The 144,179-nt window shown below is 34.8% G+C and overlaps 1 pseudogene; it reads left to right on the forward strand.

The window, feature by feature from the left end:
* Positions 1–35,913: 35,913 nt before the first annotated feature.
* On the forward strand, positions 35,914–93,996 carry LOC114890226 (annotated as a pseudogene).
* The last annotated feature ends 50,183 nt before the right edge of the window (positions 93,997–144,179 follow it).

Genomic DNA, 144,179 nt, shown 5'->3' on the forward strand with positions numbered 1-144,179 from the left:
TGCAAGGTTAGGTTGTTTATTCGAGATGTTTCCTGTTTCTTAAGGTAGGATTGTATTGCTATAAACTTCCCTCTTAGAACTGCTTTTGCTGCATCCCATAGGTTTTGGGTCATCATGTCTCCATTGTCATTTTTTTCTAGGTATTTTTTTTATTTCCTCTTTGATTTCTTCAGTGATCACTTCATTATTAAGTAGTGTATTGTTTAACCTCCATGTGTTTGTATTTTTTACAGATCTTTTCCTGTAATTGATATCTAGTCTCATAGTGTTGTGGTCAGAAAAGATACACTCTTGCACTGCTGGTGGGAATGTGAATTGGTACAGCCACTATGGAGAACAGTGTGGAGGTTCCTTAAAAAAAACTACAAATAGAACTACCATATGACCCAGCAATCCCACTACTGGGCATATACCCTGAGAAAACCAGAATTCAAAAAGAGTCATGTACCAAAATGTTCATTGCAGCTCTATTTACAATAGTCTGGAGATGGAAACAACTTAAGTGCCCATCATCAGATGAATGGACAAAGGTGTGGCACATATATACAATGGAATATTACTCTGCCATAAAAAGAAATGGAATTGAGCTATTTGTAATGAGGTGGATAGACCTAGCATCTGTCATACAGAGTGAAGTAAGTCAGAAAGAGAAAGACAAATACCATAGGCTAACACATATATATGGAATTTAAGAGAAAAAAAAAATGTCATGAAGAACTTAGGGGTAAGGCAGGAAAAAAGACACAGACCTACTAGAGAATGGACTTGAGGATATGGGGAGGGGGAAGGGTAAGCTGTGACAAAGCGAGAGAGTGGCATGGACATATATACACTACCAAACGTAAGGTAGATAGCTAGTGGGAAGCAGCCGCATAGCACAGGGAGATCAGCTCGGTGCTTTGTTACTGGCTGGAGGGGTGGGATAGGGAGGGTGGGAGGCAGGGAGATGCAAGAAGGAAGAGATATGGGAACATATGTATATGTATAACTGATTCACTTTGTTATAAAGCAAAAACTAACACACCATTTTAAAGCAATTATACTCTAATAAAGATGTAAAAAAAAAAAAGGGAATTTTATGATGATGATATACTAATTAAATAATGTGATATAAATTCTATTTTCTGCAATAGTTATAATCCCAAGTAGGTATTCTATGTATATTCCACTTTATATTCAGTATTAGAAAATAAATTCAGAAGAATTTTTTTTTGAAACATTCACCTCACCCTCATGTTGAAGATATCCCAAGATCTATAATACCACTAAAAATAGAAAAGTAAGAATAATGTCTGGGACACCGTCAGATTTTCTATAATCAAAAAGCTTTCAGTTCTCTATAGCTTCAAGATCTCTTTCTGCATTGCAATAAATTGTAAATATGGGGTATTTAAGACTGACATACTAGTTTTATCAGGATTCGTCACTCCATGTATATGTTCCCTACCATGTCAGCATCCACTACAAAGTAAGTGTTAATATCTATATCAAGATAATATATAACAAGACCTTCATCATAATCTTAATTAGAATTTAAGGCTAGTGTTTATATTGGCAATGTGGAAACTAAAATAATATAATTATTTTAAGTCTTTTGTTTGTAAAAGTAATTTTATAAACATAATAGGCCCTGGAAATATGATAGTAACACAATATATATTGCTACTTTTTATTTTTATAAATTAAAAATTTGTATTAAAAATACGAGTGTTATAAATTAAATATATAGTAATAATTTTATTTCCTATTTGCATAACATTTTACTACTACCATGAATCTTAACATCCAAATTACTAATTTTTTCTTCATTAACATAGTTAATGCAATTGCTCTTTAAGAAAGATTTTTCCGAGACATGCTTTTTTTCTTTATGTTTAAGAACAGATTTAATAAACTATCAATCACTTCCACAATCATGTAATGCATGCGATTTAAAATAATTTTTTTTAAATAATGGAATCATGGAAAAAGCACAGGGTTTTGAGAGATACATTATTTTCCTGTGTGTGTTCATCAGCAGACTTTATAACTTCTTTTAGTCTCAGTTTCATCATTTGTAAGATGAGAATTAAGACATACATAAAAATTTCAAATGGCTCTTTATCAAATAACTACTTGAGGTAAAGTACTTAGTATAGGTTTTAACCCTAGTTGGCATCCAATTTATAACTTAATGGATTTGTTTATTCATTCAAAATACATTTATTAAGCACTTACCATGTGCCAGGCACTTTTCTGGGTGGAAGTAACATGCAATAAGAACAAAACAGACAATGCCTGTATTTCACAGTTGTATTTCACACATTACATATAATTGTATTTCACACATATACATATATGCACTGTAGATAGGAATATCATAAAAATAGAATATCATCTTAGAGGTTTATTTGGAGTATATCTCAACTTCCATTAGAATTTTGTGATGCAATAAATTAAAGTCATCCAAAAATACATGTCATGATATCCATATATTTGTTTGAATTGAATGGAGATGGTTTATCCACAGCCATCACAAGAATGGAACATTCTTTGTTACTTAATTCACAGTATTTGTAAAATGAAAACACACCAATTCTGAGGAGGAAATGTGAAGGACTAAGTTAAATTTTCCAAGATATGCATATTAATTTTATAAGCAATGATTTTTAATTATTCCAGCAATAACCACAACAATGAATTTCACATGTGAATTCTTACGCTGTCCCTGAATATAAAGTGCATTTGAGTAAAAATGGTTCTATAACGATATTAGAATGATGAGTGCACAGTTCTCTGTGGCTAAAAATTGAGGACCTGTGGATCACAGTCCTCTTCAAACATGGTTTGACTTATTTAAAAAGTTTACAATTAACTTCCAAAACTTGAATCTCTAGAGACACTAACTCAATATCTAGATGTCAAACTTAAAAACAAACGACAGCAACAAAAAAAAACTGGAAGATATGATAGCACCTAACATTCATTTCTACCTAGCAACTAGATACTCCTTCCTGGAGTATCTGCTCTCTCTTTAAATGTCATAAATTCTCCAGTTTGCATTGCATACCATAGCCTTACATTCTGCCTGCTTTCCTGTTAGTATTTTGTAAAAACTGACAGTAAAGTTTCTTTACTTTATCTATGGCAAAACTTTAGAACTGTAAGAGATAAGTTTGGCTTTATGTTTTTCAAAATTGCTCTTGTAAAGTTTTTTTTTTTTAACTTTTCCGTAACATGAGGAAGCACAAATTTGGAGCTTATTCATTCAGTCAAAAAACTTATCCATATTATCAAATAATTCAGATGGATTAATAATCAGATGATCTCCATTTTGGGTTGTTATTCTTTGAAATTGGAAGACAGGTGGCTTAAGACAGACTGATTCATCTCATAAGGAAATATAATTGTGCTATGATCTGAATGTTTGTGTTACCCCAAAATTTATATATTAAAATAATAAAATCCAAAGATGATGGTAGTAGGAAGTGATGATTTTGGGAGGTGCTTAAGTCATGAGGGTGGAGCCCTCATAAATGGCATTAGTGCCTTATAGAAGAGGCTCCAGAGATGTTTCTAGCCACTTCCACCGTATGAGGACACAGAGAGAAAAGAAAAGGTGCCAGCTATGCACTAAGAAGAGTGCTCTCACCATAACATGACCTGTCTGGCATCTTGATCTTGGACTTCCCAGCCTCCAGACTGTGTGAAATTAATGTTTGTTGTTTATAAGCTACCTGGTCTTTGGTATTTTGTTGTAGTAGCCTGAACTGATAAAGAAACACCACATCAGGGCATTAGTGTAGATATAAAAGATCAAAGAGTTTATGTCTTCATGTAGTTTACGTTTTGGTGGTAAGACCAAAAATAAATCAGTAAAAAAGATTTACTTCTAATTTAAGATACCAAATATTATTTTAAAAATTAAAGGTAAGAACAGAAAATGATGGGACATGGGGGATATGTACTGTAAAAGGACAAATATAGAAAGTCTGCTCCGATGAATGGTGACATAGAGGAAGGCGAGGGATAAAGCTTGTTGCAGAAGGAAGGGTATCCCAGGCAGAGTTCTCAGGGCAACTTAAGACTATGCAGGTAAACTCCCAATCATGCTACAAAAAATGTGTTATTATCTTCAGAACCTTCTACACAATGTGACAGAGCATATAACAAAAATCAATGCTGGAAATAGCATGTCCAAATCCTGCCTACTTCTCATGCAGAATATGTAGAGTTATTGTAATTATTCAAGGAAAGAACTGGCATAATATTTTAGTTGGACTATTAGTACCTTAATACATAAGTTCACGATTTGGAAGATGTCACCCTTTAAAACTGGTTACATCACACTCTGGAATGGGCAATAATTGATATTAACCAAACAGGATGGTGGATGGAAAACAGTAAACACTAAAGAGGATAACCCCAAATTATTTCACAATGATCAGATGATCTCCATTTTGGGTTGTTATTCTTTGAAATGGGAAGACAAGTGGCTTAAGACAGACTGATTCATCTCATAAGGAAATATGATGGTGCTATGATCTGAATGTTTGTGTTACACCAAAATGTATACATTAAAATCCTAAAATCCAAAGTCATAAATGGAAAGTCTAGATAGCAGGATCATATAGTATGAAATCAAGTCTCTATGTATTCACTGTTTCAATGGATATTAACTGAGTGAATTTCATGTGTAATGGCCCCAAATCTTGGAGGGGATGGAGAAAGAAATGATAGGGATAATGTCCAAGTTTCTGTCTTTGGTAACTTGGAAGTTCCAGCCAGGAAATTCAGGAGAAGGAACAGCTTTGGCAAGGTGGGAGGAAACACGGGGAAGGATATGTAAACATTGCCAGGCTTTGCTGGATACACTTTTCTTGCTATTAACCTGGTGGAGGACAGAGACAGCATTCCAGTAAGAGTTTACATGGACTTGAAGATATTTCAATTGGTGTTTTCTTAATGGTGGATTAAGGGAAGAGTATGTGAACTTCCAAAATATTTTGGACAGCTATTTGATTTAATATATCAATCAGGCAAATAGGATTCATCCTAGGAGAGGTAGGCCATATGTGGAGGAGGCAACATAATGGCCAGATAACATCTACAGTCCCTGATGTTGAAGCCTTCAAGTATTTCTTTAATCACCTAAGAGATTATGAGAATTAAAAATTGTATACTTTTTTTTCACATTATTTCAAGTCCAATTCAAAGCTCAAAGAAAGTAACATTAAATTATAATAATTTCTTTGGTGTATTCAGGATTCATGGCCTGAAACACAAATGTGCTATTAATAAATTATTATTTGTTGTGTATTTGTTATGTGATAAGAAAATGGAATACAAAACTACAAAACATGTAGTTTGCCTCCTTATTTTAAAATCAACCCTCAGGAAATCTGTAGTCATTTATGGAGCATAATATTTCCATCTGCTTCAGCAAAGTAATATAGGATTAGCTGTAGAATCTTTGTGTAAAACTGCATAGTGGAGTGGCCAAATGAAAAATTTGTTAATGTGTTAAAATAAAATAGCAGCTGATCTAATTATTCATTTTTTTTTTTTCCAAACACAATGTTGAAACAGAGACAGAGAGAGAGAGAAAGAAAGAAACCAAAATATGATGTTTGGTCAACTGTAGTGTTATATACTTGTGGAAGATGTACACTTTTCTTCATAAAATTGTGCTGTACCTTTTATAAATAATGTGACATAGATGTAATCCTTGATTCAATACTAAGAGGAGAGACAAGAGTTAGCTGGGCATAACTTCTTAATATTTAATAACTCCACAATCATGAGTTTTCAGTCACTGTCAACTTCAGCAAACTAAAAAGTCAATTTTATAAAATTTTTATCATAGTTCTGTCATTTTTTAGATTTAAAAGAATTTGTAATTTTATTTTGTTTCTATGCTCCATTATAATCAAAGATGTTATTTGTTGAATTTTATTTCAATATTGTGACTTCAAATTAAGTCCACTATTTATCTGAGAAAATAATCTAGCATATAATTATATGTTTTTCATATATTTTCTGAGAGAACTATATGGCATAAAATTGAAAGCTGACTGTTTACATATATCAATCAATAACCTGTAAGTACCTGATTTACCAGCTTGTTTATTTCTTCCAATTACTTCTGTAGAAACTTAAAAATAATTGGTATTCTATAGTAATAAATAAAAAGCCCTATGTTAGTTCTCAATAGATTTAAATTATCCTGAATATTATAGCTTATTATATAACCGTTTTTTATGAGTGTTTTATAGGGCTTCAATATTTTCTATGTATAGTATAATAATTTTTTTCAAAATTGATTTTTCTCTCTGACACATTCTAAACAGGCTATTATTTTTGCAAAGACTGTTAAATTACAGTACTCTGCCTTATTCAGCTTTTCTGAATCTCCTATCTGGGATAAAACCTAAGATTAATGAATCTGTAACAACATAAAATAAACTAGAAAAAATTTACATCTACATGAGTCTCGATATAATATAGTTTCAAATAACACTTGATTGCTAATTGGCAACAGTTCTCAGAACTTCCCCTTTTGAATAATATCTATCCTCATCTTCTAAAAGTATGGTATACAAGTCTCGTAAATAAAGAAAGAAACGGATATAAATTTATCTGATTTCAAAATGATCTATCTAATCTTAGAAAGGTACCCAAGTTTAGAAGAATGTTATATTGCTATTGCAAATCTCTTTCCTAAGTTGTCTTCCTATTATTTTTCTTTTTTAAAACATTAACTGGTACCAAGTGAGATATGTCCTCCTTTATATAAATGAAAATATACTACATCTACATATTTTTTTAACTATGCATGAAATGTTTATGTATTTTTTAAGTTAATTTTTATTGGAGTATAGTTGATTTACAATGGTGTGTTAGTTTCTGTTAGTTAGTACAGCAAAGTGAATCAGTTATATGTATACATATATCCACTCTTTTTTAAATTGTTTACCCATACAGGCAATTACAGAGTACCGAGTAGAGTTCCCTGTGCTATACAGCCAGTGCTTATTACATATCTATTTTATATAAAGCAGTGTGTGTATGTCAGTCCCAATCTTCCAATTTATCCCTCCCACCTTACTCTCTGATAACTGTAAGTTTGTTTTCTACATCTGTAACTCTATTTCTGTTTTGTAGATAAGTTCATTTATACCCTTTTTCTCATCCTATACAAATAATACTTTTTCAATTCTTAGTAATGTTTCATTTTAGAATAGTATTATATTTACAGAAAAGTTTCAAAGAGAGTATAGAGTTCCCCTATATCCTGCACCCCATTTATCTCATTGTTGTTAACATCTAATAATGTACATTAGTCACAACTGATAAACCAATATGAATACATTTTATTAACTAATGTTTATACTTTATTCTATTCTCTTATTTTTTATCTCATGTCCTTTTTCTTATCCAGGATCCCATACAGGATACCATGTTATTTTTAGTTGTCATATGTCTTTAGAGTCCTCTTGACTATTTCTCTTCCTTGTTTTTGATGACCTTGGCAGTTTTGAGGTGTCCTATGTGGTATTTTGTGGACTGTCCATTGATTTTGTTTTGTCTGATATTTTTCTTACATTATACTCGAGTTACATATTTGGGGGAGGAAGACCATAAAGGTAAACTGCCATTTTCATCACATAATTTCAAGTATTTATGGTACTAACATGACTTACCACTGATAATGTTAACATAATTTATTTTCATAATAATTTATAGTTACACATTATAATAATTTGAAATGTATTTTTACCTGGTACATAGTGATTTAAAGGGTAATCTCAGCACACTAAGAAGAGATGCACATCTCAAGGAAAACTAATTTTTTCAAGTATGTAAGACTATAATAAAGCAACAGAGTCATTTTATTTACTTGAAGTGAAGAGGAAAAGATTTGTAAGTACAAGTATATATGTATATGTGTCATTAACTGGTTCATTCTCTTTATACAGACTATGTGGGTAATCAGATTGCATTCAGTAGGTTGTTGGTGACCATAAAAGGAAGAGTAAACAAATTAAATATTAAAGGGGAATGACACTGGAGAGTTGGAGGTACCCTTCTCTGCATTAAGCAGACCCTTTCTAATGAAGCTGGAATAACTGAAGTCTCTTATTTCAAGTCTTCTGGGCAATGTTTGGATAGTTTTAATCCAATTGTGCTGTATTAATGCAACATTACAATCCAAGTTTCAGTAGCTTACAATTGCCATCATTTATTTCTCAATCACATACCTGTAGGTTGGCTGTGGTGGTTCAGACGTGAGTTGAATTTGGCTCTGATCCTCTTGTTTATTCATTTCAAAACTCAGGATGTTGCAACAGTGACACTTGGACTATATTCTTCTTATGGTAGAGGGAAGAGGTTCAAGAGACCATGTCAAAGTATGCAAACGTTTTAAATAATTTACTTAGTTGGGGGTTGTGTTGTTCTCGTTTACATACCATTGGTCAAAGCAACTTACATTGCCAAGCTCAACATCTATGAGGTGAAAAGTACACTCTTTCCCCACAGGGCATGGGGGTAGTGAATATTTGGTGAAAAGTTATACAATCTACCAGAAATGAATATTCACATTCTTCTATGCTTCTTTTGTCTCTATCTTCAAAGGCTGCATAATCAAGCATATTATTAATTTAGTTTTACTTTCTTTTACTCCATGTTAGTGTATCCAACCAGGTCATATCTAATGTTATGCAGGTTTGGGAACCATTTTATTTCTTTAAAAGCATATTATATTCATTATGCATCATATAATTTTATTTTCCTCAATTCAGGTTTTGGGGTTGAATGCCTAATTTTATCTCCCAAGAAATAAAAACCTATGGTCGTGCCATTACACTTTTAAGATATATATTTACTTCCTTTGTCATATGAAAAGCAATTTCAAAGAGTCATATTCAAAAATTATAATGTGAATAAATAAAATATGAAATTTAAGGACCAAAATTCACATTGCATCACACATCTTAAATTATCTATAAGAAAAATAGCTGATCTCATTATCCAGCCTAACTTGTACAACAAAATATCCTAAATTTATTATTATTATAAAGTTGTGCCTATTTTATTGAAATAAGCAGAGAGAGCAATTTAAGAATAATATATAATTCATTGTGAAAAAATTAAGTCAGCTTAAAACTAGAATTTCTATGAAAATAGAAAATATATGTACATATATTTATGTATATACATATATTTATATATTCTATATTAAAATTTCAGTAGGTTGGTTAAAATGTTCATTAAATGAAGCTGAACTGAAAATTAATGACTTGGAAGAACGAGCTACAATTACACAAAATACTGCATAGATACCTAAAGACATGGGGAAAAAAATAAAAATTAAGAAATGTATAATATTAAATGGGAATGTCTAAGATACATAAAGTTGGAGTTCCAGACGTATAACAGATTCAACCTCGTTGGATATGTGGCTGTATCTCCTTCTTTCAACCTCATTAAATGTCAGTTATATCCAACTCATAACAGCAGCCAAAAAATCCGTTGCTACTTTTTTCCCAACCTCTGTTCAGAGTAAAGAACCCATCTCAGACCTTGAGTTCAAGGAGTCAGTAAGGTCTCACATCACAGGTTCCCCTTTTCATCCCTATTACCCTGAAAAGAGTCTTCATCTTCTCTTTTCTCTGCTTTTTCCCTGATTCTAAAGCTAGCAGTCCTGCACACTTAAACCCATAAGTCACTTTGTGTTTATAATCTGTTTGTTTTCAGAAAATATTTTAGAATAAATTGGGTGACAGATTTATTCCAAAATAAAATAATTTGTTTAAAAAATAAGAAAAATAAAGTATTTTTCTATTGCAGAAAAGCTGAAAAAAGTTATTATCAGTACATAGACTATAAGAAATGTTAAAGAAAATTTTTCAGGCAGAAGGAAGTTGATACCAGATGGAAATATGGATTTACATCCAAGGAATGTAGAACACTGATATGATAACTACAAGGATAAATATATGAGATTTATTTCTTTTTGTTTAAGTCTCTTTAAAAGATAATTGGCTGCTTAAAATAATAATGTATTGTGGGATATGTAACATTCACACATACATACACACATATAAATACATAAACATGTATAAAATAAAAATACACATCTAAAAATGAATGACAACATTTTTATAAAAACTAGGAAGGAAAATATATTCTATTATTTTGTGGTTCTTATATACTACGTCGAGTGGTATAATATCTCTTGAAACTAGACTGTGATAAATTAAAGCAATTGCTAAAATAACAGAAAAAAGAGAGATAAAACTAAATAAGCTATTGAGGGGATAAAATGCATATATAACAATACTCAATCAAGAAAAATGCAGAGAAAGAGGAAAAAAGTGAATAAAGAAGAAAACAGAACATAAATAGTGTGATATAAGATATAAATCTTAATGTTTCAATAGCATATTACATTTAATTGTCTAAATATTTCAATTAAAAGGCAGAGATTTTCAGATTGGTTTAAAAACAAACTCTAATATATGCTGCTACTGAGAAAAAATACAACTATAAAATTATATTACAAGCAATAGGATTGAAAATGATAAACCACACAAACACTACTCAAAAGGAAAGTGGAGTTACTATATTAATATCAAACAACATTGAATTCAGATCAAAGAATATTACTAGGTATGAGGAAGGCCATCTCAAAATAATAAAAGGGTCAATTCTTCAAAAAGAGATAATAATCCTAAATATATATACACCTAATAACAGACCTTTAAAGCACATGTAGGTAAGCCAATGTAGTTCAAGGAGAAATAGAAGAATCTACAAATATAGTTAGAAATTTTAAGTCCTCTCATCCAACAACTGAGAACAAATGAACAAAATCAATGAGGATATAAAAGACTTGAACAACATTACCAATGAACTTGACCTAACTGACAATTATAAAAGATTCCAACCAACAACAGGAACGCACACATTGTTTTTAAGTACGCATGAAACATTTATCAAGTTGCACCATAAATCATCTCAATAAATTGAACAGAATTGTAATCACATGATGTATTATTTCTGACCACAGTGGAATTAAGTTAAAAGCAAATAATATAAAGATTTATGGAAAATACCCAAAATATATGGGAGAAAAAGAACTCTAAATACCCCATGTGTCAAAGAAATCAAAAATGTTATTGAAAAGTACTTTTCACAGGATGAAATAAAAGCACGTGTATCTGAATTAGTAGGATGTGGTTAACGCAATTCTACACAGAAAATTCATGGCAATGAAGAAAAGTAATCTTTAATCAGCACTTTCAGCTTTTGACTTCAAGATACTACAATAAGAAGAATAAATGAAATCCCAAAAGAAAGCAATAAGAAGGAAATAATAACGATTATAAAATCAATCAATAAAATAGAAAACACAAACAATGAAGAAATATATATAAAACAAAACTGGTTCTATGAGAAAACAAATACAATCAATAAATCTCTAGTCAGACTGCTCAGGAAAAAAGAGAGAAGTCACAAATCATCATTATAAGGAATCAGAAAGGTAACAAAACTCTAGATACTAACAGATGATTAGGGAATATTATGAATAACTTTTCTAATACATTAAAATTCAGTTCAATATTTTAAATTCCTTGAATGACAAACAAAACCAAATTTCACTGAAGGAGAAATAGTTTTAAAAATAAAATAGACCTGAATAAAGTTGGTTTCGTATATCCTGAATATTCCATATCATTTTATTTCCCAGAATATTGCAAAAGCAATACTGATCTAAACTAATTTTGAGTAAGAAAGATGAATTGTCTGGCTAAATCAAATGAAAAGTTATTGCATTATAATCTGAAATTAGTGATATCTGAGGAACAACATTTTTGAATGATTTGGATGTGTATCCCAAACTTTAACCAGAGGAAATACAGATATTAAATCAATATCTGAATTTTTAAAAATCATAAATGTATTTTAAATACCTATGAAAATTATACTACAAAAACCATAATTTTGAATGGGCCAAATGAGAATGAAAATGGAAATGATTTCATGATATTAACATATTTAACACAAAATTTCAAGATTAACATATCTAAAGGGTGAGAAAAAAAGAAGGACAGTTCATAAACAAGAAAAAAATACAAATGTCAGGAGTCCATAAATATAGCTGTGGGGGACCTAAAGTTTAAAATATAACTACTACTTGCAAAAAAAGCAGAAGACAGGAACAGAATGTCTTGGCTATATTTGGAGGGAAAAAACAAGGAGAGAAGCCATAGGTCTGATGCTTAGAAAAAATGGTCCAGAAACAACTGAAACATAACAAGATAAAGTCCTTAAATGTTATTCTGAGTCCATTTTCTCTGTGATTTGGGTATGAAATTAAAACCAAATTGGTAAGAAAAACACTGATTAAGAAAATAAGTCAAAATATTGAGAAAAAATGTAATAGAGACCCTAGCTAACTAAATGAGTTTAAGATTCCTGGCTCAAATCACATCTCCATGCACTGAAGGAATGAGTTTAATGAGTTCATTAAATGAATGCCAAATACATGTGAGAATGATAGGATGACAAGGAGTTGGTGAAGACGTAAAAATGTAGACTGAATGTTTCAGAGAGGAAGCAGATTAAGTCTAGACTTCAGACAAGATAGCAGAACTCAGCATCAGCTGTTTAATTTAGGGGCACTTAGAAAAAGAAATGACAAAAATCTTGAACGCGATAAAATAAGAAATGTTTGGAAAGGTCATGGATTCAGTTTAATAAATTACAGTGTATAGAGCAAGGGAGATAATGCGTGTACTATTTTCAGTTTTGTTTATACTTCTTTGGAATATTGTGTTAAATTCTTCATGAAACACATTTAAGAAAAATGCTGACACATTAGAGCAGTTCATCTTGAGAAGTATAAGAATGATGTAGACTATTAAAACCATGAAATTTATGAAGTTGTGGGGTAATGAAAATGTTTCATAAGAAGAGACATTTAAGAGTGACAATTACAGGCACATATTTGAAGGGATGGCATTAGGTCAGGACTTGGAGGTGTTCTACATAGTTTCATGGAAAACAAAACAAAACTCAGAATCAGAGCAAGAAAACACTTTCTAATAATCATCCCACAGTTCCTGATCACTGTGGTATAATTTGATTAGAAAATGTGGGCACTGAAGTTGGATGACAATTTATTGGACACCTTTTATGAAGGATGCTAGAAATATGGAAGCAGTAGAACTGCCGACCTTAAGACTTTCTTCCAAATCTGAAGTTATAAGTGCTGGATTGTATGCTGATAGCCACAGCTATTGTGCTAATCTGTGCAACTTTAAGAGAAGAAAGTAAAATCTGCATATTTTTATGATTCCTTGACATACCATTATAAATATTTTTAATGTTTTATTCTAGCTATGGAGCCATTTATGAACAACTATAGATTATGTCATTTAAAACTGGAAAAAAATCCTTAAAAAATATATTGTAGAGAATACCCTGCATGTCAAGGTGTTGATCCATACGACCCAACAGGTTTTATCTACCTATGATTTCTTCAGCACTGTAGAAAAATACTTGGCACAAATAAAATATGTAGTGCATCACCCTTAATATCTATTATAGTCATTACATTGCCAAATGCAATACATTCTCTCCCATTTAATCTGTAAATCTCCATATTTAACATCTTATTCATTACAGAAACTATGTCTCACATATCAATCTTATCCACAGGATTAAGTAACAAAGTTCCCAAGGGCAATTGCTTCATCTACCTATAAAAGAAAACAGAGCATTGCACATTTTCACTTGTAAAGCATTTTCTCTTAATAAGTAGAAAAACATATTTAATTTCATTATACATATGTATACATGAAGATGTGTAAAGTAATATTTTCACTTAGAAAATATTAGCCAATAAATAATTAAATCAAGGATTACAGTTTGATTTCTACAGCCCTTCTGGCCTACTTTAAAGCACATAATGATATTAGAAAAACTATTAAGAAAAAGAGAATATTTAAAGGCACAATCTAAATTCAAAACAAATGTCTTTTAGAACCAAACAGAATGTAAACATAAAGCAATGAGCAGGTTTAAATATGCAGGCCTGCTAATTTCAGAGCCAGGAAACAGAGGAAGAAGGAAGCAAGGTCTCTTAGGGGGTAATAGGAATTAAAAGGGTTCCCTGCAATGCAAGACCTGGTAACACCTTGAAATAAAAATATTAGATTGGTTTCCTACTCTGAATGGAGATGGAAAAAAAGTTATGACAAATCTTCTGTCTGGGATTATGACAGATAAAGTCAGCACTTAAGGAGGTAGAATTAATGAAACAGGTACAGCCATGAAGTCAACCATATTTGATAACTTATGTATAGCTATCACCATGGGGCAGGAACTCTGGAGCAACTATATAAGACTGTTCTGGTTCTTATTGGGAGAAATATAATTATGATACACAAAATTACATTATAAGAAAGGGTGAGTACACACACAAAAAAAGAGAAAAACAAAACCAAAAATAAATGTAACCCCCACTCAATATGAACTTGCAAACAAAAATTTGGAAATTCAAATTAATATTAAGAAAGATAGTGAACTGAATCAATTGGAAGACGTTTACACTAGATAAAATGAATATAACAGAGGAAACTGAAAATGACTTTAACATACATATTTTAGATACCTTTAGGGATGAAAAATGGAAGAGCATCAATAAAAAGAGAAAATTATTAAAAAGGTAGAAACTAAATAAAAATATGTGTTTGACAAATTAAGTTATTAGATATCCTGAAAATGAGAAAATAGGGTATTTAAATTAAAAAATGAGTGAGTAGAATAAACTATTATCCACATATAATTAAAAATAATTAATGTATCAAAAAACAGTCTGAAACCAGCACAACACTGTAACTCACCCATAGTTCAATTAAAGAAAAAAAAAAAAAAAAAAGACAGTTCTGAAGAATCTGCCCAGAGAGCAAAACAATGAAAGAAACTGACTGAAAAACAAATAAATAAAAATAGGTAAGATGTAGAAACAACAACACATGTCGAATAGGCTTTCCAGATGGTAAAATTAGAAGAAATATCAAAGCAACAGTATGCAAAGACAAAAACAACCTAGAATTTCCTCTGATTTTAAATGTTGTGAAATCTCGGATTGAGAGTATATATTGAATACTGTGAATGACAAATGCAAATAAAAACATACCAAGATGCTTTGCAGTAAAATTGAAGACCATCAACAATAAAGAGAAAAGTCCTAAGAACTGACAGCAAAAAAAGAAAAAAAAAAAAATCTCATGAAAGAAGTGATAATTAGATTGACAATAAGCTTTTCAATATCAATATATGCCAGAAGACAGTGGAGAAAAATCTTTAAATTTATGACAAATAAATAACTGCCAACAAAACATTCTCCATCCAGAGGCACTATCATCCATAATTGAGGGCAAAATAAAGACATTTTTCAAATGTATAACTATGAAGAATGCTCACATACACATAATATCACCGTAAAGTATACTAAAGGATAGATTGTGTCAGATGTGAACCTATATGAAAGGAGTGAGATGCCAAAAGAGGTGAACACACACACAAAAGAAACCCAAAACATATTAATAATTTAACTATTATGTGCAAAAACAATAATCTTGAGGAATGTTCATCATTAAAATATTAGAAATTAATTTCTAGATAGAAAGAGTAAGGGCAGTGTGAAAAAAATGCATGTTTTTCTCTTTAAAATTTGCTAAGGTTTTCCCCTTTTATAGCCAAAGGCTAGAGGCACTGATGATAAAAATATTTACTTAAATATGTACGCTACAGGTAACCTCTAAGAGAGTGCAAATGCAACATTTAAATTCCAAACCAAAAGAGGAAAAAAATGTTCTGAGTTTGGCATAATATGGTATGGTGGTAGAGGAACATACAACAGAATAAGAAAATAATGAATAATTGAAAAATTTAATTAAAAATTTAAAAAATCAGCAAGATCGATCCCACCAAATCGGCACAATTAATGTGGGCCATAATCAAGCCTTGCTATGCAATTGGTTCATATTTATATTTATCATTTCAAATGCTTAGCAATCTTCTCAACTCAGCCAGTGCATATATGTATTTTTATAATATATGTGGAATTCTGTGCTCTTGATCTAGGCTCATTTTCATCTTGGAAAAGTCAACTTTTACCATTTTAAAACAAGATTCTGTATGTAGTTTATTGTCTTAGTATTTACATGTAAGAATACAAAACACTGCTGAGAGTGGCTACCTCTAGAGCAGTGAACTAGAACAGCAGGCATGGGGACAGAACATAGACATCTTCCATTTGAATTTCTTACCATGTGGATGTTTCACCTGCTATGCAGTGTATCTTACCTTTGTTACTTTCGATTCACAGGCGAGCCTTTTCTGCCTTGTCACCTGCTCCATATGGCTGACCTCGGTTATGGACATCAGTGGGCTCCCTTGTGCTCTGGGGTTCTAGTTGGTCTCAGTGAATGCAGTGCTCTGACAGGAAGTAGAGAGAGGTCAGGGTATTCATGCCCCTGCTTCCATCCTCTGAAGTTGCTTTGAACTGGCTATGTATCTTAATTGAATGTCACTGCTTTTCTCAAAGGAGCCTCTATTGTACAATTCTCTTCTATCCAGTTATTTTCAGGGCTTTTTCTCTTTCTCTGCTTTAGGTTGTGAGTTGGTGATTGTTCCATTGCTACCAAGCCCAGGTCACTGTACACTCACTTATGCTTCATCTATATCTGGGTAAATAAACACAACTCTCCTGATTTGACTGGTTCTTACAGAAACCCTGATAGGTACACTGTTCCATAAATGATCATAGTCTTCATATACTAAATGGAAATACTTTACCCTTTACTTTTAGGAAGATGGAAGCTTAAGGAAATTGTAGAAGTTAAGAAGTCGTTGTTGTCATTTAAAACCTCTCTCTCTGTAGCTCTTTCAACATCTTAACTATAAAGGACTACTTATAACATAGTATAGTAACATACAGTGGCAGATACCTGTCTTCCTAGCAACAATTTTTCTCCCCATTCTTTCCTCTTACCAAACAAAAACAAAAAAAAATCTTCCATGAGAGGCTGAAGGTTGTCAAACTTTGTCTTCCCAAACTTTCTGCAGATAGTAGTGTTCAAGCAGCCCACTTCTCACCAATGAGCTGTGAGAAATGACTATTTAGGGAGTGAAGGATTTGGAGAAAGATTTTCACTTCAATAAATGTGGGTGTTAAAAGAAGAAAAATTTGTCCTCCATTCCTCTCCTTCCTGCTTAGAATGCTGCCATGTTTTGATTTGATCCTTAGAGACACAACACTTGACTTTCAAGTATGAGGGAAGATACATGGGAGGCTGGAATACAAAAACTGAGTTCTAAATCAGGTGAAGAATAAGGTAAGAATGTTATAGTCAGTAAGCAAAGAACTTGAGGTAAGGGACACCTTGCGACTGCTTTGTAACACATAATAATCTTTAGAAAAGTGGGAGAAAATTAAAAAGAGCACCGACAACAAAAGCCCTCATAGATTTCTTAGGGAGCTGCTGTCAGTTATTTGCTTTAGGTTTCTCATTTGAAAAATGGAGATCATAACTGTATTGAATGTGTTAGTATGTGTAAAGCACTTTTGGCAATGCTTGCAAGTGAGCATTCTATAAATATTTATTAAATATATAAAAATGATAGATGGGAGGTAGAAGAAAGAAGAAGGAAAGAGAGGAAAAGGGGGACAAATGGAGGGAGGGAGGAAGGGGGAGGAAAGATAGAGAAAGATAACCTTCTTATGTATTTGTTCAAGAGTTTCCAGTCTATGATAAATATCTAGAAACAGAATTAATGGGTCCTAGAACATGCATGTTTAACTCTGCAGATTATTGCCAAACTACTTTCTAAAGGTTTTCTTTCATTATCTTCTTTATTTTTCTCAACTTATATTTAAATAAGTAGTTATGAGAGTTTTCATTGCACTATATTCTTGACAACATTTGTTATTATACTGCTTTTTATTTTGTTAGATATAAAATAATTTCTCATTGTGGTTTATACCTGCATTTTTCTGCTAAGTATATTTTCATTGTTTTTATTCTGTGAAAGGTCTTTTGATGTCTATCTGTTTGAGGGGGTTATCTGTGTGTGGGTCCCTCATATATTTTATATTCTAGGATTTTTTTCAATTTTTAATAAATTTATAACAGTTTGTGACCTTATTTTCAACCTTTTAATGTCATGTAATTAACAGACATTTTAATTTTATTATATATTCTAAATTATCAATTTTCTCAATTCTGTTTGTGATTTTTCTTGGCCTTCTTTTAAAGTTACTTTTCTACGGGGAGGTCATGTCATTAATCACCTGTATGTTACTTATAGGTTTTGAGATATTGTCTTTCATGTTTATGTTACTTTCATCTGGAATGGATGTACATGAGACCCAATAAATTCTTTTTCATATTTATAATCAGTTCCATTGTCATTGACAGAAGTGTTTATTCCTTTCCCACTGAAATGACTCTCTTGTGTATAGTTTCAAATATACATGGGTCAGTTTCTGAGCTCTTTACTAATTTATTTATATTTCTGAAAAAAACCTATTCCATTACTTTAATTACTTAGGTATTATTTATTAATATCTAAATAAATTTTAGGCTAAATAAATCCATCATGTACCCCTCAACCTCAAAAATAAAATAGCCATTTGTCCTATGAGTACACCTACCTGCTTGGGATTATAAGAAATGTCATCTTTTTTAAATGGATAATAATATACTCAAAATTAAAAAAATCAAGTTTTTCTTTTTCACTGTGAAAGAACAGAAAAGGGCAGTGGCTTTTTTTTTTTTTTGCTAATTTATTTCTGTGGTTATCCAAATAGCCATGCACTCACTTCTTATTCATAATTCAAACTCTTCCCCTCTTCATCAAGAAAATCCTAAATTAAAATATTAACTAAGTATACATGAAAAATTGATAATGTTCAGCAAGTTCCATTTATTAAATAGATAATTTATCCATATTTACATTCATTGTAACTTTTGATATATTAGAGTTTATATTCACCATCTTATTTGGGCCTTTTAATTTGCCCCGTATTTATAATTTTCTTTATCATTTGAGGTACACACAGAGACAAGATACTTTATTTTGGAACTTACTGTTGTCTTTATTTAATTTCACCTGAGGGAAAGGAAAATCCAGAAAAAGCTTGAAGTTAATTTCAGTAGAAAAATATACTTTTTAACACAAAGAGGAAAAAGAAATCTATATATGTGAAACTAGAGCAAGCATTTAAAAAAAAAAATCTAATTCTAGAGTATGATTTCAAATTACCTGACCGAAAGGCATGGAAGTAATTGTAAATTGCTGAGAAATAGTTTATGCTTGGGCATATGCCTTAATCATTTTTAAAAAGACAAACAGTTAATGTATCAAAATATTATTTACTTTTCTATTTGAAGGCAGGAATAAATTATAAAAATTGAATAAGTGGAACCTAGCAAAACCCTGCTGCCCACCCCCCCCCCCCCCCCCCCCCGCCAAGTATAAAACCAAGCAGTTAATGATTAGGACAATAGAGTCACAGACGCAATGTCTGATGCACATTCCTGAGTTGTTTTATGGATACTATAGCTGCCACCAGAAGGAAAAAGCAACTGCATGATGACCAGGCTGTAGCCGTGACATAAGCTACTCCAACTTGAGCAGTATTGAATCTATGTCTAGCACAATTCCAAGAACTGGCCTCAAGAGAATGGGATTAACATTATTGCTCATAATAATCCATATCTTTGTGAGCATCAAAATAATTGTATCTTGTTTCACCCATATATGTAAACAGGCAACAAAAATTGTCAGCAAAGAGATACTACAGATCCACGTTGACATCTTCCACTCAGAATACAGCACCTTATGTCAACATGAAGAAGTTATAGAAAATAGATCTTCACCCCTAATCCCATAGAAATAGAATGATGTTTTGACAAGTGGGGATTTGTAAACCGCTCCTTGCAGGAAACTGCCCTCAGCAGGAAGCCCCTTTCCTTGTCACTTTAGCAAAGTTGTATTGTAACTTTTAAACGAGGCACACCCCCCATGCTCTACTCATTTACCGCCCAAGCACACCTTTCAAATCTTTTAATCACACAATACCTTGCCTAACTTGTCAGTTCTTTCCTTAGATGGAAGAAGTAGAAATGAAGTTATTAACAGATGAACAGATCTCTTCCCTAGCTTCCCCTTCAGTAATCTCCCGAACAAACTGTGTGACCAAACTGTGTAAACAAGAAAACAACTAGAGGAAGATCATGAGGAATCAAAAAGCCTGCCGGGGTGGTGACGACTCTGACCCCCTATCTCAGTGATTAACTGACATTACTCCTCTATTTTCCTTTAAAACTTTCACGTCCAAGCAGTATCTTTGCAAGTGGTTTTTGGGCAACACTGAGTCCCCCATCTTCCCAGATTGTCACCATTCTAATGAAAGGCAACCTTTCTTTCTGTGGACATCTGTGAGTATTGACTGTGTAAACTGTGAGAAGCGAACCTGATTCATTTGGTGACATAAGTATTACTATAAGAGCAACTTCCATTTATGAAGTCCTTACTAGAGCAAAAACATATGTCAGAACGTTACGTCCATCCCCTTCTTTACTCTTCATCATGACCCTGGAGATATACACTGTTATCTCTATTTTATAGACAAGGACTCTGAAGTCTCCATACATTCAATAAGTTGACAGCATCACAGAATGTACCCAAGTTATTCTGAAGCATATGGTTTAAATAGCAGAAAAATTGAAGCATATTTGAAGAGGATGAAGCTGAAACTATGTTCCTGGGGCAAAAAGATAAAATGTTTTCAAGTATTTAATACTAATCTGCAGCATAATGCTCTATATCATATAGTACTGAAATAAAGATACTATAATTTTAAAAAGCATCGCAACTTTTAAAATTATCTGTAATAATTCAGAATATATTAGCTTTATTGACTCATAAATACCCCACTCAATCTAGATTCTAGTTGTATTTTTCATATCTATTTATCTACCTATTTGCCAAAATTTACTCTGCTTCATCATGGAAACTTCATGCGTTACAATACGATGAATTGTATAATTGCGTTGGAATGGGATACAAGTTTCTAACACCCTAGTATGGTTTATTTGAACACCACTGCCTCTACCTAACTTGAAGTCAAAGTGCTGTAATATAATATTTTATTTGTAAAATATAAACAAATACTGACAAAAAAATGAAATAGGCATAATGTTTCAGAGCAAAGAGCAATGTATTTACTCAGAAAACTTTTGAGTTTTCCATTTATTTAGGACCCCTAAGCTTTTGATCTAGACTTTTAACATCTCAAGGCCTCATTTTTTTTCCTACTATGAGCATGACACTGTCTCCACATTCTTCACAGAATTTTTGCAAAGGTCAAATGAAATCAGGGTAAAATGCTGTAGAAATTGTCAAGTGCTTTACAAAAAAAGAATTAAAGTATTATTGTTAATAAAGTTACCATTTACAGGAATTTCCCATTTATATTCCCCTCTAATGTCTCTCTGATGGAAAGTTTTGTCTTAGCCCTTAAATTATGTACACCATAGCCTCTATGATCTTGACATTTTCTGATGCTGAAATGATAAAACATCCCAGTTCACCTGTTAAAATGCGAGGAAAAATAACCCAATCCACTGATCCTGACTTTATTTCCCAGCTGGTTTCTGTATGAAGATATAGCACCTGCCACACTGTCTCCCCAGCAGAATTCTTGCTAAAAGTTTCGGGGATTTCAGCATTAATATTAAATATCCTTTCAGTTCCTTGAACCCCAGATGTTCTTTAATTGCTTCAACTCCAATGATTTCACCCTTCAGCCACTGTTCTGTGTTAATGTCCGTGTCTTATTATTTCCAGCAGCTACACCCCTTCCTTAATATCTACTTCAACCATTCCATTCTCCAATCACTACTTCTTACCTTTTCAATCCCACTCTTTATTACTACAGTTCCCACAATATCTTTTTTCCACCTGAACCTCCTTCACTCCACTGACCTACTACTGTTTTTCACCCTCATCTTTATTTCCCTCACTACCTGCATGGGTTGCTATGACCTATCATCACAGTCACTCCTTTGTATTAATTTACAATTCACTTCTCCCTCGCACTTTTCTTTCTACACTTTACTAATTTGGAAAATGTCCCAAACTTATTTAAGTCTAACTCTCTACCTGTTCTATGCCTGCATCTGAGCAACTCAAAGTGACTGGAGGAAAGCACACTCCTGTAATGACTGATGTTACTTTTTTTTTTAATACAGCAGGTTCTTATTAATCATCAGTTTTATATGCATCAGTGTATTCGTGTCAATCCCAATCTCTCAATTCATCACACCACCACCCCACCCCCTGCCGCTTCCCCCACTTGGTGTCCATACATTTGTTCTCTACATCTGCTGTGTCTCAATTTCTGCCCTGCAAACAGGTTCATCTGTACCATTTTTCTAGGTTCCACATATATGCATTAATATACGATATTTGTTTTTCTTTCTGACTTACTTCACTCTGTATAACAGTCTCTAGATCCATCCACGTCTCAACAAATGACCCAATTTCGTTCATTTTTATGGCTGAGTAATATTCCATTGTATATATGCACCATATCTTCTTTATCCATTCATCTGTTGATGGGCATTTAGGTTGTTTCCGTGATCTGGCTATTATAAATAGTGCTGCAATGAACATTGCGGTGCATGTGTCTTCTTGAATTATGGTTTTCTCTGGGTATATGCCCAGTAGTGGGATTGCTGGGTCATATGGTAATTCTAGTTTTAGTTTTTTAAGGAACCTCTATACTGTTCTCTATAGTGGCTGTATCAATTTACATTCCCACCAGCAGGACAAGAGGGTTCCCTTTTCTTCACACGCTCTCCAGCACTTTATTGTTTGTACATTTTCTGATGATGGCCATTCTGACTGATGTGAGGTGATACCTTATTGTAGTTTTGATTTGCATTTCTCTAATAATTAGTGATGTTGAGCAGCTTTTCATGTGCTTCTTGGCCATCTGTATGTCTTCTTTGGAGAAATGTCTATTTAGGTCTTCTGCCCATTTTTGTATTGGGTTGTTTGTTGTTTTAATATTGAGCTGCATGAGCTGTTTATATATTTTGGAGATTAATCCTTTGTCCGTTGATTTGTTTGCAAATATTTTCTCCCATTCTGAGGGTTGTCTTTTTGTTTTCTTTATGGTTACCTTTGCTGTGCAAAAGCTTTCAAGTTTCATTAGGTCTCATTTGTTTATTTTTGTTTTTATTTCCATTACTCTAGGAGATGTATCAAAAAAGATCTTGATGTGATTTATGTCAAAGAGTGTTCTTCCTATGTTTTCCTCTAAGAGTTTTATAGTGTCCAGTCTTACATTTAGGTCTCTAATCCATTTTGAATTTATTTTTGGGTATGGTGTGAGGAAATGTTCTAATTTCATTCTTTCACGTGTAGCTGTCCAGTTTTCCCAGCACGAGTTATTGAAGAGACAGTCTTTTCTCCATTGTATATCCTTGCCTCCTTTGTCATAGATTAGTTGACCATAGGTGTGTGGGTTTATCTCTGGGCTTTCTATCCTGTTCCATTGATCTATGTTTCTGTTTTTGTGCCACTACCATATTGTCTTGATTACTGTAGCTTTGTAGTATAGTCTGAAGTCATGGAGTCTGATTCCTCCAGCTCCGTTTTTTTCCCTCAAGACTGCTTTGGCTATTAGGGGTCTTTTGTGTCTCCATACAGATTTTAAAATGTTTTGTTCTGGTTCCGTAAAAAATGCCATTGGTAATTTGATAGAGATTGAATTGAATCTGTACATTGCTTTGGGTAGTATAGTCATTTTCACAATATTGATTCTTCCAGTCCTAGAACATGGTATATTTCTCCATCTGTTGGTATCATCTTTAATTTCTTTGATCAGTGTCTTACAGTTTTCTGCATTCAGGTCTTTTGTCTCCCTAAGTAGGTTTATTCCTAGGTATTTTATTCTTTTTGTTTTAATGGTAAATGGGAGTGTTTCCTTAATTTCTCTTTCAGATTTTTCATCATTACTGTATAGGAATGCAAGAGATTTCTGTGCATTAATTTTGTATCCTGAAACTTTACCAAATTCATTGATTAGCACTAGCAGTTTTCTGGTGGCAGCTTTAGGATTCTCTCTGTATAGTATCATGTCATCTGCAAACAGTGACAGTTTTACTTCTTTTCCAATTTGGATTCCTTTTATTTCTTTTCCTTCCCTGATTGCCATGGCTAAGACTTCCAATACTATGTTGAATAACAGTGGTGAGAGTGGGCATCCTTGTCTTATTCCTGATCTTAGAGGAAATGTTTTCAGTTTCTCACCATTGAGAATGATGTTTGCTGTGGGTTTGTCATATATGGCCTTTATTAGGTTGAGGTAGGTTCCCTCTATGCCCACTTTCTGGAGAGTTTTTATCATAAATGGGTGTTGAATTTTGTCAAAAGCTTTTTCTGCATGATGAACATATGGTTTTTATTCTTCAATTTCTTAATATGGTGTATCACATTGATTGATTTGTGTATATTGAAGAATCCTTGCATCCCTGGGATAAATCCCACTTGATCATGGTGTATGATCCTTTTAATGTGTTGTTGGATTCTGTTTGCTAGTATTATGTTGAAGATTTTTGCATCTATATTCATCAGTGATATTGGTCTGTAATTTTCTTTTTTATAGTATCTTTGTGTGGTTTTGGTATCAGGGTGATGGTGGCCTCATAGAATGAGTTTGGGGATGTTCCTTCCTCCACAATTTTTTGGAAGTGTTTGAGAAGGATGGGGTTAGCACTTCTCTAAAGGTTTGATAGAATTCACCTGTGAAGCCATCTGGTCCTGGACTTTTGTTTGTTGGAAGATTTTTAATCACAGTTTCAATTTCATTACTTGTGATTGGTCTGTTCATATTTTCTATTTCTTCCTGTTTCAGTCTTGGAAAGTTATACCTTTCCAAAAATTTGCATTTTTCTTCCAGATAGTCCATTTTATTGGCATAGAGTTGCTTGTAGTAGTCTCTTAGGATGCTTAGTTTTTCTGAGGTGTCTGTTGTAACTTCTCCTTTTTCATTTCTAATTTTACTGATTTGAGTCCTCTGCCTCTTTTTCTTGATGAGTCTGGCTAATGGTTTATCAATTTTGTTTATCTTCTCCAAGAATCAGCTTTTAGTTTTATTGATCTTTGCTATTGTTTTCTTTGTTTCTATTTCATTTATTTCTGCACTGATCTTTATGATTTCTTTCCTTCTGCTAACTGTGGGTTTTGTTTTTTCTTCTTTCTCTAGCTACTTTAGGTGTAAAGTTAGATTGCTTATTTGAGATTTTTCTTGTTTCTTGAGGGAGGCTTGTATAGCTATAAACTTCCCTCTTAGAACTGCTTTTTGCTGCATCCCATAGGTTTTGGATCATCGTGTTTTCATTGTCATTTGTCTCTAGGTATTTTTTGATTTCCTCTTTGATTTCTTCAGTGATTTCTTAATTAATTAGTAACATATTGTTTAGCCTCCATGTGTTTGTGTTTTTGCATTTTTTTCCCTGTAATTCATTTCTAATTTCATAATGTTGTGGTCAGAAAAGATGCTTGATATGATTTCAATTTTCTTAAATTTACTGAGGCTTGATTTGTGACCCAAGATGTGATCTATCCTGGAGAATTTTCCATGCACATTTGAGAAGAACGTGTAATCTGCTGGTTTTGGATGGTATGTCCTATAAATATCAGCTAAATCTATCTGGTCTCTTGTGTCATTTAAAGCTTCTGTTTCCTTCTTTATTTTCATTTTGGATGATCTGTCCGTTAGTGTAAGTGAGGTGTTAAAGTCCCCCACTATTTCTGTGTTACTGCTGATTTCCTCTTTTATAGCTGTTAGCAGTTGCCTCATGTATTGTGATGCTCCTATGTTGGGTGCATATATATTTACAATTTTTATATCTTCTTCTTGGGTTGATCCCTTGATCATTATGTAGTGTCCTTCCTTGTCTGTTATAGCATTCTCTATTTTAAAGTCTATTTTATCTGATATGAGTGTAGCTACTCCAGCTTTCTTTTGTTTTCCATTTGCATGGAATATTTTTTTCCATCCCCTCACTTTCAGTCTGTATGTGTCCCTAGGTCTGAAGTGGGTCTCTTGTAGATAGCATATATATGGGTCTTTTATTTTTTTGTATCCATTCAGCAAGCTTGTGTCTTTTGGTTGGAACATTTAATCCATTCATGTTTAAGGTAATTATCGATATGTATGTTCCTATGACCATTTTCTTAATTGTTTTAGGTTTGTTTTTGTAGGGCCTTTTCTCCTCTTGTGTTTCCCACTTCGAGAAGTTCCTTTAGCATTTTCTGTAGAGCTGGTTTGTTGGTGCTGAATTCTCTTAGCTTTTGCTTGTCTGTAAAGCTTTTGATTTCTCCATCGAATCTGAATGAGATCCTTTCCGGGTAGAGTAATCTTGGTTGTAGGTTCTTCCCTTTCATCACTTTAAATATATCATGCCACTCCCTTCTGGCTTGTAGAGTTTCTGCTGAGAAATCAGCTGTTAACCTTATGGGAGTTCCCTTGTATGTTATTTGTCATTTTTCCCTTGCTGCTTTCAATATTTTTTCTTTGTCTTTAATTTTTGCCAGTTTGATTACTATGTGTCTTGGAGTGTTTCTCCTTGGGTTTATCCTGTATGGGACTCTCTGCACTTCCTCAACTTGGGTGGCTATTTCCTTTCCCATGTTAGGGAAGTTTTCAACTATAATCTCTTCAAATATTTTCTCTGGTCCTTTCTCTCTCTCTTCTCCTTCTGTGACCCCTTTAGTGTGAATGTTGTAGCATTTAATGTTGTCCCAGAGGTCTCCTAGGCTGTCTTCACTTTTTTTCATTCTTTTATCTTTATTCTGTTCCACAGCAGTGAATTCCACCATTCTGTCTTCCAGGTCACTTATCCATTCTTTTGCCTCAGTTATTCTGATATTGATTCCTTCTAGTGTATTTTTCATTCAGTTATTTATTTATTTTTTTAATTAATTAATTAATTTTTGCTGTGTTGGGTCTTCGTTTCTGTGCGAGGGCTTTCTCTAGTTGTGGCCTGTGGGGTCCACTCTTCATCGCAGTGTGCGGGCCTCTCACTATTGCAGCCTCTCTTGTTGCAGAGCACAGGCTCCAGACACGCAGTCTCGGTAGTTGTGGCTCACAGGCCTAGTTGCTCCGCGGCATGTGGGATCCTCCCAGACCAGGTCTTGAACCTGTGTCCCCTGCATTAGCAGGCAGATTCTCAACCACTGCACCACCAGGAAAGCCCATTCAGTTATTTTATTGTTCATCTCTCTTTGTTTGTTCTTTAATTCTTTGTTAAACATTTGTTGCATCTTCTCGATCTTTACCTCCATTCTTTTTCTGAGGTCATGGATCATCTTCACTATCATTATTCTGAATTCTTTTTCTGGAAGATTGCCTATCTCCACTTCATTTAGTTGTTTTTCTGGGGTTTTATCTTGTTCCTTCATCTGGTACGTAGCCCTCTGCCTTTTCATCTTGTCTATCTTTCTTTGAATGTGGTTTTTGTTCCACAGGCTGCAGGATTGTAGCTCTTCTTGCTTCTGCTGTCTGCCCTCTGGTCAACACACTATACATCTTAAACACACGCAATGTTCATGTTGATTATATCTCAATAAACCTACTAGTGTTGGAGGGTCTCTGGCAGAGATGAGGGTGGCTGTGGCTCACTGTAAGGACAAGGACACTGACAGCAGAATTTCTGGCAAGTACTCCTTGGCTTGAGCCTGACATCACTTTTAACTCATGGCCAGTAGCCTCAACTTCCTTCTTGTTCAGCAGTCCTACTCAATGTTCCTTGTCTGTTTACTCTCCAGTTCTAATCTCAAGAATTATATCACACTTTCCTCTTTATTCTCAAACATCATTTATTTTTTTAAACTGGGAACGTATAATGTATCAAAGGTAAAATATAACACATTTTTATGATCTATCTACCCATACACCTGCACTCATATTTATATTCTGATTTTCCTCCTGGTTTAAAGTTCTTATCTAGTCAGTGCCAAAAGCCAAATTCTACATTTTTGCAGTGAAATTATTCCCTTTCAAACTATTTTGTTGCATACTTTCTTTGTAAATTTTGTATTGTGTAAATTTATTACTAGCTAAAAGAATTAAAGGCAGAATATATTTAGAAATGATTTGGCCACAACTTCCCTGTACTATCAACAACCATTTTGTTCTCCCCTCGTTACAGAACTCTTCCAGGACTTTTCTATAGGTTGTGTATCCAATTTATCTCCTCCTATTCTCTTTTAAACTCTGTCATGTCAGATAATTCAAGAATTACAGCTAAAGTCTCCAGTGAAATTTAGTTGTTAAAGTAACTGGACAATTATTTGCCTTCATCTTAATTATCAGAAGCAAATGGCACTGCTGATCATCCCTTTATAGATACAGATTCTTTACTTACTATCCAAGACCCAAGCCCTCCTAACTCTCCTCCCACCTCACCTTTCAGTCACTTTTGCTGATTCATTTTCTACATTTAGTAATGCACAGATCATTCTTCTTTTCCCCAATTATATCACTCTTTCGGTGATTGCATTCAGTTTCATAGCTTTAACACTCATATAAATGTTGACATTTTATTTTTTTTTCCTTTGCCTGGATCTCTCATCTCAAATATACCTACTTAAAACATTAACTTTTGTGCTTCCGAGTCATCACAACCATAGCATATCTAAATCTGAATTTTTATTTTCACTTTTCCCTGAACTTACTTCTCCTTTAGTCATTCCCATTTTAGTAAATCACAGTTCCATTTTTCCTGATGCTCATACCAAAACCTTGGACTCATCATGAACTTATTTTTTTCTCTTTTTAGTAATAAAAACTAATAATAATTACTATATGGTTATACTCTCCTATCTGGTAAACACATATACACACACATATTAATGATGAACATTTACAATAACTAAGGTAGGTAATACATTCATTTATTTTTGTACAGATAAGGTTTCACAGTAAGTTTAAGTAATACCTGGTTGTATAACATAAAACTAGCAGTTCTGATTTAAACCAAAGTAGTCTGACTCCAGTGTACATGCTCTTGTCTGATATGCTTTCAAAATATAGCTGACTCCAATTCAATCAGTTTTCAGGGCCTTCACAGTCACTGACTTGCTCTAAAACACTGCTGTCTCTTAACTCTAGTATTGCAGCCTCCTGCTAACTAATTTCCAGACTTTTACTCTTACCCTTTATAGTTCAAATTCAAAATGCTTTGTTTTCTTACATCCACGTACTGTCATATGTCTCTTCTTAAATCCTTTCATTTCTTTCTTACATTTCTCTCTTTCTCAAAACAAACAAACAAAAATCCACAATCCTTAACCTACAGGCATTGTTAAATTTGTCTGCCAGGACCCATTCTTTCCTGTGTGACTTCACACTCTCTCCAGCCTCCAGGCCTCCTTGCCAAGTTCACTCCTACCTTGGTGTATTTGCATTTGCTGTTCTTGCAGATTGGAATGCCCTTCCCCTAAATACCTGCTTGTCTTTCTCCCTCTCCTCTATCAGGTCTGTTCAGATGTCACCTTAATTGAGAAGCTGTCCCTGATCACCTTGTGGAAAATAACACCAATCTCTCTCCTCATTGTTTGACCTTGTTTTCTTCATAGCCAAGTTCTCCCTTATGCCAGGGTGGGTTTTAATCTGGGTTGTGTTTTCTCTTTTTCCATGAGGAAAAAAAAAATAATAATAATGTTTTATTCCTAGAAGAGTACCAGATATAAGTAGACACTCAACAAATATTTATTGAATAAATTAATAGTCCATGCATGTAGTGAAAAATTTCTAATTAGTCCAGATACCTTTGTAGTTAAGCTAAAGTTTAAGCAAAATTCATGTTGTCCATATTCTTCTTTTAAATGAAAATTGACAACATTAACTGCTTATCTGAGTGATAAAATATTGTCATTCTTTACTGCATACTTTGATATGAAGTCTTCCAAAACTTGTTTGCCGTATGCTATCCAAAGAGAAAGGCAGAACAGAATAACCAGTCCACATCCAAGTCTGGAATTAGACAATTTCCTAATTTTCAAAAGCTGATTTACTAGATTTACTGCTCAGACAGTTTGGAAGTCTCTGGACACCATTCCAAAAGCTTGAACTATACCCCTCCTTGGCTATGTTAAATTTGTTCTCTGCATTCCCCAAATTAGTTGTCTCCAAATCAAGGTATATGTATTACTACAGGAAGTGAGCCAGATAATCCTTTGGGATGCAAGACAAAAATATTATAATAAATAACATTTAAACATAAATAAATGAATTAATTCTACTAATATTTAAGATGTAGATGAATACTGATCTTCTCACTCTATCCCAACACCAGTTGGAGGATTGCCGCATGTCATCTAAGATGTTCCTTCAAGGAAGGGCGGAAGTTCAATTAGGAGAATGGATTTACAGTGACAAACTTTGTTTTCTCCCCTAACAGGATGTCATGGGTTGTGACATACCTCTTTCAGGGTCAGTAAATTTCTGGATAGCGTTATCTAGTTTTAACAAAATTAAGTCATAAAATGGACAAGCAGCTGAAAAATATCTCTGCAAGAAACTATGGATTGAAGATATTGATAGTAGTATAAGCACAAGCAAACTAAACATAGCAGAGTGTACATTTTCTTACTTAGCAAAATACTTACATAAGCTCTTCATCAACAACTGATAGAATAAAAACAATGCCAGTATAATAAAATTTAAAGGGAAGATGACAAAAATTAGAAGTTAGAAAACAATTGGAAAAGTGCATTTAATTCTCATCTAAGTATGTGTTACCCCTGGAGATTATGGTTGATGACAGTATTAAGCCATGATCATTAGATAAGCTGTTAAGAACTAAGTGCTGAGAAAAGTGTTGATTTTTACTGAGCCATAAATATCAATAATTATTTTGCTGAGAGTTTTCTGTGTCAATAATAAATGATATAAAATATCAAATCATGCAGAATTATTGCATATATATCATTATCACAGAGTTTTCTGTGTCAATAATAAATGATATAAAATATCAAATCATGCAGAATTATTGCAATATTTTGTCCTCTAAATATTTTTTCTACTTTTTATTTTATACTTTGTGGATATTTTATAACACACATATGAACATATCAGTATGGCAGTATAATTATATAAACTGTAAACAAATAATATTCATATATTGGGAGTAAATTCAAAAATTTTAATGAGAGGTGCATGATTAAAATGGTTTGGTAATAACTGTCTTAGGATATGAATGACCCATTGTCTACACATTGTATTCATACAAATCTAAAACCACTAATGGAATTTTTTTATTCAAGTAATTGGTTAATTTGATAAATATTTAAAATCCATTAAACAGACTAGTGCCATGCAGAAACAGAAAATGTTGCATTAATGCTAAAAGGCCTGTATTCAAAAATGAGAATTTTGATAAAATTTTAGCTAGTTTTTCTTACAACATATAGTTAAATTAGGCTAATTCATCACATTACATGGACATGAGCATAGGGTTCTAAATACAATGTGAAGAAGAGGTTTCCAAAAAATAAGAAAATAAAAACAAATAATAAGAATAAAAGAGTGTAGTAGCAGTTAAACAAATTTAAAAGAAAATAACAATTCTGCATGTATAAATGAACTTATACGGACTTGCAACTCAAAAAGCTTGTTTTCTGTGTAATAAATTGGTATATTTAACATAAACAGACTATATAGTTGATACTATAATTATTAAATATTTTAAATAAAACTGCTTACATCAATGTGACTTACAATTGTTCCTGATTAATACAAAATACAAACATTTTTTTGTATAGGAATGCAATTGTGTATCTAAATTATTAACAATATTGTTCTTTGAATGTACAATATATATTAAACTTGTAATAAAAAAATAGTGTATATTTTAAAATTTCTGCTCATGCTAATGATTCATATTTAAGGCTTTCAAATATAAAATTAGTTTATAAACTCAAGAAAATCAGCTCAGTTTTGCATTCTACTTGAAGTTAAATATTTAAAAGTAATTTAAAATGGGTTTTTGAGAAATAATTTATTCTTATATGTTTATTATTTAAAAATCAATGATGTGTTTTAAAGAACCAAAGAAATAGCCTCAAGGATTCTAAATCATACTGTCACACATTGTAAATTGTATTTACACAAAAGACTCTTTAAATTCTCAATTAGAATTAATGTACTTTTTGTTATTTTTGATATATTTTAAATAAAAAGAATAAAGTGGAGCTATTGTACTTTAGAAATATCAAACTTTTTAAAATGCCTTGGAAAAATTCTTATACCATGTTAAATATATAACATTTAAATTACTATTTTAATTCTTTATTTGGAAAACAGTGATTTATACTTTATTTGCAAACAGTGATTTTTATTTTGATGTTTGGGGAATGTTGGGAAACTTTAGGGGAAGAAGAATCTTCTGAGCACTTGTGAAATTTTATTAAATCCACTCTATTTTTCTCCTTTAATACAGAAACTAAAAGTAGACCAAAAAAAAGAAAAAAGAAGAAGGTAACTGCCAATCTCAAAGAAAAATGCTTCAAACAGAGAGACATACACAATAGTTCTATTTCCAACTTCCCAGCTCAATTGGGATTTCAATTAAATATGAGGCAGTCAAGTAGGGTAGTCAAATAAATGTAAGATAATGAAAAGATGAAGTGCTCTTAATATAATCATCTTCAATTTAGTGTGCAGATAATAAAGTGAGCTAACTGATGACAAACCCAAATGCAAAGCAGTCCAGGCATTAATATTTATCATGTTCAAGGGAAGTTCAACAATTGAAATAACATATATGTAGAGTGAATTTTTTTAATACCTTAGAGACACAACTTACATTTCTCTAAAAATGTTTTCAGTATCTAATAATCAGGAGCAACTATAATTCACATGGTTGTAAGCATTTGACTCTCAGAGGAAACTTGGCAATAAGGAGATGCTGTGCTTTGGGTATTAAGACATAATACTTCCCACATCCAATGTGCCATCTAAATGTGTCAATTTTACTTCCAAAGCATCTGTCTCCATATCCCACCTTTCTTTCCCATCTACAGTATACTGTAGTTCCATTTAGGTGAGATGATAATATATTTCAACTTCTCTATTAAAATATACCCCTTATGCTTAATCTTGGGTTCACACCAATCACCACTGACACAAACTAAATTTTATTCCTTAAAGACAAAGATGCTACTGACATTCTCTACTTAAAATAAGAAAAATCACCAAAAGCAAGCAAATCAGCATGCCCAAACAAACTTGTGGTTAGCTACCTGTTGCCTACTAGATAGACTTATGATTCTGGCTACTTAATGTCTTTCAAAATGTACTACCCAATTTCCCCTGAACTAGCTGTTTAAAATTCATGACACTCAAAGCTCAATCTCCTCCCAGAGCATCCTATGATCCTGCTACTCTAAACTCTTTAATTGTCACTCCTGGTCACGTTTGACTTGGTCAATGCACTGAACCTTTACAGATTTAAGGGCTAAAGAAGCCTCCAAGAAACGTGTTATATATATATATATATATATATATATATATATATATATATATACAATCTAAATGCATCTTCATCAAAATATATATTTCTCTTACTATGGTGGATTTAACTGTGTCCTCACATTTGTTGATACTCCTCCTTCTAGGAGGTGGAGCTTAATTCTCTTCCCAATGACCTCTGATTATGTCTCCAGTTCGTGCACAGACAACTTTAGAAGCTTATGGACATTTACAGGAAGTTTAGGTATATTTGTAAAAAGACAAATTTAATCAGGTCTTGAACTTCCTATAGTGTTCTAAAAATGTCTACCTTGATTTGAGTAAATTCAGCTTTTTCTATGTAATTTATAAAAGGCAAAATCATAAAGAGTTGTAAAATTACTAGAACATTTACTGAAAACTCTCTTAGTTAATAATATATTTTTAAGGACTGAATTTTGAATTTTTATTTGTAGCAAGATAAAAAAGTAAAGCAATTAACAATTTTTTTCTCCCAAATTTAATTCATACTTTGTAGAGAGGCTACTGACTTTAAAAAAGCATAGTGGAAGAAAGTTACATTATTTTACATTAATTTTCAGAACAAACCTATGAAATTAAGAAACTCTTGCAAATTTGTTTAAATCACAGACCCATGAGCACATCTAGTTTCCCTCCCTAACCTCATAAATAACCAGTCAGCAGAGACAGATGCTCATCAATTCAAAATACAGTCCCGTGGAAACTCTCGCAAACTAGTATGCAATATAGTAACCTATATAATAGCTTATTTGTAGTAGATTTTAGAGTGTTTTTTTCCCATTTATATATGAAAATAAAATTACAACTGTATTAAAGTCCATTTCCTATTGTTCAGTCATCTGGGGACATGGAAAACTGCATCTCCCTCCTAATTACTCTACATATGACTCATTTCTATAATCAGATCAACTTTGTCCTTTTCTCTAAGCTAAACAAATCTAATTAATTTAATGTCTGTTTGCCAAAGTTTAATTATCTTTGCTTCTCTTTTCTGACCATCTCCTGTTCTTCTACTCTTTTTTTTTTTACACTTTAAAGTTCAGTATCCAAAACTAGATACAATTATAGAAACCTGATTGATGTATAACAGTGAAAGATTACATCTACTTCTTCCATAATTATTTTATTTAATATTTGTTAGTATTTTATTTGATTATTTTTATCATGGTATTTCACTGTAGATTTCACCAATGCCATAGATGCCATCTTCAGTAACCCTTTTCTTCCCCTAAATCTTATAACATTTCCCCCAGAGGTTCTCTTCTTAATTCATTCATATATCAATAATTTTGAGGCTCTGACAGTGCCATCTACTTCTGTATCTATCCTTTCCAATCCATCTATCTTAAACCATTAGATTGGCCATCCTAAAGTAGTATTGCTTCACTACATCTTATGGGAACCCACTTCCTGTTAGCTGTCCCATTAACCCTTCTGTCTACTTTGAAGATGTTCCTTATTACATCCCTGGGCATGAAGTGAGCTGGATATTCCTGATAATTTCTCTTATAATACTCTCTTCCTCCTCTGTCATAGTATTTATAATACTCTTTTGTAATTTTCTATTTAAATCTTTGTCTTCCCTGTCTTAATCCAAATTCATTGAGAACATTGACTATGTGATGCACTATTTATCTTGACAGCATAGCACTAAGACTGTCCATACATACTTGTTATCAGAATATGTAAATGAATTTACATGCAAATAATGTAAAAATATGAAATCAATGAATTTAAATACTTTCATAAATAAAATTTCTCTGCAGCTCATTAGACATGTCTGAATCTAAACTTTTTGTCTATCCTAGAAAAAGGACAAGGGTGCATGTTATCTTGGAGGGAGGAGAATAAGACAAAACAGTAACTCCTGGATAAAGAAACTCTAGGTCTAAAAAGGGAGAAATAGGGAGATGAAATAAGTCAGACCTGAGGTTCCTGAATACTCATCTGGGTTATAACTTCATAGATAAGGGACCATGAAACTACAAAATGCCCCTGAATAAAGGAAACATTTGAGTCCAGTGGAGCTTTTGTTTATCTTCTCATAAGGGAATCTGGACCAGACCCCTATTATTTATACAATTTTAGGAGAAGAGAAATAGTGCTTGATTTATTTAGAGCCAGAGAGGTGTTTAAGAATATTCCTCCTACACCCAAGTCAATTCTTGGGCACTATGGAGGGATAGTCGAGAGCTAGTAGGTCAATAGCTAGTATTGAGAGAGGATGATGATCCCATGGCAAAGGCTACACTTAAAAAGCCTAGGACAAGTAGTCGAACATGTTGGAGGCCCCAGGGTTCAACAGTACCAGCAAAAGCAGTGGTGGGGATGGGTCCACAAGGAGGGTCCAGCAGGCTCTGACTGTGGCCAAGACACTGATGAGCTTTCGCAGCCATAGTTTGCACCATAAATGGCAGAAGGACACCCAATGCTAAAGAGTATCAATGTACAATCCAGTAAGGACCCAGAAGACAGGAGAAGGATCTCATACAAAGCTTAGGCTCAAGACCTTGTCATGATGTGGACACATAAGCAGTCTTCCACACATCAGGCATACTGAGGAGCAGAAGAATCCCTGGAAGACTGGGCATTTTCCTAAAGGAGACTGTTTCAAAAGTTTTTTTTTTTTTTTAAAAAAAGGCTTCTTTACTTTTAACTGTAATTTTCCAAAACTCCCTTGTCCTCAGCAGAAATGGAAACTTTGGAGCCTAATGAAAAGGCTCATAGGAAATAATCCTAATGTATTTTCTAGAATACCTAAGGGATGTTATGAAAAAATTCTACCCAGCAACAGATAAATTTCATTTTTATTTATAAACAGACCATTTACCCCATCGTCACTGGGTTGGATTCATGGGAATTTCTTGCTCCTTCACAAACTCTGAGTAAACATTCTAAAGCTGCATACAGGGTCAGAGTGCAAAACCTGCCCACAAATTTCAGCTCTAATATATTGGTACAAACCTATTATCCAGTTGGCCTTAATACTTATGCCTCCCATTATGGATTGAATTGTATCCTCCCAAAATGTATATATTGAGACCACACTCCCAATGTGACTGTATTTGGAGATTGGGCTTTTAAGGAGGTAATTAAGGTTAAATAAGATCATAAGGGTGAGTCCCTAATCTGATAGTACTGATGCCCTTATAAAAAGAGCAAGAGACACCAAAACTCTCTTTCCCCTTCTGTACAGAGAAAACATCATGTGAGGACACAGGGAGAAGGTGGTGATCTATAAATCAGGAAGAGAAGTCTCACCAGGAGCCAAATGTTCCAGCACCTTAATCTTGAACTTCTTGCCTCTAGAACTGTGAGAAAATTAGTTTCTGTTGTTTAAGCCACCCGGCCTGTGGTATTTTGTTACGGCAACCTGAACAGACTAATATACTACTCTAAATAAATTTTCTGTAGTCATATCTATTTCTTCACTGTGTTGCATAGTTTCCCATTTTTGTGTATTTATTCATGAATCACCTCACTTTTTATTTTTTTTCTTCTATTCCCGCTACTACTGATCTTTAATAACTAAGTCAGCTTCTACCTTCTAGGTCCTAGTACTCATTTTTCTCTCTCTATGCTAGGATCTCAGAGCTACACAAATTAGCTCTTAATTGAATCTATATTGCTCATGTTTATTTATTAGACTTTATTCAGCAATTTGACTTTGAATTTCTTGGGAAAGTTGGCAACATTTATACTTCTTGAATAAATCCTACTGGAGAACTTTATTCTAAATGAGAAAATTCCAGGAATAAAAGAAAAAAATCCCGTAACAAGAACATCTTATTTTCCCTCATTTCTAAATTATCTCTTTTACCCTTTTCTCTAGAAATTAAAGATGTTTAAAATTCAAAAAAATCCTACTACATCATACAGGATGTTTGACTATTGAGTACGTTCTTTCAAGCTTATGGTCAATGTGGACCTTCTGGGTCTATTTTATTTCATTTGTAGTTTCATGAGGTTATTTTATTACCATACATTTTAATCCCGTACTAATAATTAATTTCCTTTTAATGAATGTACTTTTCTTATTGATTTTGTACTACGTATAGTTGTTTAGACTAATCTATGTTTTGAGTTTAATTTTTTGCTTTTTCTTTTGTTTTTTGGCTTTAATTTTTATTCTGTGACCACTTATTCAAAAAAGCCATATCTCTTATATCTGAATATCATCATAACATGTCTAAAATATTGTAGAAAAATCGAAAGTCATGGAGTCAGAAGACCATTAAATAATGATCTCTTTTTTTCCTCTGAGCTTCTTAGCATTCTCTTAAAAATATGGAAAATCCAGTCTCTATTTAATTATAAAGAAGAACTAAAAAAAAAAAAAAAGCTACAATGTATAAAATAGATAACTAATGAGAACCTACTGTACAGCACAAGGAACTCTACTCAGTGCTCTGTGGTGACCTAAGCGGGAAGCAAATCCAAAATAGAGGGGATATATGTATACATATAGGAGATTCACTTTGCTGTACAGTAGAAACTAATACAACATTGGAATGCAACTATACTCCAGTTAAAAATTAATTTTAAAAATATGAAAGTGTTTTTAAACCATGAATAACAATAAAAATATGCTATTCTTTGGAAAGATCAGAAATTTTAAAATTATTTAAGTTCCAACTAATTGAGAATACTTTATAAATAATTTAAAACAAAATGCTACATCATATTTTGCATACTATTGCAAATGTCAAATGTCGTCAAATTCATTTATCATGTTATTATTTGATTAAAATATAATTAAACTTTTAAATGCCTAAATTAGCATGGCAATGATATTGATAGTTTTGATACAATTATTCTCAAGTAAATTTGCTATATGGGCCATAGCCAGCTTATGGTACTTACATAGGTCTAAATATCCATCATGGTCATCTCTTTACTGTCACTAAATCTGTGAATTTAATTTTGCTGCTTGTCTGTCTTCTTTTGAAATAAAAAGACTGCACTAGGTTTAAAAAAAAGTAAAAGATTTAGACGTTGGATAATGGCATTGAGAGCAAAATCAAGGGGAAAGGGTAAGCTGGGACGAAACGAGAGAGTAGCATTGACATATATACACTACCAAATGTAAAATAGATAGCTAGTGGGAAGCAGCTGCATCACACAGGGAGATCAGCTCGGTGCTTCGGGGTGGGATAGGGAGAGTGGGAGGGAGACACAAGAGGGAGGGGATATGGGGATATATGTATACATATAACTGATTCACTTTGTTATACAGCAGAAACTAACACATTGTAAAGCAAGTATACTTCAATAAAGATGTTTAAAAATAATTTACATAACAATGTTGCTGTGTTCCAAGGGAAATTACAGTGAATGGTACAAAAAGAAGCAGTGAGGATCCAAGAAAACTACCACTGACTCTGGTTGGGGCATGAAAGAATGTGTATACACAGATATACAAAAACATGCACAAGTACACACACATGTACATATTTAATAGTTTCTTTTTTTCCCTATGAATGATATGTATTCTACTGTCCTCAAAGTGAGGGCTCTGGGAGATCATTTATTCTGCCACCACCCTATCCCAGCTTATAATTGGTACCAAAAAAATTCTTACCCTAAAATATCTGGTATCTCAAGCTTGATTTACATATTTCCATTTCATAAGTATCCTCAGATAATCATATCTAAACAAGAGAAACTTTTATTATATAAGATTTATTATATTATGTTGCCTTTTCCTTTTTGTTTTTTATCATCTCTAGAAAGTCTACTTTTCATAACATATTTTTAATCAAAATAAGATATTGCTATGTTGTTCATAGAATACCCCCCAAAAAATCCCCTCATTATTAAAGGCAATTACAAAGTGTAAGTATCATTTCTATCTGGCTATTAAGTCTCTGATCAATATGAAAGTAGCCAGGAAGCATAGGAGGTAATCTGTTCACTAATAAACTGTACATGAAACTTTGTGATTTATTATATTTTTAGAATTTAATGTGCACATAAATATTTCAATTTGCTCATTTCAAATATATTCAGAAACATACTAATAGATATTTGGATAACACCAAAGTCATGAAGTCTGAGGTTTTAAAATTGAATTATTATATTAAATAGAAATAACCAGTGATGAAAGGCTATTTTTCTTATAAAGTATCATACTCTCTAGTTTTAATCATCTTTTACTCATATAGATTTTCCCAACACTTTCCACTGTCCCAAATCCTACAAACCAGAATAAAGCATTATTTTGTACCTTTAATTTCTCACTGTACATTTTAATCTCTTTTCTGGCACACCACTGTCTGTCTGAATTATACTCATGTGCCCGTATATCTATGTTCTGTATTAGATTCTATAAAAAAGGTATTTGAGGATATAATATGTTTATTACAATTTATTTTTTATAGAATATGGTACAGTTTCTTACACAAAAGACATATTCAATAATATCTCTTGACTCAGTAAATCTGTAACAGGTTGTTAAAGGAAAGTTTCCTAACTTATTTTTTTATTTTTATTTTTATTGGAATATAGTTGCTTTACAATGTGTTAGTTTCTACTGTACAGCAAAGTGAATCAGCTATACATATACATATATCCCCTCTTGATGTTACATTCCAAAGTAGCTTGTAAGATATAACTCTAAGCAGACATTTTATGGTAGATGATTGAGAACTAGTTAGAGGATTCACCCATATCTAATATATAAAAGGGTCAGATTTGTCTGTAGAATTTTGTGAAGAAAGTGTAATCGAAAATACCTGCACTAAAATTTCAATCTCCAGCAAGGAGTAGAATGCAGGCCACTATCCCAAGTCCTCAGGATGCAGTACCACTTGAAAGCTTACTATGTGTCTCCTGCCATTGGGATCGAGGGAGCTGATGTCTGACAAAGATGAGGGTGAGGACCTGGCTGGAGCAAGACTCTGTCTGGGAATGAACTGTACTTTTCTCTCAAGCCAGTCAAAGGGGTGTGAATTCCAGTGACCTCTTTAAAAGTTTTCCAGTTTCTGATGAATTCTGCCAGAGAGTGAGATGTCCTAGGAGTCTATCTTCAGATGCCAAAGTAGAAAGGGGTTCGGGAGCGTGCAGATGAAAGCTTGGCCTGGTCTACATTGAGAGACTTGAAGCTGAAGGGGCCCTATATGGGACATGTGATCACAGACCACAAAAGCCCCAAAACACTTTAAGATGATACCTATTTGGTAAAATCTTTTGAGTTTTCTTTCCCTTCCTCTCTTCTCTCAGACCAGCTCTGAGAAGGATGAAAATCTTTTATTGAAAGGAAAATATCAGATAGAAGAGAGCAGAAAGACCCCTAATCTACTTCTAAAACTGTAGGTTCTCACCTGCAACAAGCCTCAGCAGGAGGTGACGGAGACAATCTAATTGTCTTGTTTTTAAGAGCTTTCTTGAGATATAATTGACATAAAATAAACTGCACAAATTGAAAGTGTAAAATTTAATAAGCTTGACAGATGCATGCTTCTGTAAGACCATAGCATAATCAAGATAGTCAACATATCATCACCTCCCAAAATTTCCTCATGCTACTTTGTAATCCTTTCCTCCTTCTTATCTTCACCCCACCTTGCCATCCCTAAATAACCACTAACCTATTATACTAGAGATTAGTTTGCATTTTCTTGAATTTTATATGAATGAAATCATATAGCATCTATTCTTTTGTGGGGAGGAGAGGTCTGGTTTCTTTTATTCCACAGAATTACTTGGAGGTTCATCCATGGTATTCTTGTATCAATGGTTCGTATCAATGGTTCACTCATTTTTATTGCTAATGTTTCATTTTTTAGGTATACCACAATTTATTCACCTGGTAGTAGACATTTAGATTAATTTTGTCTAGTACAAATATTTCTGCTATGAATAAATGTACATTTTTTGGTAGGGATATATATTTCCTTTTTTTCTCTTGGGTAAATGCCTAGGAGCAGAATGGATGGGTCATATGGTTGGTATATGCTTGACTTTTAAAAAAGAACAACCCGGCAGACATTTCCCAAAGTGGTTGTATAATTTTCATTCACACCAGCAGTGATTGAAAGAGTTCAAATAGCTCTGCATCCTCTTCAGTGCTTGACACGAACAGCCTTTTTTAATATTAGCCATTTGAATGGGCATGTCATGGTGTCGCATTGTGATTTTAATTTTCCTTTCATTCAAAACTAATGATGTTGAGCATATTTTAATGTGTATATTTGCAATTTACCTAAAACTGAACATTTCAAATTATAGAAATTAAGCAGTTTTTATGACTTTAAGTGACTCCAGGTCTGTCTGTTCCTTGATTAAACAACATTCCAGTCATAATTAAATGAACTTTTGTTCAGCTTATTATTTCAATAAACACCTCCTGGTTTAGTAACTCAGCAAACCTATAATATCTTGTTTAATTAGTTCAAAGTTGTATAGGTGTTAATGTGGCAGACTGTTAATCAAAGAAAGCTGCTTTTAGGAAACAATAGGGTAATTTTTGATTGTTATAGTACTAAGCAAGGCATTTGTGAGAAATTAAGCATATTACCAAAAATAAATGGTGAAACTGCAGGATGATGTGAGGTTCACTGGATGTCTTTTAAGTGTCCCAAAACAGGTTTCAGACAACTGCTTCAGACTGGAGGCATCACACTGAACATCATCCAACTAAGAAATGAAAATTAAACATTAAATTCAATAAAATATGACTGCAAAGTTGATTTCAAATTCTGCAGTGTGTATTAAACACCAATGTTGTATCTAGTAAGCTATGATACAGTAGAGGCTTCAAATCCATCACATATGTGTTTTAAACAATCTTATATATTTTCGATTTTTAAATCCGGGACAAGAAGGAACTTGTGTTACATAATCTTATATTTATTATATTTCATTCTATTAACCAATTATCCATACATTTTTCCCAAACTACTTGCTAACTTGACTCATAAAATCTCCTGTAGTTACTCACTGATTCAATGCAAATTTTTTTCAGTAGTATTTTTAAAAAATGGGTTGGGGAGTCGACCCTGACAAGCAGCCACAGATATTTCCAGTTTTATAAATGCAATTCCTTTGACATTACATTAGACCTTTTGCATTATTGAACTAATGAGGAAGAGAAATATAAGAATGGTGATTTAATATTAACCCTCAAAAGTAAGGTTTCAGCAGCATCCTTGCTGTCAGTCTATAAGGATGGTTGTAATAAATTGGAAAGAAACATCACTCTAAGAGCTCTCTTCATAAAAAAAACAAAATAGTCACAAACTTGAAGTTTATTTTTCCAATGTCCACATACTCTGAGAAAGCTTAATTCATTTTTTATATAATTTTTAATCAATTTTTACTTTGAGAAATGGAAATGCTAGAAAAGAAAAATGAATCCCAGTAGTTAGAACATTCTCAGAATGTTTTTTTTTTCTGACCTAACATTGTTCCATAAATTTTATTAGCAAAATATTCAAAATTGAGTATGAGTTACTCTTTTCGTGTGGAAATCTGAGAATCATTGTCCTGTAATTAGCTATAACAAGCTGATACTTCCCCTTTCAATTCCACACTGGAAGATCTATTCTACTATCCCCCACCCCTTTCCATTACTGTTACTCCCTTTTTCAACAGTAAAATACCTTGCTGCAATTGTCCACAATGCATAATCTCATTTGTCAATCCCAGAATACGTAGAAAGCGGTTTCAAATTTACTAATCCATACCAATACAGAAATCTTGCTAACTAGATTTCAGAACCTTTTAAAAAATATTTTTGTCTTTATACTGAAGGCATTATAGGCAAAATACAATGGTAATATGTTTACAAGTTACTTGGGTTGTTTCTTTGTCCCACCCATCACTCTGGTTGTGCTATTCATTTGAAATACAGTTAGGTTAATTTGTTTTCCATTTTAACGTTTTTTTTCCAGCATCATTTATTTTATTTTATTGACTATATAAAACCTTAATTTGTATCCAGATGTCAGAACTATACCAAAAGAAGGGAGATCTGAGATGTTTTAGAACCATCATTCTTAGGTTTTGATTTTTAAAAGTAAAAACATATAAATTTCCTATTTCCCCTTCTTTCTTATGCAAATGGTAGCATACAATATACAATCTGTTGCTGTTTTTTTTTTTTCTGACCTAATGTTATTAAGTGAAATTATTTCACATTAGTTAATATAGAGCTTCTTCAGTTTTTCTAATAACTGTATAGACTCCAGTGTGCAATTATACCATAGTTTTTTCAGCCAATATCCTATGTTTGTGATTATATTTTCCTCCAGTATCTTGCACTTATAAATAATGCAGCAATAAATAATTTGGTGCATGTGTATTTTCATATAGTTTGAGATATTTTTTCATTCTAAAAATTGAAATTCCTAAATCCATATATTGTTTTAACATATATTAAAACATTATCTTTCTTAAGAGTTATAAAAGCTTATATTCCTAGCAGCAATGTTTGAATGCTTGTATTTCTGTGAGAGAAAGACAGAGACAGAGAGATTTGTTTCAGAGATTTGACCTTTGCAGTAATTTCAGTGGTTTGACCTTATCCAGAACTGGTTAAGCAGTGTTTATAAATCTGTTTTCTTGTATCTGATGCTGGATCTTGAGGTACACAGCGACAGGCAGCAAGGAGGGGAGGATAGATGTCATGTCAGGGTGAGAGCAAGAACCCAAAGCACAAGCTATATAGCCCATGAGGAGAAGCTGAAACCTATGTCACTTGTTGTTGTCTCTGTCCTCAGTGGCTTGGGTGTTCTACAAAAGCTGGGCTTTGTCACAGAGCTAACACAAACCCAACTTAGGAGTTAGTGAAGCCAGAAAAGGAACAAAGGAAAGGTGAAGCAACTGCAGGCCCAGCTGCAGCCTTATATAAAAAAGAGGAGTCAGGCCATCAGCAACAAGGTGTGAAGGCTACAAAATGGCTGCCGCTTCACAGGCATCCTCGAATCTCTCACAGAAGTCTCTCCTATAACCCACTCTAAACAGAAACATACAGGAAAGGAAATCATAGCGAATGTATTTCAGCATAGCCATGTTGACACGTCACAAGACAACATAAGGATTCTATACCAGCGTTTTCTATTTTCAAACTGAGTTCTCAAGTTCTGTGCTATGCAATTATGATCAGAAGATGATTAGAGACTTCTTTCCATGACTTTTGAGTGTAAGTATAGTAGAAGCTGCCATGTCCAGGCAATTGAGGAAAATGCATTTGCAAAGAAATGATGTCTAACCAGAATTAGTAATATCTAGCATGGTACTTAGCACAGTGGCAAAAAGTAAGCACTCAGTTAGTACAAATTCAATGAATGACTAGATTGGGGAAAGTGGAGAAAGGAGAAGAAACAGTCATAATGGATATGAAAGCAAGGCAAATGGTGCCAGAAACTTGATGGTCCTGGGGAACCAGAAGAATAGCTGAAAACCAAATATCCTGAAGTCATAGCTAAAAGCCTAGTGAATCAAACCCTGGATTTTCACATGGTACTTGTAATCTGATAAATAGATGGTCTTTTTGTTTGTTCATTTTAAACTTCCTTTTATATCTTTATGTTAACAGGAATGTTTACAAAATATTTTGTGGATTTAGTGTTTTCTGAAATATGCACTGAAAAATTCTTGTCTGTTTTCTACATCACTCATTTGCACAGATTTATAAAATACTTGCATTAGTCAAGAAATTAACTTTCTTCTATTCAGTAAACATTATGAAGCAAACAACTGTCCTTTAGATCTATTGCTTGAATAGAAAAGAACAAATATTTTCTGGAGAATTTTGAGTAAATTCTTAAATTTATAATTTTCTTAGATTATATTTTTTAGAAAGATTTTTTTAAAGAAATGACCCAAATACCATAGTTTGTCTAGGGAGACTTTCAGTACACATGAAAGCTGGTAATACTTAAAATTTTGTTGTTAATATTAGATTACCACAATAGGATAGGAGATATGATCAGAGACCATGAATTGCTCTAACAGAAAATACTATGAGATATCATTTTGACCCGGATTCCGATTTTGATGAAGTGTGCAAACACCCTGTGTCAGAGCAAATTTATTTTAAAAGTCAATAGTGATAAGTGATGGATGAAAAGTGCAAATCTATCTTTGTGAGCAATAGAGTTTTAATAGAACTAATCTATATGGTCAAGAGAATAGCACGTGTCCCAGTAATGGTTCATGCAAGGTGAAAGATGGGAATTAGTTTTTCAAAAAGCATAAAGAAAAAAATGAAAAGTTAGTCATATTTTATCTTAAATACCATAAAGTATTCTATGCATTAGCCTTTGAAGTTTCCTGTTTCTTCATTGATTATTCAGTGTAATTATAACCATGCATGAAATAAGGTCACTTAGGATATAACTGAATATAGTAAACTTGAATTTAGCTTTGGAGCTTCACTCCAAAATGGAAATGAGTGTGGTTACTTAGAGAAAAAATTTTCAAACCAATTAACATATTCCCATTGTTTCCTTTATGACATCAATTGCCATTAAAGCACTGTGCAAAATTTTACTGCACATCACATAATGGAATAGAAAAGTTCTTGCCATCTAACTTTAAGATGTAGAAGGATTATCATTATAAGTATTTCCAGCATTCTGAATTGTACCTTAAACATTTCTCACCAAATGAAACACATAAACCAGTTATAACTGCCAAGGCACCCTTTTATATCTTATGTGTTGATTCCATGAGGTGAAATAGTAGCATGATTACTCAAAAAACACCCAGAGAACAATTTTGATCAGCTTTTTGATCCTGTATCTTCATTTGGTGAGAACTAAGACACTTACTTACTTTCTCACTTCAATTGTCCTTATTCTGGAATACCAAACTCCATGTGGGCTGCCTGTCCAATATTGGCACTTTAATTGTATGTCAGTGATGAAAAGCCATTTCACTCCTTAACTCTTATTATCATGTGGAATGTTTCAGCCTTAAACATTTCAGTCCTGTGGGACTCATGGATGCGAAACTCATTGGCTTTCAGAGCTGGATGGTTTGGTCACCCATACCTCAGGTGAGAGCCTTAAAAGTTTGGGCTCTATGTGTGTTGCCCAAACTCTTTATTCTCCAGGGAGAAACTGGGAGTTTGGGGTTCTCTCCTACCTGTAAGACTCTGTGCCAGGAGTGGGATTTATGGCCAAACTGTATCTCAGCCTTTCCTACCTGCTTCCATGTGGGTGTTTTCTAGTCATCTGTCATGTACAAGTCTTTCAGTTAGTTTCTGGATTTCTCTCAGAGAAGATTGATCAATGTGTAGTTGTATATTCAGCAGGTCTGTAGGAAGAGGGAAAATTAAGAGCCTCCTATCCTGCTACCTTGATACATGCCCAAAACAAAACAAAATAGCACAAAGCTTCCCCTCTCTTTTTTACATTTTCTTTGGTAGTGCCTTCCCACTCTGATGCTAGATTTGGCTGTGGGACTTGCTAATGCGATAATAACAAATGTGATACAAGTAGAGCTTTCCAATTAATTGCACTTGGCAACTCTCTCTTGTGACAATTGAAATCATTTTGACTAATCTATCACATTCATGTAAACAAAATCAGACTAGCTTATTGGATGATGTGAAACATGTGACCAGTATCCCCTGTTACCTTGAGCAATAGCCCACAAATCTCCAAACATGTGAGAAAGACCATTCAAGATAAGCCATCCCCCAGCCAACTCTCCAGCTGACTGCAAACACATGGGAAAGTGCAGACAAAAAAAACAGCAGACAGACGTATCATAGATTTGAGGGAAAAAAAAATATGGTTGCGGTTTTAATCCACTAAATTTGGGGGTGGTTTATGAAGCAAAAGCTAACAGTTATAGCAGAGAGGCTTTCCCTTACCATCCTAGAATAGCATATCTGATACTCTCTAAAATGTCATCTTGTTTTAAATTATCTTCATAGCTTTTGTAACCATCTGATTTTTTGTTTGTTTCTTTTTTCTCTGCATTTTCTCCACTATATTGTAAGCTCTCAGAGAGCATGATTTGACCTGGCTTTTTCATTCATATCTCCCAGAACCTATAGCAGTTTTTGACAAATACTAAGAAGTCAATGAATATTTTTTGAAATAATGAAGAAATGAAAAGTGTATTTGTAATCATAACACACTGTCAATACCATTCTTTAATACATTTGCTCATTCTATATGAGTTTTCCCAGAAAAAATTTTGAATCTTTTCCAGATATAATTAAGGTGTTTGATAAGTATTATTACCTTATTCTTCTATAGATGAATTAATTTTTGTTTTGAAGCCCAACTTTACCAAGTAGTGAACACTACAAATCTTTTAATTTGTGGCTCTTGAGCCTCTGCATTTTGAATAAGACTAAAGAAGACTAAATGAATTTGGGCAGTACAAAGTATTAAAAAGATATATTTACTACCCCTCTTTATCTTTCATTGTCCAAGCATCATCTGAGAAGTTCCTTTTTATATCTGATCTTCAGATACAAATCAGTGTCAGTCTCAGAAGCACCCTCAACTTCTACCATTAAATTCCCTCTCTTTCTCTCTTTTTCTCCCTTTCTACTTTCTCTCCTAGTTGTGAGGCACTCCAGAACTGCAGAAAATTCGAAAATTCAGCAGGGTTGTGTTGGTCTTTTTACCCTCCTCAGTTTTTTGGGATTTTTAAAAATTTATTTATTTATTTATTTATTATTTATTTATTTTTGGCTGTGTTGGGTCTTCGTTGCTGCTCATGGGCTTTCTCTAGTTGTGGTGAGTGGGGGTTACTCTTCGTTGCAGTGTGTGGGCTTCTCATTGCAGTGACTTGTTGCGGGGCATGGGCTCCAGGTGCACGGGTTTCAGTAGTTGTGGCACACGGTCTCAGTAGTTGTGACTCAGGGGCTCTAGAGCACAAGCTCAGTAGTTGTGGCACACGGGCTTAGTTGCTCTGTGGCATGAGGGGTCTTCCCGGCCCAGTGCTCAAACCTGTGTCCCCTGCATTGGCAGGCAGACTCTCAACCACTACACCACAAGGGAAGCCCATACCCTCCCCAGTTTTACTTTGCTTTACATAGAAAATTATTTTATACACTATGTAGTCATGCTGCTAGGATGTGCAGAAAATCTGTGAAGTTATCTAAGAACCCACTTTATGGAAACCCAGTAACAATGTCTATCCTCTTCCCTTGAGCCATGTTTATGTAAGCAAAATCTCTAGGATCATGCCATTACTTTGGGCATAAGTCTGTCTTGAGATTGAGTTTCCTCTGAGTTTCCCAGTTTCAGTTATTCCCTTGCAGGCTTAGCCTAATGGATAAAGTTCTGCTTAAGGACAAGCTCCTTTGCCAACTCTTCCATTTTTCTTATAACTTTCCCCTTACTCACTTAGTCCAGGGGTAAGGCAGATTCTCTCCTTTTATCATTCCAATCTTTGTGAATGCACATTAATTAGACCCAAATCACCAAATATTCTTATTTTTAATATATATGTATGTATCACAGATAAAAATCAAGATCAAGCTAAATAACTTTCCTCAACAGACTACTAAGTCTTCAATCAATTCAGCCACTCCAAATATCATGATAGGCTTATCTTAACAAATTATCCAATCTAACTAAGTCATTCTCAATACCAATGCATCCCAGAAACTTATATTTACATTTTTGTGTGTTGGAAATCACAGATACTATCAATGTTTCTCAAAGTACAATACCTGATTCACCTGTAATCATCTGGATGCTATTTCAGAATGCAAACTCCTGATTCACACCCCAGAAATACTTACTAAGAATCACAAGGATGGAGGAAGAGGGATCTGATTCTTATACACTTTAAAAATGAATGCATTAAAAAATGTACAATGTACATAAGAGTAAGTCTTTTAAAAATGTTTAGATGATGCAATTAGCCCACTTACAATTACACATGTACTTGAAGTTCTTTACACGTGGTATAAAGAATTCAATTCTATTCTCTCCTTCAAGGTAGAGCAATGGCTTGCCCTAACAAAAATGTTATCCAAATATTAAGAATGCAATAACCACAGAGTGCAGAGATGCAGTGGAGCCTTCCAGACACTTGAACATAATATCATATTGCTACTGCTCTATAGAATTTGTAATTTCAGACACTACTAATTACATCTGAATAATTCAGTTTAGCTAATATGGGAGTTCTTATTATTAGCGTACTTGACTTGATTAGTTTCAAGATCCTGACCTTGGCTTACTTCCCTGGACTTCATATTTTAGAAACAGATTTAATTTATAAACTTGTTCTAAACAAATCTGTGTTTGAAGTAACTCCTAAAATAGCTAAACAACTAATTCTTAAGGTAATTTGGTTAATTGATCTGTTGAGATTACCAAATGTTCAATATTTTCCAATGGATTTTTACATAAATTTTGGACAAGAATGGACTTTTTAAAGCATATTACACACTAAAGATTTTTTTTTTCAATTTGGTTAATTCATCTGTAATATTTTATGCTTGACTAGTAAAAAAATGTGTTAGAGTACACTACTAATACAATTATTTATGCTTTTTGTAATACTTAAAAACAATTACGTGCATGCAATCATTCAACTCCCTGAATGACTGACATTAAGCATCATTTTATTTCTGGAATTGTCTTAAACACATGTGAAATTCAGACAAAAGTCTTTGAATAAAGTAGACAGAGTAATTATGGAAATACTTGTTGAGCTTGCAATATTATTTATTTAGCCTCTATTACAGTTTATAGTCTAAAGCCAGTCAACACAAGCCATTAGGAAATGGCTTTTGGATTCACACTTCCTTGTTGCAGATTTCAGCCATATCACAGTGTTAAACTTCTCTAATTGTCAATTCCTAATACAGATGGTTTGAGGACAGAGTGAGTTATTAGTGAAACGCATAGTTAATGCTCACTCAGTGATAGCTATTACTAGGCCCTGGAGGTGTTTTCCTATAGTTATATTCTTTATATATTCCAAAGTAGCTAATATAAATATATTTTTTTAATATGGACACTTCTAGCTCTCCCATTGTGTGTCACACACATATCTGAGCTTTCATTGACTATGTTCCCCTCATTTGATGTAATAAGAAACAAAAATGATGAAGCTATAAAGATTCTTCGAAGGACAGAAGAGAATCTTACATAAGCCTATGACATCGAGTTTTTTAAGGACACAATGACTATTATTGGAAGTATAAGTATCATTTATATTTATTCAGGTACTTTAAAAATCTCAAAAAAAAAAAACCACCTCTGTTTGCTTCAGTTTCCATTTTACAAATGAATGCCTTAACAAATGATCAGTATCTTTTATAAGCAGAGATTCTGATCATCACAGCTGTGGCCACAGAGCCAACAGACACAGTGGGCTACTCTATTACCATGTGATGTGCATATTCAGGTGTAAAAAATCCAAAAGGTGAAATTCATCTAGCTTCCACTCTGAAGTGATGGTGTGTTATAATAAAGAAGAACATGATAAAGAACTACAGAACCTCGACCATCTTATTAACTACATTAAAGGGAGAGAATTGTAATATCAGGCAACAAGAGGAAAAATATGACATTCGTCAGTGAATTTGTATAAAATGTAGTAGTATGTATTATCATGTGAATGAGATAGGATTTTTTTTTTTTTAAACAAAGAACAGGGCTTCCCTGGTGGTGCAGTGGTAAAAAATCCACCTGCCAATGCAGGGGACACGGGTTCGAACCCTGGTCCGGGAAGATCCCACATGCCAGAGCAACTAAGCCCGTGTGCCACAACTACTGAGCCTGTGTGCCACAACTACTGAAGACTGCATGCCTATAGCCCATGCTCCACAACAAGAGAAGCCAGCGCAGTGAAAAGCCTGTGCACCACAATAAAGAGCAGGCCCCACTCACCGCAACTAGAAGAAAGCCCGCGCAGCAGCAAAGACCCAACATAGCCAAAAATAAATAAATAAATAAATAAATTTCTAAAAAAAAAAAAACTAAACAAAATAAAACAAAGAGCAATGTAGACTTCTAATTTTGTAACCTGTGACTTAGAGTAAAAGAAATCACATTTTTCATTTTCTTCAGGCTATTCCAACTAACTTCTAATTTACCAGCCAAATTGGTTTCCCAAATTCGAATGTCTGCCTATGCTAACAGAATGTATAGAGTAATGTAATTACTTAATCCATTCATTATATGGGATAAAGATAGTACAGTTAAAATGTCAAATAGAATCAAGGCTATCTGAATGAGAAATACTTTCAATTGTAATTTTTCCTTTCCCAAAAGAGACATGAAGGTATAATTTCCTGCATGCATGAAATGTTTTATATTAGCTTCAGTCTCAGGAACCATTTCAAAGTACAAAGTACTTCATATTCGTGACTTTGGACAAGTTCTGTAATCTTTCAGGGCCTCAGTTTCCTCATCTCCAAAGTGAGAATTGTAATCCACTGTCCTCTCACCATATTATTAATCAAAAGTTTTATGAGTCCAGAAAACAATCAGTTTTTTAAGTAAGAAAAGATGCAGTGAGATTTTTCAATTTAATGAGATTGAAGCAATTACAATATTAAATTGACCTTAAAAGCTGAAATTTAATTAAGAAGTGTTTTATAGAAAAATGGTAAAAACCACAACTCAGTAAACATATTTTGCCCACATATGCTTGGAGCAACTCTGCTTTTGTCTCCTGCAGAAACCATGCATCTCTTGGAAAGCACGTGACCCAGCAGCAAGGAGGTGTCAAAAGGAAGACAACCTGTCCAGAGCCCATTATAATTATTCTGTGAAAGTTTTCAATAGCAATATATCCAGCCAGGATGGAGACTGGGAATGAGAAAGAAAAGTGAATCAACATTTTATCTGCAAAACACAAACAAATATACACATACACACACAGAGTAGTTGTGATTTTAGTAATCTCAGTAGGTCAAAAATAAAACAGTTTTCTGTAAAACCCATATAATACGGATAATTTGAAGACGAGAACCTAAATTTTAAGCGACACATAGTATTGATTCTTTCAACAGATATCTTTTAGTGTTTAATATATTAGACACTTGACATATATCTGTAAGCAAAACATCAAAGATCCCAGCTCTTGTAAGGATGTACATTCTAGGAAAGGAGGTAGCTAAGAAATAAATAGTAATCACAGTATACAAATTATATATAAGGTTGAAAGCAAATAAGTACTTGGAAAATGGAGAGAGGAGAGAGAGGAATGAGAGACAGGGAGAGAATGGGTAGATGAAGGGGATTGAAAATATACTTTCTGACCACAATCAGCTGCATGCAATATAGGCATGGAATAGTCAGGGAGGTAAATTTAATTAGGTTTTTCAAAATGTGTATGTGAAACCAGAAAGGGAAAGTGCTCTGGGGATGTAGGCAAAGGATGATTATCATGACTGACCATAGGATTAAACTTAGTTAGCAAGACAGAGAAATCATCAAAGAATAGTTGAAAAAAAGTGTTGTGTAGAATCCATGAAATATATGTTTTGTAGATCAAGGAATATCTTAAATGAGGGAATAATAGGGAATACACTGTTCTAAACCTGGATCCTTACATAAAATGAAGCTTGCATATATTGATAATGTATAACATAATAAAGATTCTTGTCTAAAAAGTAAAATTGTTTGTATTAATATAAAAATAATAAAACAATAATAAAATAAGATAGTACACTACTGAGTATTTTCATTAGGAAAAATAAAATTATTAAAATCATGCCAAATTGAACCCAACACATGAAATAAACATTTTAGTATTTTATTTGTAATTTGACATTGGTCACTGAGATAACATTGGAAGTTTGCATTTGTTTTTCTTACTTATATTGGCTGGCATTTTGCAGATATGGAAACAAAGACATGGATAAAGAAATGGCTTGCTGATAGAGGTTCCAGGACTTAGACTCAGAGATTGACCCTTGCTAGTGCTTTCGAGAAAAAACCACAAGTCCTCCCTGATAGATATGTTCAACCTCATCTCTTTGTATCACTGTGTGAGAAGAGCAACAGGCATAAGAAAACTTAATTGTAATGCCTAATGATAGGAGTTCTCCTATGCAGATTACTTAAACTATTATTCATGTTATTGTTTTATGTAACATTATAATTGTATGTAATATTTAAAGACATACCAAAAATAAATAATAGTTTAAAAAATTAACACCTTGAGGGAATAAAATTCTGAATATGCTATTGTTATTTTAGATGAGCAAAGAGGAACTCTCAAATACCTTGAAATTGACTTTTGATTAATTGCATTTTTGCCAATCTCCATAACAAAAAGTGCGATTTTTCTTATAGCAAAGATGTCAATGATTGTTTTCCTAACAGATGCAGTGGTGTCCAGCTTCATGCAATCCTGACACCCTCTCTGAATACAACACAATATATCATTTTTCAATTTTACTATAACAAGAATCCTTCAATGTAAGTTTTTCTTTTTGGAATGTGCTAAATAGAGGTGAAATTATTTTGTTTCCTAATCCACAGTGAGTTTGCATTTAAAAGAATAAAGATTAATATTAGACCTTCTGATTGAAATGCAGTTTAATCTTTGTGTCATATTTTGAAACATACTAAAATCTTCAGCTAAAATTGATATAACTACATATTTTTATTCAGCCAAATAATTTTAAAAAGAAAAAAGTAGTCTTTTTTAGTGCATTTCAAAAAAACTCTAAAATCATCAATGACAAGGTTAACATTTCAGGGCAGTCAATCTGTCTTCTGAATATGCATTGTCAGGCAAGCCCTAGATACCACCAAAATATGTTTCCCTAATAGTAAATCATCATCATGATTGCCATTATTGATCTGTAGAACCAGTAACTGAATCTATCCATGAGATTCAGCACCATCTATCTTGATATTATATGGTCCCATCCTCCTGCCTAAACCCATTAAACTGTCATCTGTGGGTTTACATCATTTTTATTTGAGGGGCTTAGTGAAACTTTGCACTTTTCTTGTTTTCTAAAACACTTCTAAGACCAAACTGTCTCATCAGGAAAATTTCATTGTTTCCTGTTATTATCTGTTACCAAGATTGGAGGTCATAATAACTTTTAATGTAAGTATAACCATTAACACAACATAGCATGGTATATATAGTGTGCATGTTTATTTTCATGTCTATACATATACATATATGAGTGTATAATGTGATGCCAATTTAAACCTATTGGAACATGGGAAATATTACGTATATATCGAATCAATTAAGAATTGGAGAATACTATTTAAACACTGTAACCTATCTCTCCAAAACCATTAAATAGTAATAAAGGAAAGATATTACATATAAATTATGTAGTTAATACATTTTTCTGGAGTTAAAATAAGATATCATGGAGTATGAAATCAGGATTTTTCCCTTCCTTCATTTCCAAAGACTTTCAGGGATTCATTAATGGATTTCAATGTGTGCATGGATATATTGACAACACATACAAAAGATGTTATCTATGTGCATCTCTGCTAATTGGTGAGGAAAAAGTCAATAGTTTTCAATATCTCAGGAGATATCATGATCTATAAATTATTAAGAGATACAGGATAACTAAAAACATTTTTAATTTAAAGGATAATTATAAAAAGCAATTTGCTGAAAATTAAAATGTAGCATATTTTACTTAGTTTACACTAAAAACATTGAAAGTAAGCAATGACAATTGGTTTAATATCAAAATGAAACATAAAACACTGCACAGCTGTAGCCTAAAGCTCACTGCGTGAAACGTGTTAGAAGTGTTCAGAGTAAAACAAATAGATATTGCAAGTAAAGAAAAAGAAATGTATCTATATCTCTATATCATCTATCTTTCCATCTATCTATCTACGCATCTACGTAAAAGTTAGTATAATATATAACCTTTGGCTTATGAGTAACTTTTTATGGTTTTGCCTATATTTTCTCCATTCCATGATTATAAATTACTTTTTATCCTTATAAAAGTATAAATATTGCCGCTACAATACAGTGCATTTGTCAATTATATTTCATAGGTGATGAAACTTTGAATTTTTATTTTATTTATTTATTATTTAATTCTTTAACATCTTTATTGGAGTATAATTGCTTTACAATGGTGTGTTAGTTTCTGCTTTATAGCAAAGTGAATCAGCTGTACATATACATATGTCCCCACATCTCTTCCCTCTTGTGCCTCCCTCCCACACTCTGTACCCGGCCACTTTACGTGGTAACAAAGCACCAAGCTGATCTCCCTGTGCTATGCAGCTGCTTCCCACTAGCTATCTATTTTACACTTGGTAGTATATATAAGTACATGCCACTCTCTCACATCATCCCATCTTACCCTTCCCCCTCCCTGTGTCCTCAAGTCCATTCTCTACATCTGCATCTTTATTCCTGTCCTGCCCCTAGGTTCTTCAGAATCATTTTTTTTTTTTTTTTAGATTCCAAATATATGTGTTAGCATATGGTATTTATTTTTCTCTTTCTGACTTACTTCACTCTGTATGACAGACTCTAGGTCCATCCACCTCCTTACAAATTACTCGATTTCGTTTCAATTTATGGTTGAATTAATATTCCATTGTATATATGTGCCACATCTTCTTTATCCATTAATCTGTCGATGGACATCAACATAATTTATGATTTATGTTTTATTTATTTATGATTTATGTCATATGTCAATTTATGATTTATTTATTTATGATTTATGTCATAGAGAGTTCTGCCTATGTTTTCCTCTAAGAGTTTTATAGTGTCTGGCCTTACATTTAGGTCTTTAATCCATTTTGAGTTTATTTTTGTGTATGGTGTTAGGGAGTGTTCTAATTTCATTCTTTTACATGTAGCTGTCCAGTTTTCCCAGGACAACTTATTGAAGAGGCTGTCTTTTCTCCACTGTATATTCTTGCCTCCTTTATCAAAAACAAGGTGACCATATGTGGGTGGGTTTATCTCTGGGCTTTCTATACTGTTCCATTGATCTATATTTCTGTTTTTGTGCCTGTACCATACTGTCTTGATTACTGTAGCTTTGTAGTATACTCTGAAGTCAGGGAGCCTGAACCCTCCAGCTCCATTTTTCTCAAGATTCCTTTGGTTATTGGAGGTCTTATGTGTTTCCATACAAATTGTGAAATTTTTTGTTCTAGTTCTGTGAAAAATGTCATTGGTACTTTGATAGAGATTGCATTGAATCTTTAGATTGCTTTGGGTAGTATAGTCATTTTCAAAATGTTGATTCTTCCAATCCAAGAACATGGCATATCTCTCCATTTGTTTGTATCACCTTTAATTTCTTTCATCAGTGTCTTATAGTTTTCTGCATACAAGTCTTTTGTCTCCTTAGATAGTTTTATTCCTAGGTTTTTTTATTCTTTTTGTTGCAGTGGTAAATGGGAATGTTTCCTTAATTTATCTTTCAGATTTTTCATCATCAGTGTAGAGGCATGCAAGAGATTTCTGTGCATTAATTTTGTATCTTGCTACTTTACCAAATTCACTGATTAGCTCTAGTAGTTTTCTGGTAGCACCTTTAGTATTCTCTATGTATAGTATCATGTCATTGGCAAACAGTGACAGCTTTACTTCTTCCTTTTCTATTTGGATTCCTTTTATTTATTTTTCTTGTCTGATTGCTGTGGCTAAAACTTCCAAAACTATGCTGAAAATACTGGTGAGAGTGGACAACCTTGTCTTGTTCCTGATCTTAGAGGAAATGTTTTAAATTTTTCACCATTGAGAATGATGTTGGCTGTGGGTTTGTCATATATGTTCTTTATTATGTTGAGGTATGTTCCCTCTATGCCTTCTTTCTGGAGCTTTTTATTGTAAATCGGTGTTGAATTTTGTCAAAAGCTTTTTCTGCATCAATTGAGATGATCATATGGTTTTTCAACTTCAATTTGTTAATATGATGTATTACATTGATTGATTTGCATATATTGAAGAATCCTTGTATTCCTGAGATAAACCCCATTTGATCATGGTGTATGATCCTTTTAATGTGTTGTTGGATTCTGTTTGCTAGTATTTTGTTGAGGATTTTTGTGTCAATGTTCATCAGTGATATTGGTCTATAGTTTTCTTTCTTTGTGACATCTTTGCCTGGATTAGGTATCACAGTGATGGTGGCTTTGTAGAATGAGTTTGGGAGTGTTCCACCCTCTGCTATATTTTGGAAAAGTTTGAGAAGGATAGGTGTTAGCTCTTCTCTAAATGTTTGATAGAATTTACCTGTGAAGCCATCTGGTCCTGGGCTTTTGTTTGCTGGAAGATTTTAATCACAGTTTCAATTTCAGTGCTTGTGATTGGTCAGTTTATATTTTCTATTTCTTCCTGGCTCAGTCTTGGAAGGTTGTGCATTTCTAAGAATTTGTCCATTTCTTCCAGGTTGTCCATGTTATTGTCATATAGTTGCTTGTAGTACTCTCTCATGATCCTTTGTATTTCTGCAGTGTCAGTTGTTATTTCTCCTTTTTTATTTCTAATTCTACTGATTTGAGTCTTCTCCCTTTTTTTCTTGATGAGTCTGGCTCATGGTTTATCAATTTTGTTTATCTTCTCAAAGAACCAGATTTTAGTTTTATTGATCTTTGTTATTGTTCCCTTCCTTTCTTCTTCATTTTTTTCTGATCTGATATTTATAATTTATTTCCTTCTGTTCACTTTGAGGTTTTTTTGTTCTTCTTTCTCTAATTGCTTTAGGTGTAAGGTTAGGTTGTTTATTTGAGATGTTTCTTGTTTCTTGAAGTAGGATTGTGTTGCTGTAAACTTCCCTCTTAGAAATGCTTTTGCTGCATCCCATAGGTTTTGGGTCGTTGTGTTTTCATTGTCATTTGTTTCTAGGTATTTTTTGATTTCCTCTTTCATTTCTTCAGTGATCTCTTGTTTTTCAAGTAGTGTATTGTTTAGCCTCCATGTGCTTTTATTTTTTACAGTTTTTTTTTCCTGTTATTGATATCTAGTCTCATAGTGTTGTGGTTGGAAAAGATACTTGATATGAGTTCGATTTTCTTAAATTTACCAAGGATGGATTTGTGACCCAAGATATGATCTATGCTGGAGAATGTTCCATGAGCACTTGAGAAGAAAGTGTATTCTGTTGTTTTGTGATGGAATGTCCTATAAATATCAATTAAGTCCATATTGTTTAATGTATCATTTAAAGCTTGTGTTTCCTTATTTATTTTCATTTTGGATGATCTGTCCATTGGTGAAAGTGGGGTGTTAAAGCCCCCTACCATGATTGTATCACTGTCGATAATCCCTTTTACGGCTGTTAGCATTTGCATTATGTATTGAGGTGCTCCTATGTTGGGTGCCTAAATATTTACAATTGTTATATCTTCTTAGTTTGATCCCTTGATCATTATGTAGTGTCCTTCTCTGTCTCTTCTAATAGTCTTTATATTAAAGTCTATTTTGTCTGATATGAGAATTGCTACTCCAGCTTTCTTTTCTTTTCCTTTTCCATCCCTCATTTTCAGTCTGCATGTGTTCCTAGGTCTGAAGTGGGTCTCTTGTAGACAACATATATATGGGTCTTGTGTCTGTATCCATTCAGCCAGTTTATGACTTTTGGTTGGAGCATTTAATACATTTTTATTTAAGGTAATTATCATTATGTATGTTTCTAATACCATTTTCTTAATTGTTTTGTGTTTGTTTTTGTACGTCGTTTCCTTCTCTTGTGTTTCCTGCCTAGAGAAATTCCTTCAGCATTTTTTGCAAAGTTGATTTGGTGGTGCTGAATTCTCTTAGCTTTTGCTTGTCTGTAAAGGTTTTAATTTCTCTTTCAAATCTGAATGAGATCCTTGCTGGGTAAAGTAATCTTGGTTGCAGATTTTTCTCCTCCATCACTTGAAATATGTCCTGCCACTCCCTTCTGGCTTGCAGAGTTTCTGCTGAAAGATCAGCTGTTAACCTTATGGGCATTCCCTTGTATGTTATTTGTTGTTTTTCCCTGTTCCATTTTTTTTTTTTTTTTTTTTGTGGTATGCGGGTCTCTCACTGTTGTGGCCTCTCCTGTTGCAGAGCACAGGCTTCGGATGCGCAGGCTCAGCGGCCATGGCTCATGGGCCCAGCTGCTCCACGGCATGTGGGATATTCCCAGACCGAGGCACGAACCCGTGTCTCCTGCATCAGCAGGCGGACTCTCAACCACTGCACCACCAGGGAAGCCCTCCCTTGTTGCTTTTAATATATTTTTTTTGTATTTAATTTTTGATAGTTTGATTAATATGTGTCTTGGTGTGTTTCTCCTTGGGTTTACCCTGTATGGGTCTCTCTGCACTTTCTAGAGTTGATTAAATATTTACTTTCCTGTATTATAGAAGTTTCCAACTATAATCTCTTCCAATATTTTATCAGTTCATTTTTTTATCTTCCTCTCCTGGGACCCCTATAATTTTAATGCTGGTGTGTTTAATATTGTCCCAGAAGTCTCTGAGACTGTCCTCAATTCTTTTCATTCTTTTTTCTTTATTCTTCTTTGTGGTAGTTATTTCCACTATTTTATCTTCCACGTCACTTATCCATTTTCTGCCTCAGTTATTCTGCTGTTGATTCCTTCTAGAGAATTTTTATTTTCATTTATTGTGTTGTTTATCATTGTTTGTTTGCTCTTTAGTTCTTCTAGGTCTTTGTTAAACATCTCTTGCATTTTCTCCATTCTATTTCCAAGATTTTAGATCATCTTTACTATCATTACTCTGAATTCTTTTTCAGGTAGACTGCCTATTTCTGGTTCATTTGTTTGTTCTGGTGGGTTTTTACCTTGCTCCTTCATCTACTGTGTAGTTTTCCTTTTGCTTAACTTTCTGTGTTTGGGGTTTCCTTTTTGCAGGCTACAGGTTTGTAGTTCCCGTTGTTTTTGGTGTCTACCCCCAGTGGCTATAGTCGGTTCAGTGGGTCATGTAGGCTTCCTGCTGGAGAGGACTACTGCCTGTGCTCTGGTGGATGAGGCTGGACCTTGTCTTTGTGGTGGGCAGGACCACATCTGGTGGTGTGTTTTGGGGTGTCTGTGACCTTATTATGATTTTAGGCAGCCTCTCTGCTGATGGGTAGAGTTGTGTTTCTGTCTTTCTAGTTGCTTGGCACAGGATGTCCAGGCTTCCTGGTCATTGAGTGGAGCTGGGTGTTTGTGTTGAGATGGAGATCTCTGGGAGAGCTTTCTCCATTTGATATTATGTGGAGCTGGGAGGTCTCAGGTGAACAAATGTCCTGAACTCAGCTCTCCCACCTCAGAGGCACAGGCCTGACATGCAGCCAGAGCACCAAGAACCTGTCAGCCACACGGCTCAGAAGAAAAGGGAGAAAAAAAGTAGGAAAGAAAGAAAAAATTAAATTAAATAGTTATTAAAATAAAAAATAATTATTAAAAATAAAAAAGTTAAAGTAATTTAAAAAAAAGAAAGAAGAAAACAACCAATCCAAAATACAAATCCACCAATGAAAACAAGCACTAAAAGCTATACTAAAATAAATAAATAAATAAAAATAACAAAAAAAAAAAATGGACAGACAGAACCCTAGGACAAATGGTAAAAGCAAAGCTATGCATACAATATCACATGAAGAAGCTCACAAAAAGAGAAAAAGGAAATATATATATATATATATATCTTTGTATATAAAAAAAGGAGGAAGAGAACAACCAAATCAATAAACAAATCTACCAATCATAATAAACTCTAAATACTAAACTAAGATAAACATAAAACCAGAAACAAATTAGATGCAGAAAGCAAACCCCAAAGTTTACAGTTGCTCTTAATGTCCACTGCCTCAATTTTTGGATGATTTGTTGTCTATTCAGGTATTCCACAGATGCAGGGTACATCAAATTGATTGTGGAGATTTAATCCACTGCTCCTGAAGCTGTTGGGAGAAATGTCCCTTTCTCTTCTTTGTTTGCACAGCTCCTGGGGTTCAGCTTTGGATTTGGCCCCGCCTCTGTGTGTAGGTTGCCTGAGAATGGGGTTAATGTAGCTGCTGATTAGGGGGCTCTGGTTCACTCAGGCCAGGGGGAAGGAGGCGTACAGAATGCAGGGCTACCTGGTGGTGACAGAGGTCAGCTTGACATTGCAACAGCCTGAGGCATGCTGTGTCTTCTCCAGGGAAATTGTCTCTGGATCATGGGACGCTGGCAGTGATGGGCTGCACAGCCTCCCAGGAGGGAAGGTGTGGATAGTGACCTGTGCTTGCGCCCAGGCTTCTTAGTGTCAACAGCAGCAGTCTTAATGTTTCATGCCCATCTCTGGTGTCCATGCTGATAGCCATGGCTCACGCCCATCTCTAGAGCTCGTTTAGGTGGTGCTCTGAATCCCCTCTCCTTGCGCACCCTGATACAATGGTCTCTTGCCTCTTAGGCAGTTCCAGACTTTTTCCCGGAGTCCCTCCAGCTAGCTGTGGTACACTAGCTCCCTTCAGGCTGTGTTCACACAGCCAACCCCAGTGCTCTCCCTGGGATCTGACCTCTGAAGCCCGATCCTCAGCTCCCAGCCCTCACCCACCCCGGCGGGTGAGCAGACAAGCCTCTCAGTCTGGTGAGTGCTGGTTGGAACCGACCCTCTGTATGGGAATCTATCTGCTTTGCCCTCTGCACCCCTGTTGCTGTGCTTTCCTCTGTGGCTCCAAAGCTTCCCGACCCCCGCCACCCCCCACCCCCATCTCTGACAGTGAAGGGGCTTCCTAGTGTGTGGAAACTCTTCCTCCTTCACAGCTCCCTCCCAGAGATGCAGGTCCCATCCCTATTATTTTGTCTCTGTTTTCTCTTTTATCTTTTGCCCTACCCAGGTATGTGGGGAGTTTCTTGCCTTTTGGGAGTCTGAGGTCTTCTGCCAGCATTCAGTAGGTGTTCTGTAGGAGTTGCTCCACATATATATAGATGTATTTCTGACGTATTTGTGGGGAGGAAGTTGATCTCCATGTCTTACTCCTCCACCATCTTGAAGGTCTCTCCAAAACTTTGAATTTTTAAATTATAGAAGCTGTGTGCAATTGAACATACTCTTTATAACAACTATTCTAATTGTAAGGTAAGAAAATAAACTACAGCTAACTGAAAATAAGTATTCCCATTTTTGTTCCATGTTTTTTTCCCACATCAATGCCTCTGGAGAGACAGATAAACAATTTATTTTAACTTAATAGAAATGGCAATATTTGGTCAGAAGGAAAACAAAACGTTTTCTGCTCATGGTCATCTTCATCGCTGTTTCTCAAATCCCTGAGAACCAAAGAGTAAAGTTTTAACTAATCTTCTTTTTTTTTTCAGTTTCTTTTGGCAAACACAATCCTTTACACTATGGTAAATTTTCCAGAATTTGTGAAAGCACTAAAAAAAACAGTGATTAAAGAAATTTAAATATACACACACTGCACCTTCTCGAAGAAAATGCATGTGAAATAGTATATATATATATATATATATATATATTTATATAAATATAGTTATAAATGCATTCAACAATCATATAAGGAATATACAATGCACTGGATTCTAGGCATCAGAGAGGGAAAATGATAAGGCTATCTTTTATGTCTGTCTTCAAGGAACTCACACTCTGGTGAGTTATATAATGATGCTATAACACAATGAGTTCACTGCAGTGATGGAGAGGTTCCCTAGGCAGTATGAGAGCACATCAAGTGATACTTTTCCATACAAGACTAGCAGGATACTACAAAAATTTTCCAGGAAAACTGATAGCAACACTACAATGTCAACAGTTGCATACTGACCTTCAGCACCACCGTCCTGTGAGCTCCTTGGTCACAGTTACATTGTCTTCCATAACTGAATTTAACATGTGATAAATATATAACATGGTGTATATCATATGGCATATAGTACTTGGCAATGTACATTGTACGCACTGAGTTCTTTATGAATACTTGACAGTGAATGTAGCTAAGGAATATACTAACCCACATTTTATCATTTTTCACTGTAATTAGGCCTAATTTGTTTTTTTAAAAACTGGGTTACACATAAGCATGTTTTGAAGACAGAAACATAACATTAATGAAAACGTATACATCTCAATATTTTCAAGATTTCTAAGATATTGGTCATTGAATCAGTTCCAGACATGATGAATTCTGCAGTCATAGGCACAATTTTATGCACAATAGACACTTGCTCTCTTTCTCCCTCCCTCTCTCTCCCCACCCCAATCTCTCTCATTATTCATTTATATAACTATAAATATAGACATATAGAAAGTGATGAGGAAACCAGTAAAAAATATGTATAAATAATACAGTAAGATATAGAAAGTTGAAAGAGATCTCAAGTTAGTTTCTATAATCAGAATATAGCAAATAAACTTTTCACAATAGGTGAGTTTTATAGATTTAAAACATCTCTGAAGATGTAATTAAACATAGTTACTTGTTTTCATGTTTAAACTATCTATTTGAAACTTTTTGTAACAAACATAAAAGTGTTTTGCTCCAACAGAATCCCAGTTCATACTTTTTTTTTAACCAAAAGCATTTACTGAACATATGGTGCTCATATTTTTCACACCAGAGATTTGAAGAGGAATAAGACTGGCCGTAAAGCTGTAGACCCAGAAAAGTGCATTCTGTGTGATGGATGTCAGGAATATTCTCAGATGAACGGGTATTTTTTTCTGGGCCTTAAATTTTAAATATTTTATCCTAACTTCCCCACACAAAATTCGTTTTCTAATTAAAAAAAAAAAAAAGAGCAACGTGTGCAAGGGCTCGTAGGTGTAACAGAACCTAGGACACACGGCTGACAGAGGGAGAGATTGTGAGGGTGGGGGAATGGGGATTTGGGTGGGGGGGAGGGAACAGACAGGAAAGATTTTGCACCAGGAATTTAAGGCATTATTCTACAGGCAGGAGGAAACAATTGGGGGGTTTTTGCACAGATTTGTTTACAAATCTGGGTTCAGTGTCAGTGGTTGACTCAGCACACAAGAGACTGGAAACAACAGGAAATTTTGCAAGGGCTAATGAGAGAGATGCTGGCTGCCCTGATTCAACCTTTCAATTTCCCACAGTAAAAATGAGAGAAGGCTTGTGTGTCCCCATTCAGTTGTATGCCAAGAGTGGGGTAATGAGAACAGACTACTTTGGGTAAAGGCAATGTGGGTGTGTGTACATTGTAGAGAAAATGAAAACATAAAAACACCAACTGAAAGTCTGTCAGCTTTGTTTTCTCACCGTGATTTAACAATGCTAGACAATATCAGAAACTATCTTTTGTGGCTAAGTTCTAAACAATTACTGAGGTTAACATTTAGTTTCAGTAATATATCTGTAAGCTTCATCTTATTACATTTTTATTATTTGTCCTTTAATAAACATTAATACAAAGAATTTCTATGTGGAAGTTAATATGGAGAATTTCTAGTTACGCAGACATCCCCCAATGTTCTGAGACTTCGCTACACAAGCTCATCTTGAGAGTAAGTTTGTAAGAATTCACAATTATTTTACCTTCTTTCAGTGCATTTTGTCTCCAACCTCAAAAGTGTTATGCAATTATTTTTGCAAGAACTGTATGCAATTTTTCTTTTATCAGTTACCTTTCCCCCCTAAGTGAAGCTTTAAATGAGGTTAATCAGAAGCAAAATATATTCACAAACAGCCAGAATCAGCCTTGAAAAATGTACAGTGAAACACTAAGCTTTGAAATCATTCTTTGAAAATCTGGGCATGGAAATGGCAGAGTTGGCCATTAATTATGTAACCACAAAAGTAAGGAAATGGAACCTTCCAAACAAAAGTAGATTCAAATTTCAAAGAAGAATGCTTGGAGAACTGACAAAAGATGCTTGTCTTATACTGCCAAAGACTTCAAAAGAGAAATATTTTATTTCCTTGATTACTTTCATCAAACACTGGATGCTCATTATGAATTAATGAATCAACAATGTCAACGTTTAGCCACTTTTATTAATTTTTGTAGAGAAAAATAACTTTAGAATTTTTTAATAAATATAATTGAAATTTATGATGTATTTTTGTATTTTAAGATATTTTAATGGAAAATTTGTTACAGCAGGAAAAGAAAGCACTATAATAGATTCCCAAGTAGGGGTTTTATGAATCTTTACACAACTTATATTTAAGACTTTTCTTAACGATTTTTGTATGTTACTTCATGTGAAAGAATAATTTGAAAATTAAAATGTTTTTTCAAAATTAAAATTAATAAGAAACACACTGGCCAATAAAGAGATAAAATAGATAGGGAAATCTGCCTATAATAGCTATTGGACATGAAGAAGATTAATTTTAAAGAAGTCACTGACAAATTTGTATAAGTTAAATGTCAAAAACAAAAAAAAAATTGTAATGTTATTTATTAATGCAACAGAGAAATAGAAAGACATGTTTTTCCTTCTTTACAAAAATTATACATAATGCAATTAAAAGGTAAAAATCCATTATTTTTCTCTTTATTTTATATATGTTTTTATTTTTCTGCAATAATTTCATACATATGAAGTTTGATAAAATAAAACTATCCTTTTTCTGGCCATTATTGACACTTGTTTCATCTTATTATTATTCCTAAAAATAATTGTGTCATATAGATAAGGTGGACGTTAAAAAATGATTCACTCTGGCTGTCAAATAAGTCAGGCATGCCAATGCCTTCATTAGACCTCCAAAAATCTCATTTTAAGTCTAACCTTGTGCCAACCTCTGGGAAAATTTAAATAAAATCTATGAAGAATTCATTGTATAAATCAGATACTAATGATACTTAGGAATTTTGTTAGATATGATAATGGCATTGAGATTATTTAAGAAAATGGTCTTCTTTTTATAGTCACATGATGAGTGAAAACTATGAAGGACTGAGATTTGCTTAGAAATACTTCATCATAGAAAAAGAGAAAAAAAAGGAGGGAAGAAGGGAGAAATTGAAAAGAGATGAAACAAGTTTAGAAAAATGTTAATCATTTTTAACCTGAATGATATATATTTAGAGGTTTATTATTCTAGTCTCTCTACCTGTCAAATTAACAGAATTCTTCATAATAAGAGAAAGTCAAAGAAAGAGTTCATCTTGATATATGGACTTGGATTGACACATTGTGTCACTATATTTTCTAAGAAAAGCTGACCTCCAGTATGACTGAGTAAAAATAAAAATGTTTTACCTTCTTGTATTTGCTTCAAAGACCCGAGGTCTACACCAAAACTGTGTAGCTATCCTTCCAGAAAAGAGATACAGAAATATTTATTTTGTCAGGAGATACAATATTTTGCTCAGTCTCTCTCTCTCTCTTTCTCTCTCATCAGTGTACCTTATTCTCCCTCCATTCAGAAATTTCACCTTGAATAATAAGCAGATCTGAAAGTGGAAACAGTACTGTAAGGGTGGTCACAAAAAGTAAAAGATGGAGAGAGCTCTTGTTGTAATGCATAAAGAAAATTATGAATTAGTTTATTCACCAGGTCAGAGATTCAGTGAAATATTCAATGGAAGTAAGCACAGAATCCAACTCAAAGTAGTAATATCCCACCAATGATATAACTAGCCTCAACTGATTACTTTTTATAGATCAAGATCACTTCCAGCTAATTTGTGCCTTCCATTTCTATTTCTAGTTCATTTAGAAAATCCTCATTAATGTAAAGAGGGTAGACCAAAAAGAAAAAAAGTTAGGAAAATGTTTGCAACAAATAGGAAAACATTTGCAAAAATGAGGCTATGGATTTGGGAAAAGAAAGTGAAGCACTTCATCCATTACCATGGAAGCATCGGTCACCACAACAAACCCAAAATAGATAATATGTGGAATTAAGGTTGATGAAGTAACTAGTTGTGTCATAAGGACATGGGCCATATAAAAGCATGAAAACAAGGTGGTGATACCGAGCAGGGCCCTGTGGGGCTTCTGGGCATGGAGGTTTTTTTGTTCCCCATTTCTTGTAGGCAAGACTCCAACCTCCATGAAATTCTCTGAGTTCCAAAAGGCAGGTTTGAACTGTTCCTAATCAAGGGAGGAGCAGCCACAAAACCACCTGAGGCAAAATTAAAGGGACCAGAAAAGCTCATCAAGATTAGGAGACCACCAGAGACCCTTCACACACCCTAATCTTGTCAGCAACCCCACCCTTTTGAAACTTTGCAGAAGAAAGAAGAATGCAAGACAGTTACTGCCTTGATCTTTATCACATACCTCTAACCACTACCCGACTATATAACCTCTCCCTATTCCTCAGTGAGAGGGGCACAGTTCTTGAGGCACTAGCTTACTGTGTTCCCACTTTGCCTGGCCAAGAAATAAAGCCACTCTTTCTTTCTCCTCCATAACTCTGTATCCATATTTCTGTTCGGCATCAGTGCACACAGAGCCAAGATTTTGGCAACAGTGGGAAAATTTATGTATATATGGTAATTCAGGAACTGATCTGTGACTGGAAATGTAGAAGGAATAAGAATAGACTAGTTCAGCAGAGGAGCAGGAAGTCTGGATTCATGAAGAGGCAGATTTCATGGCTGGCTCAGTTATGATCTGGCATGAGATAGATAGGAATTTAGACAATACAAGACTGTTTGCAACAATGCCAGCTTGGTCATACAAGATAGCCTTGTTGCACCATGAAGGTAGATTCAGCAAAGTTAGTGGATATAATCAGCTTTATTAGAATTGATCAAAAATAAAGAATAAGATTATATGAATAATTAAAACTAGCAAAAGCCTGAGAGCAAATAACTAAGGGTAGAACCAAAATTTGAGGCAGAAACTAGGTAAGTTCCCAGGCAGTGTCAAGCAAAAATTGAAACTATAAAAGTTAAACAGGTAATGAAGACTATTAAATACTATTGCAATAGGGAAGAGAAAACAAAGCAGTCTGAACTTACCTCCGTTCGAAAAAACTAAAAAAAGATTGGCGAGTTTTTAAGATGTGGGCTGAAGGATAGTAGACTGTTCTGTTTTTTAATTGATGCTACCTATGGAAAAGTCAACTTTCTCCTATCTTCAAGGCAGGAAGGAATTTTACAACTTGGAATTAGACTGGAAGGCAGTAGCTCTTTCTTCCTTGATGATTACATTTCAAAAAGATGCCTCCCAGGTCCTTAAGAAAGGCAGTCCTTGGTTGCAAAACTGGAAAGATGATTTTTAAAAGATTTACATTTCAAAAGGACAGAGAAAGAATTTTCAATTACAGGTTTTCTAAAGTAAATGTTCTAAGCAAAAGGAGGTCAAGGGCCTAAAGTCAGGAAGAAGCCTTCTAAGGTTTAGTCAAGCTAAGGGAAATGGGAAGGGTATTTTGGTCTGGAGGCTGTTGTTACAATGGGGAACTGAGGAATGAAATTATCTCAAGTTATTTCTAGATACTTTGGAATATTTTGGAAGTAGACCCTTCTGTACTTTAAAAGAGTCTCAGCTGTTGAGCTCTAATTACCAGAAAAGTAAGGCTTTCTTCATTTGATACGTTGTTTTTTTTTTAATCAAGGCACATTTCTCTTTTAAGATTTTGGCAGAGGTATCAAATGATCCTTTACCAAGGCCTTCAATAAATCTAGAAACCCAAGCATAACTGAAAAGCATTAGAGTCCAGCTGTATCTTTTTTCAAACAAGGCATATGAAATTCAGACCAATGAAATGTCTTAAACAAAGTCACAGAGGTAATTAGTTATAAAATTAAAACCAGAACAATGTTTCCTCATCTATAGCCCTTTATTCTTTCCCATATATTACTTTTAGTATTTTTACTATTCTCTGAAGATTTCTAGAAACTGTAAAAAATTTCAACTCTAATGATTGAGTTATAGTTATAGGGAGAGGCAGGGGATGCTGCATCCTGTTCTGTAAGTTCTTTAGGCTGTTATTTTCTGTTGCTTCCACTGTAAAGATGCTTGGAAACCATGCTAATAAGCATAACCTTTTATATGTTTGAGTATAGTTATTAAATCTGTCTAGGCCTTTCAGGCAAGATATTCCCAATTCTTCTACTCTTTCTTTACATATCATATTTTCCATCATTCTTGTATTTGTTCTCTTATGAAAACTCTCCAAGTCTTTTCCATACATTTTTATGTTGGATAATCACAAATAGAAGGTATGGTAAAAACTCTAGTAAAATATTCAATTCATGGAGCATTTTCTATTATTTATTCTCTACCTCTGTAGATATTTCACTTATGCAATTTCTTCGATCTCTCTAAGTTTGAAAAATCATACAAGTATTCATATAACTGAATGCAATATTCCAAAATGTTTTAACACAAGTTTTTGAGACTTTTATGAAATTTCATAGCAGTGCAATGTAGTTTAAGAGAATAGGCTATGTAGTGTTTTTTAAACTGCTTTGAAAGCCTCTTTCCGACAATTAATTAAATGTGTAACATCGAGTATGTTTTTTTTAGTTTTATGAGTCAACAAATTATTCTTAAAATTATTCTTACTCTTAAAATGAAGGTATTAATACAGAGATTGAAGATTTTTAAAAAACAAAATGTATTAATGAATTAGATATACTGGATTTAAATTTCCTGGAACTCTCTTGAAAACTGTACTTCCTCATTAAAACTTAGTGTATCATTTGAAATATATATTAGCATCTTTACTCAAGGTTATTCATTTATACTAAATGAAGGCAAAGCACTGGTGTTTCGATTCATTTTATCATTTGTATATATCCTACATTTTCTTTTCCCCTGAGTTTTTACAATGTTACTGCTGAATTGCACAAATAACCTACTTCAGTGTTTATCAGTCTTATTTAGCTGTGAAACTCCTGGTTCACAGGGAATCCTTGATGACCAAAAGGTAAAATAAATAAAGTCAAACCTGCTATCATTTAATCATAGGTTGATAGTTCAGTGTTTCATCCTCTCATTTTACCTTCTCACCCCACTTCTATAACCTTCTAGAGAATTTATTTTAAAAAAGAGTTGTTGAGGATATACCTATTTATAGGAGGACTATATTTGAACTCTCTATATTTTCCTAAGTATAGATTTTATTTTCTACAATATTGTAATATTTTAAAGATATAAAGTGTGTTTGTTCTTGTGTGTTTGTGTGTGTGTGTGTGTGGTCAGAGGTGGTGGTGCTGTGTGTCCATCTTCAGCCCTAGCATACAGGAATGATAATATAGTTTCCTTCTAAAAAATTATTTTTAGTTCCCACAACTCCTTATTATCCCATTTACTTTGCCTAATAATTTACCTCTAAGGGATACGTTTTTTAAAAGTTTGGAAAAGAGAAAGCAAAATGGTTTTCCACACCTGTACTATTGTAAATCCCTTCCCCCACTAGCCTGAGGAACACAGATGAAAGAGAACTAGGACATTACTGTACAGTCAGTGCTTTATTAAAATAATATATTCACATGTTCCAGGATCATATTAGCTTGAAGCTCTTTGCTTATTTTATTTATGTATTTGCTTATTTTCACAAGTTAATTTAAAATATGTTTACTAGTATATTATGAAGAATCCCAATAAATAATTGAAACTACTACTATGGAAATAGATATATTTTGTAGTCTGAAATATGCATATTACATCTTTTGGCAGGAAATGAGAATACTATCTTTTTCTGGATAAAGAATAGTAGTCACATAAGTTGGTGTCTGAATTACAGTATAATATAGCACAAGGTATCATAATATGTCACAATAACAACACTGGGTACAATGTACCACTGTGCTATAAACTTTGAGTTGTTTTATTGATAGCCTGGCACTGTAAGCATGAGTATCTTGTTATAATTTAACATGAACAATATTTCTGCAGGCATTTTAACAGTGGACAATTTTATTGTTAGTCAAATCTGGGCTTATCCAAGGCAGGTAAATATAAAAAACAAAGACATGTTGCTTCACAGTTTAGTGACCAATATATAAAAAAACATTTTTTTTCCCAAATACAAATAGCTTCTGTATTTGTTATGCCCAAAGAGATATAAATATTTGTCAATATTGAATTTAATGAATGCTATGTGCTTTACATGTAGTTTTTTCACTATTCTGTAAGTACATTGATTTTAATAGATTTAACTCTTCATGCTTATATATATATATATATATATATATATATATATATGCTATATATGTAGAGAGAGACAGGAAAAAATATATATGTATTTTATTGAAATAATTCTGAATTAATAAAGAAAACATATCATGGCTCTTGGAGGCATATATGAGTTTAAGCATATTAGTACCTAGCAAATGCCTGGTACTCAATAGAAACTTATTTAAAGAAGAAAAAACTTTCCTTTTTTATTAATTTTAAATTTATAATTTACTTTCTACAATCTTCAAAAATAATACTTTTATTTACTGTCAACCCACAAATTACCAGTGCAGGTCAAAATTCTCCCCCTTATCTTCAAAGTTAAAGCAATCCCTTATTCTTGGACAGTCTCTTTCACTTGTCATCTCTAAGCAAATATCTCACAAATTTTAAAGTATATCTTATTTTTCTTTCATTTCCCAATCTAGTCACAAACATATATTGTATACACATATCACTCTAAGTACTATGATGGATATGGAAAACACAGTGTCAACAAGAGAAATACATTTCCTGTCTTCATGGGCCTGATACTCTAATGGCAGAATACAGAATATAAGCAAGTATATAAATAATATAATTTCAGAGATTACTATGTGTTTTGAAAAACCACAGCAGAATTATTAGTCAGTGAACAACAAGAGGAAAAGCTACTTGGGTAGGATGTTGAAGCAAGGACTCAGAGGGGTGGCAGTCCCGAAATCTTATCGATAAGCCACATGAAAATCTGGGGCTAAGACCATCCAGGCAAAGAAACAGCAAGCATAATGCCTTGAGACTAGAAACAAGTTTGATTCAGTAAAGGAAAAGAAATTCAGCCATCTTTGTTTACATTAGAGGAATAATTTCCTATTTCTATCCTTGCCATCCTATATTCAATTCTCCAAACATCAGTGTTTGTTTAAAAATTTCATCACATACTCCACTTGTCTAGTTAAAGAACTCCAGTAACTTCTTTTCAAATGAAAAATAAATTCCATTCCAAATGACTTACCTAGCCTACATAGCCATGTCAGTCTGAATTCTGATTGTCTGCCTGACATCTTCCATCAGTCTTCTCACTCAGCAATAAGCTCCAACAATATTGACTTGATGGCAAAGGGTAGAACATTAACACATGCATCATGGTACTGATTTGCAAGGAGATATTTTTAATCACTAAGATGTATCGATAAAGGTGACAAGAAATGTTTAGATTTGGGATCATTTTATCTGCTACTCTGTAGAGTTGTTGTAATAGAGAAAGAAAAATCAAGGATGTGCCCAAGATAAGAAACTAGATAAGAGGCTGAATGTAACAAAATGTAATCTGGCAAAACTTAATCTATTATTGGCTCCCAATCTGAAACTTTTTGTCCATTACCAGGAAAGTAATTCATTTGGAGTCTTTGTAGACTCTATTACCTACATACTTCATATTGGATCAATAATTATATTCAGTTGATTATAAGGTCTTAATATTTTTTGTGTATGTTTTCCCTACCAGAGTCAGGCATTATCCAAGTTAATATTGCTAGCTATATATACATTGAACTTCCAGCGTTTAGTCTTCCTCTCCTTGAAATTATATTTCTAAAACATTCTAAAATGCAAGTGCAGGCATGCCATGTCCTGCATTAAGTCTTTCATAACTTTTTTATCACCTTCAATATCAAATCTAAACTTCATAGTGGGATATATATGTACCTCCATCTTAAGATTTCCGATTTTACCTCTGACCTATCTTTTACTATGTCCTTTCTAGGACTCCTGCTTCAGCTATTCTAAACTAGTTGTAGACCTTTAAATCTGAATGTTTCATATTCTTTTCTATACTATTTTTTTTCCTTTAATATCCTCATCCATCATTGGACACTTATTCACCTTTGAAGATTCATTTTGAGAGCATTATCATAATGAGATTCACCCACCCCTCATTTATAGATCACAGCCTCCTTTGTGAACCGATTCGCCATAGGATACTCTTGTTTCTCTTTAGCTTTTTTGATTGCAAGAAATTGTGGTTAATGGTGACAGAAATGAGTATTACAAGAATACAGATGGTGCAGTAAGGAAGAGGTAGTTTTCATGGGGATTTAAATACATGATTCACAGAGAGCCAGCCTTCATGGAGGTTAGCTCTATAGCGAGTTCTGGCTTCAAGGTACTGTGGTAAACTTAAGAATATGAATTGTTTCGGGGCTTCCCTGGTGGTGCAGTGGTTGAGAATCCGCCTGCCGATGCAGGGCACACGGGTTCGTGCCCCGGTACAGGAAGATCCCACATGCCGTGGAGCGGCTAGGCCTGTGAGCCATGGCCGCTGAGCCTGTGCGTCCGGAGCCTGTGCTCCGCAATGGGAGAGGCCACAACAGTGAGAGGCCCGCGTACTGCAAAAAAAAAAAAAAGAATATGAATTGTTTCTATTTATTCTCCCTGCTCTGTATGATGCATTCACATTCTAAAACTCTCTTACTGTCTTTCAATTTGCTCAAAATTTCTCTTTCTCTTCTTGGTAAAGCCCCCATAAATTTAATATGCATAAAACTCAATATGTCTTGCTCCAGTTCCAATTGCTTTTTTGTGCAACCAGAAAATCATATTTTTAGTTCAAATCTGGAAAGCTAATCTGAATAATCCAGCTAATTTTGGTATGAACCATGTCACAAAATCTATATTATGGGTCCCAAAGAAGCTTCTGGATTTCTTTCTCTTCATTATTTCTTCTGGGTCTATAAGTACATGGAATAAACCAAGCCTGCCTAGATAAAATGGGCTATGAATCAAAAAATTTCCATGATAAGGAAGTATGGATGAAATGAGCTCCAATCCAAAATGTGTCATTCTCTAATTATTATTCATGTTTCTATTTACTTGACACTCATCAGTTATAAAGATGTTTGCTAAATGTGATCTAACCATCTTACATAACCACCGTAATCATCCTTATAACCACCTCACAAAAAGTCTGATCAGACTTGATCTGATCAGACTATTATCAGAAACATAACCTGTTACTAAATCGAGAGGTGAGGAAAAATAAAAACTTATTTAAAGGCACTTTCCAGTTTTAGAATCCAGGATTTCCAAGCTGTGTTCATTAATTTCCTAGTTCAGTCATAACCCCATCCTAATGTTATTTCCTGTGAATCAAATGGAATAAATAGTAAATACAACCACAACTGACAAAACTTAAGTACAGTAATGGGATAATGGCAGAAAAACTGCAATAGCAATTCACATTTATAACAGGAATAAAAAAAGATCAAGGAAAACACAATGTATTAGTTGCTAGTTATATCCATTGCTGCATAAAAACATCACAAAACTTTGTGGACTAAGAGAACAAAAATCATTTATTTTGTACATGTATCTGTAGTTTGGGCAGGGTTTGGGAAAGATTCAGAGGGAAGCTTGTCTTTATTTTAAGAGGTTCAGCTGAAGCAATTCACTAGAGCTGGAGGATCTACTTTCAAAAGGTAAATTCACATAGGTGTCGATTTAGCACTAGCTACCAGCTGGGACCTCATCTATACTGTCAGCAAATACCCATACACAGACCCTTTCCGTGGAGTCTCTGCTTTTTCAAGAGTGAGCATTGCAAATGACTATGGTAGATGGGCATGGCATGATTATGCAATATACTGAGACAGTCATAAAGAGCCATTCAGTTTCAAGGGGAGAAAATAAACTCTAAGTCACTATAGAAAGAACCTATGGAATGGAGATATTGTTGTGTTCATCATTAGAAAACTCAATCCCCAGCAATGGTTTTGACTACATACCTCACACACCAAAATACATCACTGAAATTTCTGGCTCCCATTCTAAAGCAACCAACAATTTGTTAGTGATAGTGGATTTATAAACTACTTAATCACATGGTAAATAATATTTTCCTTCATTTGGTTCCCCATTTATAGATGGTGTGTTTTATACTCATGCCTAGAAATGGCATGGTGGGAAGATTCTCAGTTTACTCCTCGTATGAACCACACACAGAATAATGATCACCAAGCTTGGATTATTTTGGTATTCAACTTCTTCCCAAAGTAAGTCACCAAGATTATAGGGTATTCCCCAGTGGTCCTGTGGTTAGGACTCAGCACTGTCACTGCCAGGGCCTGGGTTCAATCCCTGGTCGTGGAACTAAGATCCTGCAAGTGGTGTGGCACGGTCAAAAAAAAAAATTAAATTAAATTAACAAATTAAAAAAAAAAAGATGATAAAGTCTTCCCAGCCTTGTTTACTTGAATAATGGCACCACTGAGGATCCTCTTCCTTAACAGATTCCCAGGGCAACTAACCCCACATCACCTGTCACAGTCCTCAAAATATCCAACATACCTCAGGTACTAATAGGAAGTATTGTTCTCTTCCAATGCAGGGAAACATGGCCCATAATACCTTGTCTAGCCTAATTCAATCTTACTACCTTTCAGAAACTTCACCACTCAAAGTCTTTACATGGTCTTAGTTCAAATTTCTTTGCAAGAAATTGTCCTAAGGTAGTATCATCTTTATAAGTCAATTTTGCATAGACTGTAGGTGATGTAAATTGAATGCTTTAGTGATGCATCAACATCCTGATGGAATCACTATGACCCTAAAGTGGAAGGTCTGGGTCATTCAGCATGAAGCTTGACCAACGAGGCATATGTAACTGAAAGGATGCAAGGTGGAGATGAGGCAGGAGTAGGCAGCTTCCATTGCAAAAGCATATAGAGAGCAGGCATAAAGATTAACATATCCAAAATGACATAATGGAACTTGCAATTGCAATATCAAGTTTCTTATTATATTGCATCTTTTTTGCATTCAGGGTACATGTCTGATTCATACTCTGTGCACTATGGCTGACACACAGTAATAATCTACTAATGTTATATACATTAATAAATGACAGAATGAAGGAACCAAGGGGTTATATTCTTTATTATGGCCACTATGACACTGGGATATTGTAAATAGAGTTTATGCCAACTTTTATTGAAAATAATATGAAACCATACTGTATATGGTGAAAAGTCAGACAATTTTCAAGCACTGAGTCAGGCACTTTTCTATACAGTGGAAAAGAAATGATCTATGAAGCAATTTGCTCATTTGTTTAGTTAATCAGTTATTTAAATCTATCCTATTATATATGTTATCAGGAGATATGTGTCCTCTAACCTGTCTACTAAAGAAAATATTTCAAGCTTAATACCTAATTATGAGCCAGACACAATACTTTTAAGTGCTTGCTTATGAATGGATAACATGAATTCTCCTGTGTAAAACACTGAAAGACTAAGGTAGGAGCTCAAAAAACTGGTGACAAATTTTAGAAATATTCTGTTCAACTCAGATACTCTAAACATTTTAATGCGTATTACCTGGCTATCTTAGTTATATATGAAGATGGGGGCACAGAAGAGTGAGAAAGCCATGGTGGGAAAAGCTGATGGAGATAAAATGATATGGATGAGTTGGGAGCATTTGTTTTGTGTTGTTAGGACCTGAAAGAGGAAATAAAGAAGATCAGAATACAAAGAAAGAGGAAATAAAGAAGATCAGAATACAAAGAAACAATTTTTTTTTTCTGACAACATGATGCACAAAATAGCACTGCTATTTTTCATTAAATAGGGTTCTCTTAGTGGAACAAAAAAAGGACCACTAAATACAAATTATAACAGAGAAATAATTTGCATCAATGTTTCATATAAAGATTGGAATTCTGTCCCAAATTAGGATTTACAGAACTGGATAGTGGACATGAGATGGAAATCCTGACCCACAGAATTATAACTGTAGAAACAACATAGAAGCTGTGCCTCTAGGAGAAGGTATGAACGGTTTCAGATTTTCAGTTATAGTTTTGCAGATATTGACCGTCCAATGAAAGTTCACTTTAGCAACACAATGTTTCCTCTGATGCAAAACGCTCATAAGTCTCAGAATCATCTAATTCTGGTCTTAACTACTCTCCATCCCGAAGTCTTGAAAGGGTGTTTATCATCTTCTGCAGTGCTTTTCTCGTTGTGCAGTGATACATTGTGTTGTAGGGACCACAGCACATGAACTGTTTGCTGCCAGGTGTGCCTGTGAATGTGAACATTCTACCGAATTTAAGTCATCCCTGGAAAGACTTGGAGAGATGGAAACACCCTCCCACAGAGAATTTGAGAATGATCAAATTTACTGTAGCAAAAATGCAATGTGTGGGATCATTATATACCTTGCTTTGAATTTTCACATGTTTAATGCAAATCTGTGATAGTCAACAATTCAACATAGAAATACCTATTTACATACAAATAAGGTTTCCATCTCAGTGCTTTCAAGCATTGAAAATATATATATAAATATGCACACACATATATATGTGTGTGTATATATTTTTGATACAGAAAATCCAGTTTCTCTGTAGCAGGATTTCTGATTTACAGAAACTGTGAGATACTAAATGTTGTTTTAAGACACTAAATTTGTGGTAATTTCTTACGCAGTGTAGAGATGAATACACTCATGCATTCATGTGCCTGCAGCTTCAGTAGAATGCAGTAGTCTGCATCATATGAAACCAGCCATGATTTATTTTTTAAGACTTCCATATTTAGTAATTATTTAACATTTTAAGGAGAAATATTTAACAAGGAAATGATTTCATTTCTATTTTGTGCCCTGTATCCATTAAAATGAGCATAAAAGTAGACAGGAGAAAAAAAGCAATTCTCCCCCGACTTACAGTCCTTAAATGCTTTGGTTCTAAAGCAGTGTTGTAACTCAGAATCATCTGTGAAAGTTATTAAAAGGCTACAAGAATAATTAAAACCAATTCTCAGCTCCTTAATATTTGGGCCGACTGAATAAGTATCTTCATGTTTTCTATCTTTAGACACACTGGCGAGGGATCAAGTAAGAGTTGGTATCTTTCTTCAAAGGGAAGTGGCCTTTTTTAAGGACTGTGAAGTTAAACCTGTTGTACACCCTTAAACAACAGTCACTACTTTAATGGGCTTTTGGTTCCTCCAAGACAGATATGGTCTGACAATCAAGGCTGTTCACAGTAGGAATCCAATTACCTTCCTAACAACATCCTGCCCTGAATTCCAGATACACTAAAATGTTCAGTTCTCCAAACAGGTGGTGAAATCTAATGTTATTTGGTCTATGATCTACCTGCAATGCCCTTTCTACTTTGTCCCTTAGCCAGTTTTTTCCACTCCTTCAAGCATGGCTACCTGGGCCTATGTCAGTGGACACTCCTTTCATGCTGCAAGCATGCTGCAGAATTCATACTTCTTTTAGCACCAAGAATGTTACACTGTGATGCTTTGCACATACATTTACCTTTTTCATTAGACAACAACTTTTTGAGCTCAGGGTCAGTGTCTCATTCATGTTTATATGGCCAATGCTATAAATATATATGCATAAGCACATATATGTGCATATATGTGTATATATATTTATATATATATAATGTTACATAGTAAATATCTATGTGGTAAGCACTCTATAATTATTGAATCAACAGATTTAATTTTAAAATGTCCTTAAAAAAATAATGAGTCCTTCAGGTGAAGCTTTTATTCCATAATAATTTCCATAAATGGGATGATTATCTTTATCTGTCAATTTGGGTAAGCCATAGTAACCAGTTTTTTAATCATACTCTAGTCTAGATTTTCTTTTCTTATAAAAGTAGTTGCAGATGCTATTAACATTTACACTCAGCTGACTTAAAGTAAAGCAGATTACCCTCCATAATAGAGGAAGCAATTCTTCCTCAGTACTGCAACATACAAACCTTGTCTGAGTTTACAGACGACTGGTGTACCCACAAATTTTGTATTTAAGACTGAAACATCAACTGTTACCTGAATTTCTAAGCTGCTAGCTAATACTGCAAATTTCAGATATACCAGCCGCCACAATTGCTTGAGCCAATTGCTTAAAATGAATCTTTCTTTAGATAGGTATATAGACGAGAGGTAAATAGATAGATAGATAGATAGATATAGAGATAGAGATATATCTCTTAATGGTTCTGTTTCTCTGGAGAACTCTAACAGTAAATAAATTTTTATTGATGATGGCTTAATATTTACCCTGTCTTAAAAATGGTAAACTCAGCAGGAAGTGTAAAGGAGTCTTCCTAATCACTTTATTTTGAATCTTAAATAAGATTTTGAATCATAAATAGGATTTGTCTTTTGAAATATTTTTTAAAAATTTCTCTTGTCGGTGAAAGTAAAGTAAAAATGTCAGATCTATAAAATTTGCCATGGTTAAAAGAGGAAAAGTATAAAGCCCAAGGTAAATCTTACTTCTTAACTTTCCTTATGTGTCCATGTTAATGTGTAAATCTAAGCTTTGATTTAGATAGAGGGTTAAATTACTTAAAGATGTCATAATGAAATAAACTGCTTTTAAAAAGGTTTTTGATTGATAGATGAGCAGGAATTTTTTTAATGACTTTACAATGTGTTCTTCGGCAGAATATCTTTATGAAATGAAAAGACGAGAATTATTCCCTTTAGTAGACATATGTCCTGTGGAAATGCTCAGAGCGATAGAGGTTGTGACATGCAGAGCACTGCACCGCTACCCCCACCTCTCCAAAAAAGATTGTTTACATTCTAATCACAAGAATTTGTTTGTTACTCTCTATGGGAAAACAGATGTTACAAATGTGATTAAGGTCCTCAAGATGCTTACATCAGCCTGGACCCAATTTAGTCACATGAATCCTTAAAAATGCAGAACTTTTCCCATCTGTGATCAAAGGGAGACATGACTAGGGGAGAAATGGTCAGAAAAATAAAAGGCACTGGCTTTGAGGGTGAAGGAAGTTGGCTAGGAGCCAGGGAATGTAGGTGGCCTCTAGAAGCTGGAAAAGATGCAGAAACAGATTCTGTCCAGAGCCTCCAGAACAAAATGAAGTAGGCACTGACACCTTAATTTTAGGACAATGAGGCCCAATGTCAGACTTCTACAGAAATGCAGGATAATAAATATGTGTTGTTTTAAGCCACCAAGTTTGTGGTAATTTATCACAGCACCATTAGAAAACTGTACAGAGGCTTTCAAAATAATTATGATATCGAGACATATCCATAAAGTTTAAACACGAAAGAAAGAAACACAAGGTTATTTTTAAAAGTATTTTTTTCCATATTCTGCAACACTGATAGCCCAAAGTGGGCAACTATTTGTTACACTGATAGTCTGTCTAGAACTTCCCTTTCTCTCCACAGTTCAAATAAGGCCATCTAGCACTTAAGAAAGTGTTTGGTCACACAACTGATGGTTTACCACCAGCAGGCCATTGTGAGCGCACCTCAGATGGTTTAGTTGGTGACTGTGCACAGCTGCAACTTCCATATTATTTCCATGAAATAGACCTCAGTTCAGCTGTAGCCAATTTATTTGCGCTATGGGGCATTATTTGAGGAAAGATAGAAATTTTGGACTTCATAATACTGCCTTCCTTCCTAGCCTACCACGGGCTGAAATTCTTGTCTTTCATGTTTCTAAGAAGTAGCTTTGCAATGGCATTGTCTCCAAAGGGCCACAGATGTAATATCCAAGGTGAAATGTTAGCTTAAGGAGGCACAGTGAGTTCATCTAGATGGATAAGTAGCCTGTGGAACTCCAAGAATGACACTGGAGACAGCCAATTTTTCAAGTGTATTGGTTTTGTGAAAATAAGATAAAAAATATTTCTTGACTGTAAGTGTTGAATTAATAAACTATGAGTTATTCACTGATGAACCGTTGTTCTAAGCTGCCCTGTTCCCTAAATAGAGGCAAATGAGTCAAGGAAAGGTAAAGATAAAATGGAGATAATGTCTGTTATCTCACAGGGTTATAACAAGGATAAAATTAGATAAAGGTAAAATTTTTAAAATATATATATGGAAAAATATGACTTTATTAAAAACAGCAAAGCTACTGAAGAGAAGCAGAGATGAAAGAAAAATCTTATGTTTTTCGTAATGCTAATTTATACAAATTTTAAAAGGATTCAATAATAAAAATAGCTTTAATGCATTTTCTTCTTTAAAAAACTTCTGGGGCTTCCCTGGTGGCGCAGTGGTTGAGAGTCCGCCTGCCGATGCAGGGGACACGGGTTCGTGCCCTGGTACAGGAAGATCCCACATGCCGCAGAGCAGCTGGGCCCTTGAGCCATGGCCGCTGAGCCTATGCTTCGCAACGGGAGAGGCCACAACAGTGAGAGGCCCGCGTACTGCAAAAAAACAAAACAACAACAACAACAAAAAAAAACAAAGAAAAAAAACTTCTGGTTCAACCTCAAAAAATTGAGAGTTCAAAAACAATTCATTGCCACCATGCTCTATGCATTGTTATTCTCTGATGTTCTCTAATGCCCAAGTGTTTTGAACCTAGTACTGTCCATTAAAACAAAATGGAGACACATATTCAATTTTTAATTTCTAGTCTCTGCATTAGAAATATTACAAAAGGCAAAATTAATATAAATAATATATATCAGTTAATCCAATATATCCAAAATATCATTTCAACATGGAACCAATACTAAAATTACTATTAATGTATTTTACCTTTTCTTTTTACTATGTCTATAAAATATGGTGTGCAGATCGTATTTTGAACGAGCCACATTTCAAGTACCTAATAACCACATGTGGTTAGTGGTTACTATATTAGAAAGAATAGTTCTAAATACAATGCTTTAACCATCCTCGGATTAAAAAAAAAAAAAAAAAAAAAGCTGGCCGTCCAGTGCAAAGGTTTATCCATTTGATTTCTAAGAAAACAACTTGATATATTCTCATCTAGGGACCATCAATATGTGATGGAGGTATGGGCAGTTGTGGGCACTGACCTTCCTTCACAGCTGCACAGCTTCAACTAGAGTCATTCCAGTTTATTATAATTTGTTATTTTATGTTTCTATATCATTCTTTTTGAACAAACTTTCCTTGATTAAAAGAGAAAAAAAAAAACTCAAATAACAATGCTTTTAGGCAGTGATCATAAAACAGAACCCATGCTCAGAAAGAAACACATGGATATCATATACTTTGGGCCTGTACAATATTTTTATGATTATTTTTCACATCAACAGCTACATTTGTAGCCTTTTTTAAAAAAAATGACACATTCTTTGCATGCCCGCTCCTCAGTCATCCATACACTCCTCTGCATTAATACCTTATAGTAGCCCTCAATACTTATTTGTGTCACCTATCAAGTTCCTGCAGAAAATGAAATTTTTAATTTGTGCTCTAATTAATTTAATTAGAGGTAGCTTCCAAGACCAGACAACCAGAATATCTGTTCATCTAAAGAGAAAGTCTGCAATTAGTTTTTATCCAGGTACTTGAGCAACAGTAAACAGTACATCTGGTCAGGAAATCTCAAATTTTATCACAACCAAATGCAAATCCCCTTCTTAAATAATTCTGATAGCTGTACCAAAGACAGTAATCCAGCTATATGTATCAGATTTTAAATGAACACTAAATAAAACAATGTTATTTACTATCTAGTATTACTTGATAAACTGAATTGCTAAGATCCAAGAAAAATAATTGTTATACCAACGTCATTTCAAGGTAAAAAGGCCGCTGTGTAATTGAAACATTGATTAGTAAGGGGATCTTTCACTTTTGACCAAGGGACAGTAACAAAGAAAGGATTTCCTTTCATCTGAAAAAACTAAAAATCAGAATAAAATAAAAGAAAATGTGTTTTTAAAACCACTGGCCAGGGCTTCCCTGGTGGTGCAGTGGTTGAGAGTCTGCCTGCCGATGCAGGGAACACGGGTTCGTGCCCCGGTCCGGGAAAATCCCACATGCCGCGGAGCGGCTGGACCTGTGAGCCATGGCCGCTGAGCCTGTGCGTCCGGAGCCTGTGCTCCGCAACGGGAGAGGCCACAACAGTGAGAGGCCCGCGTACCGCAAAAAAAAAAAAAAAAAAATCACTGGTCATTGGACAATGAAGGATAACAAACCATGACATATGGAAACAACTAGAAGAGCACTGCTGTCGTCCTAAATCACTTCCTTGAGCAGGGCTGGCTTCACAGCCATGAAACGCGTGCTGCTGCACAGTCTGATACTTGGTGTAGTGCCTGCTGTCACTGTCTTGAAATTCTTCATAATATTTGAACAAGGGTTCTTGCACCTTCCTTTTGCAATGGACCTGCAAATTATGTAACGGGTTCAAGACTTAAGACTTTCTGTATCACAGCACAGAATGGGGGATCCCAGGTGGGAGTTTAATGGATTTCCCATTTTGAGAAGATGGAGCTGAGAGTGCAGGGAAGCAGGGGCACTAGAAGTGACAAAGCAGGACACCAGAGAGGAGAGGTACGCACAGATAGAGAACTCCAGAAAATTGCAGATCACCTCATTTGACTATTCAGCAGACATATGAAAAAACTGCAGGAGGCTCAGGAAGAAAAACCTGAAAGAATCAGAGGAAATAGTGATTTGATCTCACACCTGTCTGAGAATAGTGACAATTCCCACCCCTCGGAGTTGAAACCAACATAATTCATGGGCATTGAGTAGAAACCTCAGATAAATTCTGCTCTGGTCCAAGCTAACAATGTTGAAAAGCAAACCCAAAAACATCAGACTGTTTTCAAGTAACTTCAATGCATCTTAGAACAAAGCACAATATTATTTAAAGGAGTATGAAATAAAAATTCAGCTTCCAGGAAAGTAAACTTCACAGTGTCTGGTATTCAATTAAAAATGACCAGGCATACAAAGAGGTAGGAAAATTCTCTCCACAATGAAAAGAATGCTCTATCAATCAAAACCTACACAGAATTGACACATATGCTATATTAGTAGACAAGGACATTAACAACAGTTATTATAACTTTATTTCAGATATTCAAGAAACTAGAGGAAAGAATGAAAATTTTTAGAGAGACATGGAAGGTATTAGAAAAGGTGCCAATAAAACTTTAAGCATGGAAAACCACAATGTTCAAGATGAAAAATATAGTGGATGGGGTTATCATCAGGTTAGACACTGCAAAAGAAAATATTAATGAATTTAAAGACATAGCAAAAGAAACATTCTAAAATAAAGCTCTGAGACACAATATAAATAGTAGTATATGAAAAAGTGATGTTTTACAACTGCAAAGAATCAGATATGTATGTAGGTAGAGTTACCAACGGAAAGGAGAAATAGGAAAAAAAAAAGTTCAATTGTGTTTCACAATGCAAATTAAAGTTCTTACAGGGAAGTGATATAAGTCAATTCTGCTGATAACTGTTGGCCAGAACTGATCACTTAGTCCTACAAGGGGATAATTTAGAGTGTTATGTTTCCTAAAGACTGTTAATATTTAGCAAACAAAACAATGACTACCATGCTGGAAATTCTTTGTTATGATGTAGTTAAGTCCAAATTGTCTTAGTGCATCATTTAGGCAGATAGAGAAACACTAGTCACTATAATAAATAAATTCTACAATTTCAGTAACTTAACACGATCAGGGCTATTTTTCTATCCTGTAAATATCTGTAGCAGCTGTAGCTTTCACTTAACTGTTTTCTTCCACTTGAAAGTTCAGGGATTTAGGCTATTTTCTTTTTGTATTTCTGCATTTTCAAAGGGCTTCAGAGTATTCTTCATCCAAGTTTAAAGAAAAAGAGAGGGTAGAAAAGGCATCCATGCTTCCTGGTTCATTTGGCCTGGAAAAAACCCACATCATTTCCAGTTATATTCTAGTGGACGTGACCTCAACTTACTGCAGGGGATTGGGAAGTGTAGTTTCCACATTACAGTTTTATAAGGTTTACACATTTTTGATAGCTATCTTTTTGAAAATCCAAAATGAAAGGAATTATTTCTTGACATACACCAGGATACAACAGTATACTTCCAATTTACGATAAGATAACCACAAAACAGGAAGTTCAGGAATGGAGCTGGAACATCTTAATAACTTTCCTCCCGATCTTGTCTTGTTTTTAGTGCTTTTCTTTTTTCGGCATTTCTTCAGCTTTGACTTCAGACCATCCATCCCACACGGTGAAGAAAGCAGTCTCACAGAATCCAAGTCTCACATTTGCTAGAACCTCACACCAGAGAAAAAAATGATTCCTGGTTATTCTTATTTCAAATTACAAAAGCCTTGAGGAAGTGCTGTAACTAGTTTCAGTGGGGTCAGGTACTTAATTCTGGACATACAACTTGACCAAAAGAACAAGGCATATGAGAACATAAGCGCACTATATTTTTTAATGTAATGCTTAAAAAAACAGGGGGGTTTCCAGAAGTAAGAAAAGAATTCATGATTAGAGCAAATAACAGCAAACAGGCACTTTCCATTGGTGATCTTCTCTCCTTTTTAAATGATTTCTCTCACTTAGAAATTCCTAATTTCTACCAGCACCCCACTACCAATTATGCCCAGTTATGCAGTTCAACAGCTGAGAATGTTTTCCTCAAGTTCTCTACTCCAATTTTCTCTTTCTCCTCTGTCATTGCAGGCAGCACAGCCACTCCTTAGCAGAGTGAATTGAGGCTATTGTGCATGAACACTCCAGCTCCCTGCTATTTCAGTGAGATTGTATTTATATCTAAATTGTTCATTACCTCCTTTCCTTTAGTTTCAAGAATTATATCTTTTTTAAATTTGAACTTTAGTGTCTCCACCTGCATTCTTCATCCTAAAATCTCCAGGTCATTCATTCCACTGTTATTTATTTTCTTATATTTTCAATTTATTTTTCTCTCTACATTCTTTTTTGGCACAGTCTTATCCACATTACATATCTGTTTCCTACCTAGGAAATGGCACAATTATCTATAATAATGGTGAATACCTAACTGGGCTGGACCTTGGGCTCATGTGGGGATTACAGCTGCTACCAAAGATTCTGGATTAATTGTAAGGGGTGTGAACTGTGTACCGAAAGTCTTAATAGTTGTTCCCAGAAGATTCTAGTAAACAAAAGTTTGAGAACCACTGATTTGTATAATTTCTTAGCCAAAATCTGATTCATCCTTTATTTAGTCTCTAGCTACACTAGTCACATAGAATTAAAAAAAATAAAAACAAAAATGTCCTGTTACTCTCACTTGTTGACTACCTGTCAAATTTAGTCCCTCTATATATGCATATTGCCACCTCTTTATTTGAGGAACTCCTCATTTCTCAGGATTAGTTTATTAATAAAATTAATATTACTAATCTTGATCTGCTTCCTGGTCAGTAAACCCTGCAAACTATCAGACTATTCCTTGTAAATCACAAAGCAGATATTTCATACCTGATCAAAAAACATTTGGAAATTCACTACTGTGATCAGCATGAAGTCCAAATGTTTTAGTTGGATACATAAAACTATACTTAATCTTAGGCTTCCCTGGTGGCGCAGTGGTTGAGAGTCCGCCTGCCGATGCAGGGGACACGGGTTTGTGCCCCGGTCCAGGAGGATCCCACATGCCGCGGAGCGGCTGGGCCCGTGAGCCATGGCCACTGAGCCTGCGCGTCCGGAGCCTGTGCTCCGCAACGGGAGAGGCCACAGAAGTGAGAGGCCCGCGTGCAAAAAAAAAAAAAAAAAAAAAAAAAAAAAAACAGCTATACTTAATCTGGTACCTGCCTAGCTATTCAGTCATCTACTATAACATCCTCCCTCCATCCCATGCTTTACCAACCTGATTCCTATGCTCTATCTGATTAGTATAAATTCTTGGATTTCAACATTTAGCTGAAACATCAGCTCCTCTATCCAATTATTCTACTTTTCAATGTTTAAACTTTCCACTGCATACTCAAACTCAGGTAGAATTATTATCCTCTGCTTTGATGCCATATATACTTGTTGTCTTTTTGCATAAGGTCTATAAGCTTTGTTGCATTATTTGCTTATAGATTTAGTTTCATTCTCTAGATTTTAAGACTCTTAAAGCCAAGGGTCATATATTATTCATCTTTGTATTACACTTTTGTACACTGAAGTGATCATAACTGGATGAATAGATACTATATATCTTCCAAAATATTAATTCTACTTGAGAAAATATAATAGTGGAAAGTAATGATTTCCTAATGATGAAATTTCAGACAACAGAAAATATTTTGTCAATGATATCCTCAAATTAGGTGACAGTCTGTACTTATCTATGTATAAGTAGCACCTACATTTCATTCAGCAAGGCCACATTATAACTTCATGGGTTCCTTCACATATCTGATCTAGAACAGCTATTCTCAAAAGTGTGATCGCGGCACCAGCAGCATCATTGGCATCATATAGTCCTTCAGATATTTCTGATGTCCCAAAGTTTGAGAACTACTGTAGAGGTCAGGGAAAGAGCTCATGTTTGTTGCCTGACTTACTTTTTTCCCTTTATATCATGTATGGTGATTGGGAAAGCAAGCTCTAAATGTGAATTATAGCCAACATGCATCATCTGGGTAGTATAAGGAAGTGGCTTAATCTTTTGAACCTAAATTCTCTAATTTATATGATGGGGTAAAACACTGCCTACCTCTAGAGTTGCTGTGAATATTAAATGAGTTAAACCCTAGAAAATGTCTACCGTGGTTCATGGAGAAAATGCTTAGCACAATGCTTGCTCAGAAATTTTAACTGTTTTTTTTTTTCCCCTTTTGATACTATTGCTACTATTTCCACTATTACTATTATTTCTACAGTACTATTTTTAATACCATTACTACTATTATGATTAGTTTTACAGTTCTTAAAAAACAGTTGTGGGGAGGGAAGCGTGGGGGCTGGTGGTGTGATGAATTGGGAGATTGGGATTGACATATATACACTGATGTGTATAAAATAGATAACTAATAAGAACCTGCTGTATAAAAAAATAAATTAAATTCAATTAAAAAAATAGCTGTGAAGTGTTATATTTAGTCTCATATCATAGAGGTGGAAACAGACTAGAAGAGATAGATTAATAAAATCACACAGCAATTACGAAGTGAAACCAGGATTAAACAATGAGTCAGTATGATGAAACCAGAGAACATAATTTTCATAGTAAATGTTACTACTTAAATAATTTGCATTTCAAGTGACAATGAAATACTTTAAGAAATGTTTAGTACATAAGTGAGAAGAAAGTTTGGTCATTTGATAAAAACTATAGATACTGTTAAGTAATGCCAGGTTAGTGTCTTTTCAAAGAATAGTAACTCAGCATGTCAAAGTGGAAGCACAGTTAAAATATGGCAAGAAATATACAAGCCTTAAAGGCCTATTGCTTGTTTTCTCTTTTGACATTTGTAGTTATGAATGTCAACACAAATTCAACTGTATAAAAGAAATAACATATTTTTCCCGATGATTCAACTTGATTTCTATTTTGAATGCCCATAGCACTGAGGTTGAAAATTTTAACTCATTCAATCTAGGGTTTTTACCCAGTGCTGAGATTTTGTTGGGTTCACTTAATCCTTGATGTAATATCTCAATAGGGGAATTTTGAGATTTTCTTCATCCCATCTAGTCTTCAGTCATTCATTCATTAGGTTATCATTGAAATATTCCTCTTTCTTATCTGCTGACTTTATTGAGATTCTATTGTTCTTGCTGCTATTTTCATACCAATCCTAAAGCCACAGGTACATTCTGTGGCTTCTTTGCCACCCTGGGGATGGAAATCCTGGGAAAGTTATTTGTGGCCCTTACATGCTTAATGCTGAAAACTTCCATTCCCAGTTATGGTGGACACAGAAGAGCCTAAATGCTTTGGAATGACAGTGAGTGAACTACAGAGAGAACAAGGACAACAACAAAATCAACATTTATCACATGCAAAAAAATTCAGCCACATTTTTACACACTGCATATTTTCTGTACTATTGCAAGGCTTAAATCATGTCCTTAAATTCACCTTCAGTCTGCGAGCACCTAAGCCTTTTAGCTCTCCTTCACAAAACAAATGAATAGGTAACCATTCAGCTGATAAGCTAATTCAATTCACTGGAACATGAACTACACACAATTTTAATACCTGTAATGCGTTTGGCAACAATGGGAAAAATCTGTATGCCCTAGAACAGACGTTAAAATTTTACCCCAGAGAAAGATGAGGAGAAACATATGGTATTCACAAGGTTAGTGATTAAATTTCAAGAAGCAAAGAAACATTAAACATTCCTGCAAAATGGAAATAAATAATATCAATAATGGTTCATACAGTCATGAAGAATTACATGGAAGAAACAGGTTTAAAAAGAAAATGTGAGTTAACATTGGCAAACATATCCCAAATGGCAGAAATAAGTTCAAAATGCCATTAAGTCCAAGTCTCAGCTGTTAGTTCTGAAGAATTGGCTGATAATACAATAATTGGCTTTGGGACACTACACAGACACCAAACATATTCACACATACACACAACCAGGCACACATGCTTTATTTTTTGATAGATGATTGTAATAAACTTTAGGTCATAGTTTTAATTATGTAGGCTTATTTATTGCACCAAATAATTCATTAATTCATTTCAAATTTGTCTTAATAATAAAGTTGATATTTTCATCATCTATGTAAATGAAGTGGTAGTTTATCAGATTGAACAAGCTGACTTCATGATCTGAAACTCAAATATCTAATTCCAGTGTTAAGCTAACTCATAAGACTGCTACTGACCCAGAAAGAAAACAGAAACTTTCACAGTCTAGATGCTTAATGAATATTTATTTTTTAATGAATAAATTTTAGAATAATGAGGAAAGGATAAAGGGAGAAAAGGAACAACAAAAATGAAGGTAGGGAGAGGAGGGAGGGGAAGGCAGGAAGGAAAGCTGGAAAGGAGGGAGAAAAGGAAATAGAGAAAGAAGCAATGAAAAAGAAGAATTTTTAGAAACTTCAGTGGTAAATACATAAAACTACTCCTTGATACTGTTCTTACTATTAACATTAGTAAATTCTTCCTTCAACATAAACATAACTCTGTACTGTGGTATCAGTCAATTTTTCACAGTAAAAATGGAGAATACTGTTTCTTTCCATATTACCATATTCTTCCACATAGTTTAATCCCAGAAGCTATTTTTAGAAATTCACTTTCCTTTGACACAAATATCAATAGCTCCATATGAACTATTAATATATTTTTCTAAAGCATCCATGATTCTTTTAAATTTCTGCTTCTACCACTCTATTTAGATTTTTATCTCACCACTTTAATAATTTCCAGGCATTAGACTCTCTCTGTAGACCAACCAAAAAGGCATTTAAAAGCTATCCTAGGGCTTCCCTGGTGGCGCAGTGGTTGAGAGTCCACCTGCCGATGCAGGGGACACGGGTTCGTGCCCCGGTCCGGGAAGATCCCACATGCCGCGGAGCGGCTGGACCCGTGAGCCTTGGCCTCTGAGCCTGCGCGTCTGGAGAAAAAAAGCTATCCTAGACTGGTTGCTAGAGAAACATTCTGATATGCTACAAGTCTTGTGGAAAGATAGTAGGTTGACTTTCTGGACTGGAAGTCATACTGTTGTTAATGATTTGACTTCCTGGGCTCATTGCTGCAGATTGTGGGTGAAAGTTCTACTTTTATAGATGGTCTGTGAACTGAAAAAAAAAAAAAAAAAAGCACAATGTGAGAGCTGTGAATTCAGTTTTCTTTATAGCTTACTGAGGACTGTAGCCCGGGAGCCTCTCAGATAGCTCTGAGGGACTGTTCTGAAGAGGTGGTGGGGAAGGAGGTCAGTATATACATGATTTTGGTGATGGGGGTACTTGCAATCAATTATACATCTCAGTAGAAGGTTGATGCTAGTCATGAAGAGTAAATGTCTCCATTAGTGATTTTACCGCTTTCCTAGGTATAAGAAGATGCAAGAAATTGTGCTCCTTAAATTTTCTTCTGAAAATATCTATCTGAAGCCTGTTCAGCCAGATTTTCCCAGAGCATCGAGTGCCTCATTCCCGATCTTTGCCCTGAACTCCTTTCAGGGTGTGTTAAAGGTCAGCGACTCTATTGGCTAGTGACTTCATCCTTGTAGAAACAGACGGCAAGTGGCATTCTTTAGTTTGCAGGTCAACCATTGTCCACTTGTATAATCAATCTCTAATATGGAATATCACACAATCTGGATAAGTGAGATTTTGCCTCATAATTATAACTAGATGAAGCTTCATTGCAAAAAGCATTACAGAGGTGACATGTATTTTCATTGCTTCACATACGTAGGTATCAATACATAAAGTCATTGTGTCTCGTTATTTTTGTGCTAAGTTGAATCACTTGGATATGGTATTGTCCACCAGATTTCTTCATTGTAGAAAATCTTTCATTTTTTGCCATCAATAATTTGTAAGATGATACTTTAAGGTACGGTAAATATCTTATAAATATCCTGTTCTCCAACAACATTTTACCTAGTCATTTAGCTTCATTGATGATTATGGCACAAAGGGTGGCAAGATAGTGATCCTTTCCAATTATCTCATTCTTTCACTGCATATTAGCTTTCATTGTCAAGTAAAGAAGAGCCTTTTCTTTACCCTCCTTCCTTCTTTGTTAAAACATCATTATGGGGCTTCCTGCTGGTGCAGTGGTTGAGAGTCCGCCTGCCGATGCAGGGGACATGGGTTCGTGCCCCAGTCCAGGAAGATCCCACATGCCGTGGAGCGGCTAGGCCCGTGAGCCATGGCCTTGGAGCCTGTGCTCCACAATGGGAGAGGCCACAACAGTGAGAGGCCCACGTACCGCAAAAAAAAAAAAGAAAAATCATTATGGATCCATGGAAACTTTTGTTATTTGAATTTTTATAATGTATTACCTTTAACCCTTTTCTTTCTTTCTTTCTGTGTTTTTCTTTTTTTTTAATACACAATCTGTATTAAGTTTGGCCCATGGGAACACCTTTTCACTAGTTTCTTGTCCTTTTCACACTTTCACATCAGAATTTGAACACATACTTGCTTCCTAGAACAACATATTACATGCTTATCTTGTACTTTGTCCCAAATATAGAATCAGCCATTTCTCCAAAGAACATTGGTGCCTTTTATTGGGAACACATTATGACTTTACTTTTAATGCAGAAAAACTGGAATAATATTTTCTACCTTGCTGAAGATATTTGTTAAGAAGAAGTTATATTTAAAATATTAATAACCTTAACATTAAAATTCTGTAATAACTAAATAATCATTAGCAAGATAACATATGCCTCCAAATTACTTAATAATTTTCTAAGCAGTCACGGGTTTATTGAACCACCTTGATCTTTGTACTTACCTTTGCATCCGTAAACACATATGAGTATTATTGGACTGCATTGGTAAAATAAAACAGGTAAGAATTACAAGGGAAAAAGTTTGTTCAGTCACATGTTTCCTTACAGGGACTTTCCTTTTGCAATATAGTAGTAAATAAAAATAGAAATATCAAATTTTCTTTCTTCTTTTGTCCCTCGCGGGCTCCTTCCCACGCTGGTCCGCGCCCCGCCTGCCACCGCCCGGCCTGCGGGCGCCGCTCTCCGCCGCAGCTTTGGCACCTCGGCCCGGAACAGTGCTAAAGCAACCGTGCTGGGGGCTTGGAGGAGTCCGGCAGCCGCTTTCGCTTCTCCTGAAGAGCGGCCCCTTGGTGAGCCGCCCGACCCTCCACGGTATTGCTCATACACCTGGAGTGGCTGCCGATGGGAGCCACATCGAGACCAGAGCGATGGTGAAAGGGCACCTCGGAGCCGGGCAGCTGCCAGACTGCCCGGAGGGCTGCGACAAGGTGGCTATTACCGCGGGAGTCCCAAGAAAAGCAGGCATGACACGGGACGACCTGCTCAACACCCACGCCACAATCCTGGCCACCCTGACTGCTGCCTGTGCCCGCACAGCCCTGAGACCATGATCTGCATCATTTCAAATCCAGTTAACTACCCCATCCCAATCACAGCGGAAGTTTTCAAGAAACATGGAGTTTACAACCCCAGTAAAATCTTTGGGGTGACAACCCTGGACATTGTCCAAGCCAACACTTTTGTTGCCAAACTGAAGGGTGTGGACCAGCTCGAGTCAACGTTCTTGTCATTGGTGGCCATGCTGGGAGGATCATCCCCCTGATCTCAGTGCACCCCCAAAGTGGACTTTCCCCAGGACCTGCTGACTACCCTCACCGGGTGGATCCAGGAGGCTGGCACGGAGGTGGGCAAGGCTAAGGCCACAACAAACCCTGCCGCCCTGTCCACGGCGTACGCCAGAGCCCACCGATTTGTCTCCTCCCTTGTGGATGCGATGAACTGAAAGGAAGTCGAATGTTCCTTCGTCAAGGCCCAAGAAACAGACCGTCCGTATTTCTCCACACCGTCGATGCTGGGGGGAAAGGGCATCGAGAAGAATCTAGGCATCGGCAAAATCTCCCCCGTTTGAAGAGAAGGTGATTGCCAAGGCCATTTCTGAGCTGAAAGCCTCCATCAAGAAACGAGAGGAGTTTGTAAAAAACATGAAATGAGAAGGCGGTTAGCGAGCAGTCCGTTTCCTTAACAGATTAAGGCGTCATGTCAGTGTAAAGCCATTTCAGACACCTTTGTCTTTTCAGTTTGCTTTGATGATGAGTATTGTATGAACAAAACACCCCTTCCAAATCTCGGGTCAGTCTATCAGTGCATCAATAAAAGCTTTTCTTTTTCAAGTTCTCCTCCAAATTAAAAAAAATATTTTTTCTTTCAAATTTTTGAGTGTGGGAGAAAACAAATTCAAGGGAAGAGGAAAAAGTAAAAGTATATGTAAAAGTTTTGAACTACTCCAGGCAGAGAAAATAATTGTTAGTAGTCATACTGGGAAGACTTTTGAATTTAATAAGATAAAAATTAGAAGTTTTATATGAAACAAAGATTAGAAAATAATTAGATTAATTTAATTATCTCAATACTCTGTGTGAGAATGATGCAGGATGACCTAAACAATAGACTTTTTTGTGTTCTGATACATAATGAATGAGATAAAATTTAAATAACACACAACATGTAACAGGCTTGTAAAATAGGAAAACAACAGCATGACTTAGAGGGAACTTTAGAAATCAATTAAAAGTTGAAAGATTTATTAAAATAATTTTGCAATTTAAATGTGACCTTTTTTATCTTTTAGGTCAAACCGATAATATATTTCTAACGTACTGAACTATCAATAACTCATGTAATATTCCTTTTAAACAGATAAAAAATGCTGCTACAGCAGTAAATGACTGGGTTGCTGTGAAATGATGTTATAATAGTTTCAGTTGGCTTGAAGGAATTGATGTTATATTTATATTAAAAATAATTATTTATTATGAGAGTTTTCTACATTATTTTGAAGCTTCACGTTCCCTTTTAAAAGAAGGACTTTAAAAACATTGAAAATGTTGAGGGCAGTCATCAAAATGGAATTGCCTTTAAACATTAAATGCATGCAGTTGCTTTATTTTTTATGTCAACCCTGATTTCACTGGAAAAGTCACTGAAAGTGTTGTATGTATTAAAATATAAAATCAAATGATATAGGTGATCTTCAATTGATGAATAAAGAAAAAAATTAAAGTAGAAATTTCATCTTGACCTGTTTTCATTTCTGTCAGGCACATTTATGGATTTAAGGAACCTCTATTTCTAGCATATACTGAAAATGGATTAGAAGAAGGAACATGGAAGTGTGTTAATAATAAGAATTGCATTGCACATTTACTATGTGTCTGACACTGTTGTGTTTAACTAACTCATCAATCTTTCTGACAACCCTACAAGAGAGATACCACTACTGGCACCATTTTGTAGAAGGGAGAACTGAAGCACAGGTTAATAAAATAATTCACCTGCAGTCACTTAATCTTGAGTGATGGGGTTAAGGCCCCAAACTAGGCAGTATTACTACACAGTTTCTTGTTCTAAGTAATGAGGTAATAAGCCTTAAAAAACAGATTCAGAACAATTTATTTTAAAAAGAGATAAATGCAAGTTATAATGTTGAAATGCCTACGCATTATAACATAAAACATTTTGTTTGAAACATACAGAATAAAACTTTCTTTAAATTTAAATGATTCGCCAAAAAATTGAGAAAGAGTTGGAATTGGGAATAGATTCAAATTTTCTGAATTTAAATTCAGTTTTATTTTTGTAAGAACATAAATCCTACTAATAAAATTATAAGAATTATGACTGATGAAATTAAGGGAGAAAAGGTATTATAATAACAATAAACTCATATATAATGCTTATTGTGTGCTATCCACTTTCCTAAGTATTATGTATTTTAATACATTTAATCTACAGAACGGATACATGAGATGTTACTATTCACACTTTTGAGATGAAGAAACTAAGGTACAAAAAGAATAAATACACTTCTCAAGGTCGCAAAACTGATAACTAGCAAAGCCAGGATTCAAACTCATGAAGTTTGGATCCAGAGTTCTTGCTTTTAAGTCCAAAAAAATGTCCACATTTCAATTTTGTGTCTGGAAAGATTTCTATTAGTAGAAATGAGGAAGGCAGAAAAAGCAAATGCTGTTTCATATTTTTCCCCCAAGAAATGGGGAAGATGAGTAAAAGTTTTACATATGCTATGTTTGAGTTGTTGAAAGGTGTGCTATACAAATGGAAATACATCTGAAATAAAAAGTAATATGCGGGACTAAATCCTAGCCCAGAAATCAGAATAGAAATTTGTAATTCAGCTACTGTAGGGTTATTTAAACCAAGAAAGTAGAAATAATAACATTATTAATAATAATAATTGTTATTACAATTATAATATGTGCTATAATAATTCATTCTTATATTTAGGTTGTAGCTGGAGTTCTTGTCACATATATTATCTTATTTTTTTTTAACATCTTTATTCGAGTATAATTGCTTTACATTGTTGTGTTAGTTTCTGCTGTATAATAAAGTGAATCAGCTAATACATATACATATATCCCCATACCCCCTCCCTCTTGTGTCTACCTCCCACCCTCCCTATCCCACCCCATATTATCTTATTTAAACTCATATATTATTTAATTTAATGTCAGAGATTAAGCTCTATATAGAACAGAGAAGAATATCAAGACAGCTTAGGAAGAAGAGTCAGTCAAGGAATAAGAAGCATCTGTAGAGATGAGAACTGATCCAAATATAAACCAAATTTCAAGAGTTTCAGTAGTGAGTGAATGATGAGCTAGCAAAAGCAACAAGATATTCTGTACTTTCAAGAGGTTTTCAGAGAAAGAAAAGAAAGAGAGTTTAAAGAGTTGGTCAGGATTAAATGAAAAAATAACTTTTAGCATAGGACAAGCTAGAACATATTTAGAGATGGGGGAAGAGAACAGATGGAGAAAAAGAATTAAAGCACAGAATTGGGGAAGGGATGGTGAATGGATTGTGCTCTCTGTGACATGAGCAAATGAGATCAGAATCCCCATCTTTTCATTAGAGATCACGGACAATCTAGTAGATGAGGAAGTTTCAGTAGGAATTATGGGATAAGGAGCTAAAACATTTTGAGCTGGATGGCTGCAGAAAGATAGTCAATAAATTAATATGCTGAGAGTAAGGACTGGAAGCAGAGTATTGAGAAGAAAAAAATGGCATAGACATGTAAGGAAGTATATTAAGGGGTCAGGAAGAGAAACATTTTCAATGAAGTCTATGGCATCTACTGGTCAGCTTTATGTCTCAAGCACTTTTAGGAAGAATATAGTTCTTAACCACTTCAATCTTTTAAAGTTAAAATATAAGGCTCATATTTCACTATCATAATACAATTATTTGACATTCCTTTCATTGTGCTAAGTAGGCAGACAATGGTAAAATCTAAGACTGAATGAATTCTCAGATGGTCCAATAAAGGATTTTTGTCATCATAAAATGTTAAATGGAAAAGGATTTTTAATCATAATTACCATAATCTACATTGGAGCTCAGAGAAGGCAGTAAAGTCTATCATTAAATGATTTATCAGCAATGAATGTTTTAGTGTCCATAGGATTCTTATGATTTTTAAAAGTTAACTTTTAAAAATCTCATTTAATTTCTCTATTTAAGTTCTATTTATTTTAATCTTTAATTTGTGAAGCTATTTTTTACCTGCTTGAGTGTCCAAAATATGCTACACGGCTCTTGAGGGAAAACAAAATAAGAAAATCATGAAAAAATGAATAAACAACAACTCTACTCCTTGTAACATATAATTTCTTTATGAATTATGGATTCCATGAAAAGTACTAGAAAAATGTAAGCTTGTGATTTTTAAAAATTCTATGGAATGTAGACTTATTGTGGTGCTTTAGAAAAAACACATGTTTCTGGAATCCCCCATGGAGTTCTAGAAACATCTAGACACAAATCTTGCACAAGAATCAAAGAGATGAGATGAAGAGGAATATCACCTAAATTCTTTGCGTCAGAGTCACAGATGCATTTTCTGTGTGCAATAGCATTTATTTTGGTTATTTCTTCAATGTAGGATTATTCTATATACAGGATAGTTATCTTGAGTATTTATGAGAATTCTTTATCAAAATTCTACCTGAGTATTGTCTGAAAAATTATGGTAACATACAAGAAAAACCCTTTAAAACCAAAATAAAAATTAATTCTCTAAATATAATATGGCCCTCAAGGACAAAGTTCACTGTGGTCAACTATTATACAGCATGCAGTTGTTATACAATTACTTATGTCATGGTATAACAAATTACCACGAACTTCATGGCTTAATGCAATACAAATTTATTATCTTACAGTTCTGGAGGCCAGAAGTTTAAAGTCAGTTTCACTGGACTGAAACCAAGATGTCCACCTGGCCAAGCTCCCTTTGGAGGAACTAAGGGAGAATTTGTTTCCTCTCCTTTTCCAGCTTCTAGAGTTATATTTCTTGACTCATGCACTCTTCCTCCATCATCAAAGTCAGTGGCATAGCTCCTTTTCTCTCTGACTTTGCTTCCCTCTACTTCCTTCACATGGCTTTCTTCTTCTGTAGTCTGTGTCAAACATCTCTTATATAAGGGTACATGTCATAGCATTTAGATCTTGACTTTATAATACCTGCAAAGTTTTTTTGCCATATGGTAACATTCACAGGTTCCATGGATTAGGGTATGGATATCTTCTGAGGATCCATTATTCAGCCTACCACAGCATATAAGGCATAAAATAATCTGTATCACAGTATCTAATGTGTTTTCCCTTTAATGTATGAAAAGGAAACTGTCAGGAAAACCATTAATTATTAAGAACTTACATACTTAAAGGAGCATATGGTGTCAAAAAATCATGCTTCTACAAATCCTTGGTAAACAAGGCTGAACTCAAACTCTAAAAGTAGTCATTTTCTTCACCCACAAATCTCCAAGAATGGATAACTGTGAGGACATATCCCGGCCACAGCACTTTTCTGTCAAAAACGCTACCTAGCAAGCGTTTGCCCATGGATGAAAGAGTAGGAATATAAGCAGAATATCATGAGATCAAATGAAAATCAAGAACCAGGTACATCCAAAATGAAGTGAGAATAATGTATATTTCTCTCTACCAATTGTCTAGGATTCTTTATATTTTTTATATATGTATATGTATATATACATAAATATATATGTATATGTATGTGTATATATATACAATTATATATATAAACTATAGATAGACATAAATAATTGATCATTTTATAAATATGTGTGACATGACTGACTGGATCCACTCTACAATTGGTAGAGACAACAATGGCAGAAAACATAAATACTGTTTAAAATATTTTGTTAAAATCACAGATTAGTAAGAGCAGGTGGCATATACTTAGCTTTAATTTCAAATGAGAAAGGAAAATTGTGCCTTAGCAAACAGAGACCTAGACATATTCTGACATGGCTTATTGTGGCAAGACAAGTGTGCCAATTCAGATCTTCACAAGTTCTTAATCAAGACATGAGGCTCAGTGTCTATGTGCCACTAATTGGGCTATTATGTGCTGTCATCTTTGTTAGTTAACTCTTCGTATGTTTATATAATATCTCTTCAACTAGAATTTTCACCCTTGATGGGATATAGCATAGTTAGACGTTAGACACAATCATGCGTAGCAATACATATTCTAAGAAAAATGTTGTCTCCTTTTTGACAATGGGAAACCCAGGAGTTCAAAATTCATTGTCATCTAAAGTCACTCAAGCAAAACATTTTCATCTATTCTGATGCTTAGTATAGCACCTCAGACATAGCATGTAATCAGTAAAATTATATAGAATAGAACTCATTAATGTAATTTGTAAAAAAAAAAAATCTGTACCCAGATAAATAATTTATTTTCAAGATGAGTACACACACACACAAAAATAGTGCTTCAACATCAGGAAATGCTTAGTCAAATAAGGTGTTGTCACCTTTTTCTGTGGAAAAATAATAAGACTCAGCTGTGATTTGAAGAATGTACCCTCCTTATTTTTCATCTATCTTTTATACTCAAGACTTGAATTCACAGACATTGCTGAGATGATTTGCCAAGGCTTAAGACAGCTTCTTATAATGAAGGAGGTAAGGTGGATGTTATAGAGACTGTTCTACCTGGGGACTGTTCTTCCTGGGGACTGTTCTATCTGGGCACATGGCCAACCAAAATAAAAGTTACATTTGTAAGTCTAGTTTTCAGAGAGGTATAGTTTTGAAACTAAGTTCAGGACACTAAGATATAAGCATGCATAACCTTGGCGACTACTGAAATGAATAAGGAATGAGTCTAACCCATATCCTTTTTTTCCCTTCCTTTTTGCTGGCTGGAATGAGTACATAATGGTTATAGCTGGAGATGCTGTGCTGGACCATGAGAAATCCTTGTGAATAGAGACTCTCACAGGTTGAGTCCCTAAAGCAGAGACTGAAATGAAGTGTAACATGCAATATATTTATTAATAGTGACACTTGGGTCATCCACAGTAGAAGTTAGGAGAAGGAAACAGGATTAGACAGAGGGAAAAGTTGAACTGAGATGGAGATCCCACAATAGCCTCCAGAAATCTTATGAGATCTTTGGAGCTAGACTTGCCCTTCAAAATAGTCCTATGGTGGGATCAAGTGGCCAGAGCTTTACATTCATGTATTGATCAATCACTAGCTGTGGGTAACGCTGGGAAGGCATAAGACCTTGAGTGAGGAACTTCTTTGCAGCTGAAGTAACCCCTCAGAGGTTGACAACTGTGTGTTCACAGCTCACCAACAACTGGGAAAACAGATCCTTCAGTGGTGGGCATCTGAAAGTACATTGTGTTGTTCAACACAGTGGCCAAGTCCAGTGAGTAATAAGTAGGGAAGTATTGTGAGTTCTGGAACCCTGAGAGAACTTTCCAGACTTGTACTGCCAACCTCTGGACTTTGACATGAGAGAAAACATTCAAACACTCTCACTGAACCATCTCCACTAGCATGGCTTTTATTACCATCTTTATGATCTTGTGTCCCAAAATTTACCTCTAATCTAGATCAAGTGCCAGTATTATACAGTATATGAACTACTTGGCATTTCCATTTGAAACAATGACTGCATCTTTATTTCAACTTGAGCAAACTAAAATAAATCATCTCTCCACCAGACAAATTTTCTTTTTGTACTACCAATCTCAGTATATGACACAAAAATCCATGTAGATATTTTTATTTCAAGTCCAAATTTTTAGCTCAGGAAGCATTTTATAAGCTGAGCTTTTTTATAGCATCTCATGATACCTCCGTCATTCATTCAAAAGTCCCTTTACAAAAAAATAATCTTCTACAAAGGGGCTATTTTCTCTTAATTCTCTAATCCTTTGTCCACACCATTTTCTCTTTCTATACTTTTATACTCATCTCCCCTCCAATTAACTTTTGGTAATTCAATTGCATTTGTAATTATTTATCTCCAAACAAAGCATCATAATCTCTTTATATTATTGTGTCTCCAGCACCTACAAAATGCCTGGCTCACAGTAGGTCTGTCTTCATACTGAGCAGATGAATGAATGCAAGCATGAATGAAAGATACCCCTTGGTTCCATCTATCCCAGTTTTCTCCCCTTTCCATAGAAGCATGCCACAGTCCAGTCTTCGCAAGTTATAACTGTAGTGAAATATAAACCTGAAAAATATATTAGAATCAAATAACAAACAATGACAAATATTAGAAAAAGTAAATTGGACTTAATTTGTTAAACAATGTGGAGTCACAGAAAATTTTTAAGAAGCATTCAGGCAAGAACATGAGTGTTTAAATTCCAGGCTCTAGTTAATTAAAGATAACCAGAATGATCATTTCATCAACTGAATTCTTACTAGAAGTGTATGATCACTGTTAAACTGTGAATCACTTAATAGAAGGAACACTGAAATCAAGATGATAGAATATGGACTGTGCTCATTAACTCTTCAGATAACATTAAAGCGCAAGAGGGGGAAAGGAAGTGGCTTAAAACTAAAAGGCTATGATAACGATTTAACGTGACCTCCAAGAGTGTAAAGACACAGAACAAAATGCATTAAAGATGAGATGAGGGAAATAAAACTGGAGAGGAAAATAATTTTTAAAATGCAAAAATATAAGATGTGCAAGTGTGGCAGATACATAGCTAAGTGTCATAGTAGATAACAAACTAGCCATGATCATCTCCAGGGAAAGCAAATGTAGTGTTAAATTCTAAGTAGCAACAGAATACCCGGAGATAATGCAGATTCTCAAATTATATTCTCAGTGTTTTGTCTGTTTTCTTTCTTTTTTTTACACTTCAATCAAGGAGCTTTGTGGAAAATGTGGGGCAGATACGCAGAAAGGAAATATAAATTGTTAAATTGTTAATTAATAACTTCAATAAAGGAAGAGTAAATAAGAAGCGACCATACTGAAAGGTGACTAAGAGTTATGTTCTGCAAAGGGTAGTGTCCAGGCCACTTCCACCAAGCTTTATAGTTTGGAAGGGATTAAGAGCTAAGAGTAACATGACAGACTACATATGAGGGATGATTTCCAAATACTTGAAAAAATACCAACATAAGTTGCTATAAAGACAAAAATAAAAAATGATTACAACTTTCTTTGAATGATTTAAGTAAAATTCTACTGAACAGGAAATGATGCATTAAATCTTTTTGAGTTACCCTTATCCATTATAAGCATTTTGATATTATCATTCTTAATATTGGTCAGACAAACTGATTAAAAAATATATTGCTCAGTGTATACATTTATAAATAGAGAAAATGACAGTGCTGTGGAGAAAGAGAGGAGCTAACACTGAGGCAAACATGACACAGTGGAATGAATGCCAGCCTCACAAGTGATCTTGCAAGTGGTGATGATGGGTATTACCAGTGATTCACGGGTTCTCTGCTGGGAGCCATGCTGATCACATTCTGTGCTTAGTCACACTGAATTCTCTTAATGATTCTATGGATAGACACAATCATCAATCTCAGTTTTAAAAGGATGAACAGGCTTAACAAAATTAAGCACACTCATGCGCTGGAATATGCACTCTATCTCGTGTTTGCTGGACACTAAAATACATGTTCCTAACCATAAATAATACTGGAGTATCAGTCTCAAGTAAACAGGAGAGTCAGGCTGTTTTTGTTTTTTGTTTTTCTGTTTTCCCCAATCACATGGTATTTACTTAAATATTTGTTGAACTAATGTTAAAAATGGAAAATTTTGGAAAATAAATTGAGATAAAATGAAGATACTAAAGTATCTACTGAGTATAGCACACTCCTTCATTGTAAATGGATGGTATATGGACTGAATTGTGCTTCCCTAAAATCCATATGTTGAATCCCTAACCCTCAATGTGATTGTATTCGGTGACAGGCCCTTTAAGAGATAGCTAAGTTTAAATGAGGTCATAATGTTGAGGCCTGAATCCAATAGAACTAGTGTCCTTTAAAAGAGGCAGAGAGATCAGAGATCTTTCTCCACAAGCACACAGGAAGACTCAGCAGAGTCCTTTGTCACCTTTATGAGCCAAGAAGAGAGTTTTCTGCAGAACCTGAACCTTGCCAGAACAACGATCTTGGACTTCCCAGCATCTACAACTGTGAGAAAATTAATTTCTATTAGTTAAATCACACGGTGGTATTTTGTTATGGCAATATGAACAGACTAAGACAATAGCTTTACTTTAAAAGGACTGCACTAAGGGTTTCCCTGGTGGCACAGTGGTTGAGAGTCCGCCTGCCGATGCAGGGGACACGGGTTCATGCCCCGATCCGGGAAGATCCCACATGCCGCGGAGCGGCTAGGCCCGTGAGCCATGGCCGCTGAGCCTGAGCGTCCGGAGCCTGTGCTCCACAATGGGACAGGCCACAACAGTGAGAGACCCGCATACCACACAAAAAAAAAAAAAAAAAAAAAAAAAAAGACTGCACTAAAAATCATATAGTTTATAATGTCAGGTTAATAGGCTAAGAGCTGAAGTACAGACCTTAACACCATAAAGGATAAAGTCAGAGAACAAAGTGATGAGGATGCCGGCTGTTCCTAAGAAAGTATGACTTTAAAGACATTCATCACTTTGTTATGCACTAGTTAAGAGCCAGACAGGGAGAGTTGTTGTTGTTTCCACTATTTTTGAAGATGTTTGCTTGCTTAAATCTGGGATAGGCACACTTCTGAATTATCTCTTTGTGTTTTTATTTTTGATACATTGGCTTCTGCTGATATTAAACAGATCAGATTTTTCAATATTCATGTAATATTTACAATAATTACACATTGGCAGGGAAAAAAGTAGCATAGAATTAGGACCATGGAATACCTGTTGGGGTGGAAACACTAAGAAAATCTCCTTATAAAAGTGTTTTCAGTGTCATACTTTTAATATTCTCTTTCTTTTTTCATTTCTAATATCACTCGGTCAATGGCCTTAGTTGAGAGCTAAGCTCATAGTTTTAAGAGACTAACATGACATATTATTTCTTTTTAATTCAATGCTCAGAAAAGAAGTTGATTAATACAGAAATTTTTAAAAAGATGAATTGGTTTGTGTTTACTTAAAATTATACAATGACCTAAAAATGGGTAAATATAAATGCACCATAATGTCACTTCCTTGATTAGCCTTTTGAGTTACTCACTTTCAGTTGCAAAAGGTTTAAATAAGAAAACTAAATAAACAAATTGCATTGAATTTCTTTTTAAAAAAGGCACTGAAAGTTTAGGAGTAATTACAGATTAAAAAAATGTGGTAGAGGGTTACATAGAGAAAGATTTCTCCAAAATATAAATTTGTTGATACTTAGTTTTCTATTCTAAACTATGATTTGATCTTCTATGTCCCTCATGTATGATTTATTTTCTGAGGAGAAAGATTTTTTATTAGGATGTGATATCTGATCCAATATTTTTTTTAAATGTTCTTCACCATTTCCTGTAAAAGTAAGGTGAGAAAAGGCTGTTAAATCATCAAATTATCATTGGGAATATAGGCCTTAGAATTATATCTACAGCAAAAAGTATCTGATTGACTTTTAAAAATATAACTCTAACTCCTCACAATATATCATTCTAGTTTAATTCTTAATTATTTAGCCATATTGGGAAATTTCACAGTTTTCTGCCTTTAAGTTTTAAGCTTCCCTGAACCTAATTTCCTTATCTATACTTTGAAAAGAAAATTTACAGTAATATGGCTGACAGAACTGACATGTGAAGTTCCCCTTCTGTTCAAACACATAAAAATCTTCATAACAAGAACATTTTAATTCATAACAAAGTTTTCAACACAAAGCAACACTCTATTTATAATTTTACTCCAGAGTAATAAAACATGTGCTGTTTAGTCTTCTATATAACATTAATTATTGTTTCAACTTATTTGGCTTAAAATATTTGTGTGTATTCAAAAAGTGAGTACTGGACATGTAAAGACTGAAACATAAATAAAAGTATATTCATTGAAAAACAAAATGCATATTATATTTTCAAAAATGGAGATAAAATTTAACAATTTCATTTTAGCAGGTATTATACAGAGATTCCATAGCTCATCACAAACATGTTAGGCACGTATAAAACCTGAAATATCATTTTTATAGCCCAAGTAAAGTATCTTAGTGTAAATAATTGTAAATAGCATGCTATGCTACACTCATAGGCTAAGCAAGACCATCTTAATTTTTATTAGCTATGTAGCCTATGCATATTAAGGGCTATTTTGAAAATGTCATTTTCAAAGTGAAAATCTTTTTCACTTGTTTAAAACCACAACAGCTAAATTGTTACTTAGAAACATATTTGTAGCAAATTCCATTTTTGAAATGTGCATCTGCTAGAACCCCTGCAGTTGAGTTTCACTGAAGTTTTTAAACTCTTATGTTGCATTATTCGGGTCTCTGAATCTCAATAAGCTTTTACAGACACATTTGTTCTGTTTGAGTAGCACTCTCCATCAATCTTAATGAATATTTTTACAATGACAACTTGTAAAGAACCATTCTGTCCATTAAATTACATGGGACTTTTAGCATCATCTTGAAAAATAGATGCATCAGCTGTTTCCAACCACTTTAAAATACTAGATATATAATTTCTAGACTACAAAATGAAGTTGGCAGAACTTATATAAAAATACTTTTGATATTCTCATGCAGGCTTTTCTAAGACCGGTATCAATGGAGAGGGCCCAGGTTAAATAAAAAAGGAAATGTTTAAATATTTGAGGAAAAATAAGAAGTAACACTTAGTAAATATGTTTACAGCCAGAATGTGTGGAAAGCACTATTGAGTACATCTGTTTAAAGGCTAAAGAAAGTTTCAGCATAAAAACAATGACCTTGAACAAATACAGGCAAAAATAGATTTAAAATATGTGCTAATACATAGCTTTGGTAAAGTTTTGTACTGCCTTTTCTTTCCAGGAACTTGAGGAATATGAAGAAGAGTTTTAAACATCACTAAATTTGAGAATTTTTCTTGCTGAATTGAGAGGGCTCTGGGAAATAAGTTTATGTACTGGAAGAAAAAAAATCTGTTAATAGTTTCTGTTGTGTAAGAAAATGCCACTTCTATGTATTTTTTATAAAAAAGAGAAAATTTTATTGGATGTTTTCACTGCTATAATATTAATAAAAATACTGTATTTGAAAAATAAAAATAATTGAAATGATTCAACATTTACCAAATTAAACTGATGGAAAAAATTAATAGAATAAATATTTTATCACGCTATGTTTTACAAGTCTACCTTCCACATATTTAAATGTAATAGCAATATAGCTCAGAAAATAAAAAATTGAACACATGTAATAGTCAGCTTCTTTCCCTCGATAAATCTAATGGCAAGTGAATTATGTTTTTGTGAAAGCAACTGAAGTTTCTCTGTTTTAGAAGCTTTCCATCAGAAGAGCAATGGCAAACAAGTGTCTCCCATACCATAAAATTATGGCAACATAAAATACATTGTGAATTCATCCTCTGGACATCAATAAAAAATATATCAAAATGTCTGTGTGTGTTTTATGTTCCTAATTCTGCCAGAAACACATTCTACTATAAACCACCAAAATGTGAACAAGTTTCAATTAAGCATGTCTTATATTTTATGTACATTTCATTATTCAACTGGTGCTCAGATGCAAACTAGACATAGTCAATATATACTTCCCAACTCTGTCAATATTAAAAGTTAGATCAGACAAAAAGCTGAGAACTTAAGCTTTTGTATATGGTTAGTCCATTTTAGACTTGACAATTAAATCTCCAGTATTCTCAAAGTATTTTTATTCTAAAAATTAAATTGCTTTCTAATTCATCATAGCAGCCTGGTTTCACCAGATATCAAGACAGCACATAATACTGGCCATTAATTTAAGGGCTTACTCCACAAAGCACATTCTAATTATTTTATTAAGCTATTTTTAGATTAAGTGACTATGTATTTGCAGTAACTGAAATAAATAGATGATAAAATATTCATAATCTTTTATCTGTGATTATAAAATCCAAAAACCTCTGAAAGCTGAAAATATTTCCATAACTCAATGGGCAATAATATTTGACCTTCTTTGTATTCACTTAGTAAATTAATAGATTTGAGATTATTAATAGTTATTCCACTGAGCAGAGTATTGATATGTTTCTGTGAACATAACATTATGCTTGATTACAGACCCTGCCAGGAGTATTATATACACAGTATATGTGCATAATAGCTCTCCAAAATATCTCCAAAATTTAAATTCTAAACATATCTGGTTTCATGATTTTCAGAAAGGAGGTTATAGACATGTATAAATATTTAAGGACACTGATTGATTTCCATATGTTGAAATAGCCTTGCATCCCAGGGATAAATCTCACTTAGTCATGGTGTATGATCCTTTTAATGTGCTGTTGAATTCAGTGTGCAAGTATCTTATTGAGGATTTTTACACCTGCGTTCATCAAGGATATTGGTAGTCTTATTTAAATGTAGTGTCTTCAACTGATGTTGGTATCAGGGTGATTCCAACCTCATAAAATGAGTTTGAAGGTTTCCCACTTCTATTTTTGGAATAGTTTAAGAAAAATTGGTATTAATTCTTCCTTGAATGTTATGTAGAATTCACCAATGAAGCCATAAGCTCATGGACTTTTCTTTGTTGTGGCGCTTCTAATTACTGAATTAACCTCTTTATTTGTTATTGGTGTCTTCAAGTTTTCCATTTCTTCTTGATTCAGAAAAATAATACACACACACACACACCTCACCACCACCACGTTGGAATATTATTAGCCTTACAAAAGAAGGAAATCCTACCTTTTGTAACAACATAAATCAACCTGGAATACTTTATGCTAACTGAAATAAACCAGAGGCAGAAGGACAAATACTGCATGTCCTCACTTATATGTGGAATCTAAAATAGTCAAAGGTATAGAAGCAAAGAGTAGAACGGTAGTTTCTAGGAAACGGGGAGGGGAAAATTGGGAAATATTGGTCAAGGGGTACAAAATTTCAGTTATGCAAATGAATAAGTTCTAGAGATCAACATTGTGAGTATAGCTAACAATACTGTGTTGCATACTTGAAATTTGTTAAGAGAGTAGATCCTAAGTTTTATTTCTACAAAAAAAAAGAATAAATATAATATAATATGTGATGTGATATTATATTAATTAGCTTGATTGTGATGATTATTTCACAATGTGTATGCTTACCAAATAATCAAGGTGTACACTTTAAATATATACAGTTTTTAATTTTCAATTATACCTCAAAAAGAAGCAAAAGTATAAGGATACTTTTCTATAGTAAATAAGTAAAGGAGCCTAAAATTTTCTTCACAGTCCTCCATTCTGAGCTCTTTGTACTAAGATCAGAGCTAAGAAGGACCTTTCTGACCTTGGACCTACAACCCCTACTGTCCTTCCAGGAAGTCATATCTATTTGGATCTCATTGTACCCAGTACTTCACATGTTTGGCAGTCTCATTATCCATATTTGGAACCTGGGATTCCACCAGTGCCCTCTCTTATGTAGTGGTAGAAATGTGCTCTTGTACTATAATTTGTTGGAAGAATGTGTTGCTTTGCATCTATAGCCAGAACTCTCCATAAAATACAGCACCTAATCTGACCACCCTTTCCTGAGCTTGGGTGACTGCAGGAGCCACCAGACTGGTCAGACTTTGTCAACTGTTGTGCCCATATGTTCTCTTTTTAATAGAGCAATTGATAAAAGTCATACCATTCTTTTGCTTAGAATCTTGCAGTGGTTCTCATTTCCACCCAGAGTAAAACACAAATTCCTTCTGATGACCCAAAGGTGCTTCCTGTCCTGACTCTCTCATTGCTTCTCAGACCTCTTGCCCTCAGACTCACTCTCTCATCCTGTCAGCTCCAGCAACATTAACCTCTGAAGGGCTGTTTTTCTCACACAGCTTAAGGATTTTGTTGTGATTACATCTGCCTGAAATATTGTTCTCTAGAATGTCCACTTGTGAACTTCCTCACCTCCTTCAATTATTTGCTAAAATGTCACCTTTTTAAATTTTATTTATTTTTTAAAAATTTATTTATTTTTGGCTGTGTTGGGTCTTTGTTGTTGCACGTGGGCTTTCTCTAGTTGCAGAATGCGGGGGCTACTCTTCGTTGCGGCATGCAGGCTTCTTATTGTGGTGACTTCTTCTCTTGATGTGAGCAGGGCTCTAGGCACTTGGGCTTCAGTAGTTGTAGCACGCAGGCTCAGTAGTTGTGGCTCACGGGCTCTAGAGCACAGGCTCAGTAGTTGTGGTGCACGGGTTTAGTAGCTTCCCGGCATGTGGGATCTTCCCGGACTAGGGTTCGAACCCGTGTCCCCTGCGTTGGCAGGCAGATTCTTAACCACTGCACCACCAGAGAAGCCCAAATGTCACCTTTTAAATTAAAGCTGTTGACTACCCTTCCCAAATTTCAGCAGTCCCCAAACTCATTCTCTGTACTCCAAATCCCCCTTAATCTTTTCCATTTCTTTTTTCCATGGTATGTATAATCATTTGACACATAATATAATTTATTTATTTAATAGTCACATTGATAACAGAAAATTTTACCTGTATGCCAAGTTCATGTAATAGTTTTTGTTATAAAATAGACATCAACTAAATATTTGTTTTATGAATAAATGAAGAATGATTAAAATATCGTATGGACATTATCTTAATTCAGCTCTAAGTTTAGTAAGTGTTGGATTATTGGAAAAAACATTGGATGAGGAATAAGAGATCTAGGGTTCTGTTTATTGTTCAGTTTGTAATTGACTAGCTTTGGACAAGTTACTTAATTTGGGCTTCAGTGATATAATCTGTTACAACAACAATATAAAAGAGGAGATAGGACTACTAAATTTCTTGTTTCCCTTCTCATTTTCCATCCTCTCGCTCTTTGAGTGTTCCATAATTTGTCATAAAAAACCTAGAGAAAGGTACACAACAATCAGTTGTACACAACAGATACTTGCAATTCACGGCGTATAGCAGGGACAGAATAAGTAGCTGTTGAATAAATGAATGTATGTGAGGATGAAGATTGTTATGTGTATCATTTTAAATATTCAAATGTTAAGCTTATGAGTATGGAAAGTAATTCTGGGACTACATGGTGATTGGAGAGGCACTGCCAACTCTCCCACTGTATGAGCATAGAAAAGAGAGCAACAATATAAAAGTCATTGATGGATCACATTCTACTAAGTGCAGTGAGCAATGATCCTTGTGGGACTGTAGAAAGGACACTTATGGAAGTGTGCCATGACTGAGAAATTCTTTTTTAGTCTTAAAAATGCATCTATAGTTGGAAATGGATAATGACCTTCAAGAAATAAAAGATGACCTAATCTTTCACAATCTTGCTCTGATGAGAGTAAGATACTAGTCCAAGTAGATATATTGCCAGCAATTAGCCCAAGTGCTATATTTCTGAAAATTTTGCAATTTCTATCTTTAAAATAGAATGTGACATAGTGGTACATTCATTTGTACTTTCACTACCAAGCTGAAAAAAATAATTGAATTCCGCATGCCAACGATTCATAACACCCTTGAAAAGTTAGGCAAATGTTATTTTAATCATATTGATAAATAGTTTAAAAATTAATTGGCCTTGTCTAAGTATTATCATCAGAAATATCTCAATTCAGAATTAGTGGTTTTCTGCTAGTATTAATAGCGTTGCTATAGGTAAAAACAATCCCTAAAGGTAAAGTCACTTAAATGTATTAAATCCATTCACAAAGGTACAATATATGGCGTTGAGAAAAATCAGAAAGAACTTTGAAAGCTTCTTTTGTCTCAAATGAGTAATGGATTATATCTGAGTGTTGTCCAAAAGTTCAGGGTAAACAAGAAAGGACCATAATCCACAACACACAGCATGGACATAACCAGATTAAGATGGTTCTGTGAACTTTGTCAAAGCAGGAAGAAGAGGAAAAAATCCAAAGTAGCTTGAGGCAATAAAAATGCAGTGGAAATTTGAAACAAAATTTGAGGAAAGCCAAGTCCATAATTTATGATTCAAAGTGCTTATTGTATCAATGGGCTAGAGAATGGTAGGAGATAGAACAATGAAGTCAAAATATCTGAGTTCTAGAGACTCAGAAAGGGCAGCAAGCAAGCGATTCAGAAATAGACATGGGCGACCTAAAGATAAAATATAAGTGAAGTAGGCAGCTCTTTAACAATTCTGTCATGTGCTGTCATACACGGCAACCTACAAGACCCATGTAGGTTCACATCCTCCCACCACACAATGGGACAGAAAACCAGTCTAAGTAAAACATCTATCTTCCTTAAAATAATAATGAAAATGTATTCAAAGTTAGGAAACCTGTATTCTAGACTTAAATATGTCACACATAAAAATACACCACCAAACAAGTAACTTAATAATTCAATCTCTTTTTCTAAAATTAAAAAAACCTGAAATTAGCCTCTTAGATTAAATGTTATTGTAGCCATCAACAGTGGTTTTTATTCATAAACAGTGATAGATCTGGCTGCCATGTGTTCCAAAACACAATAGACACAAACAGAAATATTTGAATCTCCTCCATTGAAGTAAGTGGTCAGTTAATGATAATTAACTTGCAATGTTATTTTCCCAGCCCTCCATATTTTCCAGCATCTCTGATAAAAACCTTTTCTGTCCTGTTGTCCTTCTCAGGCTTTTGAAAAGCAGATTGATTCTTGCCTTTGTTCCTTCCACACCTAGAACAGTGCCAGACACCTGGTAGAAACTCAATAAATATGTGTGGGACTAAACTAAATTTTGACTACGACCCTCAGAATGTCCAACAATGTCAAAGTCAAAACTGCTTCTGCAAAATATCCCGGCACTCCCTTTATAAACAAATCTACATGAGGATTTTTAACTGTGTTTCTTAGCTTGGGTTCCCAAGAATAATGCTTTAAATAATGACTTGAGTATAAGCAGGTACTGGAGTAACAGTAGAGTAGCTGCGGAGGGCAGGCAGATAGAGATGGGAAAGGAGGAAAATGACAACAAAGGATGAATGATTAATATTGTTATTGCCGTGAGCATCTGGGACTAGAATCCTCTAGAGACCCTCTGAAGAACTGTGTAGAATAGACTTTAGAATTGTCCTGCAAAATATAGGAAGTTGGGACATTTACCCATTGACTCCCATCCTTAATGGACAAAGTTGTTCCCAGTAGTCTTAAAGTCTTTGAACTTCTGTGAGGCATATTCAGAAGGGCTGAGTGGCCCAGTTCAGCTTTAGAAAGAGGCATCAGGCAGAAAGACAGAGAAAGGTCACACAGCGCTTTTCAGGTGGATCAGTCAGCCTACAAGATGTTTCCACCAAGGCTGTGAGGAAAATGGAGGTGTGCAGAGGTGACATGATATGGGGCATAAAAAGCGTATGCTGGGCTTCCCAGGTGGCGCAGTGGTTGGGAGTCCACCTACCGATGCAGGGGACACGGGTTCGTGCCCCGGTCCGGGAAGATCCCACATGCCGCAGAGAGGCTAGGCCCGTGAGCCATGGCCGCTGAGCCTGCGCGTCCGGAGCCTGTGCTCCGCAACGACAGAGGCCACAACAGTGAGAGGCCCGCATACCACAAAAAAAAAAAAAAAAAAAAGCGTATGCTGCCATAGGATAGCTCATAATATTATATTTTAAAAATATTATAAATCATGTTAATGAAAACATAATCTTAGTAAATTAAATGTTCAATAATATATTATAAAAGGCAAATGGACCATTTCTTTAAATGATGGACTTTCAAGTGTGCTTCCTATGTTCTTTTACATAAAGTGTATTTCATAAGGTATGTAGTACATTTGTTCATTAATTTATTCACTCATTCAACCTATATGTATTGAGGGATAACTATAGTCAGGCACTGTTCCAGGCAAAGAGGAAATATTTAGAAACAAGACAGATAAGGAACTGTCTTCCTTATCTAGGCTTTTATTTGATGGGAAAGGGCATCCCAGGTCTTATATTATGCAAGAGCTAAGGAAAGTTGTGTTCTAACCATTAATATAATCTAGTGAATATTTGCAGACTGGCAAGGCTATGTGAAATCCTGGTTTCCTAAATAAAAGCTGATATATCTCATGTTAAATTCTTTTTATATTCACATAAATAAAGCACGATTGGCCAGATCACGAAATTATATTTCATAGGTTGCAACTCCATTTTATTTTTAACTCTCCTATACAGCATATCAAATTAAATACTTACATGTAACACATCTTATGCCAATGGTTTGAAGGCATTTGAATGAGGGCCACTTGAATTACATTTGATTATTAGTTGTCCTGGCAGTAATAGCATCACCAACTGACTGACAGTTGTTCAACAGACAGCTAGGATTAGAGAATTTGTACATTGAGAACTTTGAAAGAGGTTAGATGAAATGAGAGCAGAAAAAGTTCAAGTAATAATGAGATTTGAAATATGATCTGTGAAGCATAACTCCTTACTTGGATTGACATGTTATATCGCTCCCTATGTAGAGCTAAGTATGCTGTTGCCAGGAAATAATTTCATGTGCAAGGAACTTGGTATGCGAATTAGACATCATGGAATCTAGGGTGCAGAGGTTCTCTGTCCCTCCAGGTGGTGTAATTATGGGTGAGTCATTTGCTATGCTCCAGTTGCTTCATTAAGCAAGCAAAATTTATGCACTCAAAACAATCTCAAAAGTTTCACAATTAAAACGTTCTCCTGAAATTCCCTCTTTCTATGAATAATTCTTGAAAAAAAAAAAAAAAAGACTGGTCAAATCGTGGTTTATACTGGTGGGGTTTTGTTGGAGTGTGCACAAGCTACAAAATCAGTTTTAGTTAGCAACAGATGATATACATTTCAACACTAAAAATATCACTTTATCCTTTGCACAATGCTTATGGATCAAGATTTATATAGAGCTGATATTAGAAATCCTCCTGATATGCATGTCAGAACTGGTCAATCAATGTGGCTTCTAGTAAAATATGTACATTTTTTTTTCAGGATGAGCAACCATATATCATAACTTAAAAGAACTGGCAAATACAAAAATGATAAAAGCACACTTATTAAATATTTCTAATGTCTTTTCTTTATAGTTGTGAAGGGAGAAAAAACATATCTAAGTGCATGCATAGTTTATCTGACAAATAAAACATGTTTTGAAAAATGTAATGAACAGTTTCATATCTTTTGAGGTTTTGATAATTCTTCTTCTTGGAAGAAGTATTTTTACCTTTAATCTCAATAATGGAGTTTTATGGTTCAATGTTTGAGTCACCAAAAGATGGTGCCATTCTTTCACCTACTGTCTTTTAACTCCAAATGTGGAACATTCTTCTATCCTTTGTTTTGTGATGTTGGAACTGCCTTTCAGCAAGTCCTTTCCTTTCTTTCTGACTTTCTAATAATTCTTTTAGTAGAGGGAACCAGATGGAGATGGGAAGACAGGAAGGTCAAAAAAGAACATAATCTGTTTTATTTGCAGGCTGTTTCGAACAGCTTCTCCCCACAAATTAATATTCTGCCTGGCAAGAGCAGAGCAGCTGTTGGTCCCAGTTCCAGCTTCTTTCAGTCTTCCCAGGGCTAACCTCATGTGCTCTCTCTCTCAGAGGTGCTAGCAACAGCCAGACAAACACCTTCTCTGGAGAGGTCTCAGCCCCATGGTCAAGGGGTCCCTCTCCATTTGTCTAGGTTTCCCTAACCTCAGGTTCCTCTAACCTGATATCTATGCTACCTGAGTCTTCCTGTTTTACTTTTCCAACCATCTAGCAACCATATAACAAATTACCCTGCATTAAATTAGCTCTGTTGAAATACCTACTGTGATATTTTTGTTTTCCTGACTGAGTCTTTACTGATACAAAATATTTTCAATAAAGTAATTTCCTAGAATATTTTGTCTACATCAGTGAGTTTGACAAACCTAAAGAATTTTCAAAAATTAAAAATTAAGATAAGAAGTGATGTCTATTGTTGTGTTGATCCCAAATATTTCTTTAGTTTTACACAACTTAATATTAAAAATAACAGACTAAAAATATTATAAGAAATTATAACCAAAAAATTCCAAATATTTTGGTTGTTTTGATGTATGCCATCTCTGTGGTTGTTGATTGTCGGTTATTTAAGAAGTTTATTGGTTAGCAGATTACTTACAAGCAAGTATACACACACATACATACATAGAGACATGCTTAAATATACTTATAAGAAGGTAATTTTTCTATTAGTTCAAAAAATGATTTGGTGATAATAATCAAAAGTATGAGTTTATAAGGCTGTTTAATAAAAATAACTCATCCAGTGGCAAACATTTTATCAGTTAAATTTTAGTACTTTAATAGAAGAAAAATATTACTTAGTTTTCAGAAAAGTATAGATTTCAAGCTTCAAAAACAACACAGAAAGTGTTATTATAACAAAGGAGTTATTTTTCTTTAATGCACACTTAAGTATTTTTTTAAATAAGTCTAAGTAATTTTGAATTCCCAGGTGAAATCTGCAGAATAGTTCATGTTTTTCAATAACCATTATAAGATATTCTATGGAGAAAATGAGGAATGTATGAATCTAGATTGTGTTTTTTACTTTCTAAAATAGGAGAAACTGTTAGCACTTCTGTTGATGGGTAGGGAAGGCAAAGAACTAAAAACAGAGGCCATATCGTATATTAATACTGAAATAGGATAGAAAAATGCTATTTTAAATTTTTTTGTGAAAACCAAACCAAATCAAATAAACTACTACAATTTAATGCCATTGGACAATCTTTTATCATCCACTTAAGGCAAAGAATTGCAATAGAGATAATATGAATATTTTATAAGTAATTCCTACAGGAACTTCCCTTATGATATATGGAAATTGTGCTGTAATTATAGGCATATTTGCAACCAAACAATTAGAAATAAATGTTATGGGAACAGGTACACATGATTAAATAATCTTAAAACACTAACTTTTTCAAGTGTAATGTAAGGTATACACTGCATGGAAGAACCCTCTCCAACGTTTCTTAAGAAGGCTTTAGTTGAGCAGAGTCTTTTTTTTTTTTTTTTTTCTTTATTGGAGTATAATTGGTTTACAATGGTGTGTTAGCTTCTGCTTTATAACAAAGTGAATCAGTTATACACATACATATGTTCCCATATCTCGTCCCACTTGGGTCTCCCTCCCTCCCACCCTCCTTATCCCACCCCTCTAGGTGGTCACAAAGCACCGAGCTGATCTCCCTGTGCTATGCGGCTGCTTCCCACTAGCTATCTACTTTACATTTGGTAGTGTATATATGTTCATGCCACTCTCTCACTTTGTCACAGCTTACCCTTCCCCCTCCCCATATCCTCAAGTCCATTCTCTAGTAGGTCTGTGTCTTTATTCCTGTCTTACCCTTAGGTTCTTCATGACATTTTTTTTTCTTAAATTCCATATATATGTGTTAGCATATGGTATTTGTCTTTCTCCTTCTGACTTACTTCACTCTGTATGACAGACTCTAGGTCCATCCACCTCATTACAAATAGCTCAATTTCGTTTCTTTCTATGGCTAAGTAATATTCCATTGTATATATGTGCCACATCTTCTTTATCCATTCATCCGATGATGGGCACTTAGGTTGTTTCCATCTCCGGGCTATTGTAAATAGAGCTGCAATGAATATTTTGGTACATGACTCTTTTTGAATTATGGTTTTCTCAGGGTATATGCCCAATAGTGGGATTGCTGGGTCATATGGTAGTTCTATTTGTAGTTTTTTAAGGAATCTCCATACTGTTCTCCATAGTGGCTGTACCAATTCACATTCTCACCAGCAGTGCAAGAGTCTTCTCTTTTCTCCAGACCCTCTCCAGCATTTATTGTTTCTAGATTTTTTGATGATGGCCATTCTGACTGGTGTGAGGTGATATCTCATTGTAGTTTTGATTTGCATTTCTCTAATGATTGCTGATGTTGAGCATCCTTTCATGTGTGTGTTGGCAGTCTGTATATCTTCTTTGGAGAAATGTCTATTTAGGTCTTCTGCCCATTTTTGGATTGGGTTGTTTGTTTGTTTTGTTATTGAGCTGCATGAGCTGCTTATATATTTTGGAGATTAATCCTTTGTCAGTTGCTTCATTTGCAAATATTTTCTCCCATTCTGAGGGCTGCCTTTTGGGCTTGTTTACAGTTTCCTTTGCTGTGCAAAAGCTTTGAAGTTTCATTAGGTCTCATTTGTTTATTTTTGTTTTTATTTCCATTTCTCTAGGAGGTGGGTCAAAAAGGACCTTGCTGTGATTTATGTCATAGAGTGTTCTGCCTATGTTTTCCTCTAAGAGTTTGATAGTTTCCGGCCTTACATTTAGGTCTTTATCCATTTTGAGCTTATTTTTGTGTATGGTGTTAGGGAGTGATCTAATCTCATACTTTTACATGTACCTGTCCAGTTTTCCCAGCACCACATATTGAAGAGGCTGTCCTTTCCCCACTGTACATTGCTGCCTCCTTTATCAAAGATAAGATGACCATATGTGTGTGGGATTATCTCTGGGTTTTCTATCCTGTTCCATTGACCTATATTTCTGTTTTTGTGCCAGTACCATACTGTCTTGATTACTGTAGCTGTGTAGTAGAGTCTGAAGTCAGGGAACCTGATTCCTCCAGCTCTGTTTTTCATTCTCAAGATTGCTTTGGCTATTCGGAGTCTCTTGTGTTTCCATACAAATTGTGAAATTTTTTGTTCTAGTTCTGAGAAAAATGCCAGTGGTAGTTTGATAGGGATGACATTGAATCTGTAGATTGCTTTGGGTAGTACAGTCATTTGCACAATGTTGATTCTTCCAATCTAAGGACATGGTATATCTCTCCATCTATTTGTACCATCTTTAATTTCTTTCATCAGTGTCTTATAATTTTCTGCATACAGGTCTTTTGTCTCCTTAGGTAGGTTTATTCCTAGATATTTTATTCTTTTTGTTGCAATGGTAAATGGGAGTGCTTTCTTGATTTCTCTTTCAGATTCTTCATCATTAGTGTATAGGAATGCCAGAGATTTCTGTGCATTAATTTTGTATCCTGCTACTTTACCAAATTCATTGATTAGCTCTAGTAGATTTCTGGTAGCATCTTTAGGATTCTCTATGTATAGTACCATGTCATCTGCAAACAGTGACAACTTTACTTCTTCTTTTCCAATTTGGATTCCTTTTATTTCCTTTTCTTCTCTGATTGCTGTGGCTAAAACTTCCACAACTATGTTGAATAAGAGTGGTGAGAGTGGGCAACCTTGTCTTGTTCCTGATCTTAGTGGAAATGCTTTCAGTTTTTCACCATTGAGGATAATGTTGGCTGTGGGTTTGTCATATATGTCCTTAATTATGTTGCGGAAAGTTCCCTCTATGCCTACTTTCTGCAGGGTTTTTGATCATAAATGGGTGTTGAATTTTGTCGAAAGCTTTCTCTGCATCTATTGAGATGATTATATGTTTTTTCTCCCTCAATTTGTTAATATAGTGTATCACGTTGATTGATTTGTGTATATTGAAGAATCCTTGCATTCCTGGAATAAACCCCACTTAATCATGGTGTATGATCCTTTTAATGTGCTGTTGGATTCTGTTTGCTAGTATTTTCTTGAGGATTTTTGCATCTATGTTCATCAGTGATATTGGACTGTCGTTTTCTTTCTTTGTGACATCCTTGTCTGGTTTTGGTATCAAGGTGATGGGGACCTCGTAGAATGAGTTTGGGGGTGTTCCTCCTTCTGCTATATTTTGGAAGAGTTTAAGAAGGATAGGTGTTATCTCTTCTCTAAAAGTTTGTTAGAATTCGCCTGTGAAGCCATGTGGTCCTGGGCTTTTGTTTGTTGGAAGATTCTTAATCACAGTTTCAATTTCAGTGCTTGTGATTGGTCTGTTCATATTTTCTATTTCTTCCTGATTCAGTCTTGGCAGGTTTTGCATTTCTAAGAATTTGTCCATTTCTTCCAGGTTGTCTATTTTATTGGCATAGAGTTGCTTGTAGTAATCTCTTATGATCTTGTGTATTTCTGCAGTGTCAGTTGTTACTTCTCCTTTTTCATTTCTAATTCTATTGATTTGTGTCTTCTCCATTTTTTTCTTGATTGGTCTGACTAATGATTTATCAATTTTGTTTATCTTCTCAAAGAACCAGCTTTTAGTTTTATTGATCTTTGCTATCATTTCCTTCATTTCTTTTTCATTTATTTCTGATCTGATTTCTTTCCTTCTGCTAATTTTGGGGGTTTTTGTTCTTCTTTTCTAATTGCTTTAGGTGAAGGTTACGTTGTTTATTCGAGATATATCCTGTTTCTTAAGGTAGGATTGTATTGCTATAAACTTCCCTCTTAGAACTGCTTTTGCTGCATCCCATAGGTTTTGGGTTGTCATGTCTCCATTGTCAGTTGTTTCTAGATTTTTTTTTTTTCCTCTTTGATTTCTTCAGTGATCACTTCATTATTAAGCAGCGTATTGTTTAGCCTCCATGTGTTTGTATTTTTTACAGATCTTTTCCTGTAATTGATATCTAGTCTCATAATGTTGTGGTTGGAAAAGATACTTGATACAATTTCAATTTTCTTAAATTTACCGAGGCTTGATTTGTGTCCCAAGATATGATCTATCCTGGAGAATGTTCCATGAGCACTTGAGAAAAATGTGTATTCTGTTGTTTTTGGATGGAATGTCCTATAAATATCATTTAAGTCCATCTTGCTTAATGTATCATTTAAAGCTTGTGTTTCCTTATTTATTTTCATTTTGGATGATCTGTCCATTGGTAAAAGTGGGGTGTTAAAGTCCCCTACTATGATTGTGTTACTGTCGATTTCCCCTTTTATGGCTGTTAGTATATACGTTATGTATTGAGGTGCTCCTATGTTAGATGCATAAATATTTACAATTGTTATATCGTCTTCTTGGATCGATCCCTTGATCATTGTGTAGTGTCCTTCTCTGTCTCTTCTAATAGTCTTTATTTTAAAGTCTATTTTGTCTGATATGAAAATTGCTACTTCAGCTTTATTTTGGTTTCTTTTTGCATGGAATATCTTTATCCATCCCTTTACTTTCAGTCTGTATGTGTCTCTAGGTCTGAAGTGGGTCTCTTGTAGACAGCATATATGTGGGTCTTGTTTTTGTATCCATTCAGCCAATCTGTGTCTTTTGGTGGGGGCAGTTAGTCCATTTACATTTAAGGTAATTATCGATATGTATGTTCCTATTCCCATTTTCTTAATTATTTTTGGTTCATTATTGTAGGTCTTTTCCTTCCCTTGTGTTTCTTGCCTAGAGAAGTTCCTTTAGCATTTGTTGTAAACCTGGCTTGGTGATGCTGAACTCTCTCAGCTTTTGCTTGTCTGTAAAGGTTTTAATTTCTCCATCAAATCTGAATGAGATCCTTGCTGGGTAGAGTAATCTTGGTTGTAGGTTTTTCTTCTTCATCAGTTTAAATATGTTCTGCCAGTCCCTTCTGGCTTGCAGAGTTTCTGCTGAAAGATCAGCTGTTAACCTTATGGAGATTCCCTTGTGTGTTGTTTGTTGTTTTTCCCTTGCTGCTTTTAATATGTTTTCTTTGTATTTAATTTTTGACAGTTTGATTAATATGTGTCTTGGCGTGTTTCTCCTTGGATTTATCCTGTATGGGACTCTCTTTGCTTCCTGGACTTGATTAACTATTTCCTTTCCCATATTAGGGAAGTTTTCAACTATAATCTCTTCAAATATTTTCTCAGTCCCTTTCTTTTTCTCTTCTTCTTCTGGAACCCTTATGATTCTAATGTTGGTGATTTAATGTTGTCCCAGAGGTCTCTGAGACTGTCCTCAGTTCTTTTCATTCTTTTTTCTTTATTCTGCTCTGCAGTAGTTATTTCCACTATTTTATCTTCCAGGTCACTTATCCATTCTTCTGCCTCAGTTATTCTGCTATTGATCCCATCTAGAATATTTTTAGTTTCATTTGTTGTGTTGTTCATCATTTCTTGCTTCATCTTTACTTCTTCTAGGTCCTGGTTAAATGTTTCTTGCATTTTGTCTATTCTATTTCCAAGATTTTGGATCATCTTTACTATCATTATTCTGAATTATTTTTCAGGTAGTCTGCCTATTTCCTCTTCATTTGTTAGGTCTGGTGGGTTTTTATCTTGCTCCTTCATCTGCTGTGTGTTTTTCTGTCTTCTCATTTTGCTTATCTTACTGTGTTTGGGGTCTCCTTTTTGCAGGCTGCAGGTTCGTACTTCCCGTTGTGTAGGCTTCCTGTGGAGGGGACTAGTGCCTGTGTTGTGGTGGATGAGGCTGGATCTTGTCTTTCTGGTGGGCAGGTCCACGTCTGTTGGTGTGTTTTGGTGTGTCTGTGGACTTATTATGATTTTAGGCAGCCTCTCTGCTAATTGGTGGGGTTGTGTTCCTGTCTTGCTAGTTGTTTGGCACAGGGTGTCCAGCACTGTAGCTTGTTGATTGTTGAGTGAAGCTGGGTGCTGGTGTTGAGATGGAGATCTGTGGGAGATTTTCACCATTTGATATTATGTGGAGCTGGGAGGTCTGTTGTGGACCAGTGTCCTGAAGTTGGCTCTTCCACCTCAGAGGCACAGCACTGACTCCTGACTGCAGCACCAAGAGCCTTTCATCCACCCGGCTCAGAATAAAAGGGAGAAAAAGGAAGGAAGGAAAGAAAAAAAGAAAGAAAGAAAGAAAGGAAGGAAGGAAGGAAGGAAGAAAGGAGGGAGGGAGGGAGGAAGGAAAGAAGGAGGGAAGGAAGGAAAGAAAGAAAGAAAGAAAATAAAATAAAATAAGATAAAATAAAGTTATTAAAATAAAAAATAATTATTAAGAAAAAAAAATTTTTTAAAGAAAACAAAAAATGGACGGCTAGAACCCTAGGACAAATGGTGGAAGCAAAGGTATACAGAGAAAATCTCACACAGCAGCATACACATACACACTCACAAAAAGAGGAAAAGGGGAAAAAATAATACATTTTGCTCTCAAAGTCCACCTCCTCAGTTTGGGATGTTTTGCTGTCTACTCATGTATTCCACAGATGCAGGGTACATCAAGTTGATTGTGGAGCTTTAATCCGCTGCTTCTGAGGCTGCTGGGAGGGATTTCCCTTTCTCTTCTTTGTTCTCACAGCTCCCAGGGGCTCAGCTTTGGATTTGGCCCCGCCTCTGCGTGTAGGTCGCCTGAGGGCATCTGTTCTTTGCTCAGACAGGACGGGGTTAAAGGAGCAGCTGACTCAGGGGCTCTGGCTCACTCAGGCCGGGTGGCGGGGGGGGGCGAGGGAGGGAGGGGCACGGAGTGCGGGGCGGGCCTGCGGTGGCAGACGCCGGCATGACGTTGCACCAGCCTGAGGGGCGCTGTGTGTTCTCCCAGGGAAGTTGTCCCTGGATCCCGGGACCCTGGCAGTGGCGAGCTGCACAAGCTTCCGGAAGGTGGGTGTAGATAGTGACCTGTGCTCGCACACAGGCTTCTTGGTGGCTGCAGCAGCAGCCTTAACGTCTCATGCCCGTCTCTGGGGTCCACGCTTTTAGCCGCGGCTCCCGTCCATCTCTGGAGCTCCTTTAAGCATCGCTCTTAATCCCCTCTCCTCGTGCACCAGGAAACAAAGAGGGAAGAAAAAGTCTCTTGCCTCTTCGGCAGGTCCAGACTTTTCCCCGGACTCCCTCCCGGCTAGCAGTGGTACACTAACCCCCTGCAGGCTGTGTTCCCGCCGCCAACCCCAGTCCTCTCCCTGTGCTCCGACCGAAGCCCAAGCCTCAGCTCCCAGCCCCGCCCGCCCCGGCGGGTGAGCAGACAAGCCTCTCGGGCTGGTGACTGCCGGTTGGCACCGATCCTCTGTGCGGGAATCTCCCCGCTTTGCCCTCCGCACCCCTGTGGCCGCGCTCTCCTCCGCGGCTCCGAATCTTCCCACCTCTGCCACCCACAGTCTCCTCCCACGAAGGGGCTTCCTAGTGTGTGGAAACCTTTCCTCCTTCACAGCTCCCTCCCACAGGTGCAGGTTCCGTCCCTATCCTTTTGTCTCTGTTTTTTTTTTCTCTTTTCTTTTGCCCTACCCAGGTACGTGGGGACTTTCTCGCCTTTTGGGAGGTCTGAGGTCTTCTGCCTGTGTTCAGTAGGTGTTCTGTAGGAGTTGTTCCACGTGTAGATGTATTTCTGGTATATCTGTGGGGAGGAAGGTGATCTCTGCATCTTACCCTTCCGCCATCTTCCCCTATCTCCGGAGCAGAATCTTATTGCAAATACATGTGTGTATGGACTGTAGGATGGGCAGTGGATACAGAATACTATAGTTTATGAGCAGGGAACTCATAATATGAGTATGAATAGAATGCAGTTGATACTATAAAAGTATATTAAGAGAGAATAAGATATTCAATTTAGCTTCCTCTTAAGTTTTCTGACCTCTGGTTTCAAAATGGAATTTGTCCCATAATGTTTTTTCCGTACATGTTTAACTTGTTTTGGGTTTTGGAGAAGAATCCATATGCACTAATAACCTAATTCAAAGAATTACAAATATGTTTTAAAAGCAACACATTGATAACTAATGTTTGATTTAGATCAACCATGCCTTTTCCTTAAAAAAAATTATAGGTGAGGTACTAACTGAGCACATTTCCTACCGTATGTCTACAAAATAGCTGGACATTTGGATTTTAAGAAGTGTAATTCACGAAAAAGTATCAACGACAACTTTTCACCGTATCTTGTTGATAACATTTTCAGTTCAATAATTAGGTAAATTTATTTTGTGTCATATTACAGGTGCTCAAAAATAAAAGATGTAAACTAAAAATCTGCCAGTGAATGCTGTTACATTGTAAGAAAATGAAATAAATTAGAGGGCTTCCCTGGTGGCGCAGTGGTTGAGAGTCTGCCTGCCGATGCAGCGGACACGGGTTTGTGCCCCGGTCTGGGATGATCCCACATGCTGCGGAGCGGCTAGGCCCATGAGCCATGGCTGCTGAGCCTGCGCGTCCAGAGCCTGTGCTCCGCAATGGGAGAAGCCACAACAGTGAGAGGCCCGCGTACCGCAAAAAATAAATAAATAAATAAGAGATGTCGCCATTATTTTTCATCAAATATCAGAGAAGTTTTCTTCCCCTAATCATAGAAAATAAGGAATGCTGGGAGATAGAGGAGGCACCACATGACAAAAAGGAGGAAAACAAGAGGAGGAGGGGGATGGGAGGAGAGGGAAGGGAAGGGAGGGAGGAAGTGGCGGAGGAAGGGGAGGAAAGAAAAGAGAAATCTGAATATCATTGCAACCTTTTGCTAACCAACTTTGCAAAGTGTCTCTTCCTTTCTACACTTTATGTTTTAAAAGATGCAATATCACTTTATTTAACTTAATATTTGCATACTCTTTAAAAATGTTACATCAGATAGTACAAAAAGCATTTCAATTTTATTATAACACTTTGGTCATAAATCTGGACTTTTAGACTTTTACCCTTTGAGACAATCAGGTTGAAAGCAATGACTATTCCCAGTGTGAATCAAAGTTGGAATTTGCATGTGCATTAGGAAAATTATAAAAATGAGAATGTTCATGATTTCAATATTCATAGCACATTTCTAAGGCAATTTATGAAGCAAAGATTGAGAATTTTGGGTTTGTTTTAATCCCACATCAATGTTCATGGGTAAATCAGATCCACAGAATCTTCAGTAAAATTTATTCTTCTCAATGGAACTCATTCCACCAAATTTTCTCAACAGAGAAAAATTTTGATTGCTTGAGGTATTATTTGAACACTGGATTTACCTATTATTTTAATAAATACTTATTAAATACCTATAATATGCAAGGCATTTTAACAGGTGCTATGAGGGAAAAACTTTTGAAAATGTATGTATAATCCAATGCAAAAGTATTTTGCATAAATAAAGCCTTTTTATATTTACTGTTTTCCTTTTTCCATAAAGCTTTCTCTCCCTCCCTTCCTTCCTTCCTTTCTTCCTTCCTTCCTTCCTTCCTTCCTTCCTTCCTTTTCTTTCTTTCTTCATGTCTGTGCTTCAATATAATCCACATCAGCACCTGGAAAGTAAATGATTAGAGTAGCAGATCTAGTATCTAGTCTCAATTCTGAAAAGGCATTAGTGTCCTTAGGGAAGAGAAAGTCGGGTGAACTGATCTATGCCTCCTAGTGAACATGGTAACTGTAGGCTTCCTGCAAAGCACATTACTGTAATGGCATTTAACAAGCATGGCTTTCTGGGAAATGTCATGTAAGCTTGTGACCATCTGAGGACAATGGAGATGGTTTATGACTGAGATTTTTTTTGTGGTATTATTTATGTGGCCACAGTCATTGCTTGGTAACTTCACATTTTAATTTGTGCCACAACATACTCAATGTCATAAAAAAAGCACTTGGTGATCTGTTTTTCTGTCCCTGATATCTCTGTGCATTGTTTGTACCTTGTGATTGCTTGTATCCTTGTAATTATTAGAAAAAAATTAAATTTGAGTAAAATCTCTAATTTGTGTTAACCTGATTTCAAATCCAATGCTTTGGGTTATTGCATCAACTTTGTATTAGGCAGTGTTCTCCAGAGAAACAGAACAAATGGGAGATATGTATTATTATAGGGAATTGGCTAATGCAGTTATGTATGGAAGCTGAAAAGTTCCAAGATCTGCAGTCAGCAAGTTGGAGACCCAGGAGATCCAATGGTACTGTTCCACTCAGAATGTCAGTGAGGCTCAAGACTCAGTTTGAGTTATTGGTTCAGGAAAGAACCAATGTCCCAACTCAATGCAGTCAGGCAGGAGGAGTTCCCTCTTGCTTGTTGGAAGGTCAGACTTTTTGTTCTATTAAGCCCTTCAACATATTGGATAAGACCCACACTCATTGGGGAGGACTACTTTACTCCGTCTACCAATACAAGTGTTAATCTCATCCAGAAACACTCTCACGGACATATCATAGTAATGTTTGACCAAATATCTGGGCATATCAGGCCTCAGTCAAGTGGACATATAAAATTAACCATCACACTGAATATATATTTTTCCGTTTGCTTTTAATCTTGAAAAAATGTACAACTTTTTCTGCACTCTGTTTTTTTATCCAAAAATGACTTAAAGAACTCTCTCACTAAACTGAAACAATGCAGATTTATTTTTTTTTTAATGGCTGTATAATTTTCTATGGCATGTATTTACTTCCATAGTATACATATGCTATATTTTATCTATTTTCTTATTGATGACAAGAACTCTATTTAGTTTTATTTTGCTTTATATCTTTCTAGCTGATTTCTGTGTTGTTTATATTTTTTGTTCTGTGTTATAAGAAAAGTTACCAGAGCGTTCAAACAACTCAGCATATGACTGATTTTTAAAATCTTGTCTCACATATATTTGACTTGAGGACTAGCCAGAGAAGACATTCTTCTAACCAAATAGGAATATATATATATAATCTACATTTATACCATAAGGAATTTATATTAGGAAGAAATCTTTAAGGTCTTCACACTTTTTAAAGACCTTGAAATTTTGGAAAACCTGAGGCATGTACTCATAGTATTTTAGGATATATTCTTAGTAAATGCCATTAACGCTATAAATAGTATTATTATATTCCTAAAAGAGGTAGCTTTAAGTAAAGTAAAACACCATACATAAATTAGTATTTCTCTTTTTTTGCATCATTTTCTTCTTTGGTTTTCAAATTTCCTTTTCATGAAAACAATTCACAATTCTGTTTTCATTTATGAGGTTTTATACTTTTCTTTATGCCCTTTGTCCATACTCAACACATGGACTCTGAAAATATATGGGAACATTACATTTTTTTTTTTTTTATACATCTTTATTGGGGTATAATTGCTTTACAATGGTGTGTTAGTTTCTGCTTTATAACAAAGTGAATCAGTTATACATATACATATGTTCCCATATGTCTTTGCTCTTGCGTCTCCCTCCCTCCCACTCTCCCTATCCCACGCCTCCAGGCTGTCACAAAGCACCAAGCTAATATCCCTGTGCCTTGCGGCTGCTTCCCCCTAGCTATCTATCTTACTACGTTTGTTAGTGTGTATATGTCCATGACTCTCTCTCGCCCTGTCAAAGCCCACCCTTCCCCCTCCCCATATCCTCAAGTCCGTTCTCCAGTAGGTCTGCGTCTTTATTCCTGTCTTACCCCTAGGTTCTTCATGACATTTTTTTTCCCCTTAAATTCCATATATATGTGTTAGCATACGGTATTTGTCTTTTTCTTTCTGACTTACTTCACTCTGTATGACAGACTCTAGGTCTATCCATCTCATTACAAATAGCTCAATTTCATTTCTTTTTAAGACTGAGTAATATTCCATTGTATATATGTGCCACATCTTCTTTATCCATTCATCCGATGATGGGCGCTTAGGTTGTTTCCATCTCCGGGCTATTGTAAATAGAGCTGCAATGAACATTTTGGTACATGACTCTTTTTGAATTTTGGTTTTCTCAGGGTATATGCCCAGTAGTGGGATTGCTGGGTCATATGGTAATTCTATTTGTAGTTTTTTAAGGAACCTACATACTGTTCTCCATAGTGGCTGAACCAATTCACATTCCCACCAGCAGTGCAAGAGTGTTCCCTTTTCTCCACACCCTCTCCAGCATTTATTGTTTCTAGATTTTTTGATGATGGCCATTCTGACTGGTGTGAGATGATATCTCATTGTAGTTTTGATTTGCATTTCTCTAATGATTAATGATGTTGAGCATTCTTTCATGTGTTTTTTGGCATTCTGTATATCTTCTTTGGAGAAATGTCTATTTAGGTCTTCTGCCCATTTTTGGATTGGGTTGTTTGTTTTTTTGTTATTGAGCTGCATGAGCTGCTTGTAAATTTTGGAGATTAATCCTTTGTCATTTGCTTCATTTGCAAATATTTTCTCCCATTATGAGGGTTGTCTTTTGGTCTTGATTATGGTTTCCTTTGCTGTGCAAAAGCTTTGAAGTTTCATTAGGTCCCATTTGTTTATTTTTGGTTTTATTTCCATTACTCTAGGAGGTGGGTCAGAAAGGATCTTGCTGTGATTTATGTCATAGAGTGTTCTGCCTATGTTTTCCTCTAAGAGTTTTATAGTTTCTGGCCTTACATTTAGGTCTTTAATCCATTTTGAGCTTATTTTTGTGTATGGTGTTAGGGAGTGATCTAATCTCATACTTTTACATGTCCCTGTCCAGTTTTCCCAGCACCATTTATTGAAGAGGCTGTCCTTTCTCCACTGTACATTCCTGCCACCTTTATCAAAGATAAGGTGTCCATATGTGCGTGGGTTTATCTCTGGGCTTTCTATCCTGTTCCATTGATCTATCTTTCTGTTTTTGTGCCAGTACCATACTGTCTTTATTACTGTAGCTTTGTAGTATAGTCTGAAGTCAGGGAGCCTGATTCCTCCAGCTCCTTTTTTCGTTCTCAAGATTGCTTTGGCTATTCGGGGTCTTTTGTGTTTCCATACAAATTGCGAAATTTTTTGTTCTAGTTCTGTGAAAAATGCCAGTGGTAGTTTGATAGGGATTGCATTGAATCTGTAGATTGCTTTGGGTAGTAGAGTCATTTTCACAATGTTCATTCTTCCCATCCAAGAACATGGTATATCTCTCCATCTATTTGTATCATCTTTAATTTCTTTCATCAGTGTCTTATAATTTTCTGCATACAGGTCTTTCGTCTCCTTAGGTAGGTTTATTCCTAGATATTTTATTCTTTTTGTTGCAATGGTAAATGGGAGTGTTTCCTTGATTTCACTTTCAGATTTTTCATCATTAGTATATAGGAATGCCAGAGATTTCTGTGCATTAACTTTGTATCCTGCTACTTTACCAAATTCATTGATTAGCTCTAGTAGTTTTCTGGTAGCATCTTTAGGATTCTCTATGTATAGTATCATGTCATCTGCAAACAGTGACAGCTTTACTTCTTCTTTTCCGATTTGGATTCCTTTTATTTCCTTTTCTTCTCTGATTGCTGTGGCTAAAACTTCCAAAACTATGTTGAATAAGAGTGGTGAGAGTGGGCAACCTTGTCTTGTTCCTGATCTTAGTGGAAATGCTTTCAGTTTTTCACCATTGAGGATGATGTTTGCTGTGGGCTTGTCATATATGGCCTTTATTATGTTGAGGGAAGTTCCCTCTATGCCTACTTTCTGCAGGGTTTTTATCATAAATGGGTGTTGAATTTTGTCGAAAGCTTTCTCTGCATCTATTGAGATGATCATATGGTTTTTCTCCTTCAATTTGTTAGTATGGTGTATCACGTTGATTGATTTACGTATATTGAAGAATCCTTGCATTCCTGGAATGGGAACATTACATTTTAAACAGAATAGAAGATATGGCATGGCCCACACAAATAATGATCTAGAATTGAATAAATTTTACCATAAACATTTTGTATTCATTACCTGATAAAAATTCATATGTGCAGCATCTTAGATATTTGGTGTTATAAGAAAGCACATATTTTAGAAGGATTATATATATGTTATAATATTACCACTGATCCTTGAATATAAGCAAAAATGAACCAAGTGTTAGCATTCTGTGCAGTTGGGACCCTATATTATCCAGGGTTCTGAAGAGGAACAGAACCAAAGGATATATGTATGTGTATATATCCTTAGAGAGAAAGAGAGAGCTCTATTATAAAAAATTGGCCCATATGATTATAGAGGCTGAGAAACCTGATAGTCTGCCTTCTGCAAGCTGGAGACCCAGGAATTCTGGTGGTCTAATTTTGAAAGCCTGAGATCCAGAGAGCTGATTGTACAGATTCCAGTCAAGGTCTGAAGGCCTGAGAGCCAAGAGCAGGGAGAGCAAGAGACTAATATCCAAGCTCACTCAGGAAGAGAGCAAATTCAACCTTCTTCCACCTTTTCATTCTATCCGGGCCCTCAGTGGATTGGATGATGCCTACCCCCACTGCGGAGGGCAATCTGCTTTTTCAAATGCTAAACACTTGCACAGACACACCCAGAAATAATGTTTAACCAGATATGTGGGCATCTTGTGGCCCAGTCAACTTGACACACAAAATTGGCAGGATGAAAAATTAGAATTCTGTTAAGACAATGAGGAATATCCTGGACAAAATCATCTCAAGGGATAAAAAATCTAGATAGAATGAAACAGCCCTAACTAAGCCATTGGAAGAAACAGTCATAGCTTCTGTCCTCGGATTCTTCTCTAAGCCCTGGAGCAAATTTAACTAAATTCAGAAAGAACAGTTTCTCTAAAACTATTCTAAGATATTGAGGCTGAAACAGCAATATATCAGTATATTTTAAGCTAGAATAAATTGTCTAGTCTGTCAAAGGCAGCTGAGATTTCTAGTATGATAAAGACTAAAAAGTACTTTTTGGATTTAGAGACAAGAGTTTATTTTTGACCCTAGCACAAGCCCCTTTAAAATAGAGTGAGTATATAGTGGAAGTGAATGGTGACAACACGTTCCTAAAATTTTGTGGAAAATACAGGAGACATAAGTAGGATTGTATTCTCATGGACATTGAATGGGTACATTGAATACAGAGAAAGCTCTGCTTTGTTTTGTTGTATGTGTGCCTGCTTGTTTTAACAATGGGTGGAAAATGAGCCATGTTAAAGAACAGAGAGTTAAATAATAGGAAGAAGGAGGTCGAAGATTTTGGAGAGAAGCAGTTAAGTGGCATGGGGAAGTGCCAAGAAGGAATGTAGGGAAAAAATCCATGTCAGGTGTGGAAGGTTTAAGCTTTGTCAAGAACAGATCCTTCTCCATGTGACAGGAGAGAAAAAGAAATGGAGGAGCGCAGATGCAGAATATTTTATAGAATGGGTGGTCGAAATTTGAGATTGCATCTACATTACGGCTTCAATGTTCTCTGTAAAGTAAGACATGAGAGCATTTGGAAGAGTTATAGTGTACAGATGAGGAAGGAAGCATCGGTAAGGCTTATAAATTTGAAAAAATAGGGACTAGATGGCAGATAGTACTTTAAACAAAGACAAAACAGGATCTCCTGCGTCACGTGCTCTTCAACACTGTGGCCTTATCACTCATCAAGAATTGAAGTCCTTGTCTCAACCGTCCTGAATCTAGTGACTGCTTTCACCAATAAAATGCAGCCCAAATGATTCTGTACCAGTTCCAGATGTAGCCTTTAACTGGGCTTCAGCTTCCGATTCTTCTTGGAAGCCAGCTCCATAAAAGAATTGCAGCTATCCTGAATCCATTATGTTAGCAGAAGGTAAAGCCATGAGGAGGGGCCATAGGGGATACCATGGAGAGACATAGGGAAAGAAACACCAGAATACAAAATCTGAGTAAGGCACCCACTTTGAATGCCCAGCACACTTAAGAATTCAGACTGCTCCTTCCTCAGACATTATCTGTCTACAACCAAAAGAGGCAACTACTTAGCTGAGAAGAGGCAATCCACAGAACTATGAGACATATTAATGATAAATTATTGATTTAAACCACTAAGCTTTGGGGTGGTTTGTTACATAGGAATAGACAATTGGAAAATAATGTAGACTATGTTGTTTTGGCAGGTGCTAAAGTGAACTAACCAGAGAAAAATGGTTGGATATATGAAGCAGTGTTGAATGCCTAAATAAGGCATAATAATAATATAATATAAAATAATATAATAATAATACAGAGAAATAGTATAATATAAAATAATAATATAATAATAATACAGAGAAATAGTAAACTTGATGTGCAATTGAGTAACTCCAACCAGCAATAGTCAGGAACTAAGTATGAACACTGAACATGAAGAAAAATACTTGTGATTGATCTTAAGGTTAACGCTTAGCCAGGACAGATACAAGAAAATGAAAATCAGTCAAGAGAGTAGAAGATCATGGAAAAGAATGATGTAAATTATTATTTCAACCTAAAATAAATGTTTTGTCGTCTTTGACTGTTTGTATCATTTTTCCTCTAACTGTTCTGGTGTGCTCAGAGTCTCATCATCATCATCATAATCATCGTCCTCCTCACCATCACCATCATCCCATCACACCCAAAGATGCTCACCCATTGAATCTGATCACCGTTTCTCTACGTAAAAATAGTGGGTGGAAAACACTAGGTTTTTCCTTTGGGCTGCTGTGTATAGTTTCTAATCTTTCTCAAATGATTGACATTAATTATAGATCATTATTCTTGGGAGGATATGTCCTTTTCAACAGTTGGATTTGGCACTGGAGTTTCTCTTTATTCCTCCTCAAATTGATGCTTATAATTTAAAATCTAGAAAATTATACTGAATCCTGAAATATCAGGCATGTGTGTTTTTTTTTTTAAAGAAACACATCTTGTATTATGTTACTTAGAATTATACCTGAAGACTTTATCAGAGATTAGAGAAACAATCAGAACAAGAAATGAAGTTCCTCTAAGTTTGCTTTTATTTTTGCGCAGTCTTGGGTACATGAAATTATTGACAGTCTTAAGCAAGAAACTTTACAATGATTTGTCACACATATGTCATACCTACATTTTCACCACACTCCTGAACTGTAAATCACAGTTACAACTGCCAAGAAAAAAGAGCACTTTAAATTTTAATAACTAATTTTCCCTGTTTTCTGTTTTGCTGGCTGCCAGAGTCCTTTTTTATGCCAATGGAAACCAAAATAGAATGAGATTCCTTTACAATGATTGCGCCAGAGGGGAATCATTGTGTCAGTGAGAAGTTGATATAAATGAAGTTGAAATGTTATTTCTAATTTTATTTACTCTTAGGAAAGAAATTTTCCTAAGAAAATACAAGAATCACACAACAGTAATCATTCTGCATTAACTTTTTTAAATGAATTAAAAATTGAATTGGCCATATATTCATTCCCTGTGTTCTTCAGCAAAGCACGGGATAATTACTTGATGAAAAAAATTTAATACAGTCATTGAAAGAAGTATGTAGAACCATAGGCTACTACCCATTGGACAAAATATTTGTGACCCCTCTTTTTCTATTTGGTCATGCAGCCTCTTGCATAATTTTGCAGTTCAGCCATTCTATTAAGTAGTGCAGTTGTGTCCAAGAAAGAATAAAGTGTAAGGGAAGCAATTTGTCTTCTGAGGTAGCTTAGTTACTAGAATTTATCCCCCCTCCATTTTATAACCTAGTCCCAACAGATATTCAGCTTTACTTTTATTTACACAAATCAGGATTAGGCAAGTCCACATTTATATTCCCTTTTCATTTACAAATACCCTATTAGGTCATCTGTTATTGTGTAACATTTTTCCATAAAACAAGGACCCCACACATCATTGCTTTGTGATTTCAGTACTACTGTCCATCCTATAAAGACTTTCATTCATAGATGGAAAACAAGAGGTCCACACTATCTGCGTTGTAGTAAAACCAGAGATGCCTGATATTTCATTCTTTTCTGTCTTAGTAAACTAGCTTTGAAAAATTTTAGACAAAGAGATAGGCATACACACTGTATTGTTTACCTTCTTTTTTTCTATTTTTTTTTTTTTACTATTTTTTAATAGATCTTTATTGGAGTATAATTGCTTCACACTACCATGTTAGTTCCTGTTGCACAACAAAGCAAATCAGCCATATGCATACACATGTCCACATATCCCCTCTCTCTTGAACCTCCCTCCCATCCTCCCTATCACACCCCTCTAGGTCATCGCAAAGCTCGGAGCCCATCTCCCTGTGCTATGCTGCTGCTTCCCACTAGCCAACTATTTTACATTCGGTAGTATCATTTTTAAGGTTAACATCTCCTTGGCCAGTGTTTATTCATTAAGACTCTGGTTGTTGTCCATTGAGTGTTATTGATCTTCTATTTTAATAATAAATTCTGTCTCCTAGGTTTGGGGCATTGCTCAACTAGAGGTTCTCAGCCTCTAACAGTTGAGTACCAGTCTCACCTGCCACCTGTTCTCCATTCCATAATCCAGGCACAGAGCAAGGCTGATGGAGACTGTCACTGTGAGTCCTAAAGAGTTTTCCTCTTGCTGCTTAAATGATTTCACCATCACCTAATACAAAACAGCTGTTTGAGGATTCTGTTCCCTTCCATTCTTCACAGGAAAGCATCTCCACTTTGTTGGGTAAGCACAGTTCGCAAACAGGCAGAATTTTGTTACATGTCAGACTTTTTGTCGGTGACCTGTGCCTCCCACTGAAGTGCCAGACCCAGAGGTAACACTCCTGACACTTTGGGAAGAGTCAAGGTCTTAAAGTCTGAAAGTTGGTTCCAGGGTAGTACTGTCAAAGATCTCAATTTTGTGTGGAATTTGATGTCACATTGGTAAAATAGTCTTTCAAATTCATATATTCCCACCAAACCACAACAGATATATGAGCCCAGTGTTTTATAGCTATCCCGAGCCTGAGCCCAGAGGATCAGGGGACTTGCACAGAAGAGATAAATACTAGAATTGGGTGGGATTCAGGCTCAGTCAAGACATTTCCATGCACCTATGTGCACAGAGAAGTAGCAAGGGAGAAAAAGAGTAACAAAATGTAAGAGAAAGGAGTTAAAATTATTTTTTTAATGTAGATAGACACATAATAAATGATACAGGATTAAATATAAGGTGCTCAGTTTTAGTAAATTCAAGGATTTGCTTTCATATACATTAATTATTTGTGGTAACAGCTTTTAAAAATTCCTTTCTTTGAACAATAAAAGAAATTGATATGACCAAGGCATTTTTCTTTCTAAAATATTAAATATTTAAGCATAATCTTTTAGCATTAGGATATTATAATTGTCACAGTGATTCTCTAAAATATAAGAAAACTTTCCCAGTAAAAGTTTTAATTATGCATAATAACCATCAATCATTCAACATTTAACAAAACTATTTTTTATTGTTCTGAACCTAACCAATTAAATGACAACATTCAGGAAATTACACTCAGAGAGTATTCTACTTTGAACTTTTGAATTTGTTTATTTTTTTCATTTCTCTGTAGTACATACTGCTAGCTGAATAAGTAATTTGTTGCTTGTTATTGTTGACTTTCTTGATAGCTTAGATACCTTAACCAGTTATAATCACCTGCATGTTTAAAATCAACCATATTTTTACATCAAAGCTAATTTTTAAAGGGCCCCTGGTAGTATCACTTAGTTTGTCTCCCTATATTATCTTGAACAGCACCATACAGTAGAAACATAATGTAGATGATGTATGTAATTTTTAATTTTCTAGTTGCTATATTAGAAAAAATAAAAGAACAGGGAAAAATTATTCAGTTAGATATTTTACATAAACCAGTATATTCAAAATATTATCATCTCAACATGTAATCAATATAAAATTACAAATGAGATATTTTATATTTTATACTGTATATGAAATTCATTGTATATTTACATCTCAATTTGAATTAGCCACTTTTCAAGTGCTCAGTATTCATATATGACTAGTGGACTCCATACTGGACAGGAAACTCTAGAAAGCAAAGCCGTATCTTTAAATTGCTTCAAACAAATGCATAAAAAGGTCACTTAACAATAAAACTAAGTGCTCAAGCATCCTCACTTTCTCTAAATGTTAACACTGTTTTTAATTTTTATAGTGGAAAATCTTCCAACCAACTGAAAAGTAGATTTAATAGTATTATAGATCCTTGTGTTCATCACTCAGCTTCCAGAGTTATCATCTTATGTTGGTATTTCATGTCAATTCATGTTTCATCTTTATCTCCACCCACTCTCACCCTTTATTTTTATTATAAAATGAATTAGAGACATCAAAACATTTCATTCATATCGTTACGTATGTATCTCTAAAAAGTAAGCATTTTAAAAACATAACCATAGTATAATCAATACACCTAAACTATGTGTTGATATATTAATACTATTCAATATTGAGTGTCAGTGTTCAAATTCCAAACATAAGGGTCAAATTTTTAACAATGCTTTAAAATATTTAAATTGTTTTTATTTTTTTAAGTTTATTTTCCTCTATGAGACTGTCATTCATTCTCTCTCTGTCTCTCCCCCTTTTCCCCTTTCTCTCCTTTTCATTCATTTGTGGAATAAACATTTTTCATATTTTGTGTTATTTCCATTTTATTTTATTTTTACAATTTTTCTTCCTGTAGCATTTCCCACATTCTGGAATTTACTTATAGTACTGCTGTGGAGTAATGAAACAGCTTTCTCTGTTCACTGTTTTCCCTGTATATTGGTAGGTAAATCTAGATTCAGGTTTGATTTTTTTTTTTTTGACAAGATTATTTTATAGCATATCTGTATGCTGTCTGGTCTTTTCAACTGGAGATGCATATTTTCCATCAGGCAATGCATATCATCTGCTTGCCTTCTTTTTATGATATCAGCAGCTATTTTTGATTAATGCATAGCTCCATTGCATCATTGAGGACAGCAAAAAAAATTCTAATCCAGATGTTCATTCTTCATGTATTACCTGGAAAATTTCTATAAAAAGAAATTGCCCATCATTTCCTGCTTGATTACCCAGTAGTACATACAATCTCTAAGGGAAAGACTTAAATACTTGCTTCTTCTGACTTTATCAGCTTTCAGCATAATTTTTCCTCAGCTTAAAAAATGAATGTTTAAAAAATTTAACTAATGGGTATAAATTGATGGATTTACTTTTTGTTATTCAAAAATATGCCATCTTTGGCTAGTGAAAGCTCTTTCTAAGAGGTTCCTGTGTCTTTTTGACATGATCCTCGCACTGTTCAGAGCTTCCTTGCCATCTGATATTAGGATATTGCAGACTCATCTTGTGTATCATCTGCCTATAGCTAGAATGAGACCTTTTTCCTCTGTATCCAGGATCATTTTTGTGGAAGGCCTATATGGACTAGAGATACTATTGCTAAGGGATAGCCCTTTGTTTTGAGGTCTTTTTAGTAGAAAGTGCTAGAAAAATTTTGTTGTCTGCTTGCTGGTTTTCAAAGTAAAGCATATAATGAGCTCACAGCAATATTTTTAATTTAAAATGCAGGTTATGGGATGTTTACTTAACCTGCTTTACCTTATGTTTTCATCTCCTTTACCCCTGCTGAGAGACTCTTTTATCTAGAACATTGAGAATGAGAAAATTAAAACATTATATGATTACTCAGTTTTTATACCTTACAACAAATACAACCATCTCCAAAATTAAAATATCACACCACTTCAAATGATGTAACTTTTTAAAAAAATTGATATTTTGTAATATTTTTGTTCCACTATAAATTTATAGTCAAATTACTGTGTTTTAAATCCATTTGGCATAATTTTACCTGTGTGGATATGAACAGCTGTGTGCATATTTATATTCACTCATTACATTTTACTTTTGATTGTATTACTTTGGATATTTTAGTGTAATTTTGTTTAATAATTATATGAACTATTTGCATGGCTCTAAAGTAAAATTTACAAGTAAAATCTAAACTAAAATTGATAAAACAAGGACGATTTAAAGAAGCCTAGTTTTTAAGATAAGATTATCCTCTATATCTTATTTCTTCCATTATAAGTAACCTTTATTTTTATTTCATTGAATATTCTTTCATGATTTGTTTATTATAAACAGATAAGTTTGTGTTCTTTATCCTTCTTAGATAAACTGAACCACACTGTAGATCACTTTATAATAATATATAGACATGAAATGTATGATTTTTTAAATTCAGAAATATTTTAAGAAAAAAAACAAAGTTTTTGTGTAAAATGAAGGAATCAGAGACTATCTTTCATATTTTGCATTGCCTATTATAAACTTTCTGAAATAAGGACCTCACAGATATCCAAAAAGATAAAAACTTTACTGTCTCCTTATGAAGGGTAGCCTATACATTTTTTAAAATAAATTGTAGGTTTTTTATTGGGATATGCATTTGAACTCAGAGTAGTCTTTCAGAGAAGGGGACAAAGATAAGTTACAGTTGGTTGTCACTTAGACGTGGGGAAAATGGCCATTGGGTCTGCTTCATTTTGGAAATTTGAGAATGGTTTCTCAAAACCTTTCATTTCCTCTGAGTTTGAGAATATACCTTTCCCAGTAGGTGGTAAATACTATCTTCAGCAAGATGAAGCTATCTTCTCTAAGTATCTTGTATTCAATTAAGCTCTGCTTTTTAAAATAGTATTTATTAATATGTCTCATTGTATGGATGATAGATCCAAGTGAGAACATTTTACTTTAAGTAATGTAAACCAGTTCAGAATCACTATTAAGTTGTGATTTTGAATTGCTCCAGTCATGGCTAATTACCAAAGAACTAGTTTTAAATTCCTTCCATTTGTCTTCTCTCTTAAATTTAGAAAAGAGAAAAGATTTGATCGCTGGGGTTGTGTATGATTTGCTCCAATCAGAGAATTCTGTCAGGTGTTTATAACCCTCTGCAATGAAAGTTTACATGTCCAAAATGCCTGGAAACAATTTTTATATTGCCTTAAATACATATCTGGGCATTTTAAGTGTGTTTGCTTTAACCAAAATTAATACTAAAAAACCCCCCAAAAACAAAAACACAAACACTGTTAGAATTCATGTAATAACTCATTTGACGTCAGATAGATTGATCTTTTGCATATATGCAATATATATGTTTCAAAATCAAACACCCTGCCAACTAGACCACACATTTTTAAAGTAAACACCTAGAAAATCAATTCTCTCTCAATTTTCTACTCTTTTATTTACATGTTAGTACTCAAAAATGTGAACAAGGACTTATCTTTTAAAGGAAAACTCTCATCAACAGCCTGGAGTGTTGCATGCTTGTGATAAGAAAAGGGCATTATAATGTGGGAGTGGAAAATGTTCTGAGAGAGAAATTCAGGACATACAAAGTGCAAATTTTCTTTAAATACAGATAATATTGATCTCTAGTGAGTCTTATATCTTCTAACTACAGAGATACACATTTCATTCAGTAAGCCACCTTCACAAAACATTAGCATGTTCAGACAGGGACCAAAATATGGCACAGATGATGATGTTGATGATGAATCATGTTTCAGAAAATCCCATGAGCTTATAAGCTGCTTTTCCAACTACTTGATTTTCGGGGATCCAGTTAAAGGAGTGAGGTTAAAGGCAACTGGGAGTCAGGTACAAAAATTAAAGCAATGATTAGCTGAAAGTTCATGCACAGTATGGGCAACTGAACATTGGACAGAGTCTTTGTATTGGACTTTATTGCAAAAAAAAATATTTACTGATTCTCTCCATATTATAATTTTTCAACTATGTGTGACTATTTTCTACCATTTCTATAGATAATTCAGAGCAGAATCTAACTCTTTTTTATATGCACCAGCAAATGATTAATTAAAGAGTTTATGATATTCAAGAAAAACATACCTCAGGGCTTAAAGATAATCATAACAAAGGAGATCCAGTGAAATTGAGGAAAAATGCATGCATCAAATAACTTATTCTTCCCCATTCCCTCTTGTACATTGCCCTTCTAGCAATTAAGTTCCTTTCCATTCAGCTCTTGCAGGTATTGAATTCTAAATATTGAAGAAACCACATTTCATTGAAAAATGCAACACTTTCATTTTGGCATAAAAGATTTAGTTTATCAGATATGAAACTGTAATCTGAATTTCCCTTTTAAGGGTATTGCATTTCATTATCTGGAAGTCCTACATATAAATGGGAAAAATAGATTATTTTTTCCAAATTCACGGTGTTTAGAAATCCCTTCAAAAATGTTAATTTACTTTTTAGATATGGAGATTTGGTTTTCGAATTGATGGACTGTTATTTTAGGGCTAAAAATTGTGTATCAGTCAACCTAATATTCCATTTACACATCTTCAAATGAGTCATCTCCTTTTTTCTCAGCCATTATTTCCAGATGTGTGGTAAGTGGCCAAATTTCTTTTTATCGGAATTTTACGATGCTTCATCCAAGGAGCACAGGAACATTGACAAATGTCTTCACTGTTTCCGCTCCTAACCTTGTCTATTAAAGTAACTAAAAAATGCATGGAGTTCATTAGTGACCCAACCTGCCTTATCTACACTGTTAAAAGTTCCAAGATAAGTAGAAAATCTTATTTAATTTTAGTTAAATCACTCCATAAAACCTGTATCTGTATATCTCTGAATTAAGTGCTTACATAAAATACAACCCTAATTTTTAATTTGCTGTTAGTAGAGAAAGACAGATATTATTATTTTCACTTTGCAAATAAGGAAACTCAAGTCCAAGAAGAGTCGTTAAATAATGCTCAAAAAGAAATAATGCTTATCAGAAGAAAAAAGAATATAACTTACAATATTTGGCTCCGTATCCTGGGTACTTTGAACCACAGTCTCCTTGTACAACGTGTGAGAACCGGGCTTTGTAAAATGTGAATGCCTTGAAGGATACATGGACACTTAATTTCTCTTTCCATTTTTACCTCCTAGTATTGAGCATCCTGGGATTAACCCTTAGCTCAATTTTCATGCCTATATACATTCATTCCCTCAGGCACCCACCCCCATACCAGTGACATCAACAATGGACTTTAAACTTATGATAAGCAAATCTACCATTTTGTCTACCCTCAGTCCTGCCTTCTTGTAAGTCTTTTTTTAATCTCGTGTGTCCCACTCTATCAGATGTCTCCTTATAGATCTGCTAATGTCTCAAAAGTGTTTTTAATTTTCTTCCCAATTTCCCTACAATGCCCAGTAGTTCTGCTGTTGCCATTAAACCTTTATGATTGTCCTTTTCCCTGAACATCCCAAACATGCTAGTTTCTAGGGCTACAGACATTGTTAATATCTTCCCACCATTGCCCTCCTATGCTAGCACTTGGGAAAGCATATGAAATAGAGACATTTACCACAGTGATAAAATACACGTTAAACATAACTTTGGAGTGAGCAAGCAGGGAAAACTGTTGTTTGTTCTCACTCCCCCCTGTTGCAGAAGGGGCCCCAATAAAGCCTTGCCTGAATTTCTTGTCTGGCCTCTAGTCAATTTCTATTGATTGGGGAAGGCCAAGAACCCTGGTCGGTAACATATTTTGTGGCGCCCAACATGGGGCACTTGTCCCCATCTGGAGAGAGGATCTGGGCCCTTCCGGGACCACCGATTGCAGCTTCGCTGTGGGTGACACGTGGCCACCTGAACCTCTTGCTTCAGCATCACCGAGTTTGATAAGTCTGCCTTCCTGGCCCCTGGGGGCCTCAGTACCCTCATTCAGGCAACACTTTCCCCCTCACCTTTGTCCTTTTTCCCTCACCATTTTCCCTTTCCCCTTTGTCCCTTTCCCTCTCCTGAAATCTCTCTACTTCTCTCTGTCCTCTCCTCTCTCTGTCCTCTCATATTTCTGTCCTATTCTTACAAGAGAGTAGACGTCGGGCAGCCTCAGCCTCACTCCTCTAAGCTTGTGAGACCATATGCTCCCTCTGGCTGGTAATGGCTCACCTTGATGGGTAACAGGCAGAGGTGGAAGAGGCTTACCTCACACCATGCAGACCTTGGTCCAGCAGGCTCTCCTGACTGGACATTTATGAGAGTGATAGAGGTTCAAACCTCATATCGTGTAGTGGCTGGAAGTCTGATCGTCCCAATATTCTCACCTTTATTTTCCTGCTGCCAAGAGAAGTCTCACTGGGAATGGGCTGAAGCGGCAGATTTCTTTTTTTTTTTTTTGCGGCAGATTTCTATACACTGGTGTACGCGTGGGTGAGAGTCCCTCTAGTGTGTTGCAGTCCCACAGATGACGTAAAACTGGCTGTTTTCTGGGCTTGATCACCCTGGTGGGCAGTGGACAGGGTGCTCCCTCCTTCATTGGCCCTTTCTGGAACCCCACAGGTTGGTGCCTGAATAGACACCTGCAGGGGGCGGGTTGAAATAGTCAATCTCTCTCTCTTTCTCTTTTTCAGTCTTTTCTGTCCATCCTCCCGTTACCTGTCCCTTGTTCCTCACCCCTACACTCCCATTCCCTTCTTGAAAATTTCTTGTGTGTCTTTAAGTTTTGCGATTGGTAACTGTTTGTGTTGTAGTTTTGTCTGTCCAACTACTTCTGCAAGTCTCTGCCGACATTGTGGGCACCATGGAGCACTGACACCTTGAAGTACTCATAGTCCACATTGCCTGAGACTCCAGCCATAGGTTACTTAAGGGGATTTTAAAGAACAAAAAGAAAAGACGGGAGCTTGCATTTTTCCCTCCTCTGCTTTTACAATATAACTCTCTGCCTTGGCTCTCAGGAACTACCTGATTCATCTGTAGTCCCCCAGACTGAGGAAAAATAGGGGGGGCATTTTAAATTCAAGTGGGGAAACTATGACGCCTCTTGTTCTGTCTTTTTTTTTTTTTTTTTGCGGTACGCCGGCCTCTCACTGTTGTGGCCTCTCCCGTTGCAGCACAGGCTCCGGACGCGCAGGCTCAGCGGCCATGACTCACGGGCCCAGCCGCTCCACGGCATGTGGGATCTTCCCGGACCGGGGCACAAACCCGTGTCCCCTGCATCGGCAGGCGGACTCTCAACCACTGCGCCACCAGGAAAGCCCTCTGGTTCTGTCTTTATGTAGAAATTAACTTGTAAATGAACTGTATTTAATTGGCTTAAAGGAAATTGAGCACTTATACATTTTCAGAAATATAAAGGAGGCTCAGCAGAATACATTTTGGGTTCATGTGATCTGGGAAATATTCAATATTTAATTAAGATCTGGTATTAGAGCTAGCTTAAGCTTGTGGGTTTAATTAATACAGACCTGTCTTTAGAGTTACCAACATTAAGTATAATACTTTCATTGTACCTAGGGTTACTGGAAGTCAATAAGTACATATTGTTTCTGTCATAAATCTGTCAATAGGGAAGACAACCTGATATGATTAAATTTTTAAGTAAATGTAACTAAGATAAGAACGTTTTGGTAAATTCTAAAGGAATAGTTATGTTTAGGAAACATCCATCTAAAACAGCCTCTCCAAATTTTGGTAAATTTGAAATAAAATTAAGTTCAATGATAGGAATTCACTGTATATCCAGGCCATTTCAAATAAGATAAAATATTGGGAATATTAATTGCTAAACAGGTCTAAATTTGCCTACTTTCATCTTCTTGTGAGAGAGAAACTAAACATGCTTGGTGTCACCTTGAGATGTTCTTTACCAATCTATAGAATGCTAATGTAAAAGACAGTTCATTGTTGCTTAAGGAAAGTAGGATGAGTGTGCTCAGAAAAGAAGGTATGAGGAATGGAAATATATTTTGTTGCAAGGAAAAAAGTTGATTTTGTCCTAGAGCTGGTTATTTCTGAATGAAAAGGATAAGGGACAAAGTATGGCTACAGAAAGTTTTGGAATGTTTGCAGAAGGAACATTGAGAAAAGAATTTTGTATGTGGTCAGAGTCTTCTAAGGTTGGATTAAATTTAATTAAGTAAAAGGATTTTATTAAGAGTAGGCTGATGCAAGACTGGATTTGGTTTCTCTCTCTCACAAGAGAACAAAGTTTTCCTGAAATGCTGCTTTTGATAACAGATCGTGTGAGTTTCTGTGCCTTTAAATGATCTGTATTTACTTTTGAAATCTTTTTTTCACCTTAGCTCAAGGAGTAATTGCTTCATAGCGACCTATGATTCTATCTGTCCAGGTGTTCTAAATTTTTTTGAAATTTTTGACAGACTTCCCAAATACATCATGGTTATTCTGGCCCACTGTTGCACCCCAGATAAAAAGGGACGTTTACTGAGAAAGGCCAGGAAACATGCAGATGGCCTACTGGCCACCAATCACACCACCAAATTTATCAG

This window comes from Monodon monoceros, unplaced genomic scaffold, assembly GCF_005190385.1.
Source record: "Monodon monoceros isolate NGI ecotype Baffin Bay Population unplaced genomic scaffold, NGI_Narwhal_1 Super_Scaffold_11, whole genome shotgun sequence".
Lineage (NCBI taxonomy): Eukaryota > Metazoa > Chordata > Mammalia > Artiodactyla > Monodontidae > Monodon > Monodon monoceros.